Source organism: Copadichromis virginalis, linkage group LG8 (assembly GCF_057382275.1).
Source record: "Copadichromis virginalis isolate Kocher_CV1m ecotype Utaka linkage group LG8, C_Virginalis_male_GT1.1, whole genome shotgun sequence".
Classification (NCBI taxonomy): Eukaryota; Metazoa; Chordata; class Actinopteri; order Cichliformes; family Cichlidae; genus Copadichromis; species Copadichromis virginalis.
In genome coordinates this window covers 23,648,511-23,786,323 of record NC_140625.1, presented here as the reverse complement: position 1 = coordinate 23,786,323, position 137,813 = coordinate 23,648,511, and the positions used below count along the sequence as shown (strand labels likewise).

Below are 137,813 nucleotides of genomic sequence, written 5' to 3'. Positions count from 1 at the left end.
TGCCCCGGGAGCTGTTCTTTAAGTGATGATGTATGAATCCTGCTTCCGGGCCCAAACTACTCTGTGTTTATTAAGCCTGTTGTGCTGTTAAAATGTTTTAATGCTTTTTATCTTGTTCTATTACATCTGAACAAACCCCTAAAAACAGCCAGTGATCACTGTCAGCCTAACCATCGGGAACCCTCACGTTAACCTTTATCAAGTGGAAAAAAGTTAGCATTCATCCTCCAGCTTCACTGTGTTTATGTTATGCTAACACAGTGTCGCTAGCGATCACGTAGCACATCACTATATACCAGCTAGCCCAACTTCAGTAACCCTACAGAAGTCACTGCTGTTTAGTTTTCTGTCTCCATTTATGTTGGAAGTGGTAGCAGAGCTGGTGTATCATGTTCAGGTGGAAACAAGCAATCTAACTTCTAACTCTGTTAAATTTCATATATCAGAATCAGAATCAGAATACTTTATTGATCCCTGGGGGAAATTATTTTTTGTTACAGTGCTCCATTTTAAACCAACATTAAGACAAGACAGACAATACGCTAACTAAGAATAGTACAATATATACATATATATACATACATACATACATAAGTCACTTATAAATAAATATTTGGAAAAGAAACATGTGTAGTTGTAGCAGCAAACAGTGTGTTAAGTGGATGCGTTGTACAGGGAGATGGCCACAGGCAGGAATGATTTCCTGTGTCGTTCAGTGGTGCTTTTCGGTAATCTCAGTCTCTCACTGAACGAGCTCCTGTGACTGACCAACATGTCATGGAGTGGGTGGGAGGTGTTATCCAACATTGTCTTTATCTTGGACAGCATCCGCCTCTCCGACACCACCTTGAGGGAGTCCAGCTCCATCCCCACAACATTGCTGGCCTTACGGATCAGTTTATTAAGTCTGTTGGCATCTGCGACCCTCAGCCTGCTCCCCCAGCATGCAACAGCATAGAGGATCACACTGGCCACAACAGACTCATAGAAAATCCTCAGCATTTTCTGGCAGATGTTGAAGGACCTCAGTCGCCTCAAAAAATAGAGACGACTCTGGCCCTTCCTGTAAAGTGCTGTGGTGTTTTTAGCCCAGTCCAGTTTATTGTCAATGTGTACTCCAAGGTATTTATAGTCCTCCACAATGTCAACACTGACCCCCTGAATTGAAACAGGGGTCAAGTGTTTCCTGGTCTTCCTGAAGTCCACGATCAGTTCCTTGGTCTTTGCCACGTTGAGCTGCAGATGATTCTGCTCACACCACGTGACAAAGGAGTCGACCACAGCCCGGTACTCTGTCTCATCATCCCTGCTGATGCATCCAACCACCGCAGAGTCATCAGAAAACTTCTGAAGATGGCAGGTCTCTGTGCAGTGGCTGAAGTCTGTGGTGTAGAGGGTGAAGAGGAATATATTCTGCTTTCATGGATGCCTGGATGTTACACCTGGTAGAGCAGCCACACTGATCATTTTATTAAAGATGAAAGAATTTAGACACTTTGTAACTCTCAGTGATGCCACAGAGTTCCTTCGACTTTGGGATCTGCAGCGGAGTTTGGACCTGGAAATGGCTAATGACATCAAACTTAATGGCCGGATAGAATTCCTATTGCTTAATGCATAATTGTGTTGTGAATATCCATCCTTAATCTGTGAAAAAGCATAAGGTTCAGAAAAATGATAGTAATTACAAAATGGTACATTTCAGGCTAAAATAGCAAAGGAACAGGGATGATCAAAAACAAAAGAGAGAAAAAATTAACAGCTAGCCTGAGTTGAAGAAAGAGGTTCTCATAAAGGAAAGGGACAGATGGAGAAATAGAGGGAAAAAAGAGAAAAATAAAGAACACCAGTGATCTGAAAGGAAGAGAAAAAAGTCAGAAGAGAAGGTTTTGGAAACAAGCACAGAGACAAAAGGAGAGAAAGTCCAGCAGGGTCTAAACACACAACCACAGAGAACTTTAGGAATCAAGGAGTAGTAGGCAGCTACTTGCTGGTGAACTATTAAGATGTAGAACTTGACATGTGCAAAAACAGAATTATTATGATGTGTCTTGTGATATTACGAAGGTTGTTAAGGTTTAATTGTCATTTTGAAAGAAATAATATCTTGTTTTCTACTAGTGTGTCACCACCGTCAGATTTGCGTCACCACCGTCAGCACCTTGTCAACTCCATAATATGGAGTTTTTGTTTATTTTTCTCTTTTGGAGAACCATATAGTTTCCTCCCTCATGATCTTCCAATAAAAATATGTAATTTTCTCAATAAATGTGTAATTTGCATCCTGCTTAATATGACTGTTTCTTATACAGATTAAATACAAGCTTCTGAAAATATGTATGACTGTAACTCTAATAATAAAAAGCCAAAACAATCTTACTTTTAAATGTGGTATAATTACTTTGAAAACATATGTGCATAAACAATAGAATAGAGAAGCTGCTAATAGTCAAAATAGCTGAAACAACTTAATTTAAAATATATATTTTTGCATTTCTTTGTGTCTGACGGTGTTCAGAAAAACCTTGCACTTCTCCAGCAAAAACATAAATTATTAAAAAATGTTACACCTGGGAGATTGTACCAAAACATGGTGAGACAGCCAAAACTTTGTGTAACAATTATATGTAAATGTGTTTTTGAAAAATCCAAAAATATATTTTAGAAAATTAAAACTTTTCTCCAGACCTCAGATCAGCAGAAAGATCATCTTGAAGAATGGATTAGATCAAAGATTTGCACCTGAATTTTAATTACCTACCGGACTGTCAGTGCGCCCCAGGGCAGCTGTGGCTACAATGTAGCTTGCCATCACCAGTGTGTGATTGTGTGTGTGAATGGGTGAATGACTGAATATAGTGTAAAGCGCTTTGGGGTCCTTAGGGACTAAGTAAAGCGCTATACAAATACAAGCCATTTATCATTTACCAATTCATCCTGGCCAAGCAACTGCAATCTAAATATTGGATTTACAAGTCTTTTTCTCTGCTCATCATTTCTGGGCTTCATCAGGCACAGCCAGGAGAGTATAGCATCACTGGCTAGGGTCTACCTCCTCTTCTCACTCTCAGTCATGCTGCTGCATGTGTTTGTTCCACAAAGAGAGAAAGAGAGAGAGAGAGAGAGAGAGGGAGAGAGAGGGAGAGAGAGAGAAATGTGAGAAGCTATGTCCCCAAAAGGTGATTCTGTTCATCTGGACGTAGCGTTTTCAGTGGGAGAAACATTTTGTCACTCATCCAAGTGACTTCTTCAGTCTCAGCTGACTGTAGGCTTCCCCAGTCTTATAAACAGTACATTTGTATAATGACTGAAACTAGCGCCACTGAAGGAACAATGGGCTCGGAGGTTAGTTCCTTGATCATTAATATGCAAACTGTCATGACCATGGCACAACAAAGGACTCCACAGTCTATTTACACCTACAGGCCAGTGAACACTCTTTCAATGATGGGTGTGTACACATCCTGGAGCCTTCAAAGTGTCTGCCCCAGGACCCGGCATCATTGTCACAGCTGTGTAGTTAAACTATCTGGAATAAATGCCCTGATCAATATACTGTCTTCACGTTACTGTAAGTTTTAATTTTTGACAGATATCTAGTCCAGATGGCAGCACTGTCTTCTCACTTAGTTTGCCGTAGTGATGTGTCGGTCGCGAACGAAACTCTTTGAAGTGAACGACGTGAGCCGTGGGGTTGTTTTTTTTTTTTCTTTCTCTCACCCTTTCTCTCACCCTTTTTTTCCCGCTTCACTCCGCACGCGAGCCTTGGAGAGACTGGACAGCATAGATGTAAAACAAATATGCCAGCAGTTTATCTCAGTTAATTAGAGGAGCAGGCATGTGTTTGGCTCCTTCACATAGTGGACATTGAGTTGTTGTGTGGGACACCAGTAGTCCATGTCTGTTGCTGTAACAGTAGTTCATGTTTAGAGTAAAACATCCCAGCTCACTGACTTGATAGGGGCAATAGTGTGCCTAAAATGTTGCATAATTTTGCTAAGAGATCTGTTACTTTGTGGTAATCTTAGATGAGTAGTTTTATGGACAAAAACCACCAGGTCATTCAGTGCTCCCTTAGTGCTAATGTATAAGAGATGTTGGTGTAGTATATCTCATGAATGTATTTAAAAGCATGTAGAATAGCATATGTAGGCAAGTATATTTCTCCTTTTTTTTTATCAAGAAGCAAAGACGAAAAGGGAAAAAAAAGAAACAGGGCAGGGTTCGGTGGTTGAATCATCCGTCCCCACCAATGCCAAAACCAAATCTACGCCCTTGAATAATAGGTTGATCACCTCCAGTATTTAACCACCAGATGACAGCCACCTGGTCCCCCTCTCTCCTAGCCTCCATCATCCAACAAAGAGCGTGTGTTTTTGATTCGTTGTTTCTTTGCCCGTTGATTTGCAAGTATAACCTCTTGTGTGTGTGTGTGTGTGTGTGTGTGTGTGTGTGTGTGTGTGTGTGTGTGTGTGGGGGGGGGGGGGGGGGGGAAGCATAGGGACCATTAGGGAGTTTTGTTTGTTATTTTTGGCATTGCTCACTACTGAAGCAAATAATGGGCTGCTTAGCATTTTGAAAGATACTACTGTTTGTGTTCTTTCCTGGGTGGTGCGTGAGTGGGGCCAATTTCTTGTTGCGTTCAATGCACACCTAGACTTAGAACGTAACACGTGCCTTTCCTAATACAGTATTTGGGTCCGGCTCCACCCCTAATGTAAATATATGTGTATATATATGTATATGCCCCTGCCGAAGAGCTTAAGGACAATTAGCTTAAATTAATCATTATCAATCTGTCCAATTAGGAACTATAAACCATTATGACTCCAATTCATCTTCTTTGGTGCAGGTGAAAGATACAACAGGTGCACTGCAGATGCAACAAGAGAATTCCCATAAGGGAAAGAGTTTTGCAGATGGTGGCTACAGACAGCTGCACTGTCCTTATTCCCCCTGACTGATTTTTCTCTAGTTTTGCTTTTGTTCTTGTCCCTGTTGGTAGCATGACATGGTAACTGCAGCCCATTCAAGTTGCACAGGTAGTCCAGCTACCTCCACAGTCTGTGTCTCTGACAGAGCATGGAGGAGATACTAACAGGTGAGCCATAACACAAGGAGAGCTGGACAGAGCTGTAGGGCATCAACCTACCAGCAGCACCAACCTACCATATCTGGTACTCCTTTTTAGGATCTTAATTTGTTTAAAAATATATATTAATCTTAATAATTAAGATAATAACAATTAAGATATTATTAAAAAATAAGATTATTATTTCATATAAAATCATTATGCTATTAAAATAATCAAAGGAAATTGAAGGTTCACTATAAATCAGTTTGCATCACTCATGTCTGTTATTGCATCTCAGCCTCAGGAGTTATCATTAATTAATTTATCTAAAAAGGAAAGTTTACTGTGGAGCATTACTCCAGCAGGAAAACAAAATATGAGAGGACAGAATAAGTACCAAATGTCAATCTACCAAAAATTTCATTGTACTTTATTATCACATTTCCAATTACCAATTGTTCTTTTAGATGCATCCTAAAAAAGATCTGTAATTATTTTCTATATGTTTTACAATATAAAATAATTACAGATTTCTGTTATTTTTTCTGTTATTTTTAAATGCATGAAATAACAATTAATTATATTAATAATAATTAACACATAATATGTGAATTAGCACATATAATATAAAATAACATAAGCAACCTGTAATTGTGAATAAACTATTTTTTGACAATGGTGATTGTTATTCCACACAAAGACACAAAAATACAGTGCAATAACATTTTTATAAAATTTATTTAAAAATGTTATGAACTTTTTTATAAACGTAATCACTTTGATGATAAATTTTAAAATTGTTGTAGAATTACAGGCTTGCCTCATTTAAGGTCGTTTTTGAAATAACTACTTTTCTAATGTAATTATGACATAAACTGTTTGTGTCATATGGTAGGTATACATGACATAATATATGACATAAACAAAAGGTGTGTGTGTGTATATATATATATATATATACACACACACACGCACGCGCGCGCGCGCACGCACACACACACACACACACACACACATGCACAAACACACACACACACACACACATACACACATACATAAAAAAACATATTCACATTTAAATTCAGTGTAATATTCATGTTAAGAACAAACAAGTTTCTCTTAATGGGTTCTCAGTTTTTTTTTTAATTAGGAAAAAGAGAGGACAATATGAAAATTTTTAATTTTTCAAATAGTCTTACTTTTGTATGGTAGTCAAATATTGTACTATGATCAAAGCAAGATGTTTCAATTCGATTTATACACTCTCATGCTTCACAAGCATTTTTCTAGCCACAAAGACAGGGTGTGTCCCAAGCATCATTGCAACATACAAAGTGCATGTTGTAATAGCACTCAGGACACATCTCTTCTTGGCCAGAAAAAAAGGCTTAAATGGTAAAGCAGCAGAAATTATTGCCTGTATGAAACTGTAAAAATTATAAAATTGTATTATCTTATCCAGATGCTGTCGATAAAAAGTTGATGAAAAGCACACATACGTTTAAAGGCGTTTTGTCTTTTGTAAAGTAAATCAGTTAGGCCAAAACTGAAAAATATCTGACAAAATCACAGGTTAATGACATACAAAGAAAATTTAATATAAAGCAAGTTAAATCAGAAATATTGGTATGTCACATTGTGTATGTTTTCTAATAGTCATTTATATTATTTTACTTTTTGAATTGACAGTTTTACTCCTCTTGTTCCGCTTGAACCGTGTTAACTACTGATCGTGATAATAATAATGATAATAGCAATAATGATAACATAAAAGCAAAACAATTGATAATAATCTTAAGCAAACAACAAGCGATGACTAGTTGCGCAATATACAACTTGGTATCAGACCAATTTCCTGCAATCATTCCAAGAATTGCTTGAGAGCATTTCTGATGCATTAAGACGCTAAAGCATTTAAATCCACAAATGCCAAACCTATTCATAGTAATAATTGTCGCATATGCAATAACTTAGTTTGATCAGTACGGTGTAATGTTTTCATATTGTATTTAGAAAAGTGTTTGTTTTACAATTTTTTAAAAAAGAGTTTTGACAATATATTGCAGTAATGTATAGTTATATAAGAGAGATGTTTTATTTTTACAAATTTGAGTATTTTAATTGCTAGAAAAGCATAATTAATATTTGAATTAATTATGCTGGATTGTTCCTGAGGTGGATTCCTACAGTGAATTACATGGTGAGCCTTCCCACCTGGACTAAGAGAGACTGGGAATCCCTTCTTTTCCACTTAATGATCTGCTGCACCTTGTTGTGTGATAGGACTGTATCACTCACACTTTCGCACACAGCTGGTTGTACAAAAAACCACTGACTGACATTTTCTCATCCTATTTTCTTTCACACCCTGGGAATTTTTTGACTATAACCCTTGGACATGTTTTATTTGGGACTTTGAAATAAGCTGTCGTGTAGAACATTCTCCACATGTAAAAGGTGTGTGAGATTTTCATCTGAATGGACACTGAATTTGTGTAATCTGTTTTCTATAACAGTTAAGGAGTCAGGTTACATTCTCGTCTGAAAATATATTAAAAGTTTATTTTGTGACCCAGAAACTAAGTAGCTGTCACCATTGTTGGAAAGTGGAATTGGCTGGGCTGCGCAAAGAATTCTGGGATAGGTTGGGCCACAAAGGATACACCCGACCCATTCTTCAAATTCGGGGAAAGGAAGGATGCATTTTTCGGCCGCATTTGAAGCAGCCTTCGAATTGGGACAGCCTTCGTCGCCTGGCTGTGACATAATCGGCCTTCAAATGTGACACCGTAAGATGTTGGTTTCGATTTTTATTTTTATTTTAGTTGTTTTTTTAGTTGATTTGATGCTGTTTTCTCTTGTTTTTCTTTTAATATAGGGCTGTTTTAATTTTATGCATTATGTGTTTTATTTATTTAATTTAGCTGTTTTCTTTTATTCTATTGTTTTTAACTTATTTTCTTTACAGCACTTTGGTCCTGTGCTGGGTATTTTAAAGTGCTTTATAAATAAAATTGGATTGGACTGGAAATGCAGCCTCCGAAGCATGCGGCCTATGAATTGGGACATAGCCTCTGTGTCTGTCTGCATCTCTGTGCATTACTTCCTGTTTTACTTTGGTAGTCTCCTGACTGTGTGCGCCATATTTTGTTGTACTTCTCTTTCTCTGAAAGTACCTCGTCTCATGTTTTATGGTCCCTTTACAGTTTTACGCCTTTACGGTTCGGAGCCACAGACCTGTTTTATATACGTGCGGAATAGTTTTCTATACGAGATCGCTGCAAAAAGTGCAGCCTTACCTATTGTCCACCCTACTGTTATTCGTTTTATATTAAGATTTAAAAATGTAGTTGGTATTGGTATGACGAGTAACCTTCAGTAAAAGTAATAAATCACACAGCAATAGTACATTCATTAAGTTGTAGAAAGCATGATAATATATTAAGTAATCCAAAGTATTCAGAATACGTTACTCTCAGTCTCCATGCCGAATATCCTTGGGCAAGATACTAACCCCGAGTTGCTCTCCAATACATTCATCGTAGTATGAATATGATATTAGATAGATAGAAAGCACTTACATAGAAAGACAGTGCTTGTATGAATGGGTGTAAATGGGTGAATGAGGCAAGTTGTATAAATCGCTTTAAGATAGAGATAGATAATTGCTATATAAGAAAGAGTCCAGTTACCATTGAAGTGCATTCAAAACTCTTCTTTGGATGTTGGCTGCTTTTGGGTCAATTCTCTGTCAGGATGATTCCACACTGCTTCAATAATGTTTAGGTCCGTGCTCTAGAGAGACCAATCTGGGACTGATAGTGTTCTGTTGTGTGCGTTCCCTGTAAAGGTGTGCATTTGCTACATTCACAGTGAGACTGGGATCATTGTTGGGTCGAAAAATGAATTCTTTGCCAGTCACACATGTTCTGGGTAGCACGGCATAGAGCTCCACTAAATATTATTGTTTAGTTTGGCATACTATCTTCTCCCTGTTTCTATTTAAGATCGACATGACAGCTGCCCTTCCACTGAGACAATTTCAGATAAGACTTCAGCAAATAGCAGATGGGTCAACTGAAGTGCCTGATGCATCTGTTTGTGTCAGATTGTTGATTGTTGTTGTTTTTTGTCCACTTCCACTTGTCTGAGTTCATCAAAATATTTATAAACACAAAGGAACACAAATATTTAGATCAAAGGTTTGCACTTGGATTTTAACTACCAGACTGGACTGGAAGATTAACCTTTTCTGAGCAACTGCAATCTAAAAATTGGATTTACAAGTCTGTCCATACCACGTTTTCAAGTACTAGGTTCTTGGGAATTACCTTTTTTCGGCAAAAACATAATTACTTAAGCTTCTGTTTTACACCTGCCAAACTGTTATCTGGAGCATTTTTTTTGAGAACAGGCTGCTAGCAACAATGGGTCTAAATATACAATTTAAAATTAAATTGGATCTTTGCCAAGTTCTATGCTATATGTAAATGTAGCAGTAGTTCTCCCCTTGAGTTTTTTTTTTTTTTTTTAGTTGAGTATTAAGTGGCAAACTAACAAAACACATTAATTCTGAAAATGATCAGCTACCAGTCCATTAAGGACTGGACTGAAAATAAGTGGAAAAGCAGCCAAAGTCCAAAGAAAAACTCTGAAAGATCTTCAGAAAGCTAAACAATTCTTTAGCCTCTTGGAATGAGAGAAATAAAATAACACAGAAGTGACTCAAGACTACATGTTCTGTACATGTATTTAGAACCAAATAATATGATTTTAATTCCATCATGCTAATACATGAATTATATAGTTTACAGGTGTCAATGTAGAATTTACAACAGGAATCAACTATATTGTTTTATATTCCCACAACACATGAGTTACGAGTCTTCAAAGAGCTACACTTTCAGTATATTTAATATATACATTGTGTATTTGAGATCAAGATCAGAAGAATATTAACACTCAGTATATTACTTAACAGGTACACATTGCTAACTACTGCAACTGTTGCCATAAATGAGTATGTGTTATGTATCTATGGTGTAAAACATGCAAAAATATCCATTATGTGTGCATATAAAATTAGCAGAAAAAGTAAATACATTTATTTTTGCTTAATTATTTCTTATGTTGTAACAGTTCCTGTTGGTGATAAATCTTATACTCTAGGAAAGCCTGTTTGTTTCCCCTTAAATGGTGCCATGTTTGTAAGGAAAATGCATTTGGATTTGGATTGAGCTGTAAAGTCTAGTATTTGGGTTGTGCCCATTACAAACTCACCAAAATTCTCTCTACCAATGCCAAAACAGTTTATTCTGCTATTGACTCTATGTTTGGTGTTGTTTATTGGATTGTCTGATTGAAGTCTGGAGAAACAAGACATACTGGCAATTTAATAATTCATTAATTTATCAAATGGGGGGCTCAGTAACATGAGAGCCATGTACAGCCACAGTTGGTGATTTTGGAAAGAACAGCATGCCCAAGCTGATCCCATACGTGTTCAATAGGTATTAGGTCAGGACTTCAGGCAGTCCTTTCTATCATCACCACTCCCAAATTCTGGAGGTAGCCTCTGATAGCCGTGCTCTTCAGAGGCGAGCACTGTCATCAGTTTGGTCCCAGATTGGGGAAATATGCCATCGCCACTGGTTGCAGAACCTCATCTCGATATCTCTCTGCATTCAGATTGCCTCCGGTGATGACAAGCCTTGTTTATTCAGTGAGGAAGATGCTGCCCCACACCATCACACTGTTACCGCCAAAAGCTGTTACTCCATTTTCCACATCTTCTCCACACTTCTCCACCCTGGAATCATTGCTGAGCATCATTTTCTTCCAAATGTTCAGATTCCAGTTAGAGATGGCACGATACCACTTTTTTATGTCCGATACCGATATCATAAATTTGGATATCTGCCGATACCGATATGAATCCGATATAGTGTTTTTTAATCAACAAAACTGTTTTTTAAATATCTTGCTGCATTTTGTATAAGTTCATACTCAAGTTTAAAACAACAACTACACTAAAGCTATTCTGTTATACCTGTATGCAAAAAAAATATTTCATAGTTCAGCAATTCTGATCAATCTAATAAACTTAAACCTGCACCATCCTCCCTATTCTGGTATTTTAAAGAGTACTTAGCATAAATATTAAGCAACCTAACTAATAGGGTTCCAACTCCCAGCAACAATAAAAATAAATAAATAAAAAATAGGGACCCACCCCTCACGCTCCACCTCATGATGCTTAATCGACGTAATCAACCTTAATTTGATGCAGTGTGAAAAAAATGCACAGAAATCAATTATTTTTCAAGAAATATTAAATAGATTCAACATCTTTCTTCAACAAAATTGCAGACTGCACAGATGGTACCTTCCCAAAGTAAAAAGTACTATAGCTTACTAGGGTATATATATTAGACTTAATAGTCACTATATACAGTAATGGACTTCTATTCATTTTGCATCAAATTAAAACTTTGGGTGTCAGATAATTATTTATTAAAAGCTAGACATTTTAAATGAGAATAAGAAAGAAAAGTATGTTGTCAGGGGTAGACATTTGTTCAAAACACAAGTAAGAGAAATGAGACAACTGCAGACCGACTCAGAGAGTAATTAGAAAACGTGCGCACGGGTGAATGTCTCTCTGAGAAGACACACACACCGAGCACAGGCTCGCTTGCTTTATTTATAAGGCAAAAATGGGTTACATAGTACTTCCTCTTTTAACAGATGTTGACGAGAGGTTAAACATTAAATCAGCTTATCTGATCTTTCACACACTGGGATAAAAATACAGAAGTATATCATGCTTTATCTGACATCACAGACACTATAGGAAAGAATGCATCATTATATCATGCTGTCAAACATTTCAGACACTTAGGTAAGGAATGTATCAGTTTTCCTTTAACAATAAACTTGATTAGGTAATTCTTCAACAATAGGCTTGGTTATGTGAAAATATATGAACACACAAAATATAAGGCATACTTGGTTAGAATATAAGGCTCACTTGATTATATTGTATTATAGAGATTTGGTTATAATGTATAATGTAGAAAATCTTCTAACATATGTCTTTGTGCCCCCTTTTCCCTGTTAATGCCCTATCAGCCCCCCTGGCTAAACTTTGCTAGATCCGCCCCTGCACAGTTACCAGCCGTCAGCTACGTAGAAAAAGATCCTCGAGTAGAAACTAATATTAAATACATTCTAACAACAGCTGATCAAGCTTAAACGTGCTGCTGTTGTTCAGCCGCTGGTTTCCTCTTTCTGGTGCAAAGTGGGCCAAAAGCAAACTAGAGACACGGACTCGCAACAGAAAAGCCGATCAGCTGATCATTAAGCAGTTTCATGATCGAAGTAGCAGCAAGAAGAGGCAGTCGCTTGTTAAGCTTAACGCAGGAATGCTTTACAAACATTCAGAGATGGACTTACAAACTTGCTTTACTTCTCTCGGGATAACTTTGTCGGAGATGAAATGCCGGGTTGCTAGCGAAGCTCCACATGCTATCCAGACCACCGACAGGTCCCGCATGCCACAGCCGCTCTATCACGTGATGCATACTGCTCCGACGTGCTAACGTTCTGAGGTGAGTTACGGCGTGTTGCAAGTTTTGTGAGGTGCTTTCGTGATATTTAATGGATCGGATTACATTTTTTATCTTTCTCCGATATCCGATCCAGTAATTTAGGTCAGTGTCGGACCGATACCGATACGTAATATCGGATCGGTCCATCTCTAATTCCAGTGCACATGTTGCAGACACTGGATAAACCTGATGGTGAACGGCAGTCATGGCAGGCCTCCTGCCATCCCTACGAGATCGGAGATTGACTGTGTGCAGTGTCTTTCAAATTGTCTGGATAGAGAGCTGTCAGCCATGTCGTCCTGTAAACTTTGACTGCAAATCTGTAGGGCTTACTCCAAATAATACTGCAACTTGGCTTTGCAGAACATCAACTTGAATGGCACAGGCCATAGGACAAATCAGTCAAATGTGGAATGCTTGGAACAGACATAAGATAACCACTCTAGGAGTGTCTGTGCTCCCAGTTTGAACATAATCCACATAACCAACTCTGCTGCTCAACCCACTTACAAATGTGGGACCATTTCAGGGGACATAAACAAGCTTTGAGCAGTATAAGATTTGTTGCCAAGAAGCAAGAAATAGAAATAATTAAGCATACATTAATTTCCTTATATGTTAAGATATAAGTTTACTAATACAGTGGGATGCCAAAGTTTGGGCAACCTTGTTAATAATCATTATTTTCCTGTATAAATCGTTGGTTGTTACAATAAAAAATGTCAGTTAAATATATCATATAGGAGACACACACAGTGATATTTCAGAAGTGAAATGAAGTTGATTGGATTTACAGAAAGTGTGCAATAATTATTTAAACAAAAGCATGCAGGTGCATAAAGGGGCTGTAGGTTCTGAGAGGCTTGTGGTGAAGCTTACTGAACATTAAACATGTATATATGTCCTAAATATATATTGAAACATTATTTTTGACTGCAAAAAGCAAAGAATAAATGTAATTTAAATTGGACATGAGGTCCACCATAATTACAAGAAAATCATTTAAAGGCTAAGGAGTAGAAATATAAAGCTGTGTGATATGGTCTCATATTGCAATAAAAGCATACATTAAATATAGTGCATTTTCTGTAAATTCAGATATATACGTATAAAAAGTGTGCCGGTCCTGCGGGACAATGCCTGATATCACAGATTATCAGTCCAGCCCTGGCTACATATATTTTCCATCTGTAAATAATGGGTAAATAATATCGCCATGTGGGAAGTAAAGAAAAAGAAACAGCTTATCTTTAAAGCAAAGATAAATGCTACATAGCTAGCTTAAACAGTTACCACACATAAATCTTACATTTTGCTGACCTGGACATTTACATTGTATAGCCAGAAATGTTCCGGTAGTATTCATTTTCACATTAATGTTGTGCCATAACATAAAGTTGATCAAGTATTTTTTCAGTGTCAGGTAAAAGCAGGGATTTGTGTGATAGGGGCTGTAAGGCAGGGTTAGCTGGGTGTCTCATATGCTGTTGCTGAACTTGATGTTCTTGTGACAGCTTTAAATAAATGCTAGTTAGTGCATCTGATAGCACAGCAACTATCTGGCATTTTGACTAAGTTAAACTCGAAGATGTTCGGCTGGAGGGCAAAGGATCACATTACTGTTTTTACACAGCACAAAATGAAGAATTAAGTATAATATAAAACAATAGACAGTTTAATATCATCATCTGATATAATTTGTCATACTGCACCACCTTAAATATAAATGTACATTTTAATAATGTTTTAAATGTTGGAATTTTTCTATTGCGATAAGGAGCACTGAAAATAGTCATGAAGACTACTACACAAGTTTACCTCATAACTGGTTGAAACCAAACCTTTGATGCTGAATTTCACAATTTTGATGCTACACAATATGCGACAAATAACAATGTCATTTCCTTGCAGCTTTTGTTACGCTGGGGCTCTGAAACCACCACAGTAAAGTGGAGCAGAAATCACTGTTAAATATCTGATTTTTTTCTTCAGCTGTGGGTCTGTATTTCTGATGATGCTAAATAGATCACTAAATATAAGAAGTGAACACCTTACCAACCTGTACTCAATGGGACATTTGTTTTCTTCGGACTGATTGAAATGAATGACATTTATGAAAAAAATAAATAATACATAAGTTCTGTCTCTTTTAATGAATTCATATTTTATTTTACTTCAGCTGGTCCACCTTGAAACAAGAACTGACAAAAATACAGTGACTGCTGTGACATAAAAAATGAAGTAAGCCCTGTTGATTTTTTTTACCATTCTGGCCCAGTATCCGAACTTCTCTTCCTTCTCGTTACTGCTGAGCAGACTTATTGTTTTCCCAATCTTTCTCAGTTCATCTGAGACTTGTTCAAGACCAAGGGACACCTCTGTCAGCTTGTCGCTGCTTCTCTGCAAAAGTTTTGTTTTTACATTTTAAAGAAAGTTATCAACAAATTTAGGCCACTGACTGCTACTACATTTGACACAATGGTTTGTTTCCATTGTGACTGAAATAAAAGGGTTTTCTACTAATATACAAACAAACATCTTGATCTCTTTCTCTAAGTAATTTCTCAAATGCAAGCTCAATGATTTTTATACTTCACTTTAAATAAATAGCCCTTTAAAGTGTAGCTAAAGTCTCACCTTTTCAGTCACAGATTGTGTTTCATCGGCACTTTCATCACAAACAGATGCACAGTCACTGGATTTTATTCCTGGGAGGATATACGACAAAATGATTAAGGGTACACAATTAAAATGATAGATTTAAATGGCATGTAAATGCTAATGTTAATGTGTGGGTATTTTAACCATAACTAAAGATAAACCTGTTTTCATGAGTTTAGATAATCTCACCTCTAACACAGAAGTTGGCTTTGCACCATTTGTCTCCACAATTTACACTCAGGTTTTGCTCTTCATCTGTCTCATTGTGATGGGCTGCAGAGTCTTTCTCAATCAGATACATCATCACAATAGTCTCCAGGAGGCTGAGCAGCATCAGGGTAAAAGTCCCAATGCAGTAGATAGCTGAGGAGAGCAGACTATGTCAGTAATGTAATTTATTAATGCATTCAGTCAAATAAACCCCACTTTGTTACCTATAAGTGGAACCTTTTTTGAAGTGCTGGGCAGAATGTCATTCAGAATAAGCTGCAACACTGTGACAGCGAGCAGGACAGTGACCTTGAAGCTGAGTTTCTCGCCTCCAACATCTGGGATCAGGAAAGAGGCCAAGTCCAGAACCAAGAAGAAGAGCACTGGAGAAATGAAATTGGCAATGTAGAGGACTGACCTCCTTCTCATCGTGATCTGTGCAATAAAATGTAATAATAATAATAATAATAATAATAATAATAAAGAATTCCTTATTGCCTTTTAGCTGTTGTTGGTTTCTTCTGCTGCCTGCAATTGTGTCTCCTCTAAGAACTTATCAAATATAACCAATAACTTATAATAACATAAAATAATGTTTGTAATACAAGGACAAATGCTTTGCTTTAAAGTTTTATTGGATACAGATGTGTTTTTTTTCCCAGCATAGCAGGAGTAAACTTTGATAATCTTCTGTATGGAACAGCAAGTTTACAGTATAAGCCATGATGTGCTGAGGATGTGGTAAGTGGCTGCAGGCCTTTTTAGATTGTACTTAAAAGAGGGTTAGGAGGATAAAGAAATCTAGTACTTGTCCAATAAATGCTGTGTATGCTTCAGGGGGAACGAAACCACAAGGAAAACAACTTTTTTGCTGAGTTTTTAAAACCCTTTCAAAACAAACTGCAATTTTGTTTTCATTACAAATGTTATTAAAATGTGGCTAATGACTCAATTTCCACATCTGTGTTTCTGCTTTAACCTCCTAAGACCCAAACCCTTTCATGGCATGCATTTTTAATTTCTCTTTGCTATTTGGAAATCTTTGCAAAATTTAGTATTGTGGTCTAAACCTAAAATGTGATGTCCCAATATGTGGACGCCAGGACCTAAGAGGTTAAGAAGTACTTACCGTGTAAATAATTACAGTTTGATGTGGATACATAATGCTGGATTTGTTTGTGGCTGTCAAGTCCTCGAATGTCCACTCGTACTGGGTCCACATCATGCTGCGTGTCAAAGTTGTCATCGATTTATTGTTTTTGTTGTAAATTAATTCTATTTCATTATCTAAAATGGAATAGAAAAATAAATGTGAGCAGGTGAACGAAGGACTATGTGTTGTGATATTTCATGGTTTATATATATGAGAGTACGAAAAACACATGTAAGTAGAACTTGATATTGACTCACCAGAATGCATGATAGACTTGAAGGAGATGTTGCACCTTTGAATGTCAAAGGGAAATTTGTAGACACGCATCCTGCAGGCAGTTGTCACCACCTGCTCATTTGTGTATTCGACCCCACCATACCAGTGAATTAAGAGATAAGGACTTTTAGTCTCTTTGTCCTTGTCTGTCCTGTATGAGAGCAAATGAAAACAGATTACGGCACAAAATATGGTACGCACATATAGTGTAGCGCAGGGGTCTCAAACTCCAATCATCGAGGGCTGGTGTCCTGAAACTTTTCCATGTGTCCCTGCTGCAACACACCTAACGCCACCGGTGGTGTTGTTGTCCACGAACCGTCTAGTAGTGAGTATTTCTGATATTTACTCCAGACCCTTAGATGTAGAATCAAGAGAGTGAGTAGGGGTTGGCTGCTTTCAACATGGACGATTCGCCTGGTTTCAGCGTTCCTGGTCAGGATAGCAGCAATGACGATTGTGATTATGTTATGAACTCAAAGACTGAATTCGTTCCCTTGAAAATAATAGGGGTCATATTTCTGAACTGTTTAGCTCCAGTACTGAAATCACCAATCAGGAGACAGTCAACTCTGATGCTGTGATCTAGTTCTGCCGTTAACGATTATGTTTTTGCTTCTGTTTGTGTTAATTTGGCATCTGACTCTACTGAAAACCCTGTTGATTCAATGTCAAAGACTGTTTCTAGTGGGGGAAGATGGGGAGTTCTGAATATCATTCCAAAACCCACTGTGCTTTTCAACTAGCAGAGTCCAAAGAGACAGTAATCCCCTCTGAGGCTGTTAACTCTGTTTTTTGCGTGACTGAACTCGCTGCCTCCGAGTCTAGGATTAGTTCCAAAGCAACCAGAGAGTTGTGAGGACTTAAAGTGTTAACCCAGAGTCAGTCTGTACTTCAGGGAGAAATGTGAATGCAGCATCTGGGAGCTCAGGCTCCGATGAGTTTTCCTCTCCACCACATAACTAAATTTAACACATTTGCTTTGCAGTCATGTACACTTAATGTGTGCCCTGAAACCAAGCTATGGATGCTTAAATCATGTTTCTGTAGACAATCCTGTTGTGAAAGTTTCTCTCTCTGGGGGAAGGTTCAAGGATTATGGGGCACCATTTGTAAAGTGAAACATGCTGAAATTAACGGCAACATTTCTCCACATTTAGCTCAAAACCTTACAAAAACATGTTTTTTCCAGTCTTTTTTTTACAACATTTAGTAAAATATTTGTAACTTTTTATATTTAAAACAAAATTTTAAATGTTAAATCTAAGTGTTAAATATTGCTGCTTCACTTCTTGCCTACCAGCATGTCCAGCGATTTAGCTGAAAACATCGGAAGATCTGTTTTGTCGGCCATCCAAAGGTTCAGCAGTAGTTCACCCTCAGCAGCTACAGTCTCCACTTCACAATCGCCACAGCACCTGTACAGCTAAATCGCTAGGAAGGGAAGGAGCTGGCCCAAATGGTGGCCGAGCTGGCAGCCACACAGCAGGAGCAGGTGGTGGTGTTGCAGTGTTGGCGAGAAGAACTGCAGGACCAGGTCGAGTGCAGCATGCAAAGGATTTGGCGGCTCTGATCCATTCCTGGTCAGCACCACGGCGACCCCCACTGATGTGCATGGGAGTGGAGAAGGTCTGGTCATTTCCGGCCCCCAGGATGCGACCAGCCAGGATGCAGCCTGTCCCCTCACCCATTCCCACTCCTTATGGGGGAGTGGCTGGGGCTCGGTAAGTGCCTGAACCCATCCCAGCTCCTCGAAAGAGGACCACGGAGCAGCCACCGTGTCGGCAACCTGCACAGCCAGAGACGGAGGAGGGTCCACGTCTGCCAGAGGTGGAGGAGCTGCGCAAGGGGCTTCTCCTGCTGGAGGCGGAGGCCACATGGTTGGCCCCCGGACCAACCTCGTAACTGCCACCACTGAATGAACACATTCGTGTTGATGGGCAGGGGCCGGGGGTGCCGACGGTCTGGGCCAGTCCCCTCTCCTGATCGCGGGGGGGAGCAGGTTCGGCCGGATGGCTCCCCGGCCTCAGTTGGGCGGTAGGTATGTGGTGGGGCGTGGTCAGCGGTCCTGCTGCTGGGGAGGTGAACGCACCTGCAGGGCATCCGCAATTACACCTCACCGGGTTAAAGGTTTCTAGGTCCTGGATTTCAGTGTAGTTGTTGATGTGAGTTGGGCTGTGAGCTGCAGAGCTGCAGCTGACTGAGCGTGTTTGTAGCAGCAAACTTGATAAGTGTTAATAAAGATGCTGAAAAGCATGTATGTGTGGACATGTCTGACGTGTCATTATTACAGTCATATTGTACTCTATCCATAGTTTTCAATCAGACTCACTACTCTGACATGCAAAATATTACTCCATTGTGACCACAAATAGACAGTTGGTAGTAATGTAGGACAAAGGTGGTTGTTTGTTCATCTGTCTTGGCTCGTCTATCCATGGAGGAAAAACAAAGATTTGAAGAGAAACTGAATTTTGGAGACTTGTGATCCATATTCTGTTCCAGCAGCTTTATTTAAATCCCTAAAAGTGGTGACTTCTCTCGCAGAGCTCCAGTTCAGTTCCAGTTATATACATTTTCGATCTGGATGGGTAAACAATGCCACCATGGAACAGGTGAAGTACAAGAACTTGTTCATCATTGAAGCAAAGGTAAGCACTACATAACTAGCTCAAACACATTAAATCTTACAGTTTGTTGACCTGGACATTTGCAGTGTGGAAAAGTGCCAGAAAGTCCACACAGAATTAATTTGTCACATTGATGTTGTGTATTGCAAGTAAAGTTATTCAAGTATTTTTTTCAACGCCAGGTAAATCATTCCTACAGTTTAAATGAGAAACCCCTAACTGCCTGGGTTACTGTGGAGGAGCAGGGATGGTGCAATTTGGCCTAAGGCAGGGTTAGGAGAGGTGTGTTCATATGTTGATGCCATACTTTACATCCTTCTGGCAGCTGTAAATAAACACAAATTAGTGCATCTGATAGCACATAAACTACATCAACTATCTGGCGTTAAACTCAAACAAGTTCAACAAGTAGACGGCAAAGGACTACAGTGCTGTTTTTGCCTGCCAGGTTGGCATGTCCCAGTAGCTTTGACATCAGGTGAAAACTATGGATAGATTAAGAATGGGATGTCACTCAAGTTCATGTGTGTCAAGGCAGAAGAGTGAATACTTTTGGCAATATTTTGCATGCAGAACCAGTCCGGTGGCGACCTGCTCCACATCAGGTACACCAGCAGCTTATGCAAACCACCTGGTCACACTTTTTCACATGCCTTCAGGAGTACCCATCATTCACATCACACCCATACCTCACTGCTTTGGCAGGAGCCTTGTCTTTCTGTCCTCCTATTCTCCCACATGTCCCTTGAAGACCTGAGGAACAGCCTCTATGTGCTCCTGTCATGACTGTTCCTCTTAGCAGTGCTCCACCCTCTCTTCACTGTAATAGCTCTTCCACTTTATCCCCCTTTTTCACCATGGGTCACACTGATTCCACCAGACTTCCTTTACTCTCATGTGATATCTGACAGTGTATTCCAGATAGGATGGCCACTCAGATGCAGATATTTTGTTACTTAATAGGCTGTTGTTGCATATGGACAAGCGCCTTATGTGCTTTAAAAAAAAAGGGTGCTGAGGCTTAGTGGTAAATGTTTACATAAGTTGAGAACTTCTTGCGAAGTTCTCATGGTCACATTTCACGTTTTGATTTTTAAGCTGCCACTGGCTCTGCTTTTCTGGAAGTAAGAAAACTCACCTACTTGTCCTCCTTTATGCTGTTAGGTCTAGGCGATGCTTATTTGAAAAGGACTGAGGCAAATTGGAAAATTGTTCTGTGGTCAGACAAATTGAAATTGTATATTCTTTTTCTAAAATCATTGACACAGCATATTCTGGACTAAAGAGAACAAGGATGGGTTGTTGTCAGCACTCAACTCAAAACACCTGCGTGTGGTATGGAGGTGCATTAATGCCTATGAAACTGACAACTGGGAGGCACTTTACTAAAGCACACTGCAAAATACTTCAAAATAATATTCAACAGACAGACAGCTAGAACATCAAGGTTCTGTGAGGCTGAGATTTATAAGAGTGATGTTTAAAAGCACAATGTCAATATTTAAGTTAGCAGTTGTTAATTCTAACCTTGTCTTGGCTATATTCCTTTTCAGTTTGCAATTCATTTGATAAATTAAAAAATATATACTTAGTCTTCATCATTAGTGACTATATGTGCATCTGTAAGTGTGGGTGCGTTTCCATATAAAATTTACCTTTCTTCAATAGTTATATCTGGCATCCACAAATTTGCAGCAGGAAATGTTATATTTTCAAGTCCACAGAAATTATCTGGGTTCCAAGATATGAACTGATTCCACCAATGCTACACAGGATGGTGTGAAAGAGAAGAAAAAGATACAAGCAGAGAAAAACAGAAAGAAAGGATTAAAAGAAATGATTATAACACATTTGAATTTCAACAACGGAAAATTGTGTATTTCCAAGAGAATACTCACATATTGAACCCAAATGTAAGAAACAAGGCTCTGGTCAGTTTTCCTCTGTGAGCAAAGAAAACAAACATATTGTTAGTTCAGCCAGGCTTCAAAGTTGATTTTCCACATGTGGGGAAGGAAGGGTGAGCAAGTCCCCAAAAATAGTCAAATAAAAGTTATGAAAGATAGGAATAAAAAAATGTGTAAGAATGTGTAAACACTGAAAAAGTGTTTTAAAAGCTTAACACCCTTGATGTGTTGCACAGTTTAACACGTTGTGTGTGTTATTTTCAGAATCTACTTTTATGATACAGCATATAAACAAAAGTGGAGGCAGTACACTACAATGTTGACTGAATGTGGACGACAACATTTTCCAGTGGAAAAAGCTCATGATTTGTTTGTTTGTTTGTTTGTTTGTTTGTTTGTTTGTTTGTTTGTTTGTTTGTTTGTTTGTTTGTTTGTTTGTTTGTTTGTTTTAGAAGGGGACGTTTACAGATAAAAGAAAAAGAAACAAATATTCTGTCAGGTTTAATTAAAAAGAAAATACATAAATGTCAAAAAACTAAACAGTAAGGAAACTAATAGTCACACTGAAAACAAATCATGGAAAACAGAATTCAGAAGTCCAAAAAACACAAAACATTGGGTCAAAGACCCAGAACAATGACCTATTCATTATTTGAAAGGCAGCAACATTAGCCAGAACAACTTACCACATCTAAGATGGCTTTAACTCCCATAATATGGTATACGGGTGTAGCATCACTGTAATTTTCCACAGGCCTTGTCATAATGTACATATCCTTGTCTTGGGTCAAGTTCAGGTGGTTAATAATGTCAACATATCTGCAGCTTTTAGTACTATTCTCTTCATTTTCTGAAATGATATAAAGACACATTGTCAATGAATATAAAAATGGTATAAAAACGCTAACTTTCATGCTCATCTTAAGCGCATCATAATCCATAAAAATTATGAACAGAATCGGTGACAAAGAGCAGCCCTGGCGGAGCCCATCAACCACCAGGAACGAGTCCGACTTACTGCCGGCTATGCGGATCAAGCTCTTGCAACAGTTGTATAAGGACTGAATGACCCGTAGCAATGGGCCAGACACCCCATACTCCCGGAGCACCCCCCACAGGACCCCCCGAGGGACACGGTCAAATGCCTTCTCCAAGTCCACAAAACACATGTAGACTGGCTGGGCAAACTCGCATGCACCCTCAAGTATCCTTGAGAGGATGAAATGCTGATCCAGTGTTCCACAACCAGGACGATGCTTTAAATATTTTAATTTTTTTATTGATACAGTATATAATGAAGTTGGGATCGAAAGCAATGATATGATGATCTTGGAAAAGCAAAATGTGTTTGGAACAACAGTGCATTCAGATCATAATTCTGATTGCATAAGCTGCCAGAGGGGATCTTAAAAAGAAAAAAAACTGAACCGTGGTCATTTCTATAAAGGCCTTAGTGTTGAACTGTTGTTGCAATATTTCACAGTAAATTAAACAGTAAATTTCACTGTTACATTTAGAGATTCTGTGCCTGAGTCCTGCTTTTTCCAAGCTGCACCTTGACAAAACCCTGCTTATCAATATAGCTATAATTTTATGCAACTATCTTCTCATAATATCCCATTAACTCATCTCACAATTCCCCTTCATTACAAATATTGATAAATTGCAGCCCCCAAATTTTTTTTGCAGAATTTTATTTGAAGCACTTCAGTTTCTTAGATTCTATGACTTGATTAAACAATACAGTGGCAGAAAAAAAACATTTTAAAATGTATAAACTGAATTTCTGTGAACTGTTGAAGTGTTTGTTCATTACCTCTGGTAAAGGTCTCATTGAACATCTGTTGGTTATCTTCAGGCTCTATGCTGGAGGCATTTCCCCCTAGCAGAAAAAAGTACATTCAGTTCAATTTTATTTATACAGCACCAAATCACAACAGTCACCTCAATGCATTTTATGTTGTAAGGTATTGACACCACAATAATATAGAGAAAACCCCAACAATCAGATGACTGCCTTTGAGCAAGCACTTGGTAAGGCAGCAGTGGTAAGGAAAAACTCCTTTTCTGTCATGGCCCCCGTGTCTCACTGGCTGGTTCGGTGTTAGGCAACATGTTTATTTTTGTTTTGTTTTGTGCTCTCTCTCCCTCCCTCGCTCTCTCTCCTCTGTCTCTGCTCTTGCCTCTGGCCCACGCACCTGTGCTAATCATCACACCTGCCACTGATCTCCTGCAATCCTGAGCACTATTTAGAATGGCCGTTCTGTCCTACTCGTCGCCGGATTGTTGAGTAGCCTACGTTAGTCTACCCGGTCAAGCAGTATCTAAAACTGTGTGTTTACAAGTCAGTTTCTGATTGTGTTTCTTTGTAAATAGATTTTCCCTGGACCTGCTCCTGTAACCCTGTGTGATTGTTCCCAGGAGCAACTGAGTGGCAAAGCGTGCGGAGACATGAGTGACTGAAGAGGAGAGTGGTTTTGGAGAAGTGGAACATGTGTGTGGACATTCCCTTTTCCCTGTCACAACAGGTTAGGGGTGACGGAAGGAAGACAAGCCAAAAGACACACTGCCATCAATAAATGCACAGCGGTGTATAAACATATAATAAAGAAAGAAACGCTCATAAACATCCTTTCTGGATTAGGTGACCCTAAGTCCTTCCAACGTTATGCTGCTATAAGTCTATGCTGCTGGGGGTTTCACATGCCACAGTATAAAACAACATTTTTTTGAAATTCAGGGATCTCAGTCTATATGGTTAGGAGGCATAACCATTGTGAATCTATTTCAAATACAACCAGGAACAGCCCTAAAAAAAAACCTACAAAATTACCTCCAGCAGGCTACAGCATCATGTGCATGTGTTTCTGAACTGTCAGGAAGAGACTTCATGCACATTACATGAACTCCTTGAGTGATTCCAATGGTCAAATGAAGGCCTCCTGACTCTTTACATCTATGACATGTGCTCAGTGCAAGTTGTGCCAATTGTCAATTAATTAACCAACATCACTTTAACAAAATTAGAAATGCTTGCTTCAGAGCCTCATTTTTAATTGCTTCAATTTCTCCCTTCTTGTGACTTTTATTTTGTATACAAGGACTTGAGATGTGAGGAGAGGAGTTGAAGAGGAATCAGGAATGTACAAACTGGAAAATAAGAAAGGAAGCAAGTCATTTTTTTTACGGTTGGGATCAGAGCCGTCACAAAGCTTAAGTTAACTAAGCACCAACTTACGGCAGCCAAGAGCAAATAACTTCCTAAAACATTTTTTTATTAATCATGATTTTTTTTTTTTAATTGATTTTGCATGTGTGAGATATGATTCGGATATTATGGTATATATGGATATGAATATATTATGGGGAATGTTTTTGTGTCTGTATAATACTGAGCTTTAATTTTTATTAAAGTGATTCTCAGTCGGTCACTGTGGCAGGGTGTAGTGTCAGGAGAGGCTGGTTGTCACAGCCGGCAACCATAATTTAATCATGCCCACCCTATGGCATTTTCAAATGTATACGCTTTGGAGAGCGTTTTCCTTAACGAAAACGCCGTCTCAGCGAGGAAGGAAAGCCAAAAAAGAGAGAAAAAGATGGACATGGCCTTAAGGTTTTCCCCGCATGCCAGATCTCACTTCAACCCTTGACTTTACTCATTTTCCTTTTTCACACCTTGGCTCATGTAATGAGACGCATGATCAATAATGGGTAAATGATCTTAAGGGAGAACTCCCACAACAGACCTGGGACTCTCCACCATTTGGTTTTAGAATTAAAGAAGCTTCTCGGATGAAAGGTGAACCACCTTCAAGAATCTTACAGAATTTCAGTAGCTTTTCTTTCCAAGCACCTTAGAAAACTTTTATGATTGTGTTATAAGGATGAGCTTTGAAGTGGGCACAGGTGTTAGGTTTTGTAGTGTTAAAAGCTAACCTTGAACAGTCTTTTGAGGAGTTTAGCAAGTTTAAGACCAAGACATGTTTTTGACAAAGGATCCAACCCTAACACAGCGTCTTATCAGCTAATAAAGTGAGTTCAGCCCAGGATTCAAGGAGGCTTTCTGTAAAAAGGGAAAGACCATCTCTGAATCGAAGAGGAGGCATAAGGGTACATCTTTCACCATCTTACAATGCTGTTATTGCAGCCATTTCTCAAGTCTGTGAATGGTGCTGATCAATTGTCTTTGATCAGTGGTTGTTGATCAATGTCATGAACATTTTCATATTAATGACCAAGAAATTGACCTCACAATTCATTGTTGGCCCATGGTGTTAGTTTCAGTCATTATGCAGATGTACTGTTTAAAAGGTTGAGGAAAACTGCATTTAGCTGAGACTAAAGAAGTCATTTGGATAAGTGATGAAACTTGAAAACGCTACATCCAAATAAACATAATCAACTTTTTGGGAGTCCTCCATGAAGTTTTCCATCCCTGAGAGAGTGAGTCAGAAGAGAGCGGCGAGCAAACCATCATGCAGCTCGGTTAGGCTCGTCTGTCCATTGGGAAGAGACAGATACCTAACTTCTGATGAGTGTTTCTACTGTGGAATGAGATGAAGTTTTGTCGAACTGCCTCGTGTGCCAGCAGGTTAAGCCCAGCAGTAACTTTAGAGATACTGGCGGGCACAATAAATGATGACATATGTAAAATGTAAGAAGTAGAGTTGGACCGATCCGATATTACTTATCGGTATCGGTCCATCTCTAGTAAGAAGTGCAAGTTTCATGTCCAATCTGTTTTCCTTTGTGGGTTTCATGAATAAGAAGGGTCAATTAAGGGCAGAGCCAGCCAAGGTCCAACCATTGGTTGAGTGAGTTCCTCTCAAAAGCAAACAACTTCAACACTTTTTGGGCTTTGCTCCTTTTTACCAACGATTTATTATTGGTGAGTATTTGGATTTTTGCGAGATTGCCTTGCTGTTCACCCACTTAGCTCCTCAAGGTTGCCTTCCACTGGGATAACTCGTTTTGACAAAGCTTCGACGCCCTGAAACAATGCTTCGCTTCTACTATGATCCTGGTTCATCCTGAGGAACCATCCTGGGCTCTCATTTTTTACTCAGTTTAGCTTTACCATAACCCAGGGGTGGGCAACTCCAGGCCTCAAAGGACGGTGTCCTGCAGGTTTTAGATGTGTCCTTGATCCAACACAGCTGATTCAAATGGCTAAATTACCTCCTCAACATGTCTTGAAGTTCTCCAGAGAGGTAATGAACTAATCATTTGATTCAGGTGTGTTGACCCAGGGTGATATCTAAAACCTGCAGGACACCGGCAGGTTTTAGATAGCAGGTTTTATAGGTTTTAATAACCTATAAACCAGGTTCTCTCAATGTGAAGCCTAATACTTTGTCTTGAAAATTTTCTTTCGATGAGTCTGTGAAGGAAGAGACCATTTTGCTTCCCTCATGTGTAATCCGATCCCTCACCCAGGAGATTAAGTCACTCATCCGGGATGTCCAGCAAGCAGAGCCAGAGTAGGAAATGGACCACCTAACTGTAACTATCTAACTTATCTGCCATTAAAGGTGAGGTTTTCAGTACTCTTGTGGACTGCAGATGATCCAGTTCCCCTTGATCAATCTCTGTCTGCCTCTGGCTCCTGGGAGCCATTATTTTGGATTCCCACCTTTATTTTCAAGTACATTTTGTGACACACACACATACACACTCCCCACTTGTCACTCTCTCCACCTCTCTCTCTCTCACACACATTAACATGAACGCACGCACACCACATAAAGATTGTTGATTTATGTACCTGTCCATTTTCACATTTTTGTGTTCCAGGTGCTGCATATTTTTGTTTTTTTTATTAAATAAGTTTTGAAGTGTTTTTTCATTACCTCTGGTAATAGTCTCATTGAGTGTCTGTTGGTCATCTTGCAGCTCTACGCTGGAGGCATTTCCCCCTGACAGAAAAAAGTACATTCAATTCAGTTTTATTTATATAGCACCAAATCACAGAACAACATTCACCTCAATGGACTTTAAATAATGACCCTACAATAATATAGAGAAAACCGCAACAATCAGGTGACCGCCTGTGAGCAAACACTTGGTGACACTGAATCAACCTAGGGACAGTCTACCTCAGCATTATGTGTAGAAAAAGACAAACAAACAAACAAAAAAACTGTCATATACATTTAATGTTTAGTCTGATTATCTCATAAAGATTTGCTGTAGTATGATATAATGATTTGATAAGGGACTAGTTGTGTTTTGACAAATGCATACAATTAAAACATTCTCGAGCAATTTTTAGCTGTTCCTCTCACAGATTTCATTCTTATTACAAGCAAAAACACTCAGTGTAAGTGTTTTTTAATTTCAAGTGTAATATGACATTTAACATGTGTAGCTATTCTGTCTTATTTTATCTTCATGAGATAAAGATTTATAGGTGTATCAATGCTTAGTAATCAGTATTATTAACAGTAATAAAGGGCCCGATGCTTGGTTGGGATAAAAGATTCTTTATGAAGGAAAGGAAACATTCCTTTTTTCAGCGAATGATCACTTCAGTGAGAAATTAAAATATGATGGGACAGGATGAAAACTAATTTCAATGTGCCAAACATTTCATTTCAGTTTTTTCCTATTTATAATTGCTGCTTTGGTGCTGAAGATATTTTTCATGACTTGTTATTTTAGATGCACGAAACAACATAGTAAAATCATGTTGGGCACAATTTAAAATGCAGTTTTGATAGTGCTTTTGAAGAATGTAGTTTAGCGCAAACCTATTGAATAATTTTTATATCATAACCTAAGCATGAGGAAAAACATAATCCAGAGAGAATCAACTTTTGAAAGTTTGGGGGGCGGAGCCCAAAGGAGGACGGGTTACTGATGTTATTGGTCACTTTGAAAGACACTTCAGGCTACATCATTAAACTGAGTTACACTGCAGCAGTGTTGTCTTAATTTGGAAAAAAAGATTGCCGAATTAATAATTAACAATTATTGTTTGCTGTGTAACAGTGGAAATCCTGACAACAATCACTGGATTACATTACTGCTGAAGAAACTGTTTAAATCAAAGGATTCTAAGGCAAGTTCTGAAGCCTCTGCACTGCTGTCCCTGTATTATATACTGTAGCTTTTGGGATTTAAAAAATAAAACATTTAAACAGCAAAATTTAAACCTGCCAACAAAAAGTTGCTCAATCTCCAGCAAGGACATGTTACAGCACATACTGTTGTGTTTTTGCTCGCAAGTTATTGTTCCCCTAAAAAGCTCCAGGGGATGAGGGAAAGTAACAAAAGGTTTCCAGGTTGAAAAAAGGAGACGGTAAAATGGTTAAATTAACAGGTTTTATTAATGTTTCTATTAATAAAAGAAAGAAAACAACAAAACTGTTGATAAACTGAAAATAAGCCAAATACACTCCTCTCTGCACAGAAGGAGCAATTAACCACCACACACATCGCTCACTAGCTGCAACCCAACAAGGCTTTCTGGCACTAGAGCTCACTTTTCTCTGGCCTTAAGTATTCTTAATTGCTGATGGGAGTCAGCTGTACAAAAAAGCTGGCTCCTAAGGCAGGAGATATGGCAGAAGACACCCACATAAGGTCAATTTCAGGAGGAGGGCCTGCTAGGGCCGCAATAGTTATGAAATAAAAATAATTCCATGTAAGTGCACTTGAATTCTCTGCACATCATTTATGATCAATATAAAGAAATGGAGGCAGGAGGGTAATTCATTCTTAACTTTACAAAATGCAAGAAAGAACGATCATTCCCCTCTGACCACTGCAGAATTTCCTGAACACTTCTTTTTTTTTCTCTTGAATACCTCTTAATAGGAATTAAGCATAACTTAATCTCTGTCTGTAGTTGTCATTAGGAATTAGTATTTGGATGTCCAATCATCCACAGCAGATTTAGAGGGCTGTAGAAACCACAATTTTGTAGGCAGGAAACAGATATTGCTTTTTATATACAAAGTGTATAATACTAAATCTTTACAAATATCAAAATCAGGTAAATGGCTAAATCTTGGACACAAAACACACACACATACACTACAAAAATTTGCAGGTACATAGATGACCAATCTTAATAAACTTTTCTAGAGCAAGAACGTTTCTTTTATTATATCCAAAACTTGTAATGCTCTGCTTTCTGGTTTCTCCTTATCTTTCATTTTTACAATTTAATTGTAAAAATGAACATTGCATCACATTTCTGAAATACGCATATTTGTATTGTGTTGGAAGCAGAGCAAGATTTTATAATTCAATTTATAATCCCTTGTGCCCACGAGAGATAGTACCCTGAGTGATGGCAGCACATAATATACATGTTGCAATCATCTTTTCTTCTTAACCAGAATAAAAGCCTTAAATGGTAAAGCAGCAGAAATTATAACCTGTATGAATTTTTAAAAATTCAAAAATTAAATGCACTTACCCATGAAGAAGAGCAGGAAGAAGAAACCTGTAATCATTGTGGCTTTGAAAGATCAGTGATGATCATCGCTCTCTCTGTGGGCAGGAGATGATTCCTGCTCTATTAATGTAATGGCCTAGAAGGGGGCAGGGCAAATATAAAGACCAATCATGGTTTTATCCCAATATCAATCCTAAGACCAGTGTCTTAGGCAATAGACAGAGCAATTAAACTAAGTGAAAATCTTAAATGCTACAGTTAAAAAGCTTGTGACCAGCATTGCATCATGTATCACACATACATAAGTGTCACAGTGGGGCCAAAAGTCTGACAAATCACAGGTTTGAAAATATAATATGAAGACAATTTTGTATAAAAACAAAAGTTAAATCATAAAATTTGGTTTGTCTCAATTTATATGCAAATGAGACCAAAATTGTTAGTCCCTATTTAAAAAAAGAAGAAGAAAACAAAAAAACAGGGTCAGTATTACTAGCCCCCTGAAAAAGTGGCAAACCACTGCTGTGCAATTATGTGCTTTAACTTCGTAATGCTCAAAGCTTGTAAAATCAAGTTAAACTTGAGGATTATCTTCCAGTTTACAATTAGTATAAAACAGCAAAAAACTGTTTTGAGGATGCATCAAGCTGACAACAAAAGAAATCAGTTTAGAAATAACTATTGATGCTCACAAAGCAGTAGATGGATATACTGTAAAAAGTTACACAGCATTTCCAAGTGTCAAGAACAGGAATGAGAAGAATCATCAAGAAATTCAAAGAGAGGCACACAGTACAAAAGAAGCCTGGCAAAGGTAGGAAGTCAAAATATTTTAAAGACTGGAAAGAAAACTAGTTAGAAGTATCTAAAAAATAAACCCAGAACAACTGCCAAGGCACTAGTGAGTGACTTAACCATCTTGGGAACTGTAGTTTCAGAGAAGATCATCACTAAACCCAGCTAAGGACAGCCTTTATATTAAGCATACTGGAAGCATGTGCTTTGGGCAGATAGGATGAAACTAGAGCTCTTTGAAAATACTTACTAAACTACTACAGGGGACGGTGGAAGTTTAGTGATGCAATAGAACGTATAAAATGTGAATTGATTTTTATTATTAATATTATTGTTTCAAAATGATATGACAGATAACAAGCTTAGGCAACAAATGGACACTGACTTCTTGCACTTTATAAGAAGTAACTTGATATAAAAAAACAGGTTTTTTGGAAGAATCCAAACATATGACACATTAAGATGCTAAAGCATTTGACCATCGACAAATACAAGACTCATGTTCATTGTTTGTGTTAGATGTTGATGTAAAACAACACAATATCTAGGAAATCATTTACTGCACTGGCTCGGGTAAAATCAGGATGTGGGTAAATGCTTTTACATGTTTGCATCTTAATTTTAGCATATCGAGACTTTAGAAGTGGTTTGAGAGAGACCACAACAAGTGTTCCATCAGCATAGGGAGTGACTGGAAAAGCTGAGAAAGTTACTGACAGTGTAGGTTTTCAGTCATCCCAGTCATGGTAGTCCGAAAAGCTTGGAAAGAAATTTCCTGAAGATGTTTCACACTTTATCTAAGAGGCTTCTTCAGCTATAAAACTGAAAACGTTCATATTATTAACATAATAACTCAATTTGTCTTCTACTGGTAATTTTCATGTTCAGCGTGTATTGACACCAGAACATAAATACATGCACTTTAGTGTCAGCTTTACGCAGCTTAGGGTTCAATTCTCTCATAAGAACAAAAAGAAAACAAAAAAAAACAATATACTTTCCTCCTTTTTTTTGTGGACATTATCACTAAGGCTACGTCCACACACACACGGGTATTTTTGAAAACCCAGCTTTTTCTATGCGTTTAGGGCCTTCGTCCACACGTAAACACTGTTTTGGATCACTGAAAACAGAAATTTAAAAAAAAAACATTTTAAAAAAACACCTGTGTCTTTGCGTTTACATGTGGATGGAGATATTTTTTTAATCCTTCAGAAAGCCCGGAGAACTATTGCTCAAGAATGTTTGGAAAATCACAAGACAGCCTATACCCCTGGAGGGAATATAAGAAAATATAAAGTAACGAGAGATCACTTAAGCGTTTTGCACAGTACTATATGGAACTAATCTAGCTGATGTGTTCCCAAAGAGTGACTTGTACTGAGTAAAAAATCAGTATGCTCCACAAGCTAGTGTTATCTCCCTTATTAACATTTTTCAGATGCAAGTTTATTGCACATTTATTTGTTTTGACATCATTCAATGAAACTTCAAAAAGGGATCAAAAGACTGTGGAAAATAGATACAGATACAGCTCAGTGCACGTGAAGGCACCAACGAGAGCTAGTTGATTTTGCACAGTTGTCAAGCAAAGCAGCACAGCACCAAATTTAAACTTTGGATCTTTTTAGTTGCCCTAAAGGTGTTTTATTGATCAAAACTTTTGTACTTGTCTTTAAACAAGTTAATTTTATACCTTAAGTTGGACATTTTTAACATGGGAGTATCTTCTGTGTGTCTAATGAGGCACACAGATCTGTTGGTTGTGCAATAAATACACAAAGACATACCAAGAAATGAGAAGAAAAGAAGCTTTTATTTCAACAGTGTTATGTTACTGTATATGTTTTTAGAACCAGATGACAGGAGTTTGATTTCATCATGCTAAAACATGAAGTGTCTGTAAATGCAGGATTTACAACAGGAACTATATTTTCTTTATATTCCAACAAATAAGCTGGTAACTTAATATGTTCTTAGAAGTGCTACACTTGCAATAAATTATAATTTAAACGTGCAGCCAGTAATTTTTATTTTATTTTACTTTAATAGAAAATGATTCTGTATTCATAAATATACATAAAATACTGTGAAGTTACAAATTCCTACCAACCGATGCATTCTGCTAAATGTAAAACTAATGTGTTCAATATATATAGGAGCGATTCTACAATTTGTGTAGATTGCTATGCTCCTCCGATATATTTAAATACAGTAACTGGGAAGGACATTTCCCCTCCACCTAATCACACTTTCACATTTTATATGGAGGTACGTTTAAATCTAGAAGTCCAAAGTGATTGTTACTGACTGGCCTGCACAAAACCCTGAGTTAAATCCCACTGACAATCTGTGGGGTAAACTAAGACCAAGATCAGAGCCAGAAGACCATCAAGTCTGGGGAGCTTGGGAGGTTTGCCAGAGAAAAATGGGCTGGGAATGTTGAGCAGACGTGTGTGAGACTTGTAGTAAACTACAACAAATTACTTCAGGAGGTCAGGTGGGGGGTTCATAATTTTAACCATGGTTTTTGTTTTTTTTGTGAAAAACTGTGTAGCTCTGTGTACAAAGTAAAATAATGTAACCATCTAAAAATATATATAAAAAAAAACAAAACAAACTAGGGTGTTTGGAAAAACTGTGCTACTTAATTCTGAATTATTATTAATATTAGTATTAGTAGTAGCAGTAGCAGTAGAATTTCAAAAGTTAGCTCAAACAAACAGACATCTTGCATTTTTTTAAGAGGATAACAGAACTTCCTGTAACCATCCAAACAACCATTGAAGAGCATTTATGATACATTAAAATGTAAAAGTATTTGAATTCACAACAACCACTCAAGGCTGATGTTCATGCTGTGTGTTTGAGATATTTATGTAAAGCGACTTGAAAACAGCAGTAATTGCAATATATAAATGTTCATAATGTATCTGGGAAGTCATTTCCTCACAATCTCGGGTAAAATCAGGATGTGGGTAAATGCTTTTACATGTTTGCATCTTTATTTTCAGCATATTGAGATGTAATAAGTGGTGTGGGAGAGACCACAGCAAGTGCTCCATCAGTAGAGGGAGTGAGGCCGTGTTTGGAAAAGGTGAGAAAGTTTATTGACAGTGATTTCTTTTTGTTGTTGTCTACTGTCTGTCTATCTGTTCAGATCTTTTGTAAGTCCCGTGTATGTTCTCCTGACTTCTTAAGTCATTTTCCATGTTGTTCCTAGGTTTTTGTTCTGGACTTTGTCTGGATTTGTTTGGATTTGCCAGGTTCCACTCATGCTGTCCTGACAACCTTTGTTACCTGGTTAAAGGTAAGTGTTTTCCAAGATGCCTTTGTGTTCTCCACTTGTGATATTTTCAATTTTCCCAGACAATTAATCTTCACCCCTGTTATCTAAATACCATCTACAATCTCCTGCTACCTTTTAGTGCTGATATTTGTTGTACCTCACACGTACGTTTGCAAATGTGTACAATTCTGCCTTGATATTTTACCGCTTATCTCCTCTCATTGATATCAGACCCAAAGGTATTGTCTAAAACCCTCCAGTCTTGCCACTATCATTTCATTATGGCTGTTAAGTGATAGTACTACAAATGTGTGATCTGGTGTAACTGATATTGTGATAAACAGCTCTGAAATTCATATATCTGTCCTCTGTTTTCCTCATTCTCTCTCTCCATCACATTTGCTTCATAGTTCAAATTAATCTTTGTTTCATATTGTCTGTAGCTCCTCTCCATTTATGGTGGGCCAGTAGTGACAGAATTAATTAATTTATATGCTATAAAATAATTAATTAAATGTTTCATTGGTTGATTACAATTTCAAACATATAAATGATTAATTAACTATGTCAATAATTAATTAAATGTGTAATTAATTAAAATAAAATTTTAATAGAATAAATAAAAAAAGAATTTACTAAACATTTTAAACAAAATAAATGTGCTTTTAAGTAATTATTGAAATATTGATTCAATTAATTAATTCCACTTTTAATTAATTAATGAAATATTTAATAAATTATTTAATGGCATATTTAATTGATTCATTTTGTCACTCCTGGCCCTCCATACACTCTAAGGTCGTGCCCCAAATTTCCAGAAACAAAGCGCCTCAACACCAGGGCAGGGAGTCTGATTTGACCCTATTCTGGATAGCTGTTCTAATTGCTCTAATACAGACTAAAGAATACGAAAAATTGCAACAGCAGTTTGAGTTTTTAGCTGTTTAACATGACCTAAATATTATATGTTAGGCATTTGTCTGTTATAAGAACTCAAGTAACTTCTCAAAATTAAAAAAAAAACTGAAATATTTAACTTTCCAAAGTAAGCATGACCACATTTACACAAAGCTCCAGTGGTGTGGAGATGAGAACGATATTGAGCTTCTCTTTCCAGCTCTCAGATTAAAGAGTAAGGCAAGTTATGGTAAGTCTTGAGGAAATTAATGTATGTAAACATGGACCTGTGTGTAGGAGCCGAGTCCACATAGAATCGGTCACCCATACAGAGTGTAGAGGGGTGACATTCATTCACATTAAACTCTACCTTATGTCAGCTTTATTCGTACCTTTCCTATGGCCAGTAGTTGTACTAAAGGTACTCTCACTGTTTTAATTATATAGAAATGTAATTTCTACTCAGTTTTCCAGTTTAAGAAAATCAAAGATAAAAACAGAGTAACTATTGTGATATTGCTTTAGCTTCCTGTCTTTCCCAATCTGAATGACATCACTGGGAAAAATATTCCAGGGAACAGCTAATGATACTGCCTGGAAAAGCTTTTTAAAAGGAAGGAAGATCGCTACAGGGAATGACAGATTTCTCCTGTTATGGAAGTTTGGAAATGATGGAATAGAAGGTTAAAACAATTATTACATTGTCATGTTACTAAGTCTTGGACCAAAGGTTTTAACTTTTGTGATATCGCAATGTGTTCATTTGGATTTGAGATGCATTTCCTGCTCAGGCTCTATATTTAATCATCTGAGAATGCTGAAAAAATCTTACATTTATTGAGTTTTGTACATATTTGTCATACACAGCTCCTAATTACAGCACTTCTTTCAGTTTGATGTCTGGACTTTCAACTATTACAACAACTTGATTCTTTCATTCTTCCTCCACCATTTTGTTTGCCTCTGTGCTTTGGATTGTCCTGTTGCGTGACCCCACTTGGTCCGAGCTTTAGCTCTTGGACATGTAGCCTCTCATTTGACTCTAGAATGCTTTGGTACACAGGAGAATAGGGCTGCAGGGGCTGATTATTTTAGCAGCCAAGTATTCTATTGATTCCATCGAATAATTAGATAAGACTTTTTTTCTTGTTAATGATCAAATATTCAAAATTTATAATTATCAAAAATAAATGTTACAAGAGAAAAAAATACCAGGCTTCTAAAATAAAAGTCCTTTATCAAAGGAACTAAACCTTCAATGTATGGGTAGGGTGTGGTTTTGGCTCAGCTGTACGGAGGAAAGATGGAAGAAGAGCTTCGGGGTTCAGTGCCAAGGAGATGCTGAGTGGGACAGATGCTGCACATCATCTCATCAATCTCTCTTATTTATGCAGAGGATGCCGGGGCCTACAAGCTCCTTTGAAACACTGATAGTGGCTGGTGTCGCTGCAACAACCTCACAATTGTGCAAGCAGAGACTGAACGTTCACAGCCACCTCTGTGGAGAGGTGCATTAGCATCGAAGCGTTTGCTCATAGGGTGTCATCTAACTATTGGGGTTTTCCCTGTTTTCTCTGTATTACTGTACTACTATTGTATAAATACAATTGAATTAAATTGGTTTTTGCAACCATAATACATGGTGTAATGTACTTTTTAGAAAGAAGAGGCTTTCCCCTGGCCGTCTTTCCAAACAAATCATACTTCTTCAGGGTTTTTCTAATTGTAACTTCATCGAATCCTGATGGGGTAACACTTGTCGAACAGGAGACTGTTGGAATGTAACTTATGACAGAAACAGAGATAAGCATTACTTACTGTTTCATGTTTGAGCCAAACAGCAGCCCCATGGAGTGAAAAATGAAGCCAGAGCAGATGGCCTTTTGAGCCTGCTACAAAAGTGACTCTTTCTACATAAACTATGAAATACCCAAGTTTACAGTAGAAACAACTAGTTTACAGCCTGATGCAACAATGGTTTTAGTGACACAGTGTTGTGTTGAAAAACTGGAGAAAGAAACCAAATTTACTCTCTAAACTTTCAATTAAATTAAATGCAGGTTTACTTGCATAACACAAAATCAGAAAAACTGTTTCCTCAAAATGCTCTGTACTATAAGGTAAAGATCCTACAATAATGCAAAGAAAGCAGAGAAAACCTCAACAATCTTATGACATCGTATGAGGAAGTACTTTGGCAGCAGTGGGAAGGAAAAACTCCCTTTTAACAGGAAGAAACCTGTCACAAAACAACTGTGTGCAGGCAAGTAGTGATGTGTCCTGTGTGTCGAAGCGTCGAATCGTGTGTCGGGTAATCTCGGGGGCGTTTTTGTGAAGCGCGTATCGAGGCTTGCCTTGATTACGTATGCAGTGACGTTCGAGGCCTCGCGGGCAGTCCGTACCACGTGACTGATTCAGGGACTGGTTCACCGGTTCGCGCCAGATTCGAAATAAAATGGGCAGAAAAACAGCTGATTCCCCATCACACTATGTTGTGGAATTGGATTACGTACGTGCTACATAGTTACTTGAGCATTTCTTCTTCGATGGAACCAGCAAGGAAGAGAGGTTTTTTTTTTAATTTTGTCTCTCCTAATAAAGTATGCACACTGTAATAAATATCACAAATGATAAACACCATAATATAAATAAACAACACTACACATCCTATAATCTGATTTCTGTCTTTTAGTTTATTAAAAAGTGAAGCACCAAACACTAGTTTGTGTCATTATCCAGATGTACATAAGCATGATTACACAGGTACTAGGAGCGGGTTTTGATTATCGATTAAAATCCATTCTAGCTTGGATAACGTGATATCGATTCATTAAAATCCTGAATCGATTTTTAATATAAATATTACTACATTTCAACCACCACCAAACAGCTAAAACAGTAAATGAGAGCAGGTACACCGATTCTGCACAAAGACGTAAACACAAGGCGCGGACCGCTGACGGATCAGAATCAGTGAGATGTCGCCTTTCTCACCAGACAGCACGGACACGGTCGGGGCTGAAAGCCGACAGTTCACTGATTCTGATCCGTCGGCGGGTCCGTGCTTCGTGTTTACGCCTTTTTTGCGCTGATTCTGAAGCTGCAGGTTTTATTTCTCTTCAAACAATATTGACCGAACCAGCAGAAAAAGAAGATCCAAACTACGCTTCACATAAACATCGTCATGAATTTCCTCTGACTTTTGCTGTTTTGCTTTCACCAGGATAAAATCACACTTCATGCACAGCTTTCTCTCTCTCACTCTCTCTCACTCTCTCTCTCTCTCTCACACCAGAGCGTTCTCACTCCCGAGGCGTAACATGTCGACGTTTTGTCACGTCCCGCGGCGTTCCTGAGGAACGCGAAAGGAGACCTTCGGCGTTCTTATGGTACGCGGCGGGTTATGGCTGGAATCCAGTGCAATGACGCTCCCGCGGGAGTAGACGTTCCAGCCCTGTATTCCAGCCCTAAACCTAACCTTATCCCTAGCCCTGACCATAACCTTATTCCTGACCTTAACTAGGACTTTAATGAAGTTAAATAGCGTGTTTCTAAGCGATTTGAATAAAAAGAGCGAACATGTGTAGATTCAGTCCAGACGGTTCTCATATTTCCTCTTTTTCCGAGGTCGTCATTTAGGAACGTGGTGGGTAGCCGAAAACGTAATATGGTGACGATTTGTCACCTAGCGTAAAATGTTACGCTTTGGGAGTGAGAACGGGTTGCTCACACACACACACACACACACACACACACACACACACACACACACACACAGTATACTTCAAGAACAGTTTCCCGTCTAAAAATCTGTTTTCTGCATTATTCGCTTGTTTGTTACGCATAAGACCTCCGTTGTTTGTCAGCCGCTGTTCCTTCCCATTTAAATACTTCCGAAAAGAAAACCTAATTTCTGCCGTTCAATAGGCTACTAAAATAATTGAAACTTTTTAACATTATGCAAAATTGCAAAACGCTGAGGTGTGTCTCTAATAAAACCTCTATTTGCTCTGCTTCAATTCAGCAGCATCAGGTAATGTTCATTTGTTGGTTGATGGTTTTCTTTCGGTTTTGATCTACTGCTGAATATTTTTATAAAATCGTTTTTCTGTTTTAGCCTCAGCTATGTTGACACAAAGGCATCTGCTGTGATGCTTACACATTAGATAAAGTCTCGAAAGTGTCAGCTTTCTTTTTATAGTTATACAAATATGCAAATGTACAGATCTATGATCTGAATTATACTATTGACTGACTGTCTGAGGCTGACAGTTACACAATCATACCAAAACGCTGTCCTGATACTTTCCACTTTCTCTTTTGTATCACACATACTGAGACAATATTCGGGATAAATAACCAAGAAAACAATTTATTTATTCAGTTTAGAGGTTTACACATCATTATAATCACAGAGCCCGCTTCACTTGAATTGTCCACTTGATGGCGCAGTAGAGCAAATGAATCATCACAATGCTTCGAATAGTGATGGCCCGCTTGAAGCTGGCGCTCCGGAGCGTGTGTCGAAAAAAACAACACACTGGTTCAGAAGCACTGTGTCGAGGCTTGCTTCGTTTGGCAAAAGTCACGTGACCAGTGACGTCCGAAGCTTCATTACGCACGTAACTGCTTCGGTACCTGATTCAAACGGATATAAGGAAGTGAATCATCCACGGGATTCTTGGAGTGTGTTGATGGTGACAGATAGCGACGAGGTGATCATTCCACTGACAGATATGGAGCCAGCGAGGAAGAGAGGACGTTCTGGCGTGTGGAAATATTTTGAGTTGATTTTGCTCAATTCATTTTATCTGCCGAAGTGAAAAACTTGAAATGTCCAAAATCATGTTTTCATAATGTAAATATCATTACAGCATATGACTTTAGGAACACTTCCATGTGAATTAAAGCTAATGAAGACTACAAAAATGTATTTGGCACTATACCTACATTACATTGCTACAGTTTAGACAATCATTTTGTTTATTGTTTTTAGGTGATAGTCTGCAGGACCCAGGAATACCTGCATATCTACCAGCTTGCAGTGTGGTTCCTGCACTCCACAGCCTCTTCTGTTCCATGCAAGTGGATTTTCTCCAGGGCAGGAGAAACTATTTCTAAGAAAAGAAACAGACTCGGCCAGCGCACAGTAACACTAATCCTCTTTTTTAAATGTAAATAACAAAAGGGCTACCTTACATAGATCATGTTTTTACTTTGCAAGTTCTTGATTAGGGGTGGGTTTTGATTATCGCTTTTCTGATTACAATCCATGCTAAATTGAATAAAGTGATATTGATTCATTACAATCCTGTGTCGATTTGTAAATTAACGTTATTATGCCTGAAACGCCAGCATCTCAGGTTAAACCTCACAACATGTCGTCAAACACCATGCAGCTAAAACAGTAACTGGGAGCAGGTTTACGAATTCTGCATACAAACGTGAACACAGAGCGCGGACCCGACGCGTCAGAATCAGATTTTGGTGTGTTGTCGGGTCCGCGCTGTGTTTGCCTCTTTTTTCTTCGCTGGCTTCTGCAGCTGCAGGTTTCATAACTCTCTGTTTACATCTCTAATTAAGTCTCACATGTGTCAGCTTTCTTTTAATAGATACGAAATTATGGATATATACTGTTAAATGATCAGAATTGTAATATTTCTGACTGAGGCAAAACTTTCCAGATTCCAATCAAATTGAATCGGATCCTGTATCGAATCAAAAGGATTCTACAAATCAGTGATGATGCAGCCGTACTCAGCCCCCTAAGCATTTTCCCTTTCCAGTTCACAATCAATCCTACCCCTAGGTCAAAAATATGTATAGGAATTGGCCTCATCTAATATTTTGTATGAACCTGTCCAGCTGTCCAGTGATTAAACGACAAGTAGATGGAGGCAGGACTTCACAGCAGGGGCATACTCCATAATGTGCTGTGCATTATCATATGTATATTATATATATTGCTCACTTATTGTATTTACCAACATCAAGGAGTTATGAGCAAAGAAAGGCCACACCATAGTGCATGTTTAAATAGGGAAAGTTTATTGATCAAAATGTATTACGCAGATACGCATTACATTTTTTCAGCCCCCCAATCGAGAAAACAAAACCAATTACATGTTCAAAGCAACGGAACGGTGGCCCAATATCGGAGAGAACCCCACTCTTGAGTGAGCAGTGATGATTGAGCAGTCCGTTTTATTTTGCAGATTCAAGCTGCTCTTCAAAATTTTCACCACCAGATGTCACCGGAGAGGACTGTGTTGAAAAGCTTCGAGTAATGAACCGTTTTTCAATACAAGCTTCAGTGGTTCGGAAAGCTTCATTTGGCCATCACTAGCTTCGAACAATGAGTCGACCAATTGGGTGGAAAGCTTCAGTTCATCATGAGGCTTCATCTCACCATCACTACAGGCAAGAGAAGAACTCAAACGCAAAACTCACCAAGACAAACGTGAACTCAAAAACACTGCTTTATTGCAGGGGTGGAAGGGAAACAAAGAACAAAACTAAACTGGGAACACTAATAATAAATCATACATGAAAACACAGGGGTTATCACAGAGCTATGAGGGGACACTACAACCCTGACAAAGAGAAACACAGGGCTTAAATACACAGAGGGATAACGAGGGAAATGAGACACAGAAGGAGAGCACAGCTGGGAGTAATTAGGCTGGACGAGACAAGGGAAGCAAAACTAGAAACACTGACATGAGACACAGACCTTCAAAGTAAAACAGGAAACACACTGACTGAACTCCAGATATGTAAACTTAAAAGACTGGGGAGACAGAACATAGGGACCTGAAACATGGGACAGAAAGACATCACGTAAGCACAACATGGAACACAGGAAGCCATATAACAAAACCTAAGAATTATAACCACAATAACCATAAACAAACCTAGCGTAATAATAACTATAAAGATCAAAACAGCACAACCCACATGAACATAATGAACTCACAGGGGAAAAGTAAAACTAAACACATTTAACCTAGGAACACAGGACCTCTTCAAAATAAAACAGGAAACAAAATGAAACGCAGACATGACTACACGAACTTGACAACAAAAGACATGCAGACATGAAACACATAAAGGACAAGAGAGACTTAACACAGGGCTTGACAGCACAAAGGGGAATCTAATAAACAAATGAACTTAGATAACCTAATGAACTTAAACATAAACATCAAAATAAACAAAATCTCAAAACGCTGGGTCAAAAGACCCAGGATCGTGACAAAACCTCCAGCAGAACCAGGCTCAAGGAGGGGTGGCCATCTACCACAACTGGTTGGGGATGAAGACAGAACAAGGACATGCTGCGGAAGACAATTAGAGATTAATAACAACTAGTAAGTAAATGCAGAGTGGTGTATAAAAACATAGTGAGTGAAAAAGGTTGCTGTTTCTACTTTAATCCTATAACACACAAAAATACCACTGGAGATGCAACTTTGATTTGTAGAAAAATTGTTTAAGTAAATAAACTGCAAACTAGCATAGACAAAGTAGACAACTGAGTTAAGTTTGGTAATAGTCATAATGACAACACTAAAGGTTTGCAGAATTTATCATTACTATCAAAGAACACCTTAATGTGTGTTTGCTTTTGTTTTTAATGTGCAGTTTAAAGTCCAAATGGTAAAGTGGTGCACGCCAGCATGGCTGATTCAATGGCGTAGACAATAAAAGAGGAACAGTCCACTAACCCCAGATCCACCCTGTGCTGAATGAAATTACTAGCTGGCCTCTTTTCTCATAATATGTTTACAACACGATATCAGGTGGCTGAGAATGAACATGATTGGTTTTAACAAATGAGCTGTGAGGTGAAGGAGGACTGAAGTATGACAGGCGGGAGAGATTGAACGTCAGAAATATGAAATCAGTGAGGTCAGTGAGTGCGTGTTTGATAGATGAAGTTTGAAGATAGATGTTCCCCTTTGATAATGACTGATTTACTGCCCTGTCCAGTTTACATTAGACTAGATGCAGGCAGGATTTAATCTCAAATGTCCTTTACACTAATCTGCCAGGCTGTTCTCCTGTAGCAAACATCTATGACATGCCTGCCTGCACCGGTAAAGGGAACCCTCTCCTTTTGCTCGTCTGAGGTTTCTTTCATCTTGTTACCGTTAAATCATTTTTTGAAGTATTTTTTCTCTTTGAGTCTACAACAAAACATTTAGAGATTTTTGGGATGCTACATACTATATGAATAATATTGATGTTTTTGGTTGTGACCAGGCTGTGGATAGCCTTTCAGATACTGTTCATCTGCTAGTTTTTTAGGCCTGCCACATCTTCTTTTGCCTTTCACATATCCAGTCAAAGTGCACACTGCACACCTGATATAAAGCGCTTTGATAAACATGTTCTTCTTCTTTGACATTTTTTGTAAATTCAGCTAAAGAAATGGGAACAACTTCCCTTAATGTTAATGTAATAGACTTTTAACAACACAGTGTCTAAAGTTGCATTTTCAAAACAGTGTTTTCGTTGTTGTTGTCTGACATGTACAGACACAACACCAGTTCATTCTTTGATTTAGGTGGCTTTTTATGCTTAAATGATTCATATGTCAGAGTTAAGTGATGTAACAAACAAATAAATTAATAAAAAACATCCTTCTGAAACTTTTCAAGACCTTCAGAAAGCCTGGGGAACTGTTGCTGAAGACCACTTTTAAAAATTACATGAATGTCTGACTCATTGGAAACAAAATATAAAGAGACATGTGATGGCTTAAGGCTTTATTTATTAAAAAATATTCTGAGATGATAATATTTGTTTATTATGGCCCACAAACTGAGTCATTGTTTAAGTAGTTTGGGTTTTTCTGTTTCTTGGTTTATTGGACACTTCACTCAGCATTCATTAAGCATAATACAACAGCTTGGCCTATAAAGTGATGGCTGATTAATCAAGCCAAACGTTTAGGGTTAACACTTTGATCATTCTCATTCCAATACATGTCTGAGGGATCATCTAACTTTAACTATGGAAAAGTTGAACGCGAAACTATATAAAGTGTATATAAAACAAAAAATAATAAGGTTTTACAACATTAACATGATGTCCTAAAATACAAAAAGACAATACAAGCCATATTTTGACACAAATACTCTACTGTACAGAAACTGTAGTATTAATAGGAAATACTCTACATTTCTAAGTGTTCCACTCAGTGTACATGAGAGAGAGAAAGAGCGACACAGTGACAGCATAGAAAATGAAGAAAACCCTGTTGATTCTGGCTGCCCACTGGACGTACTTCCCTCCCTTTTCGCTGCCACTGAGGTGCAGATTTAGTGATTTCTTCAGCTCCTTCAGCTCCTCCAGGATCAGCACCAGCACATTATACTCTCCTGTATGATTACTGTTGTTAACCTGCACAAAGTCAAGCAGTCAAAGAAGGATGTCAGAGAGAGTTTATGGTGATGAGAGTGATATTGCATCATGAGCAATAGTGGCAAAAACACTAATCTGGAGTCTAAAAACATTGAATGGACATAAATTGATATTATGAGCACAATCAGCATAATAACTGGCCTATATTTGCTTTGCGACGTTACCTCTGCTGTTTCCAGCTAAATCAAATCTTGTATGACTATTTCACGCTGAAATGAGGCCTGATGGGAAAAAATATATCAGGCCTCTGCATTATCGCAGAGATGCCAGCAATTTTTTTTCTTTTTTTTTGGGGGGGGGTCCCACGTCTAAAAAAAAAATCATATTTATTGCATTATTAGCAGGTATTTACCAGCAACATTTTGTAGGTAGCTCAGTATAGCACCTCTATTATACTGTAACGCTTATTAACACAAGGTTTTTTCCCAATATTGGTTCAAATAGTTTGATTAAACAGGAAATAGGTTTTGACACACGAGAAACTCACAATTTTAAAGATAATGAAAATAAATATTTTACAACAATCTTACATCTGTGAATACTAGCATTTTACTTTTTATTTAGTGCCACCGCTTACTTATTCTTAATAAATGTGAGGGTTCATGTGTAAAACTACTGAATCTTGCACTGAACCATCATGTAACACTCTGTAACCTCATCCATCTGCACTGACCCCTGGTGTTTTAATGCTGCAACAACAGTTTGGTCTTTGTTTTTATTAAAACTGCATGTACTTTTAATAATTTAATAACTGTCTGTTATTGTATCAACGATCATTTTTAGCCTAAGTCATTTTCCTCCAAAACTGTGTTTTTGGGGGCTTTTCTTGTGTGTTTAAGGGAACTTAATCCCATTTATAAATAATCTTAGTATCAGTTATTTAGAGCAAGTTTATTTCATCATCAGAGCAATGATATTTTATTTAAAACATTTCCTCCAGCGCTACAGAGCACATAGTTTATCACTGACCAACAACAGCTTTATCCAAATCATTACTTTCATGTGACAGTAATGTCCAGGGGAATATATCAGGACCCGAGAGGTTCCCCAAATAATACTGCAACATAATCAATGCTAATTTCTTCCATTTCTGTAAGGCTGTGTTGTATTCTTCACAACAAAGTATCTTTTCTTTTTAGTCTGTAAACAGGAATCTGAGCCCAGATTTGATGTTGGCCAGTCAAAATGTGTGCTCTGAAGATCTTATTCATCCCACTCAAGATGAATTTACACATTTGTTTTGTTGTCACTGATTAATTAAGATCTTGTAAAGATGTTAATACGATTTTGCTCTCCTGTCATGTCATATTAATGCAATATCTGCATGCATGTGCTCAAACTGTACCACTTCAGCAACAGGCAGTAGCTCATGCTGTTCCTCATCACTGGACACTATGCAGATGCAGGAACAGCAGGTCTGTCTTTTGTCTTCTGAAAGCAAACAGTAGGTTTGTCACAAGAATTTACACACATTTAAAACATGAAACATCTGCTAACTAAAGATAAGATGAAGCTTTTGAAATTAAATGTACAGCATGCAAATCATCGCCTTCTTTTTGTTCTCTTTTTCAATATGTTTGCTTGTGTTTCCAGACACTTTTCATGTTTACTGCATTTAATGTTTTAAAGCATTTTTCCTTTGCAGGTTCTCTCAGGGATTACCTGAGATCTGAATTCTTGTTTTAGCAGACTGATACTATAGACTAAATCTGTGATCAGTATCTGAGAAGCTTTTTACGTATCTCACCTGCATCGCTTTTATTAGTTTTGGCTTTTTTATGTTCATTCTTCACCTTAAGCTTGACTTGGGAGTCTTTTTCTATCAGATGTGTAACCAAAATTGTCTCCAGCAGACTGAGCAGCATAAGGGCAAAAATCACAATGCAGTATGTTGCTGAAAGGATGAAACAAGCAACAGTTATTTTTTTTTCTTTTGGTATCTGGTTCTTCTACATACATGAAATACGTCACCACACTTAAACATCATCCCTTAAGGAAGGAGTCTTTACCTATGAGTGGGGTCTTGTTGGACATGGAGGGCAAGATGTTGTTCAGGATGAGCAGCAGAACGGAGATTGCCAGCAGGACGGTGACTTTGAAGCCCAGCTTCTCTCCTCGATGGTCAGCGATGAAGAAGGAGGCGAGATCCAGAGTTAGGAAGAATAAGATGGGCAACAGGAAGTTAATAACGTGGAGGAGTGGTCTCCTCTTCATGCTGAACTGGGAAAACGGGTTCAGTGGTTAGGTTAGATTTACCTTGTGTGAAAGTTATCATATTGTGTGGGTGTAGTATTGCAGAAGTAACTTTTAAAATTGGTTATTTATCATAAATTGCTTGATTTGGTCATATAAAGTTATTATCACAAGACCATTGTAGTCAGTTCTGCAGCATTCCTGTTTTGTGAATACGAGAAGCTTTTATTTCAAGAAATATTTTTAATGTCTCAGTTTAAACATTTCATTGTTTTCTCTGTTCGTTTTACACAACGTCCTGACTTTTTTGGAACTGGGCTTGTAGAGATGTAAATGTTAATGACGTCTCTTATCTTGTTTTTGTTTTTGTTTTTTTAATGTAATTTGCCACCTGTGTTTTTCTTTCTGTGTATTACGTACAGTGTATATGAGGCTTTCCCACAGTTTATTTTCAAAGGTCATATTGACTTTGGAGATGGACAGTTGGAGGAATTCCCACTCTCCCTGTGTTTTCATCACTTCACGGGAAAACTGCGTGGCCCGGGAGGAGTTGGAGAAAGGAGAAAGTCGCATCTCATCTACTGTTTTGGGAAATGACAGAAAGAATGAGAGAAACGTTTCAGAGTTCAAACAACTATGAAAGCAGGAGAAAACACACCAGAACACTCATCCTCCCTCACCACAGTGACTTGCAGAACCAATGGTGATGTTACATTTCTGCGTGTCGAAGGGGAACTTGTGGACATCCATCTTACAGGTACTGACAATCTTAATGACGTCCTCAGAAGTGATCGTCCCATCGTAGGCTACGGAGATGTAATAACTCTGAGGGGAGTCGTCCGTCTGTATCCTAAGACCACAACACACACACACACACACACACACACACACACACACACACACACACACACACACATTATTCTCTCTTTCAGTATGTTTGCAGAGCACCTACACAGCATAATTTGATGATACTAATTATAAACTGACTGAATTATTCTGAAGCTCCTGCTGTCACAGCAGCAGGATAATGTGTTTGTTTTAAAGTAGTATAAAAGCTGCTGCGTGTACTTTAATAAAGTGTGCACACAATGAAGCGCCTGACCTTCTAAACAAACACAGGATGGCAGCAGATATCAAGCTGTTACATTTGATGTTGAACAACTATAAAATGATTTTTTGCAAAAAAGCAAGCTCCTGCAAACATTCCTCCTTACTGATATCCATAATGATGGTCAGTTTGGATTTCAGCAGGTTGTTCTCATAGTGTCTATATAGCTAAATGCATTGAGTTGATGCCATATAATTGGCTGATTAGATATTCCTGTTAACAAGCAGTTGAACAGGTGTACCTAACAAATATGTCTAGCCAAAAACAACGTAAACTGCAAACAGGAAAGTGTCTGTTATATCAATAAACTGGCTTAATAAATAGATAGCATCACAAAGCAGCATTGTCCATGAAAAATAAATTGGTGATGACCTAACAAATTATAATTCTGTTTGACACTTATGACAGGTGAGCGGTCATAGTTTATAGGTTGTTATATATGATTTGTTTTAGCAGCTGCCCTCAGCAGTCCTGTTCACATTTCACTCTAAATAAAAAGTATTTCAAATTCAGCTATGAGAAAAAGAGTTATGACCTTCATTTCACTGTGATTTTCAAAGATTTAACATGCCAAAAGTATTTATTTTGCAATGTGAATCCAATTTTATTCAAAATATTGATCTCTCAGGCCAGGAAACACTTTTTTGACACACTTTGATTTGAACAAAATGAATAAAAGTGTCTCCTTTTGAACCTGTTTGTGTTTGATTTTGTAATAAACTACACTTCATGTCCGTGTGTGTTGCTGACTCACATCTCATAAATGAAGACATCTGGTTTCCAGAGGATTTCTCGAGGAATTGTGATATGAGTAATTCCACAAAACTGATCAGGGTCCCATGAGATGCGTTCATTATTCCATATCTGCAGTAAGGTTAGATTATCAGAAAAGTCAAAGACGGAGATGCACAAGGTGTGTCTCAGGCAGACCATGATTTGCATCCTCATTGGGCCGTTTTTTATTTCACCTTGTGCAGAATAGAGCAGATAGACCAATGAAAGACTGCATCAAACAGATCAATGTACAATACTTAATTTAACAAGTCCTAAAACAACATCTGTGGAGCTTAGCTTTATCATGAATGTCAAATTATCATTTTTGTAGTGTGCTTTCTATATTTATTTATTTTAGTTTTATGTTGTTTTGAAATGTGTTGACATATATTTTTGATATAGACCCCAGAAAGATTAGCTGTGCTTTGTGTTAACCTAATGTAGATCTGAAGAAAATAAACTCACCAGGGTTGCCCAGACAAAGGGAATAAAAGTTTGTGTTTTCTCAATCTGAAAATAAAGTGATGTCAGTAATGACCACCTTCATTGTAGCATTTAGCTCATTAATAACACATAAATGCAGTAATGTTGCACCTACCACAGCCAGGATGGCATACAGGATGATGTCCAGCTCTACTTTGGTGGGGTGCGTGTAGTCCAGCACAGGCCGCGTCAGTTTAAACACACTGTTATCTGTGGTCAGGTTCAGATAGTCCAGAACATCGTGGTAACTGCACACTTTCTGACAGGAAGTCACATCTACAGCAAAATAGTTGTCAGATAAATGATTTCTATTGGAATTTAGATTTTAAACAATATATTTTGCCATTCATTTTTAACTTTTGTTTGGAAAAAAGAGAAATTGAGAGCTTGTACACAGCTGCTTAGTTTGTTTCTTGTTTCTTAATCTGTTGTTTTTTTTGTCTGCAGTGCTTTTATCATTTAATTTTCCTTGTAGTGTCAGGATACTGTTTTCAGGAAACTCAAGTTTCATAATATTTTTAAATCTAGAATTAGATTAATGTGGATTTAAAATAATTAAAACTGTCTATTGTCATTAAAGATCCTACACTTCTAGCCCATTAAATTACTTGTGTTTTCCTTTTTTCTTCCCTTGCTTAAATCTCAAGTTTCATCTTTTTTATTGGAAATAATAACAATAACTCTCATTTGAACATTTTTCGGTCCCCGATTTGTCTTAATCTCTATTATGCCTTTATGAGATATGTCCAAGAAAAGTTACTGTTACAAACAATGTAAAAACTTAAAGAATCAGATACATGCAGGATGGGAAGTACTCTGCTGTCTATTAATGAAATAACACTCCAAACAACACAAAGTCTTACCAGTTAAGATGATCAGGATGAGAAAAGCTGAATACATCGTATATGCAGCTGTGAGAGTGTCTCAGTGTGGTTGAGCTACTTCCAGAGAAGCATGTGTCCCTGCTGTTAGAGCTGCTGCCCTGACATTTAATCTGAGAAGGGGAGGGCTGGGCACAACAAATGACCTGGCTTGCTGCCTTAAATGAGAAAAACCCTCCCCTGCACTCTGATTCTGTAATTGGCTTACAGAGGAAAGGGACATACAGTATATATGACACTTACTTCTTGAGGCAGATAAAGATTATAGGTTTACGAGAAGAATAACAAATAAAACTAAGGTAAAGGCGGGTGGAGGGGCTTTATATGTTTTGGGACAGAGATAACGCAAATTTGCAGCTTGCTGGTGACACAGTCTTTGAGTTACATAAGAGATATTTCCTGTAACAGACACAAACCTGCAAACCTCAAATGAGAAGGTAGAATTCAATTAGAGCGCAACTTGATCACTAAAACAAAGTGGTAATGACATTATGAACACTGTCCCCATTAAAACCACTTACTCCCATTGTCTTCCAGTCTCAGTGCCCAGCTGAACATCAAATATCATGTATTATTTAGGCAAAAAGACTTTCTGTACAGTTAAGTGACTTCACTCATACAGTCCAGATTTAACAGGCTGGCTGTTATCAAACTGGAGTTTACCTTTGCTACTGATTATTTGTTAGATTACCTATCTAAATGAACAGTTGAGTGTTTGAGCTTCATTTTTGCTTGATTAATAAGTATAACGTATAACAGCTCGTAACGTTTAACCTCTTAACCAGTGTCTGTGGGGTTGTTACAAAAGTATGCCAATGCAAATTAAACCCGAGTTCTCAATGATGGGCAACCAGGGGCCCCTCCTCTGCCTGTCAAAAAGTCTTCTAGTAGTATTGAGGTTTCTCACGACATCATGTGCACATTGCTTAAGAGTTGTTGAGTTAGATGTGATACAACCACTGGTTGCTGGGGAAATGTGTATTTCCCGAGTGGTTGGCAGCAGTTCCTGGAGGTTGCCGGTTTTCACTGGGTGAAATCAGATGCAAAGAAGGCGCTGTACCAAAAAAGCTCTGATTGCTTTGGCTGCTAGCATTGTGACAGCTGCTTGGAGCCTTTTCAAATTTGCCTGCAAATAATCACTAACCATGAGCCAAGTGGTAGTACAATAAAGAAGTCCAACGAAAACTGCCAATGGAAAAGGTTTGCCTTACTAAAAACTGTGCCACAGCCCAGCCAACATATTTAACTGACTTTTAGCAATCATTTTTATAGAAACTACCTTTAACCTCCAGCATACTAGTACTAACTACTAGTATTAACTGTTTAGCTCAATCCTCTCTTTTAAATATGGTCACATCTGTTTTCAAAACACCAAGAGAGCAAAGGGCAAAATGTCAGACCCTAGAGGCTTCAGAACAGTAGCCCACAAATAAGCAGGTTACGTCACATATCTATCTTATATAGTGCAGTATATAGTCGAGAATGGCTCTTGAACTTCTGAAAGATAAAGATATATCTGACAGGTGACTGACTACTTTTCACTTCTAAAGTGTATCAATTTATTGTTGTGTGTGAGTATTGTTCACAAATCTGGAAACTATTCAAATAACTGTAGTTATAGATACTGAGACTATTTCCATGAGAGGACCAGAGTCATGTTTAAAGCTATTTTGGCATTTTTCAGTTGTGTTGCTATAGACACACAGAGTCACAGTCACAGAGAAACACTGTACTGTAATGTGTCTGGATTACAACAGGACACTGTGCTAGGACTGTCTAAATCTTCTCCAGCTCAAACTACATGCCATACCCTAGTGAAAAGGAGGGTTTGTCAAGAATTTTTAGCAGCTCCTGGAATTCCCTACAGTGGGGCAAAAAAGTATTTAGTCAGCCACCGATTGTGCAAGTTCCCCCACTTAAAATGATGACAGAGGTCAGTAATTTGCACCAGAGGTACACTTCAACTGTGAGAGACAGAATGTGAAAAACAAATCCATGAATCCACATGGTAGGATTTGTAAAGAATTTATTCGTAAATCAGGGTGGAAAATAAGTATTTGGTCAATAACAAAAATACAACTCAATACTTTGTAACATAACCTTTGTTGGCAATAACAGAGGTCAAACGTTTACTATAGGTCTTTACCAGGTTTGCACACACAGTAGCTGGTATTTTGGCCCATTCCTCCATGCCGATCTTCTCGAGAGCAGTGATGTTTTGGGGCTGTCGCCGAGCAACACGGACTTTCAACTCCCGCCACAGATTTTCTATGGGGTTGAGGTCTGGAGACTGGCTAGGCCACTCCAGGACTTTCAAATGCTTCTTACGGAGCCACTCCTTTGTTGCCCGGGCGGTGTGTTTTGGATCATTGTCATGTTGGAAGACCCAGCCTCGTTTCATCTTCAAAGTTCTCACTGATGGAAGGAGGTTTTGGCTCAAAATCTCACGATACATGGCCCCATTCATTCTGTCCTTAACACGGATCAGTCGTCCTGTCCCCTTGGCAGAAAAACAGCCCCATAGCATGATGTTTCCACCCCCATGCTTCACAGTAGGTATGGTGTTCTTGGGATGCAACTCAGTATTCTTCTTCCTCCAAACACGACGAGTTGAGTTTATACCAAAAAGTTCTACTTTGGTTTCATCTGACCACATGACATTCTCCCAATCCTCTGCTGTATCATCCATGTGCTCTCTGGCAAACTTCAGACGGGCCTGGACATGCACTGGCTTCAGCAGCGGAACACGTCTGGCACTGCGGGATTTGATTCCCTGCCGTTGTAGTGTGTTACTGATGGTGACCTTTGTTACTTTGGTCCCAGCTCTCTGCAGGTCATTCACCAGGTCCCCTCGTGTGGTTCTGGGATCTTTGCTCACCGTTCTCATGATCATTTTGACCCCACGGGATGAGATCTTGCGTGGAGCCCCAGATCGAGGGAGATTATCAGTGGTCTTGTACGTCTTCCATTTTCTGATGATTGCTCCCACAGTTGATTTTTTCACACCAAGCTGCTTGCCTATTGTAGATTCACTCTTCCCAGTCTGGTGCAGGTCTACAATACTTTTCCTGGTGTCCTTTGAAAGCTCTTTGGTCTTGGCCATGGCGGAGTTTGGAGTCTGACTGTTTGAGGCTGTGGACAGGTGTCTTTTATACAGATGATGAGTTCAAACAGGTGCCATTCATACAGGTAACGAGTGGGGGACAGAAAAGCGTCTTACAGAAGACGTTACAGGTCTGTGAGAGCCAGAGATTTTCCTTGTTTGAGGTGACCAAATACTTATTTTCCACCCTGATTTACGAATAAATTCTTTACAAATCCTACCATGTGGATTCATGGATTTTTTTTTCACATTCTGTCTCTCACAGTTGAAGTGTACCTCTGGTGCAAATTACTGACCTCTGTCATCATTTTAAGTGGGGGAACTTCCACAATCGGTGGCTGACTAAATACTTTTTTCCCCCACTGTATAGCCTTGTGTGAGTCATACGGAGGACGACCAAAACCATATCACAGAATGAGGACTATTCACCAGGCGGATCATTGGCAATACAAGATTGGTTTTAGTTTGGAGTGATGGAAACAAGTTAGCTGACAGATACAGAAAAATCTGCTGAGTTGTGTAGTTATAAGTAAAAAGATGAAACCATATTCTTCTTTTTTCTGTTTTTGGATTATTACTTCATTTTCTTTTTTTAGGACAGGGACTGATAGGGATGCCACATTTGGCTACTGTTATGCTGATTGGTGACATCTTTTGGGAAGTACACAAATCCGCTCACATGTATATATTTGTAAGCAGAAAAGATCATTTGGGGCAACACAGATAAGGATAAAAGGAAGAGAATAGATGGATGGAAAGGTCAATTTTGTTGTGTGGGAATGGTTCCAATTTAGCTGTAAGAATTTTCTACTAGTGAGTTTGAACTTTCTTCTGGGAAAATAAAGCATACCAAAGTCTGAAAAATGACTGTAAAATAAGTGCGTCGAGCGATTTTCACTCACAGTGACCATGTTAGGAAACTCCTCAGAGAAGCAGTTCATGCTCAGAGACATAAACCAAAACACAACCTAGCACTGATTAATGAATCCTTCCATTTGAACTCAACAGAAAATCCCTCAAATGTCTGTTTAGTTGCAAAAACTTTATTGTCTGTTCAAAGTCTTCATTGACATTTTCACTCTAGAAAAGTGGGTCTTGCAGATTTGGGACCCATCCCTTTGATATCATACTGTGACTGGTGCCGTAATACAGCTTCATTAACACATTCGGACTGTGATCATGTGACTGTTCGCAGCTTGGTTATAGTAGTGCAGTAGTCTTGACCTTAACGGCCAACAGAATAGGGTTCCAGAAACTGATATTTAACACTGCAGAAGGATACGTTACGTCTTTATGCATGTGCAGTGATCCATCATCAAGTCTACAGTAGGGTGCAGGCTGACCTAGACTAACATGCTTACTCTACTGTCGCCTCATGCACCGCAAAGTGTGTCGTCTAGGAATCAGCTAATAGTGCATTAAATGTTGATATTGTCCCTTTTCAGTTATTCGTGTGTAAACCTTTACAAATTTTTCACATATTTTCATCCACATTCTAATAAACAACACAGTGTTCTGCAACAAAATAAAACACAAAAAGGTCAACAACAGGTGACATACATTAAAGTATATCTCACGAACTAAAAGCGTCACAAACAGGAAGAAACAGGCTCGAGGGAATGGTACAAACCGGGAAGCATGAAGATGAGCAAGATGCAAGACAGCAGCGTGGGCCAAGTCTTTCACTGTATTGATGCTTGTCTCACAAGAAATCCATTTACAATGGCAACGCTGAAATATATATATTTTTTTTTAAAAAGCAGTAACACAATGAAACGTCTGAATATGACCCAGCAGCGCAAACAGTTTTTTTTCACTGTTTGAACTGCGAACAAGCATCCTAGTGCAGGAAAAAAAGGATGAGATGCAGTGTCTTTATTGCTCGGTGGTATTTGTTGATTTCAAGTTGCACTACAATAATACTGACATGCTAAGATGGAGCTGTAGATGGAGACGGTGCCAGTGGTGTGTTTGAGTGTGAGTCAAAGTTTGTGTTTGATTCCAGTCAGGGGACATTTCAGATGTCCCGTACATTCCCCTTCTAAGAGATTATCGTCCTACATTCTGTGTGGCATCTTTTTTTTTTCCTTCCTCCAGTTGATCTCTGTTCATTTTGGCCACTGTAACTTGGCTCATCGACCGCCATACGAGTCCGATCACTTCTGCACTTTTGAATTGACATTCAGCACAGGTCGTTGTGTTTCAAAATCATGGTGGAAATGAGAGGAAAACTTGGAAAGTTGCATGCGAAGTCGAGACAGGAGCTCCCTGATGAGAGGAGAGGGGTCAGCACTTTCTAGCTCAGTAAGGTAAGGTAGTCCGGTGTCAGCTGACTTTTAGCGTCAAAGCGTCCGACCACTCGTCAGGCATACAGTTTACAACAGAGAAGGAGAAATACGCTAGTAATAAATCCGATTGCCGATCACAGTAGCCCCTGACTGTTTAGCTGGTAATAGGAAGAAAGGGAAAAAAGAAGAGGAGCAGCATATATTTTTTCTAATGATAGTGTCACAATACACAGCTCTCATTAAACCTACAGGTAATAAATAATAACGTAGCAGTAGGCTAATCATTCCCACAACAAGTTAAATCACAGACAAGAAAACAAGGAAACTCCTGTGAGGGAAAAAAAAACAAAAAAAAAAAAAAACGCACAGACAATGGAGAGGTGTGATTCCTCTTTCCTCCTGACTCCAATCCAGAATCATCCAGGAAATTTTGAGAAAGATGTTCAGTGAGGACAGTATCCAGCGCTGCAGCACTGTGGCAGGATTAAGAAGAGCTGACTGGATGAGTAAGTTTAGATTGGTGTGTGTTCGTGTGTGTTACACAATGAGTGGTCCACGGCAGGGATGTTTGGGACTCTGGACCCTGCTCTCTGCCCCCTGCTCCTCCAGGTTCATGTTGCTGGTGGAGTTGTGGTGGGGGAGAGGCTCCAAAACAGGCCTGTAGCCCCCAAGGTACAACAGGTCTGAATGAGAGAAGAGAACGAGAAGATGATTTGAATCAGTTTTTCCAGGTAACTCACAGACAAACTGTAATTTTTCAGTTAAACTTTATTTGCAGAACTCAATAAACCCAAGGTACCGTGCAAAAGTCTTGGACTGTCCCACATTTCTTTATGTTTTGCTAGAAAAATGGGAAATGGGTGCAGCAATTCATTGAAACGTGCAAATATATGTAGAAAGCAAAAACAGAGTCTGTGCAGTTCTAATGAGCTTGGAAATTAATATTTCATATGATCACCTGTATTATTCAACACAGAACTAAATTCTCTTAGTCAGCTTTCTTGTATGTCTTCAACAATAGTTCTCCAGGCTTCCTAAAAGACAGTCAAAGCCCTTCTTTGGATGTTGGCTGTCTTTTGTTTTAGCGTAACAATGTTGATCCAACTTCTGGAAGCCAAATCATGACTGATAGTGTATTATTGTGTTTTTCTATCCAGGTATGCTTTTCCTGCATTGGCAGGTTGTTTGTGTTATCTTTGCCGTGCTTAAAAATTAAGATAGTGCCTTTGATGCCTTTCAGGTGGTACTTTTCTGCATTCATAATTCCATCAATTTTAACAAGTTCCCCAACACTACTAATGGTAAAATGGCCTGTATTTGTATAGCGCTTTACTAGTCCCTAAGGACCCCAAAGCGCTTTACACATCCAGTCATCCACCCATTCACACACACATTCACACACTGGTGATGGCAAGCTACATTGTAGCCACAGCCACCCTGGGGCGCACTGACAGAGGCGAGGCTGCCGGACACTGGCGCCACCGGGCCCTCTGACCACCACCAGTAGGCAACGGGTCAAGTGTCTTGCCCAAGGACACAATGACCGAGACTGTCCGAGCCGGGGCTCGAACCGGCAACCTTCCGATTACAAGGCGACCTCCCAACTTTTGAGCCACGATCGCTCCATTGGCTGAAATGCAGCCCTATACAATGACAGGTACAAGGACTAGACAGAAAGTGAGTAAAAACAGCTGACGTCCAAATAAGAAAAATTGAAAGATTTAGAGAAAGACTGGAGAACTATTGCCAAAGTGTTTTTAAAGACATAGAAATGGGGGGTGGCTATCATATATTTTAGACCAAGATCAAAGTGATAAACGTCCTAAGAATACTTTTTCATTACATTACAGTTTATTGCAATAACAAGCGATAACCATTAAGTTGATTACCCATTATAAAAAAAAGAACAGAGATAGCTGAGGTGTGTACAAAGACATCATACTCTCTTCTTTTCAAATCAAATTTATCCAAAACATTCAAATATTAAAAACTGTATTCTATTTTTAGATAAACAATAATAAATCAATGCTCAGTAGATCTCAGTGACGCATGTTGTGCTATTCCCTATTTAAAAATAAAGCCACAGACACAAAGATAGAAAATAATTCATACTTTTCATGTCACCAGCGAAAACCTGAATAATAAACAGAAACACAATTCGGTGGATCCACATTTCCTAAACAGTTGTACCTTTTGCAAGCCTGAAGAAATTATAAATTGTAGACTTGCATTTTCTTTTTAAAATAAAAAAAAAACGCTTCTTACTTTCATCGATTTAGTACTCGATGACCTAATTAGATTGCGAAATACAATTTAATGATGAGGCTGAATGAGAAATCAAAAGGTAAAATAAGAACAAAAGAAAAACAACTGCTACAGTTTATAAATTACAAACCCCCAAATTGAGATTTTAAAGTCTGATCGACCATCTAACCACATCTCCATACCTAGTCCTCAATGTGCACTGGGCACGACTCCTCATCTGTCCATCCGAAAGAAAGCGAAAGAAGGAAAAAAGACAGAAGAGAAGAAGAAAGGGGCGGGAAGGAAAAATGTCCAGGAAAAGACAGCAGAGGATGTGAAGAATGATGGGAAGTAAAAAGGAGAGAAACAGAGAGATAACAAAACACCTTTACAACACAGGAATAGAAAACATGTCACGACATTCACCGTAAAACGCAAACAGGGTCGAGTGGGTTCATGGGAACGAAGGGAGTCTCGGGGTTTGGAGAGGGGACGAGGTCAAAAGCTACGAGAATGATGGAGAGCTAGAGGCTGTGAAGAAAGTTTGAACACAAAATGATATATGCTGACGAGGTAAACTAATACTCCAGAGTTTGTCTATTTACTGAATGGTGAACTCTTGTATTTGAATATCTAGTAAAAATAAACTGAGAGAATTCCTTAAATGTTTTATATGGAGTTTCTTTTACATGTCACATTTGTATTTGTATAAATAATTAAACAATATCCTTATCCTTACAGTTTCTATTCTCTGTATGTCCTGTACATGTGGCAGAATTGACAATAAAGCTGACTTTGACTTTTGACCAATGGCGTGTCCAGCGGGGTGGCCTGGGGGGGCACAGGCCACCCCCCCAACCAGACTGGCCACCCCAGGTGCCACCCCAAAGGCAAAACAATAAAATTCAATCAAATATCAAATGTCCGATTATGTTTTCACGGTGAAGCTCAGATATCCGATTGTAAGTGAATGCAGCATCCTTCTGCGCTATGTGCATCATGTTAGCAAAGGTAGGAGAGCCAAGCGCGAAAGATGGCACTGCAGGAAACAATTTTTCGGTGAAAGAAAATGAGGACAGAATAAATGTCCCGGTAAGTAATATTAAGTTTGTTGAGTTTAGTAAACTTCGGTGAAATTAGAATACCAAGGAAAAAATAACACTTAAAGAATTATTGCAGCTGTGGAATATTTCAGACAGTATGCTACTGAGGGCAGCTAACATAAGAGTTATGAGTTATAAGATATAATCTAAGTCGTAACATTGCTGTATGGAGCTGCAGATTTGGTTGCAGGTTAACATCGCTGGACTGGCCATCGGGCTTATTTGACTTATTTTTTATTTTTTTTGTAATGGCATGAACAATGAGAGGTGGTGGATTGGCCAGATGCAGGTCGATGTGTAGAAATAACTCCGTTGTTTGGTGGTGGCTATGGCGGGGCTTCCACAGAGGCCAGCAGGTGGATGAGGGAAGGGGAGGCAGGAGGAGAGCCCCGAGGCAGCCGCCAGTCCGAGTGTCAGGTGAACTGAACTTCAGGTAAGAAGTTATGACCTGCAGTCTATCTGGGTCAGATATAAACCAAGTTTAGGTGGAGTTTATTTTAGTTGTGCTGACTTTTTACCGTCAGTTGCAATAACTCGTACTGCGTTCTAGCCAGCTTGATGGAGTTTTTAGGTGGGTGGGTGCTATGATGTTACTGATAGTGAACTTTATTTTATTCATAAGGTTAGTTAGTAGAGTTGCCAACGGCTCCTTAAAAAAATGGAATGGTCCCTCATTCAGAGAAAATATTACACGTTTCGTATTGAGCTGAGAAGAGACGCAGTTTGTCCCGAACTTCAGCTAGGATGGAAAAAGACACAAAGCTGGATTTATTCTGTTATGCGGCACAGCTGCTTCTTCTCTCATTCTCTCCCCCTCCCTCTCCTGTTGCTACTTCAATCATGAAACTGATCAATGATCAGCTGATCAGCTTTTCTCTCTTGTTTATTTATCGCCCACTTTGCGCCAGAAAGAGGAAACCAGCGGATGTCGCGCTAAACAACAGCAGCACGTTTAAGCTTGATCAGCTGTTGTTAGAATGTATTTAATATTAATTTCTAGTATCAGCTGATGTTTGCTGGAGCCACAGCTGTAAAGCTGCTGGTCATGATGTCAGTTTGGATATGTGGTGAGAGGGAAACATGAAACCAGGAGATGTCCTTACTGAATCATCAGAGCTGAACAGGTGATGGAGAAACAGGTTTACCTTTTAGGTGACATGAATGAGTTGAAGTTATGAACTGTTTCTGAGAGACAAATAACACCAGGATCCTTTTTTATGTAGCTGACAGCTGGTAACTGTGCAGCGGAGGGTCTAGCAAAGGGGGGCAGGTAGGGCATTAACAGGGAGAGGGGGGCACAAAGAAATACTTTTCTTTCTTATTCTCATTTAAAATATCTAGCTTTTATTAAATAATTATCTAAATCTTACAACCAAAGTTTTTATCTGACGTAAAATGTATAGAAATCATACATATACCAACAAGACTGTACATCACTGTCACCACAGCGTTTGTTTTCATTCAAAGGCTTTATGGCTTTAATACCTGGTGGGTCGGTCTGTAGTCAAAATGCCCGATTTTCTGTCCCAGTCCAGCCCTGCAGGTTATACTGGCAGTGTCACCATGCCAGCTGAATGTATTTCATCATCAGCCAGTGCTGTTCTTTATCAATATTACCAAAGTTTACCATAAGGCAGCATAGAAAGTATTTACTTGCTTTCAGGTTTTATTCAAATGTTAGTCTTTTCAGTTGTTTCCCCACTTTTTTCCTGTTTCAAAATCAAACACCAGTTTGTGAGAAGATTATCTTCTTTTTTTAACAGGCAGAGAAAGTTTTGCATTGGCATTGGCTAATTTGTCAATTGTTTGTTACAAATGTTCGTATTTTAATATTCAAAAATGTTTTTGCCCAAAACATATGTGCACTACATGTCAGTAAAAATGCTATGCAAATATTGCTGTCCTTGAATGCTGAGTAAACACTGACAAAGCACTGATTGTATCTCTTGTACTTTATCAACGCAGTATCTAAAAACTTTGCACCGTAGTGGTTAAAATCTCATTCTAATAAGAGTTAAAAGTGCATTTGGTTATTAGGTTTATAGGATTATTGAATTATGGTTAATGGTTGGTAGAATTTTTTTTTTTAAAACATTATCTGCCAATTAAATCTGCCACCCTTCTCCAAATCTGTGCCCCTACCTGGCCCCCCCAACAAAAATTTTCTAGACACGCCACTGCTTTTGACTTTATCTTTCAGCCATTTAATAATATTTTTCATACCACACCAAAGGTTGTGATGGCTTTTTAAAGAGATCTGTGTTAAATTGGCAGCTTTAAAATTGTTGAAATGACAAAGAAAGGGAAGTTTTATAGGCAATTTTTTTGCTGAAACAGTGTAAAGATAAGGTGTGAAACAAAGTAGAAATGGAATCAAATTCAACCAGGAGTCCAGAAAATAACTGACTGCGATTTACAAACGCTGGCCGTCAAGAACAAAATCGACACCTTTAGCTCTCATCACAGTAACTCACCCCGTGTGGCGAAGCAGACGGGAGGGCCGGGGAAGGACAGGAGGGAAGATGGAGGGTGTGAAAATGAGTCGCAGATGTTTGGCAAAGCGGCTCGGAGCTGGCAGACACTGAACATGAACTTCAACTTTTGGGAAGGGCCAGATTGTTTCTCTCTCACACTCTCTCATGAAAGCAAATGCAGAAATCACCCGTCAGTCACACATAAGATTCACTCAAACACGGCTACACAAACACACGCGCGCGCTCAGGCACACGGGGCTTCAGCTAAAGGGGAGGAGGAGGGAGAGAGTGGACAGCTAACCGCTACTGGAGAAATAAAAAAAAAAGCAATGAAGCACCACAACATCAAAGGGTAAGGATGAAGAGAAGGAAGGCTCCTAGTCTTCATGCTGGGCAAAAATGCTACAAATCCTCATCTAAAAACAGCGTTTAAAAACCTAACTGCTGCTCTCCCTAGCTTCCACTCACATTAGCACGTTAGCATAGCAAGCTAATGCATCAGAAATCCTTTAGTCCTCTGCAGATAACTCTCCTCACGTTTTCTTTCCTCCTGTATCTCTCTTCATCCCCCGTCCCTACACTCTCAGTCTTCAGCTCTCATTGGTCCATGTTCGGGAGGTTGCCACTCACCCGCGAAACGGCTGTTGGGAGCCTGCTCATTATCCAACCCCAAAGAGGGCGTGTCACAGAGGGCGACGCCCTGATTGTTATTGGCCAACTCTGGACACCTGCTCCGCCCACCTGCAAGCGAGGGCAAAGGTCAAACAAGAGCAGCCAGGCACAGCATGTGGGGTGGAGGAGGAGGAGGAGAAGGTGGGACAGGCAGGAGGGTGAGAGAAAGAGGAAGAGGGGGGAGGGTGTCAGAGGTGGCCATGCTAGAATGGCAATAACAGAATAATAATTGATCAAATATTTGCACATTTGATCAATATGAGTCTCTAGGATCAAGTTTCAAGAAAGCTTGTGAAGATGTTCACTTTTTTTCTTTATTTGGCCTTCAGCTTAATGCATATGTCAAATCATAATCCAGTGACTGGATGGAAAAAAATGGAGCAAAGGTGAGTATGTTCTGCTGAAAAAAATGTGACAAGTGAAGGAACTATGATAAAACAAAGAAGTTTGGACACTTGCAAAGCTTAGTGTGCAGGACTGCAGTGTCAGGACTGTCAAAACGCTGCCATTCTGACCTGTCACGGATCATTGTGGCTGTCAAATTCACTATTCCAACAGGAATCAACAGAATAGAATAATCCTTTATTTGTCCCACAAGGGGAAATTTGGGTGTAACAGCAGCAAGAAAGACACATATACAAACAAACAGCACACAAGGCAGAACAGAAACATACACAATTTTTCCATATTTATATGTAAAAATCTTTCCATATTTTTACAGGAAGAACGGTTTGATTTTTTATGCTCTTTTGATCAGTCATGGTTTACATTAAATGGTAGTGCATTTAATTTGATGATATATTCAGTTCTATCTCTTGCGCTCATTCATAGACTGCATTGTATTTGACTTCCACATGCACTCACAGTAGACTATGCTGCTGTGCATATACTATACATATGCATATACTATACGCATATACTATTATATATTGTACATATATTTATTAGTTTCAGATTTAGCCATTCTTGTATTTTGCTTGTTTATGTTATTGTATTTTGCACAACTCTGTTGCTTGTGAAGCTCGCACACAAGAATTTCACTCACATGTACTGTACCAATGTACCTGCACATGTGATGTGACAATAAAAGTGATTTGATTTGCTGTGGTGATGATGACAGCACGTATAGTAAAAATCACATTTTGCTGCTTTTTTTTCTTTAGCTTTGCCTGTCCAACATTTTGTTCTTCTGTGGAATTTAGGTCTTTCTCATACAAATGTCTTTGTATGTGTGTGTGTGTGTGTGTGTGTGTGTGTGTGTGTGTGTGTGTGTGTGTGTGTGTGTGTGTGTGTATATATATATATATATATATATCGTAAGTTAATATGAAGCAAATGAACTTGAGGTTTTGGTGTTTTACCTTATTCATGAAGCACAGATAAATGAGATGAAAAATAAATTAAAAAGAAATAAACGTGACCTGTATGGAATATGATTTTCTTCCTTTTCCAGCATGGCCAGATAATAAATACTGAGATGTATCATATGTGTGAGTGCCTCATGCCTGCAGCAAGCCTGCTCGTGTGCAGAGTGTGTGTGCTAATAAGGAAGTGATGAGTGAATGATTGGCAGCTCAGCACAGAGACACAGACAGGGCACATTCAGAAGCCGTCTGGCAGCGCTGGTGCAGATGCACACAAGTGTGCGTGCAAACATACATCCTACAGCGCGTGTGCTCATTCACAGTCTGTCAGGCAGCACAGGTCCGCTCGTCTCCTAAAAAACTGAAAGGTCATTCAGTAACTCGCAGAGGTTGTTTCAGTCTGGCCCGAGGTATCACAACACACACACCCACGCGCACACACAAGTAATTTACATATACACGTTTCAAACCGTTGTCTAATTAAAGGTGACCTTGTTATTTTCGCTTCAAGCCTTACTGGTAATGGACGCCCACACGGTGCACACCACAACACTTTCTTTAGCACTCCACCGCACTTGCCTTCTCTCTCTCATACATACATACATACATACACACACGCACTTCACACACTTGCAGACACATAAACGGCTTCCAGGAGCAGTGCAGGTGGAGCATGTTTCATGATACAGAAGCTATAAAAGCAGGTGCAGGCAGCAAGGCTTAGAGTGTAAAAACACATAGATTGTACACTAACGCCAACAGCGACTACACAAACATTCAGAGAAATTCAAACCATGCAGATGCAAGTCAGCAGCCCTGTGTGGAGCAAAACCTGAATCTGATCAACAAAGGATGACTCTAGAGGCTCGTTTACTGTTAGTGAAAGGATGCTCTGATCGATCAGAATACTTATTTCAAATGACCAGCCTTTAATTCAGAATGAGGACACTTTGGAGAACAGAATAAATAAGTAAGAGCAAATCAACTGAGTTTGTGCTGCTTCATTCAGCTCTGTAACAACTCTGGGTGGCTGCTGACAAGAAAAGGGCTGGTTTGGTGCTTAGGACTGAGGTGCAGTTGGCTAATACTCCTACTCCTACCCTCACACCTTTCCAGCATTAACTTTTAAAACTCATATCTAGAAACTGAACTGTCTTTGACTATACAGGTGTAATTTACCCAGATGCTGCTACCAATACCCTGAAGCCCGTTGATGGATTTATCACTGCGGAAAGTGGAAGTATCATCACCGAGGTACGGTGATTACTGATAAAATGTCATTTTATTTATAGGGTTCATTCATAGGGTTATGGTACACATTCAAAAGAATGCATTCCTAGTTGCTTTCTTTCTAAGCTCCTTAGACTGTGTAATTAATGGTTATGATTTTCATAATGTTGGCTTTACTTGACTAATTTCATTGTGGAACCTCCATCCATACCTAAGAAGTATGCCTGCATCCTACAAGCTTACTGAGACACCTTCAGAGTCCTTTTCTTAACTAACACTTGGATTAACACATTTTAGATCATCACAGCTGTTAATGTCAGCATAAGACTTAAATATCACATACTGACTATAAAAGTGATTTAATTAGTAACAGTAACATCTTGAAGGCTTGATCAAAGCATCTGTAATTTATTTTGGCTCTTGTGGTCTTGTGAGCTCAGCCATCACTGTGCAGAAGATCAGATTCCTTTTGCAGACACACTGCATGAGAAGCCATTCACTCTCATACAGATGCAGCCAAAATTGCAAGCATTTTGAAAGAGACTGCCCCATCTAGAGGACAGCTATTAACACACAACTCCATTACTTTGAAAGGGTTGGTATCACTCAGCCATGACACGAACAGATTTGCTATAATATGTAGTTTGTATGAAAGGGTGTATTTACTTTTTTGTTTCTCATAGCTTGAGAACAACAAATGCAAACAGAGATGAGTTGCCATGGGTGAAAGGTGAATGGTGGTTACTATAGTTACCTTTCCCATTAGATGGAGATGAGCAGTCCTCTTCAGTGACATCATTTCCCTGATGAAAATAGGAAGGGGGGGGGGGGGGGAGCGTTATGAAACGTTGTAATAGGCAACTTAATTCATAAAATAAGCAATAATCACAGTCTGCTCATCACTGTGTTAGTCACCTCTGAGTCCTGATCCTCTACAGCCACTGAATAGTTTTGTTCCTTTGGCTCTTTGGAAAATTCCTACAAAAAAGAAAACAACCAAAGGGAAGCTTTGAGTACCGATGAGACAACAATTTATTTAAAACTACATGAATGTGCAGCTAGTTCATCCTCCATGCTCACCCTGTCTTGCTGTGACGGTCTTCGGTTCTCCATGGAGGCTTCCTGGTTCTCCTCGCAGTCCACATCTCCCCCCTCGTCCCCCCCGGGTTCACCTTCAGCCCCGGCCAGGTAGGACCCTGACATGGAGGACATGGTGTCAGTGCTGATGTGGGAGTGCTGCGAGTGGGACGAGGCCATGGACATCACTGACTGGGCCAGGCTGCTGCTCACTGGGTCTGGCAGACAGACGGAGACACACATCACGGTCCAGCTTTGGGGGGTTTCGGATGTTTGTGTGTTTTCGTTTTTCGGCTGCCAGGTTGGAAAAAACTAGGCCGTGTGTCCGCAAATATTATCAGCGGCAGAAAATGTAAATAGTGACTTGCAAAAATCATTCCAGCTGGAATAATAGACCTTGCTTTCTGGGTTTTGCTCAAAGGCCGCTCTGTAGATTTCCCAGGAAATTTCATCTAGTGGCACCAACACAAAACGCTGAGGTGGTAAACCTCTGATTTATTTATGCTAAAAGCCTTCATTGAAGCTGCCTTGAGCTCCTTGTATTTAACTTTCATGCAACATTTCTGAGACACTGAACACCATTTTGAGGAAAATGGGTTTCCTGGCTGGGTAGAGCAGCTGAAACCAACTTTTAGAACAAGATGGACTTAATTAACCCTGCATGAATGTTACAACAGAAAAAAAGAGTATAGCAATAACACCACACTATGGACAAGCTACCCTAAAAATGAGAACACTACAATTCTTGTGACTTTTATACCTTTATTCGGGTGTGAAAGAACAAGAGTGAGTTTAAGAGTTCGTCACAGCCTTTTTCTGTGATGGCAAACTTACTTTGTAATTGACGTCTTGATTATGACCATCATGTGTGTGCTTCCACTTAAGTAAATCTCTTATTAAGTGGACAACTTATGTTGTATTATGTAATTCAGGAATAGTGCAAGAAATTAAGCTGGACTCTAGTTTGTTTCCTATTACCTCACATGCTGGGTGTTGCACAAATTAATTGGCATTAGAGTTGATGCATTTTTTTAATCATCTGAAGTACGAGGGTGTACTAAACTTATTACAGAGTTTTAAAGGGGAAACTATAGAATGATCATAATGGGTGTAGCCACAGTGATGGCCACCATCATCATCACTTTCCCACAAGATTGACTCCCAACTTTTTGATAGCTCTGGTTTTAGAATTGAATTTTGATATCCATTTGACAGCCTGCACCGAAACAATGAACTACAAGGTGTATCGCGGCCATAAAAAGACTTGATTTGGATTGAAAAAAGAAGGGAAATGAAAACAAAAAGGATGCAAAGGTACCACACTGTGTACGTAATTACATTTAACAGTGAAGGAACTACTCCACTGCAAATCCCAGATTTAATAGCAAATGATTTTCAATCTTCTCAAATGTAATCCTTTTCAGTATTGTAGTGTTGCATAATAACACTTTACAATATACTTTGTAGTTTGTGTTGTATGTGTGTAGTACAGTACAGCCTATTTACTGGTACGGTCCAGTGCTTCGTTCCTGAATCGAATCGGTGATTTTATGCTCTTAAGTGACCTGATGTTGGCAGGTTTAAGTATAGTAAAAATGATCTCCACCAAAAAAAGCCGTTGCTGTTTCAAAGTATGGTTGTGTGTTTTTGTCCATGGCGATGCAAAAAAACCTTTTCTTGTTAAACATGGTTGATATAATCAGACTTGTGGTTTCTATAGGAGCACATACCAGCGTTTCACAGTGGCATAGATCATAGCAAGCCTACTTGCTATCACTGGAAAATTATGGCCCACAATAAAAATTAAGTCCAGAGTCACATTTCATGCATGATGAAAAGACTTACAGTGGCATCAACTATATAAAATGTGAGGCATAAAACAAAACCTTTAAAACCACACTTTGCCTTTAGAAAATAGAAGTGATTCACATCAGTTGCTGCAATTTTTAGAGCAACTCAAAATTTACATAACATGCATTATGCATGTTATCATGCTTATGCAAGTGTGAGTCACACAAAAATAGGCTTGAGGTGTTATAAAAAGGTAGGAAAAGGAGTATTTTGAGGTTTAGTGTGTGTGTGCATGTGTGTCAGTGTATACCTTCTGGGGAGGTAATGGTGGAGGAGAGGGGGGTGCCGGTGCAGGATGACTGGTCGATGGCTCCAGAGGAGGAGAAAGTCAGGTTCTCGCTGTCTGGAGTTACTCCACACTGTAAACCAACAAGAGCAAGCCGTAAGAGAGACGTTCACAACATGATGTGTAAACTAACGTGTAAACTCCCACAGCCGTAGGAGACATGTGACACTGTGAAAATGCATGTTCTCTCTGTGTATGTTTAACACACACATACCTCCTGCTGGTCCGCAGCGAGTTTGTGGCGACAGGCCTCAGATTCACTGCAAGACTTCTCGTCCTCCTCGGGAAGCACAGAGGAATTCTGGGAAAGTGACCTAAGACAAGCGACAAAGTGAATGTACATCAGAGAAAATAACACCAGGAGGCTGAAAATATTATGGAGCAGAAACTGAAATTCAATAGAGTAGGCTAATAATAATAATAATAAGTATTATTATTATTATAATTTTGTAAAAATGTGTGTGGAAAAATCTTTTACTTTTTCTCTGTGAAATCTACTTCAAGGTCCAACAAATTAAGCTACAGTTAGCAGACTTGAACTGAAAAAAATAATTTCTCATAAGAAAGAGCGGGGCAACCATAAGTTTTTTTTTATATGCTCCTATGATCAAAGCATGCTGTCCTAAGCAGCCAGCTCCACCCTTCTCGCTGATCCAAGCAGAAAAAACAAACATCAACTTTGACCAGTTTTCTCTCTGGCCTCACAGGCAGGCTCACTTTGAACCACTCTTCTTGAGTTTAAGAGCCTGGCCGGAGTTGGAGTGGTCCAGAGGAGAGAGGGAGCGAGCCGGGGCAGGGTGAGGCTCGCTGCTATACGGAGGAAGGGCTCCAGAGACGTGGCTGGGACCAGAGTGTAGAGGAGGAGGAGCTACTGAGGTGGTGTTGAGGGGGCCGTTCAAGGCCTCCAAGAGAGACACGGCCTCGTAACCAGGGGGGATGTGCTCTGATGCCTGTGAGGAGAAGAGGGCGGTGAGAATCTGAGTTCAGGATGACTGGAAATGATCACAACACTGTCTCTCTGTTGCGTGAGTTCTGTCTCACCGAGTGTTCCTCTGAGTCGGAGGTCTGGGAAGTGATGACGGGGTTAAAGCTGCTAGGTGACAGAGGACTGAGTTTCTTCCTAATTGCTCGAATCTGCAGCAAAGCTCTGAATGCTTAAAGACAAAGAAGACAGAAATTCAAACAATCCATACATCTACAAACAAAATTTTGAGGAAAAATATGATTTTAAAGGCTACAAACAAGATGAAGAGGGTTTGGAGGAACTGAGTTAATTATTATTTTATTGCCAATTTGACACCTTTACATTACAGATTGTTTGTGAACAAGTGTCTTCATTTTTGTTTGGCTTTTATCAGTTTGGGAAACACTAACCCTGTCAAAGTGTATCAAAATTTACTATATTTTTAAGTATTCTGGTTTTAGCTACAAAAGAAATGTTTTAGCACGAGAGGTTCCAAATCTCTCCTGCAGTGGATCTGTTCAATCTATGATGCAGATTTTACACTTTTTTCTTTTACATTTCTGATGCAGTTTCCTATAGTCTCTAGAATAGAAGCAGCTATTGTTTAAAACGTGTTTCCTTCCTCCCATATTTAATTCTACATGAAATCAAACAAGGATTTTATTTCTTTTTTATTTCCTGTAGTCTTTAAATAAATGAAAAACTAACTGAGTGAGGAACCATAGGATATTTATCCCCCTCAGTGTGCAGAATACATCTTGTTCAGCTAAAATATGAACTCGTTCTGCACTGTTTTCATTTGATTGTAAAACAAATGTGCCAAAAGATCAGTGTTTCGATATCTGAACTTACGCAGTCTGCAGATAGGGCAGCAGTTGGCCTGGTAGCGCAGGGTGTCTGCACAGGCATTGCAGAGACACAGGTGTCTGCATGGCAGGATGAGCGTGTCTCGTACATCAGACAAACACACAACGCACTCCGCGCTGTTGTCGCTGATTTCGTCGTCAGCAACCTGGAGACAAAAATCATCAAAACACTCGGAAGAAGTCGATTTGCGAAAGCAGGCAGTGACACTGATTTGTTTTGGTAGACTTTCACGTCACTTCTAAAGTGCTCTGAAACGCTTCATATGTTTTCCCATTTTTACCTTTGATTCCTGGCTGTTGTATTTGTTCTCGATCCCATAGATCTCCTGCAGTAGGTAACTCACTCCATCAACCTGGGAAAAGGAACACAGCGATGAATAAAGGCGGCCGCTCTCACGGGCCAGACGTGAGTTTCAAGGAGGAAATAAAGCTTTGGTGTGTCTTTGTCTTTCAAAAGAATGAAGTTGCTACACAAAAGGACGTAAGATGGAGGGAAAGAAGAAAGGCAGATGTATTCACCACTTGTTTCTGCTTCAGAGGCTTCACACAGTAGCTTCCATCCATGTGCTGGCAAAGAAGGCAACAGTTGTATGTATTATTAATACATCTGTAAAATATTAGCCTGTTTTTGGAGTTTAATATTGACAAGACATCATAACAATGAATCGTGATAAATCAAGAATAAATGATCCAAATTTCTGGAAATATAATTTTGGCTCTTACCTTTTCAAATGTAGCTAGCAGTATGTGAGAGTGTCCCAAATGATCTGCAAGGATGAAAATAAAACAAAAAACAAGTTGGTACATCTTTATGCATATTCATATGACATCACCAGTGTGACAAAGCACATTAGCTCACCTTCTCCCTCGTCTACAACAGCCTGCACAACCATGGGGAAGATTTCCTTGTCCATATCAAACTGCAGCTGAGGAGAGAAACACCGCAGATATCCATCTGTACAAACTGGCTTCATGCTCCAGCACAACCTCATGTAAACACACGTTTCAGTGATCGCGCTGCAGGTACAAGCCGCCTACCTCGTCGTCGGCCCACTCGCTGAGGTTGACGGTGTGTGATGGCAGACAGAACTGCTGGCAAACTCCCCTTTTGAAGTGTACCGTCTCAGACTGCAGTGAGCTGTCCTGGGGCAGGTAACTGCAGGAAGCAGATAGATACAGGTCAGGATATAAGAGGAAGGTAACAGGAAATGGCTGTTTCTATCTGCTGTAGCTGACTATAAGCAAAATAGGTAATTGTTTTTTAAATGTAGCAGCTGGAGAGGGGGAGTCTCATTTAAGTGTAATTTATTCTGAGTAAAGTGGTGAAAAAGCAAAATGTGCATAGGTCCTCCGTCCTGTTTGGACAGAAATAGAATCACAGCTTCTTATGCAAGATATGCAAACACTGAGCTGCATTTAAGATATGCGAGACCGTGCTGGCATAACAATTTTCTCTGCCACACTAGCCTGTTTTAATTTACACATTTATCTTTTTTCTTTAAGGATGCAGCAATGTCACTTTTTCTCTTCAAATATTTATTCAGAATCAGAAGCATCTTAAACGAATTGGACTCTGGTTCACTTTCCTCTCTGCATACAAAAAACAAAGCCTTTTAAATATGCAACACATAAATAGGCATATACACACTATATTCACATATATTTAGCTTTGGTTGTCAGCCACAACTTATCTCAAACTCCAAACTTCCGTGTACGCTAATTTCAAGTCCGCATGGCATTGCAGAGAAGTCACTGGGCTCACTTTCATGTAAAAACACGAGTCCATAGCTGGTCTTCATATGTTAATATTAACCAAAAATGAACATAGTGATTCTGTTTTCCCTTGTAGGCTAGTAGATATTGCTGGCAGTGGCTAAAAAGAGAAGAAGCACAAAGCGAAAGTGATCAAATCCGAAATTAAAACAAGGGCACTCGCTCTATGGTGAGAGCTACACGCCTCCCACATTTTTATGATCCAAGCTGAAGATTTAGCGAAAATAAAATCAGCAAGACGGCATCAGCACTCTTTTTTTCCTACACAAAGCAAACGGATTCAATTCAGTAGCTCTTCATATTTTTCCCCTGGTCATCTACACCACAACCGCAGTTGCTCTATGCACCCACCAGTGGGGCCTGAATCACACTACCACAGGCTCTGTTTGGGCCACAAGTGGATGTTTAGAAAACAGAAAGAAAAAAACACACACACACACATAGAAGTCGATCCTGTCTTTGCAGCAGTAGTTTTGTGGGGCGAAAGTAACCTGTTGCCACTCGGAGGAAGAATCTGTGTTTAATGTGGATCAGTGTTTTATGAAAACACAAGCCAGAGTAATTTGTGCTCAACTCAAGAGTTTACGGACTCTCGATTCTAGACGGTTTCGCCAGAAATAAGCACAAATAGAAACACAGCTGTGATTACGAGACATCTGGTTCTACATAACTGGAACAAATTCTGCAGACTAACACCAGATATGCAGTTATAGTTCAATAAATGATAAATGGACCGGTTCTTATATAGTTACTTCATCAGGAAAATGACTCTCACTCACACTGGCACTCCGTTGTGAAACTCCTCTATGGCCTGGTAGTAGATGGTGATGGCCACCTGTGTGTCAGCATCAAAGGTGAACTCGACATTGTAGCAGGCTCTGGTCTTCCCCGCTGCTTCGTCACCGGGCAGCTTCAGGTCCTCACTGCACCTGGATGAAAAAGGGAGAATAACAATGTCAATTATTGTTTTAGTTTTGTTTGTTAGTCTATGATTATGAAGTTTTTTTGTGTGTGTTTGCGAAAAGCAAAAAAATCTGTTTTATAGAGTGCGATAAATATCTCAATAGCGTAAATCATGGTTAAATAACTTGTATATATGTATTTATTTGCCTTTGGCTCTAAACTCAGCACAAGCTTTCATGTGTATCCAGGCCACTTGCATGTCTACAAATAACAAAAATTTCATCTCGCAAAAAAATTAAAACAAATGAAATCAACACGCATAATTTGACACGCTCTCTTATATTTTTTGCTATGACTTGCTCCCTAAAAGCAGATCTGCTGACATAAAATTAGACCAAGGCTGTGTAATCAGTGGACAGATGTGCGTACCGTACGAGTCGCAGTGTGTCCTTTCGAATGTTTATAAGGCTTCGTAGCGTCTTTACAGGTTCCTGAGGTGGAGGGGCTGCATACGGGAACTGAAACAGAAAGGAACAGAAAACAAAAAACAAATTATAGATGCTAAATACATGTTATGATACTGAAGAGTACTACCATTCATTTTCGTCTCGACCGCACAACATTCCTCTCTTCACCACAGCAAATTTAGGGCTGCATGATGACCCTGGCTGCTCCCAGTTTAACCTTAACACAAAGATGTTTTTGGTTTGTCAGCACAGATCTCGTCGATGCTGACAAGTGCTGAGCAAGAGTAAAAAATCTGCCCTTGCTGTGTCTTTCCAGGGATGGGCCTGACACTTCAGACAGTGTTCGGTAGGTTCCTGAACTTGTGTGTAAAACAGCCCAGCGTAAAACTGAATCTACTTACAAGACAAATGGCTAATTGACAAGAATATAAAGACTTTCTGTGATGGGTTAAACCTTGGTGTAAATTAACACATGAGCGTGAAACTTGACCCTATTTGTGGATCACTGCTCAGCACTCCTTTGTTGCGTGTCTGAAGCCAAAAGTTGCTGAATTAGCGTAAGCGGAGAGCCGAGGTGGTTTAAGGATCTCTGGAGGATGTGGTCAGATACCTCGACACTACAACCCCCAAATCTGTACGCCTCTGTGTTTAAGTGTGTTTGCGTGGCTGTGAATGGCACCGTATTCAGCACTATTACACATCTGGGCTCAGCAGGAGTCACGCCTGTAAACCACACAAACAAACACACATCGAGTAACAGATGCTGAAAAGAGCCATTCATCGGGAACTCACGGGCAATACTGTAGGTCTTATTAAAAATCATAAATATCAGAGCAACACTCTGCACTTCCTCGCACACTCCCAGAGTAAAATCAAAACCCACAGATTGTTTCTCCTGTTCAAATAAAGGCCAGTGTTGTTCAAAGAACCCACAGGTCAGTTTTGGTATTGAGAAACTGTAGAAAAAAGCTCAGAGTGACACCACTAACAAGCTGATACTAGGCTGTTACAGTGTTTACAATGTTCACCATGTTAGTTTAGCATGTAGCATGCTAATATTTGGTAGTTACACTTTGCAAAAGCTTGTCCTAAAGCTAGACTCCTAATACTAACTCTATAGCAGGCACCACATATTAACCACTCAGGAAATAATACCTACACGAAGCCTCGGACAGCTGAACCTTAAACTCTTCTCTTTGATCAATTTAATTTAACATTTTCCAAATTCTTTCCAGAGATGCTCAACCTCTAACAGATTTTTTCCATCCATCTTTATTTATAAAGCACCATAGCTGACACAAGGTGCTGTAAATTGGAACTAAACTAAATCATAAAAATACATAAGATATAAATAAAACCATAAATATATAAAAGGCAAATAAAAAGAAACCTAAAACAAGAAAAAACTCAGTTTCGCTGGGCCGAAGGTCAAAGAATAAAAATGGGTTTTAACGTGCAAGGGCAGGTTATTCCATAATTTAGGAGCAACTCAAACTTGCACAAAAGTAATTGCACTGAAATATCTCCACTGACCCCTGCACCACTTGACATAAATTACCCCGACCATTCGTGCTCATTCTGATGCTCCTTGGACTTATGTCTGTGCTTAAAATTGTCGGTGCTCAAATTGTCCGTGTCATCATTCTCTGTCTGTCTGTGTCACCCGGTGCTGTGTACTTCTATTATATTATACTGTGTATAATGACAATAAAGGCTTTCAATTTCAATTTAATTCAATGGCAGAAAAGGCCCTGTCCCCTCTGAGTGTCCTCCTAGACCTCAGTACTTTCAGGAGCAGCTGGTCAGCTGACCTGAGAGACGTACAGGGTGTGTATGGATGAAGAAGATCAGAGCGCTGAGGCAGGGCAAGACTGTGAAAGCGTTTAAGAACAGTCATAAGAATTTTAAAATGAACAGGCAGCCAGTGCAGTAAAACAGAAAACATTTCACTCTTGCCAATCGCCTTAAGTGATAAAAAGTGGACTTCACCACTGCTCTAATTTAAAATCACTGTCCAACTTAAAACCAAGGTCGGTAATGACAGGTTTAAAATAAACTTCCAGGGGTCCCAAATCAACAGAGGAAGACTCACAGGGACGACTGGGTCCAAACAGGAACACCTCGGATTTTGTTTCATTAAAATTTAAAATGTTTAAATTTAAGATTGCTTTAATGTCATCTAGACAGGCCTAGAGAGGTTTTATTTTATTTTATTTTATCTTTTAATTAAAATTTGTGTAGAATTCATGCTGTTGTGCATGACAAAACCCATGCACACTTGCCCTGAAAATTTGCTCATAGTTACCGTGAACATGTGGATTTGGAACATGCCAATTAAATACTTGTGGTCATAAATTAAACCCAGCAAGCATAGTTGAAACAGTATTGTGGTTACGAGGCAGACTGCCAGACTGATGCTGTTTCCCAATCCAACAGTAGACTGGTGTGTCTTACAAGGCAGAACATATTGATCATATTATTGCATATCTAAAAAAATAAATAAATGCTGTAAATGTGACTCAAAATGTATCTATTTGTAAAAGACTTTTTAGAGAGAATGTGCTGCTGGCTGTCCATTCTACACATTCTAGCTTTGGCTGAAAAATAGTCCCAAAGTAAAAAATTGTGCTGTGATCATTGGCAATCAAGAACAACAGGATTTAAACCGCAGGTTTGGAGGAGGAGAAAGGAAAAGGCTATAACAATACAGACAAATACAGTACTGTGCAAAAATCATGAAAGCTTTGTTGTAATTTCTTTAAGTAGTCTTCAGGAATAGCTCTCTAGGCTTCTTGGAGGACATGCAAAGGTCGTCTTTAGATGTTGGCCGATGATCTCACACTGCTTCAGTAACCTTTAGGTGCAGCCTCTGGGGAGGCCAGTTCATGTTGATAATGTTGTTGTTTTCCTTCCAGGTATGCTTTTACTACACTGAGAGTGTGCCAAGAAGGAGCGGCTGCAGCCTATCCTATCTGTTACAGGGCAAGAGTCAGGCTGCACCCTGGACAGGTTCTTAGTTTGTTTCAGGGCAAACACATAGAAACAGACCCAGGCAACTTTAAAAAAGAAAATACAGGAACGTCAGGCTCCTTTCATGTTCCAATCTGATATTTGTATATGATACTATTCCAATCCTGACACAAAATCTGCAGATACCTAACGTCCTGATTCAATAAAAGGACTAGGTGTTACAATCCCTTATAATACATTGCTTCAAATAGAGAAAGTCTTGAGGGATGGCTACTATGAGGAAAGGCAGGCCAGAAGCTTTACCAGCGGGACCCATCATCGGTTGTGTGTCTCAACTTCACACGGTCTTTCGGCCTTTTATCACAAATTATTCTACAAATTTTTTATTTATTTTTACTTCCTTGATTAGGTTTAGGGATTATAAATCCTTAGCCTAGCCTTAGCCTAAATGTTCTGGAATAATAATGGAAATGAAAAAACTTATCAAAATCCTAAAAATATCAAGCTGATGAGTGGAAGTCAGTGATCACCAAAGAACTTGTGATTCATCCTCTGTGAATTAGGAATGCCTCTGAAGAATCTGACAACAACCCAAAGGTACTGGATTCAAAGTAGGCCACCTAACCATTGTTGCCAACCCGTGTTGTGGCTAAAATCCATTTTGCATTTGTGCTGTCCAGCCAGGGCACTCTTAAAACAAAATCCCTAAATATAGCCACGTCCATTATCCTGTTTGTCGAGTGGACTGAGAACACAACAACTGCGGTTGGATTTATGATTCCACAGCACCATCTGCTTCGAAACCACCAACCATTATATAATGCTGGTAAAGCTTCAGACACACATACAAGAACAGAAAAAACAAAACATCACCAGCTGAATTCTGAGCCCACGGGAGGATTATAAACACCCATATAATCGGGAGAAAAACTGCACTCCTAATTTTAGCCCCAGTCTAGACAGAAACAGCACTGCAACTGCGATTAGCACACAGAGCTAGATGAAGCCCAGTCTTTCTGTTCCATATCAGCTTCAATTTATTCCAACATTTTAGCCCCTTCGAGCCTTTTGGACTGTGTTAAATTCTCTTTTTCCTCTGCGGGTTTGAGCTCTTTGCAATCTGAAGCTCTCATTAGTTTGAACTTCAGGTTCATGATTAGGTTTGCACGCACCCACCGGAGGGACCATCACTTATCAACGTCTCTGTAGACGGACTCAGCAGACTCTCATTTCATTTTTAATTAGTTTGACAGGATGAGACGTTAAAATAAATTTCAATCAATGACAGTGTGAAAGACCGGTAATTGCCACTGCAGGAGTCAAGCCTGCTGAAACTTATCAACTCCTGTTTAATAGGAAGAAGACAGCAATACCATTGATGCTGAAGTGTTAAAGAATCAATTTTTCCATCGATCAAATGCAGAAAAATGTTTTTGCTTCTCAGATGTGCAAATTTTTAAGACTGGACACATTTAAACATTGTCTTCTTGGAAACAATGAATATCCTTCATTTTCATTTCTTTGTTTTTTTTTTCTTTTTTACATTTTATTGTGTAAAAACTTGCTGAAAAACCAAACGTATCATCAATCAATCCGGTTGTTCAGTCTGACGTTACTAGCCGTGTCTGGGCCTAAACTCCGCTGCAGGTCCATATATCAAACGATCACTATGGCATTATTGAGAGTTGAAAAACTGTCTAAAGTCTTTCATCTTTAATAAAATGATCAGCGTTCTGCTCTACCAGGTGTAACAATTGAGTTTAACATCCAGGCATCCATGAAAACGGAATTTATGACATTTAACGGAGTTAGAAGTTAGCAGGGAGTTAGCTCGCTAGCTTCTATCTAAATACAATATAGCATGTCCTGACTGCGGGGTTTTGGAAACAAATTAAAACGTACAGCTCTGTTATCACTTCCAGCATAAATGAAGACAGAAAACTAAACAGCAGTGACGTTTGTAGGGTTACTGAAGTTGGGCTAGCTGGTATATAATGATGTGCTACGTGACCGCTAGCGACACAGCTGTGTTAGCATAATACAAACAAGCTAACTTTTTTTCCACTCGATAAAAGTTAACGTGAGTGTTCTCGGTGGTCAGAAACAAATGTAATCGCATGGCAGGATGCTGTAAAAGGACCAAACTTCAGCCAGGAGAACAACTGAGATAATCCATCCACAATACGAGGTTAGTCATTCATATACTGCTGCATGGGCTGGGCTGTAGTTACATCCTAAGGTTTTAAAAACTGAGCTTAAATAAATGATTAGCGGTAATAAAAGCCGAGGGAGGTCAGTGATCACTGACTGTTTTAGGAGCTTTTTGAGATCAAACAGAAGAAAATACATAACATTAAACATGTTAACAACACAAAAGCCATATTAAACGCAGACTACTTTAGACCCGGAAGTAGGATTCGTCGCGTCATCACTGAACAACCGGATAGAAAACAAAAGGAGCCTTTGTTAATGTTTGATGTTTTGTCCACGTTTAACATGAACATCAACCATTGTTACAGTATCAAAAGCCACTTTTTTGGGTACACAAACATCTAACAGCCAATCACATGCTAGTATGCAGTGATCTGAGGCATATAATTATTGTACATTATTCAAGGAAGCCCGTTAAAGTTCAAACTGAGCATCAGAATAGGAAAGAAAGGTGATTTACCTGACTTTGAGAGTAGCATGTTAGTTGGTTAAGTTCAGACTAGCTGGTCTGAGTATTTCAGGGTCAGAATTTAGCATAAATAACAGTAAATCATCTGTGTTACAAAGAATTAAGGAAATTCTGAAGGCAAAAGGGGGGTGTAAATCAGTACTAGCAAAGTGTAACTAACAAAGAAGTACAAAGGAAAAAGCATGAAAATGTGATAAGAAATTTCCTGAGAAACACCCCAAATTTTTGCTTTTGACATTATATTTTACTGTTAGTGTGTAAAAATACCTACCGCTACTGGTCTGGTCCCCAGGAAGTTAAGGTCTGTATTCTCCCCAAACAGGTAACCCTCCGGGTGAGTGGAGTCAAACTTCTCTCCCCCCATGATGAAATGGCTGGCAAAGTAACTCCCTGCACAACGAAAAAGAAGAAATAAGAACATATTTATGATCGTTTATTACATTTCAATGTACATGAAAACTACATATACAAAATGCAAATTGATGAAATCATTTTCATCGAAAACTGAAGGAGCCATGCGAAATTACGCTGCTACAAACTGACACTTTGCGAGTCCTACCCATCTGGCACTTCACCGACATAAAACATTTATACTTCCTATAAATCTCTGAGCCTACATTCTCAGTATTCACAGATAACTCGCTGTAAGAGCCAAGTAATCCCAAACTGCATGATAAAATTACCTCATCCTGTCCCTAAACTGGCAGGTTAGACAAAATGACCGAAAATAGTGAAATAAAAAGCTGATGACTAAAAGACTAATGCTGGGCTGTTATTGTGCTGTAGCTTCTATACCTGTTTACCTAGACTCAAGGGGGATGGCAGCTAGACTAAATGGACATTCTGCTTTTTAATAACAGGTTAGGCTAATATCATAAGACTGTAATGGAGGTTTGCGGTCTCTAAATAACATGCTGGGCAGTCGAGTCATGTTTCTGCAGGGAGGACATCTGGTCTGGCATTGCTGGTCTGAATCTGGCTGCTTGGTTTTTCACACTTATTAAGACCATACAGGAGGATGAGGGTTTGATAGTTTGACCTTAAAGCCATTAACATAATAAAGGGGAAAAACAGCCTAAGCGATGAGCCTGTCTCCCTCTCTCTTCATCACTTTATTTACAGCAGGTGGGAGAGGCGACCTGGGCTCAGGCTCTGTCACCGGATCCCACAGACAGGAACTAGGGCTGACAGATCGGTTTCGCTGGCAGCAATAGCCACCTCTATCCTCCCTGCCAGCATCACCACCACTACTGCTCCAGGCTACAACCGGGGCTGTTATATCACAAATTTATATCGCCTACGACTAACTCAGCTGCTGTGGCAACAGCGGGGCTAATGGCAGCCACTTTTCTTCCCTTCCATCCTCATCACAATGAGCACACGATGTCAGGATGAATCTGAAATATTACTCTGATGTTTCTGAGCGTGAGAAAACTCATATTCCCGGATTGTGTTGCAGATCTAATTTCGTGGGAGATTTTATTTTAATTTATGTAGTCGCATTTGACAGATTTGAACAGCAATACGATTACATTTTCTAACACAATGCCTGTTTGGTATTATTGTTAATCCGGGGAGGGGGCTGGACACAATGCAGCAATCAGAAAATATCAAACACGACAGACTGAAAACACACAGGTCAGTCTGAAGGAAAGGGCCACTTTATTAGCTGGGTCGAATGAGCGTAAGTGACCTGTGCGGACTAATGTTTATTCATTTATTTTTTTAAATGTAAAGAAAAGGTCTTCCAGATATATCCCATAATATGGCATTTATATTTAGTCTGACTAAATTTATATTTAGTCAGGAAAAAAATATCTTGGGAAAAAAAGGAAATAAATGATCAAAACTAAAAGACTCCACAGAGCTGAAGGAATTAAATTATTATTGATTGATAATTATGTTGCAACTATTTTGATTATTCTTTTAGTAAAAGTTTCCAGCTTCAGCTTTTATTAGGATTACAAATTATTTTTTGTATGAGTCATTCATTTGATTGAAAACTGTAAACTAGCCATATTTAGATTTTAGACATTTTGAACTTGTATTTTACAGTTGAAATCACAAGAACATAAAATAATGCAAACATAATTGACAGGCAGTACTGGGTGGACATTCACAAATAAACTGAGATTTATAGTTAGTAAATTAACAGTTTTAAAAATGCATAGATCATCGCAGCTAAAATTCAAGCTTTAAACTTTAAAATATATTCTAATTTGTGAGTTTTATTTCTCAAAATGAATATATCTGACTAGTCTTTTAAATGCCATCCATCAGGATTTATTCCTTTCCACAGCCTGATTTAGTCCTAATGCCAACCAGATGCACCAAAGGAAAAGCCAAACCCAGTTCTGCCTGCCAGTTTCTCCTATTCATGAAAAATTTGAAGTTGAATTTTCATAAATACGTGCAAAGGACAGTTAGTTATAGAAACATAGGGGTGCTGCTGCGTGTTGCTGTCCTTCTATGGATGTCACTACAATGCTGCAAGATGAAGAATAAATTAGAATAAATCATCTAGCACATAAATATGGAGTAAATGGAAAGCGCACTTTTAAGTGGGTGGAAAGGTGGCTCGTGAAAAACACCGGTCTCCACAGGTAGCCGCTCCGGGTTAAAGGCTGAAATGCCCCTGCAGGCCTGTAAACTCACGGGATACGAAGGTGATGTTTTCCCTCCAGAATAAATCATCTGCAGCGAGTTTTAGATAACACTCACCCAACCCAGTCCGACCTGTTGTTTGGTGACTTACCAGATTTCGGTGGATAGCGGTACACCGAATTGGACGGGATGTCCACTTCTTCCACGCCTATGTTTTGTCTGCTTGTTAGAGCTCCCATTTCCAGTCAAATAAAGACCGCACGGCTTAACGGGCATAACACTTCAGGTCCGCTTTGTACGCTGCGTCTCTTTACTCCCTATCATTTAATCCAGTTCGTGCTCCCCTGTCCATTACTGTCGGGTCCGAGCCCCGCCGTGAATGTGACCGTTCCGGGGATTAGTAGTTGTTCTCTTGCTGCTTATCCCTCCCTGGTCAACAGTGCAAGCTTGTGTTTTGAGGCAGAAAACAGCTGTGGTAGTCCCTTTAACTGCGGGGAAGCGCTTTCGTGGTACGCCGCAGTCGTTACCGAAGCGCGATCCCCGCTCCTGGCTTCACTTTACGGGCTCGTTTGTGGAAGAAAACGGCGATGTGCTCGTCTCCCGGCCCTACTGGATGTTGATCGTGTATTCCCCCCTACCGGGTGCTCGTCGGTGCTGGATCCTGTCAGAGAGCTCTGTGGCTCCCCATGACGTCAGCCAGGCACAAATCCAGACCGTGGTTTTTTGCGCAGTCCCCCTCTCTCCTCTCCAGCAGGCGCTAGTGACGAGCCGCTTTATAACGTGACCTTCCTACGCCAAATGTGCAAGCAGCGCTGACTGCAGTGCAGAGAGAGGACGGCGCTGTGGGATACACGCCGAGCCGAAAACAGTGTTACTTGCAAGACTTGTGCGGGAAAACGAGTGAAAGCTGAATAATGTACGACAAAAAAGCTCAGAGAGCTCACGTAAATCAAGCTGACATGGATCCGGTGGTAATAGCAAGTTTGTGGAGTCTACATGCTAAAAGGAAAAAAGGTCGTTAACTTTTCACAAACGGCGAACAGGGGCGTTTTAACCCAACTCATGGAACAAAGGCAGAAATAACGGTCTGCAGTCGCCGTTACAAGTAACCTCCTGTCCACAGGGGGCAGTGTAGCGTTAAAGTGACTCTTGGGACAGCCAATCAGAGGAAGCCAACACGGGCGCAAAGAAAGGGGAAAAGGAAGGGTCCTTGCCGCCATTTCACGTGAAAAACAGCGCGGTGAAAGAAACGAGCAGAGCGATACTATCAGAAAAACAGCGAGATTTCAAATTCAGTTCATCAGCTACAGCTTTAACTAGCATTGTAGCGGATTAATAGCACGCTAGGGTCTAAAGGTTTTTGTCCTAATTGGCCTGCTTAGTTGTCTGGAGAAGAAAATGAGCTACGGAAGGCCGCCGCCAGACGTTGAGGGGATGACCTCCTTAAAGGTGGACAACCTGACTTACCGAACTTCGCCGGAGACTCTGCGCCGAGTTTTTGAGAAATACGGCCGTGTGGGAGATGTGTATATCCCGCGGGACAGGTACACCAAGGAGAGCCGAGGCTTCGCTTTCGTGCGGTTCCTCGACAAGCGCGACGCCGAAGACGCAATGGACGCCATGGACGGCGCGCTGCTCGACGGGCGGGAGCTTCGGGTTCAGATGGCTCGATACGGAAGGCCGCCAGACTCCATGTACAGCCGGAGAGGCCCTCCGCCACGGAGATACGGATACGGACGCAGAAGCAGAAGGTAATTTAGGTCGTTAGTTTAGCGCAAGGGACTGTTTACACTAAGCTGTTTGCAAAGCACATGGTGACCTAAACGAAAGTAGTTAGCATTCTTCCACTATTTATGTTTACCAGCCAAAGATTGCCTGGTAATCCTCACTGACAAGGTGGCTAGAGCGCAAGGTAGTTTACAAATGCATTATTTGGTATAAATAGTTGTTGGTAACTTAAATATATTGTTTAGTCGTGAATGAAAACAGAAAAAAATTACTTTCACTTTTTCCTATTTAAAAAAAGCTGTAGGACCTTTACTGGCTAAGTTGTTATATTGTTTCTCTCTCTCTTTGTCTGTAGCCGTTCAGCCAGTCCTCGCCGTCGAAGACGTAGCCACAGCCGGTCCAGGAGCAGAAGCCGCTCTAGATCTAGGAGCCGCCACCACTACAGCCGCTCCAGGTCCCGTTCCTACTCCAGGTCAAGGTCCAAGTCTAAGTCCAAATCCAGAACCCCTCGGCGAAGCAAGTCAAAGTCGCCCTCCAGATCTCGGTCCCGCTCCAGGTCCAAGTCAAGGAGTCGAACCCCAGCTTCCAACAGAGGGTCCAGGTCAAAGTCGAAGTCCAGGTCCAGGTCCAAATCCAAGAGTAGACCTAAATCCCCAGAGGACACCGGAGCAGAGTCTTAACCCAAATGCAGATGCAACATGACGGTATAAAGGGGAAAGGGTGGCTTATATTATTAGTTTCAATTATACTAACTAGGGTGGTAATCAGCACCAGTTGGGTTTGTGTTCTGCAGTCTTTGACATTATGGCCATTTACATACAAAGGTCTGCAGAATCCCTGATATTTGTGTTATTTAAATAAGAGTTGGACTGTTGTAGCCAACAGTCCTAGTTCTGTGTGTGCTTTACTTTGCTTGCATGTCCAGCCAATCTAAAGCATGCACAGGCAATGGGAGATTGGGATATTTGTTGAGTATGTATGGGAGGGAGTGGGTGGTTGGGACGTGTGGGGGGGGTGCTTCACTCAAAACGTTCACCTAAATGTGGAATTCTTTCCTCCAAGCTGCGGAGTCCTGTTTGCAAAGGGAGGAGGAGATGGGGGTGTTGCAGTGTGAGAGCAGTTAGTGTGTGACCCGCCCATGTGACCTGCCTGTTGCTGAGAGCGATGGCAGGTACTAAGGAGCAGGTCAACAAGGCAACGGTGGTTGCTATGGAGCAGGTCGTCATGGCGGTGGTTCGGGCTGTCAGTTGGTGTATGAGGTGGTGTGGTGAGGTACGTTCACAGGGACCACAGGCAGATGCACTGTGGTGTCCTCCGCCTCTCACAAAGGGAACGGACCCCGAGGTTTGTTTTTCAAATATGCCCGAGTGTAAGAGACTTGTTAGAGCTAGTTTTGGGGAGAGGAAGCGTGTTTTTGTTTTTTAACTATTGTGACAATAAATAGAAATGTTAGGCTTATTAAGAGAAATTAATGTCCATAGAGCCAGTTTGATGTGTCAGGAGAAAGATCAGTACAGAATTACATGTTATAATCCAGGTCAGCTGCAGGAGTTGATGTAACTTCTGGGTTTGGCTCTTGCTAACTCTGTTCTGTCTTTCCTTCCAGATCTCAAATGATTGATGCTATGCTGAGGACATCAGGAAGAGTCTCAGATTGAAGTGGACTCAAATATTGCCACTGAATGCAGACTCAAAGGTTATTGGAACTTGGTCTAACATGTTTTAAATGTCTAATTTGACTTGATCTACCTAAACAAATTCTGTAAATTTGGCATGATTTATCATTGTTTGTAAAGCTGAGCTTATTCAAAGGTATTTGTGAGGGTTTTTTTTTTTTCTTCCTTCATTTAAATTTTCTTTTTTCACTTTGATTTTTACACTTAATTACTCTGAACTAAAGATTTTCCTCCAGTGAAAACCCTTGTTTACACACCCTTCCCAGTTAGCTATGGAAAGTTTGAAGTTGCTTAAAAAAAAAAAAAAGAGGGGGGGTGTTATTCAGTGTATTTACAGCTATGTTTTACCACTCTTACTTGGAAAATGGCTTGTTGTTCAGTGACAAGCAACCCACTTAATTTGTGACTTGCTAATCCAGCAGCATGCATTTTTCTTTTCTGTCAATTTTTTTTTCTGTCTGGTTAAAGTTGCTTTCCTATGACTCTAACCCTCTTTCTTGTGTATCTTTTGTGCACTAGGCGCAGTTGTGTAGCAGTTGAATAATGCTGGTTAGCTGTTAAGATGCGGTGCAGTGCGGTGGTGACATGGTGTGGCGTGTTGCGGTGCTGAGTGCCCGGTGTGTTCCGGGGCTCGACCCTCCGCTGCTGTTTGCCGGTTTGTAAGCTCACAGGTGTGGCAGATCATCCATCCTCTCCTGTCTTGTGACTTCACCTTCCCTCCATGTGCTGTACAGATCCTCTTCTTTCTTTTCTTTTTATTCTCCCTCCTCCTTCCCCCCCCCCCCCCCCCTTGCTCCTCTCTATGGTTTATCAACTGTTGATAACTGGTCTTGGTCTTTGAAAGTGGTTCCAGTGGGACTCTTAGTTGAAGGGTTTCAAGGGCAGTTCTGCCTGCTTCATGATGTGTATTGCATTCCTCTGTGAACCTCTCAAATGTCTTGTAAGTGCTTACGGTGAATGCTAATAAACATTTTTGTTTAAAATAAATTCATTTCTCACACTTTGTGCTTGTTTAGAGTCTATATTGCTGCTGAGCAATATAGAACTCCAGTTAAAAGCTACAGTGTTCGACTTTTTTCTTTCTTTTTTTTTTGTGCTTCCACTGACTGTGCCATTTATTGGGAACAGCAGTCATTATCAGTAAAGATTTTCAGTGGTTAACACGTCTGCCTCGCATGCAAAAGTTCCTCAGGACGTGCGACACCCCCAGCCTCAGCTAGGTGGAGGTGTTGTATCCATCATATAATCTGTCACAAGTCAAAGACACTGATCCATCGATATCTGACAACTCAGTGTTTATATCAACAGACGGTTTTGATTTAAGATACTTGATAACAATCTGATGGGTGTTTTGTTTTTGTTTTTTGTGTGTGTGTATGACCATCATCACTGTGTAGTATGTTTTAATTGTTAGCTAATATCTATCTACAATAGAAATGCGACACTTTGTCTTGAAAGCATTGCTAAGCCTGTGGAAATATGCTAAAATGAATTGTTCACACAAATGGGAAGGCTGGGGCGGCATACTGACACTACCTCAGAGGATAAATACAGCAGTTGATAACCTTCAAAGCTGGCTCCATGTTACAGATAAACTATTGGGCCCAAAAACTTGATCTGTGGACTTGCCTATAAGCAGCTGATAAATAACTGAGCCAATATAAACACTCCCAAGAGGAGCAGGAGTTGGTGGTCTTGTAGCAAATAAATGATTTAAACTTCCTTTGATGTACATAATTTTGAATTTATATCAAAACAGAAAATAAAATTAATATAAACAGATATTTAATGTTTAATTATGCACTCTGAAATGGATTTGGGTGTAAAACAAAGGCTCCATAATTAATCCCAGCAGTTGTTGATGGGGTGCTTATAATTGTAAAACCATAACAATTATAATGCTTCATGTAAGCCAAGATGGGCATGGAAAAGTTAAAGTGGGTGAACTCTGCTAAAGTTAATGTCAACATTTTATTTTGCAACTACAGTTTTGGTGGACAATTTGTCATTTCTAGCAGAAAAGTTTATCAAACAGGAGACTACACTGGTGCTCAGGGTAGTTGTAAAACTATTTACCATCATTTACATTAGCAACATCTATGTTTGTAAGTTGATCTTTAGTCTGTATATTATTCATTTATTTATTAAAAAATTCAAACTTAAAAGTTGCAGGTGCACACTGTAGTTGTTTGTTGTCGGAGGGATTGATGATGGATGGGTTTTCCTTCAAGGTCGGAAAAGTAAAAGTGCTGTAATGGCTTAAATTTGCATTCCTACTAATGGCCAGTAGGGGGGGGCATCTTGACCAGTATCAAAGGGTTGTATAGAATTATTTATACAGAATGTATTTGGCTCGCTTTGTCTATAACCTTAGAAACACTCTCTTAATGAGTTTATGATCTCATTTTATTGGTGGGTTTAGACCCTTTTTGGGGTCTATAGTGCAGATTCAAACACACTTCACGAAACATTAACAAAGAAAAGACTACTTTGTTCTGATAACACAGGGTTATTGACATAAAAAGTGTTGGTTATGTGTAATTTGTTTTTGTTTGGGGTTTTTTGCCCTTTAAAAAAACTCCTGTCCAGTAGCTTTAGCATGTAGAATCATGGTCTGAATGCTTCGTTGTCCCAAACACATTTGCTTTCCCTCGCTGACCCTAATAAATTGAGAACATTTATTAGTATTAAAATTTAGACTAAAATAAAGTTTGTACTCCTATTTATTGTGTTATTACATGAATTTAGGACAGTTCAGTTAGCTTTGCGTCAAAATAACTGGTACAAATTTTTTTTTTACTTTTACTTGAGAAAAGAAGCTGATTCAGTAGTTTTACCGGAGTATTTTTTTTTTTTAACACTAGTACTTGTACTTCTACTTAAGTACAGAATATCCGTACTGTGGCCACCTCTACAGTCTATCCATCCATCTCATCTCATGTAGTTCGCTCTTGGTTCACCTTCCACTTTAATCCGTGATGCAGACTACTTGGAAGGTGCACACTAAGGTAAGAACACCTTATGTATAAACTGTCGGTAAACCCGGCTTGACTTCATCAGCCTGCACCTTAGGCACACGGGCTCTGTCACAAACCATTTTAGTTTCTCGCTTTGTGCGCTAGGACCGCCGCTGATGCGATTAACGGCACAGACGGGCGGCGAGCCGAGACACAGCACGTTGCAGAGGGCCGTGCATGCCCACCTGACAAGCACGACAGCCTGGGGATATAACAGCAGGGATATTCGGCTCACATGGAGTGAGGGGCGGAACCAGAGGATGTGACGTCCAGCTCGGAGAGGAGATTGTACCATACCATCTCGTAAACGCTGCTCGTTAACGTTGATGTTTGGTGGGGATTACTGCAAGCAGCGGGATGGCCGATTGAGCGCATACGGTGGGTTAAAGTGAACGGAAAGCGGAACAGCAGCATTTAAGAGTCACAACACGGGGGCAAGGCACGCCTACAATGGATATAACCTTTGTATTATTTGCTATTATTTCTACGCTTCTCGCCATTGTGGTCGCAACGTCGCTTTTTAACGGCTCTTCGCCTGCAGCAGACTTTGCAAATGCGCGGAGTTATTTCGGACACAGAGATGGTGTGACCGGAGGATTAGATCAATCCGGGCCGAAACAGAATGGCCATCTACCCGATAAGAAAAAGAAGAAGGAGGCGGACGACTGGTGCGAAATCAGCGGGAGCTCACACGATCACTGGGATGTAGTGAAATCTGTGCTTTCTGTAAGTAGCCTGTCTGTAATCCGCCTGTCATTTAGTGTAAACACAGAGGTCTGCGTAGATCTCCCACAATCTGTTTCACAACTATCCCTCCCACTGAGAGACTCAAACCCAAGTATAGAAGCTCAGAAAAACATTTAGATCCTTATTTCTATGATTCTCGATTTAAAATGACCGTAAACTTAAAGGTTGTGTAAAAAATGCACTAATTCTGATGTATTAGTGTTTACAACGTTACATGTGAATACAATATCAGTACTGATGCATTAACGTGAAATCAGAATTTTAAGGTTGTAGCTTTTCCTCACAAAGATGTTTCACCTTCTTTGTAGACAGCTGCGTATGTCAGCTGATTGGACAGTATTCAGTATAAATTTTGATAAAATGCTTACTTGGAGCCAAAGTTGAATCTCAAATGTGAATAATAAAGGTTTCTCTTATCATAGTAGGTGTATCATTCCTGATAGTTTTTGGCAATAATTCAAAAATAAGAGATGATTTGATCAGTCAAGAAAATGAGAAGTATAAACTGTACCTAGTGGTAGTTGTTTTTTAACTTAATAAAAAAAAACAACTACCACTAGGCCCCTCATTTTGGGTCTGTGTGGGAAATCCAGGATATGCTTACTGAGTGTGTAAATTCATCAGTGACATCACTGTCTGTGAGGAAAACATTGAAAAGTATGGTATGATTCTCCTCATTTATCCCTTAATTATCTAACAGGAGGAAGCACACTCCCACCCTCAATCTGAAGAACTGGAAACCCTGGCTGATTGGTCCAGGCCTGGATCTAGGAATACAATCTTAGAGGCAGAGTCATCATCCAGTGCTTCATCAGGGACAGGCCGAAGGTCGCTCATTGGGCTTTCTGATACAGAGCTCCTAAAGTGTGCTTTTTCTTACCCCCAAACTGAAGGAGCATCAGAGAGAGCTGGGATGAATGGTATGCACTTTTACTCACTTGGAAAGAGCAAAATATTTTAGATTTCCTTTTTTGTTTTTGTTTTTGCCTTTGTTTGTTTGTTTGTTTGTTTTTAATCAAAATTTGATCTGTTTCAGCAGAAAAGGTGGAATCAAATGCAAATAATTCCTTGAAGTACGTCCCAGGAAAGGCACGATCCCACCACTTGGAAAAGATGATGACCAAAGAGGAGCTGGAGGAGGAGCAGAGGTCAGTGAAAACTACAAATATGAAAACCAGTTTCAAGGCTCAGCCTATAGAAAAAGGCAATTTATTAATCAGCAACAAGCAATTATTATTCTCCAAAACTGTCCATCATGATACTTACCTGTACACAACCTGGTGACCAGAAATCTTTTTTATTAAAGGTTCCGTGCAGAACTTTTGATTGATTTAACTGCAGTCTTTAACATGGCATAGCTAGCACTGGTTTGAAGCTGACCACCCCAGCATGCTTGAAGGTGTTGTTCGGAAACACAATCCAAAGCCACATCCATTTTTTGTGTTTTGCCTGTATGTGGAATCTATGTCTTTTAAACAGAAATCAGGCTGTTAGAGCGTTTAAAGGTTCACGTTTAGTGGCTTGCACTTTATTCTTAAAGCATCATAAAATGTTTTCTTATGGCAAATAAACTTATAAAAAACATCTATTTATAACATTGCAAATTAAAATCTCAGAACTGGATGTCATCACTCCTTAGTTTAACATTTGTAACTCTAAAAACAATCTTAACTAAATGTGTGTTTTTCATCTATTTTGCTTTTTCAGCACCCTCCTCCCTCTAACCTTATCTACGCTGCCTCACGTGTGGTTGTGTTTCTTTAGACTGACACTCTGAGCCTTCCATCTTTAGCTCCTGTATCACTGCACAGCTTTAGGCTAGACTGAGTAAGGCGAGATTGAGTCTTTGCCAGGCATTAGCTGATGGATGAATGGCACTCAACTTAAAAAAAAAAAAAAAAAAAAACATTTAAAGTTTTTTTTTGTTTTTGTTTTTTTAGCACTGCTGGGTGAAAAATAATAGTTTTTTTCTGCATGCCCTGCTCTTATCATTGCAGGATATACTTCACCACAAACTTTAACTGTCTGTAATCCTGAAAAAGGAGCAAACTGGGTAAAGTATGACTCATTGTCACCTGCTTGTCCCAGAAGAGTCACTTTCTGGCCATTGCATGAAAACTACTTCAAACTTGACCTCAGCAGTGTTTTCTGACTTTAAGCTTCATTGGCCATTAAGCGACTGATGTAACTGTGGAGCGTTGCTTACCCGATCACACTCTCACTCCTCCTGCTGCCCCTTTATTCCACATTAGACGTGTGATCCTCAGGTGTCACAACAGGTGTTGATTGTATCTCCAGTGTTTGATCCTTCCAGGAATTTCCTCTCCTCTGCCACACGGTGGAGTCAGTGTGATGTAACACAAGGACCTGTGGAGACAAGCAACCCCAGTCATCTCATAAAATATTCAGGAATCAATTATAAGTGATTAAATATTAGACAGTCTGAACTGATACAAAGTCACATTGATGCTGGTAATGTCGTTTTTATTGAAACAATTTTCTACAAGATATGACATTCAATGTCTTTGTGTTTATAACTTTTACCTGTTAGAAGTTCACAATTATTTCTGCTGTTCCCTCCTTTCTCTTAGTTGCAGTAGTAGTATAACATTTGCAGTAAAAATGTTGATGCCTATAGCTCACATATGCTGGTCCAAGTCAGTTGATGAGTTTGTAGCCTTGTAGGTTTTTGTTGTGGTTTCTTTTATCTCTAAGCAAATTTCTGCAGAGCCAAAATTCATGACTGCAAACCATGGGAGGATGTTCAGTCTGCCTACATATGTCTAGGTTGGGAGCAACAACAAAAGGAAACAGGAAGAAGGTGCCATGTTCTGGCCTAGTGAAAACTGAGAATTTACATTCATTTGACAACTATTGCTAGCCTGCACTGACTGTTTGTGTATTCTGCACATGGTACCACTGCTGCATCCCAGAATGCAAAGCATATGGGATGACTGGGGGAAGGTAAAAATCTCAGATTTGCAAATTATATGGTAGCTGGATTGGATTGAGGTCAGATCATGTTCTCACCATAAACAAACTGCTCTGGAGATTGTTTGGAGCTGAACAGAGACCCCTATTTCCAGAGGCTCTTGTTACAGTTGTTTTATTCTTCACTCTAGTCAGATTGCTAAAACTAATCAAAAAATTAAACTGACTTAAAAACTGCAGTTGAGAACACCCTACAAAGCTTTTGCGCTCTTCACTATATTAGAATTGCTACAAACTTTCTGCAGAATCATAAATAAGATTAAACAACCCTGCAAACTATTGATAATTTGGCTTTAATGACTTTTTAGTCCTTCCATCTGGTAAATATTTAAGGACCCAGTCCCACAGACCGATCAACAACCGTCTGGTAACAAATGGTCACTATAGGAAAAGTGCCCTGACTGATTCTGAAGTGGTGACTAGAGGTTGCTTGCTCTTGGTTTATGAAATTGGTCATAGAAAATGTTTATGGTTCAGCAAGCAGATTGCTTTGGGCACTCATAGTTTGCATGAAAGATGCCGACTTGTCTGCAAACACTTGCTCACTACTCACACTCAAAGAAATGCAACACCTGAAAAGAAGAAAAGAAAGAAAAAGCACTTTTTAAAACATGTTTTCAGATCAGCTCACCACAACTTGCCTCGACTCGGATCAGTTGGTTTTCCATTACAATTGAGTACCACATAATGTGCATGGTGGTCGCTATAACAAAGGTGGACGTTGAGGCAATGATATATCTGCTGCACTGGATTATAAGGCGTACTGTCAATTTTTGAGAAAATAAAAAGGATTTTAAGTGCGCCTTATAGTCCGAAAAATATGGTGCCTCATTCCCGGGTTTCAAAAATGCCAATTCTGATTTTCGCTCTCATGACTCATCAAGTGACACCACTGACCAGTCAATCAGCGGCATGCAGTCTGATGACTTCACATTTTACTACTTGATCAGATCGCTTGCAACCCCTGCTGAGCAGGTACTATTTTAGTACTGGTGTTGGCCAGAGGGGCCGATGGCGCGATATGGCAGCCTCGCTTCTGTCAGTCTGCCCCAGGGCAGCTGTGGCTACAACCGTAGCTTGCCTCTACCAGTGTGTGAATGCGAGAGTGAATGAATAGTGGCATTGTAAAGCGCGTTGGGTGCCTTGAAAAGCGCTATATAAATCCAATCCATTATTATTATTATTATTATTATTATTATTATTATTACCTAGTGCCATGTGCTGTGATGTAATGAAAATTCCTGAAAATCATGGCTAGTTGAACCGAGTAGGTAGTAATGGAAAAGGGGCTAATTACTTCATTTCCATGAATTCCTTCCATACTACATGGCGCCCCTTGTGGCAGATCTGTTTGCAACGCGCTCTGAGTTCTACGCTCGCTTCGACACCCTCAGCATCAACTATCACAGAGGGATTCTACCAGTGGAGGCAGCACAGAGCTCTTCACTCACTGACATCGACTGAGTTTTATACAAGGTTCTGAGGAGGACTAACCCCTGAAAAGCAGCCAGCTCTGACAATGTCCCCGGCTGTGCTTTGAGGGTCTGCTCTTCAGAGCTGTGGTGTTTACAGACATTATCAATTTGCCCACATGCTTCAAGTCCACCACCATAGTGCCCCTCCCCAAGAAAAAAAACCATAACCTGTTTGAATGACTATTGCCCCATCACACTCACTTCAATTGTAATCTGTTAATCAGGGGTCCTCAATTCCAGGCCTCAAGGGCCGGTGTGCTGCAGTTTTTAGATGTGTCCGTGATCCAACACAGCTGATTCAAATTGCTAAATTACCTCCTCAACATGTCTTGCCGTTCTCCAGAGGCAAGAGACCCAGGGTGAGATCTAAAACCTGCAGGACACCGGCCCTCGAGGCCTGGAGTTGGGGACCCCTGCTGTTAATGTTGCCATCCACACAGCCCTGTCACACCTCGAAAATAAGGATACCTGTGTTCGAATGCAGTTTATAGACTACAGTTCAGCATTCAACACCGTCATCCCAAACAGACTGGTGGGGAAGCTGTCTACTCTTGGCCTAACACTACCCCCCCTCTGTTGCTGGGTCCTGGACTTCCTCAAAGGCAGACCTCAGTTAGTCCACTCCTGTACACCCTCTTCACCTATGACTACGTCCACTCCAAGAGCAAGACCTCCTCCATTAAGTTTGCTGATGACACAACCATCGTCAGGCTGATCACTGGTGAAGAGGAGACTACTTACAGGGAAGAGGTGGCCTAGCTGGCGTCCTGGTGCCTGGAAAATAATCTCTCCTTAAATGCTGAGAAGACTTAGGAGATTATTTTTGACCCAAGGCTGAGGAGAGACCAGCACGCTGCACTACACATCAACAAGACTCGGGTGGAGAGGGTGAAGACCTTCAAATTCCTCTGCACCCTCATCAGTGAGGATATCACCTGGACCCATAACACACGGCAGATCACCAAGAAGGCTCAACAACAACTCTTCTTCCTAAGGAAGCTGAGAAAGTTTGAATTAAACTCCAAACTTCTCAGCAACTTTTACAGGTGCACAGTGGAGAGTATCCTGACAAACTCCATCATAGTGTGGTATGGGAACAGCACCACTCAGGACAGAAAGGCTCTCCAGTGTGTTATTAAAACAGCACAACTCATCTGTGGAGTACCTCACCCACCACTACAGGACATTTACAACACTCATTTCAGGAAAAGGGCACACATGTCAAGGACCGCACCCACCCACAGCACACAGTGTTAACACTCCTGCCATCTGGCAGACGCTACAGGACTGTGAAAACAAGGACAACCAGAATAAACAACAGTTTCTATCCACAGGCCATCAGGCTACTGTCAAACTTTAATTATCCATAAATGTAAATTTGCCATTTTTTTACATTTATATTAACCTGTAGATTTGGAGTTTTTGTACATATCTTTACATATACACCTTAATATTGCATACTCTGTATATATTATCACTGTGATTGTGTTCCAACTACTTGTACTTTAAATTCTGATTACACCCACCCATAAGCTACATAAGTTACAAGTGCTACAAAGCCCCGTATTACTTATTTATGACTTTCTTTTAGTTGTGTGAAGGGAACCTGCAATGTATGAATGTATGAGTTTTATTGCTCTGCATAACCATTTGTGTTTTGCGGTACACATGGCAATAAACTTATTGAATTTTGAATACTATTGCAACATGAGGCCTAGCATTGTTGTGGACCAGCTGGAACCCCACATCTACTGTATATGTGTAGGATCCTACAATGTGTCCAAGAACTTCATCCCAATACCTAACGGTAGTCAGGGTAACGTTATCTAGTCTACAAAGGTCCATGCCTCCCTGCATGGATATGCCTTCCCAGACCATAACTGACCCATCCTCAAGTCACACATGGTGAATGATGTTACAGGCAACATGTTGTTTTCTTAAGCTTCTCCAGACCCACAGTGTGAACCTCCTTTCATTTGTGAAAAGCAAAGGGCAGCGGTGGTGGACCTGCCAATTCGAGTATTCTGTGGCAAATGCCAGTTGGGCTCCACATTGCTCAGGCCACCCTCATGAAGCATGTTTCTGATTGTTTGGTCAAAGACAGTCACACCAGTGGCTTGCCGATTTTTTGGGTTCTGGGAATGCTTATACTGTTCCTGCATCCACAACGGAGCAGATACAGGTCCTACTGATGGGTTAATAACTTTCTACGGCCCTGTCCAGCTCTCATAGAGTCAATCGTCAGTGGCCTCCACCTGTAAAACCATTCCTGTTTTGAGTGTTGTGTGTTTTTGTTATTTGAGTATATTATTGAACTAAATAGTGTAAATAAAGTCTTTGAAAGTAATCCAACATGTCCAGGATTGTTTGCATTTTTCACCTCTCAGTATTTCTTTTGTTCTTTTCTTCCCAGGGTGCAGCATGAGCAACTGACTGCAATCTTTCAGCTACTGAAAGAGAACAAGGAGACTTTTGGGGAGGTGTCAGAGGGAGACATAGAGGAGCAGCTCCGACTCTACTCCATCTGAGAGCCCTGTCGTGTCATAGATGCTCACTACAACCGTTTATTCTTAAAAACTACTAAAAAACTTCTCCAGTACACCAAATGAACTTTTTTGCAGTATTCAACGTGGCTGGACAGTGCTCTCCCAATTTTCTGATTTATTGTGTTTTACTGCTTGGATTTTGTTGTTCTGACCACCTGTCATCCACACGAAGGGAAAACCAAACTAGACTGGATCAATTCTCACACTGAGCAGGTTAATATATGAATGAATCCTAAAAGAAATTAAAGGAATGCTGTTTATTTTACTTTTAAAATATATTGCAGATATAAGTGATATAAACTCTGAGTTATGTTTGTTTCTGAAGTTGGTTGTCTAATAAAACACATTGTTGCTAATATCTGTGTGTGTGGCTTTGTGTGTGAATACATTTGTTTGCTTATCTGTCTGCAAGCTGTGGTGTAGCCCAGCCCATTCCCATCAGTGAGAGCGTGTCAGTTTTAGAAGGAAGTGCATACATGTGTGTTTAATTGAACAGAAAGCCTTCACTTGACAGCGATGGCATCCCAAATCTCCAGGATATTTTTATTGCTCCTTGTAATGACAGTTAGTTTTGTGGTTTTCATTCTATCCCAGGAATCTTTATCAAAAAGGTAATTTTTTTTTCATATCTATCTATGTATATCTATGTATTAATTTGCTAATTCTGAACTTTTTTGCTCCCTTTTGTCCTGTTGCTGTTGTTGCAGTTGGACAATTTTCTCAGGAAAACATGAACTCGGATGGGAAAACTTTTCGTTTAATATTAACCTCTGGGGACAGAAAGAAAAAACAGCTGTGGCTGAGACTCCAATGCCTCTCCTCTACAGAGGAAATTTCACAAAGGCTCCTCAGTGGGATTTTGATGATGTCTATAACCAGGATGCCCCACCTAGACCAACAGTAAGCATGCTAAGACACAATATGACAGAAACAGGACAAATGTAGTAATTAATTTGATGGCTGTGGGCAGGCAACGCTTGTGCTCAGCCATGCAGTCAGTCTGCTTTCACTTAATGGTTTCACTCCTTTAATTAAAATACATAATTCTTAATTATTCATCAAATTTCTGTAACTGTTGTGTTTGTTGTTTCCTCGGGGTATAAAGCTTTCACAAAATCATTTTAACTAATTTCACGATTTAATATTTCTGTTATTATCAGACATGTGCCCAATCACTGCGAAACTCTAAGGATGAGAACTTCAAGAAGGCTTTTCTTCCCAACATACGTTTGTTTCTGCACAAGGACAACATTAACATGAGCGAGTGGAATCGCCTTTCACATTTTAACAGTCCTTTTGGGTTTATGGAGTACAAATATGATGGTAGGTGTTTGTGAAACTGATGCCAGATTAAATATCAGTATATATGTGAGCTTGATCAGCAACTAAGTAATAGATTTTTTGTTATTTAATTTCTCCTTCCAGTTTCTGACTCCTGATATTATAATAAAGACAGACACTGTTGGTGTTAAAAAATATATATTATGGCACCTTTAAGCAGTGTTTTTTGTGTCATCTACAGTTTTCTGTAGTAAAAAGTTCCTGGTGAATCAGGTCAAAGCTCACCAAGGATTAATTAAATGATGAGTTAAAGAAAGTGAAGTTTGAACTTGTATTAAGACACATGAAATTATTCATACAACACTAAATTAAGATACACTCCAAGCCAGTGTTGGTCAAGTTACTTGAAAAAAGTAATCAGTAACTAATTACAGATTACACTCCCCCAAAAAGTAATCCCATTACTTTACTGATTACTTATTTTCAAAAGTAATTAGTTACTTAGTTACTTTTTAAAAGCACGATTTACAACCTGAATAGGTGATAAAGCGATAGATCTTTCAGCCCGATTCTACTTTTTCTGCATAATCCATCATATAAAATGTAATCAAATGGAAAAGTCTCTTTTTAAAACTTGTTTTATTAGTTTTAATCTTTTAACTTTATGCATCAAGCAAAAATTTAATTATATGCAACATTCTCTGACTGGAAGAAATTTGTTTAACATTTAAACCTATTTTCTGCAACACTCCATCTTGATTTCCAGGTTAAGTACTTATGCTGTGAGAGGAATTATATTGAACTGGTTAAGTTCCTTAGATAATACTTTTCAATTTGTGCAGTATTTAGGTAACTCATCTGAAAGAATGAAAATAGAATGTGGGGTCCTTCAAGGTTCTGTTTTGGGAACAAAACTTTTTTATATATAAACGACATTTGCAGATGACACAATTTTTTATTGTTCTAGAGAAAAGTTGAAAGAATTGGCTAAAATTATGGTTATTGAAAAGTAAAAACTAAAAAAATGGTTTGATGTAAATAAGTTATCGTTGAATTTGGCAAAGACAAAGTTTATGATGTTTGGAAATCATGTAAAGGAGGAAGAGGTAGTATCATCTATAGATGGAGTATTGATCGAAAGAGTTACAGAATTCCATTTTCTGGGTGTAATAGTGGATGACAAGTTAACATGAAAATCTCATATTGAACATGTTTAAAAAAAGATGGCCAAAAGTATATATATACTGGGTAATGCGATATATATATTAGATTACAAGGCAATGCAAATATTAGATTTTTCATTATTTTTACCCTGAGTTATTGTGTCGAAGAATGGGGGAATACATATGCGAATAATATAAAACCATTATACTTATTACAGAAGAGAGTGCTATGAATTATGCATGATGTTAAATGTATGTCTGTACTCATGTCTTTCTTTTCGTTTGCAGAAGTGATGGCTTCAGTGAAGCTGATTCCAAAGCCAAAAGAGCCACTGCTCCTCCCAAAACCAGGTGCCGATGGCTGTATTCACTGTGCTGTGGTGGGTACTGCAGGAATTTTGAACGGCTCAAAAGTGGGTGCAGAGATCGATGCACATGATTACGTTTTTCGGTACGTAAGAGGTACAAAACAAACCTGTTGTTAATGTTCTTTAAACTGAAGGGAATTATAAGGGTCAAATGTCTCAAAATCACATTGCAGCTGGTGCAGCGCACAGCAATCACTTAGATTTGATGTAATCTCTAGGGACACACAACATTCAAAAATCCAGAAATATATACCTAGTATATATCAAGTGTGTATTTCTATAATATGTGTTGTCAAAGGAGCTTGCAAAGAAAAGCGTCTGGACTTCTTTAAGTTGCTTGAAGACGTTTCACCTCTCATCCGAGAAGCTTCTTCAGTTCTAAGGTCAAATGGTGGAGAGTCCCAGATATAAACCTAGTGGGAGTTTCCCCCCACAGAGGGACAAAAGGACCCCCTGATGATCCTCTAATCGCCTGAGCCAAGGTGTGAAACTGGGCGTGGGTCCAAATCAGCCAGAGTTTCGGGTGTGTTCATTGTGAAACCTGGCCCCACCTTATCATGCGAATTCCTGAGGTCAGATGGCCCAGGATGTGAGTGGGCGTTAAGGCGTCTGGGAAGGGATCTCAAAACTGGATTATAGATGGCAGAGAGTTGGTGTCGTAAACCCCCGCCTCTGTTCAAAGATGGTCGCTCACAGTGGACATAGATGGCTTCTTTCACTCCTCTTTCAAACCATCTGTCCTCTCTGTCCAAAATGTGAACATTGGCATCCTCGAAAGAGTGTCCTTTATCCTTAAGATGCAGATGGACTGCTGAGTCTTGTCCTGTGGAGGTGGCTCTTCTGTGTTGTGCCATGCGCTTGTGAAGTGGCTGTTTGGTCTCTCCAATGTAGAGGTTTGAGCATTCCTCGCTGCACTGTACAGCATACACCACATTGTTAAGTTTGTGTCTTGGCGTTTTGTCTTTCGGGTGAACCAGTTTTTGTCTGAGCGTGTTGCTGGGTCTGAAATGCACCGGGATGTCATGCTTGGAGAAAACTCTCCTGAGTTTCTCTGATACACCGGCTACATAGGGGATGACAATGTTGTTGCGTCTGTCCTTCTTATCCTCCCTCGCTGGTGTCTGGTCTTCTTTTCTGTGCCTCTTTGCTGACTTTAAGAACGCCCATTTAGGATAGCCGCACGTTTTGAGTGCTTCCTTTACATGTGTGTGTTCCTTCTTTTTTCCTTCAGGCTTAGAGGGAACATGTTCTGCCCGGTGGTGTAGGGTCCTAATTACTCCAAGTTTGTGTTCCAAAGGGTGATGGGAGTCAAAGAGGAGGTACTGGTCCGTGTGTGTGGGCTTCCGGTAAACTTCGATGTTGAGTTTGCCGTTCTCTTCAATGTGCACGGCGCAGTCCAGGAACGGCAAACAGTTGTCCTTTGTGTCTTCCCTGGTGAACTTGATGTTTTTATCCACAGCGTTGATGTGCGCAGTGAAGGATTCCACTTCTTGTGTCTTGATTTTGACCCAGGTGTCGTCCACATATCTGTACCAGTGGCTGGGTACTCTTCCTTTGAAAGAGCCAAGAGCCTTCCTTTCCACTTCCTCCATGTAAAGGTTGGCTACAATAGGTGACACGGGGGAGCCCATGGCACAGCCATGTTTTTGTCTGTAGAAGCCTTCGTTGTACTTGAAATATGTAGTGGTGAGGCAGAGGTCTAACAGTGTGCAGATCTGATCGGGTGTGAAGTTGGTCCTGTCCTCCAAGGAGCTGTCTTCTTGTAGTCGTTTTCTGACAGTCTCCACGGCCTCAGTGGTGGGTATGCAAGTGAAAAGAGAGACTACATCAAAGGACACCATGGTTTCATCTGGATCCAGGGTAAGTTTCTGGACCTTGTCGGTGAAGTCGGTGGAGTTCTTGATGTGGTGTGGGGTGTTCCCCACGAGAGGCGCAAGGATGGTAGCAAGGTGTTTAGCAATGTTGTAAGTGGCTGAGTTTATGCTACTGACTATGGGTCTGAGTGGAACAGCTTCCTTGTGGATCTTAGGAAGTCCATAGATGCAGGGTATGGCATCCCCTGGGTAAAGGCGGTGATATGTAAGGCGGTCAATAATTTTGTCCTTTTCAAAGTCTTGAAGGCAAGCTATAACTTTCTTTTTGTAGCTGCTTGTGGGGTCTCGCTTCAGGGCTTCGTAGGTATTGTTGTCACTGAGGAGAGTAGTGATCTTTGAGCACAGGAAGCAGGTACACACACTAACGGAAAGGGAGGCTCAGAGCATCCATGTTGTACACTACTCTCCTCAGTGACAACAATACCTACGAAGCCCTGAAGCGAGACCCCACAAGCAGCTACAAAAAGAAAGTTATAGCTTGCCTTCAAGACTTTGAAAAGGACAAAATTATTGACCGCCTTACATGGGCTCCCCCGTGTCACCTATTGTAGCCAACCTTTACATGGAGGAAGTGGAAAGGAAGGCTCTTGGCTCTTTCAAAGGAAGAGTACCCAGCCACTGGTACAGATATGTGGACGACACCTGGGTCAAAATCAAGACACATATATATATATATATATATATATATGTGTACAGCCAGATCAACCTGTGACACACATCTGCTGGTTTATTCTCCTGCCTTCTATCTCTCTCAAGCGGCTGGCCAAGGCTGTGAGTCTTTGCTTGGCAGTTTCCAAGGCCTCAGGTATGGACAGCTTGCTGTATTTCTTAGGCACCTTATTTGTCGCACCTTTCTGCAACTCTGTTAGTTGGCTAACCTCCCTCCGTGCTACTTTGATCTTGCCCTCTAGCCTCCTTCTCCATGGAGGGTACTGCCCCTTGTCGCTGTTCAACTTGTAGCCAAGCATCTCACTGATCACTGCTGCCGTATTGTAGATCAGCTTGTTAGTGTCGGTAATCGTGGTTGTAGGTATTGTCCGTAGTGCTGCATTAACATCATCTAGCAGACCTTCTGAGGGTACTTCACGTAATCTTGGTAACCGGCTACGGGGGATCCAGGTTTCAAGCTTGGCCATGATCCTATTTTTCAGGTCAGCTCCTCTCGCACTCAACGATCCTTCTCCTATCGCACTTGGGGCTATGTACCCAATCTCGGGTGGGGGTGATGATATCTCCCCCCTGACCTGGCGTCCTGACTCCTCCTTGCCGTAGCATTTGTGTTGTACCTCGTCAATCTCTAGCTGTGAGAGCAGTCCTTTCTTTCGAATGTTGGAACACTGAGCTACTAGTTGTTTCGCCGTCATTGTGGATGTTGGGTATCGAAGAATCCATAGGTCCCTCATCCTATTCATGTAGCCCCTTCCGCCGGGGTTACTTGCGTAGTAGCATTCCAACAACGCCCTGTTTTCGTCTCTTGCCCACCGATGCCTTCTTGTTCCAGTAGCCCACTTTTCGTCAGGGTGCCCTGGTTCCTCAACACCTGACGCGGACCTTGTTGATCCGGGCGACGTCCGAGCCGGCATGCCTTCATATTTATCTGTCTCGCTCATGTCTGCGGTAGGCTTGCTTAGCATAGGGGGTCTAGCCTTAGGACCCTTACTGGATACAGACGCCCCAGGCAGGAATCGAACTTGCGATCCTCTGTTCCAAAGGCGTGTAGTCTAACCACTACGCTATCCAGCTGCATCCACTACGCTATCCATATATAACATTTGCATCCCTACTCAAAAGTTGAAATGTCTAGCTATTAAATTTAAATATTGAGATAACAACCAATATTTTTAACATACTTAGACTTTTGAGTTATCTATTTCTTTTAATTTCCAAAAAAAGAAATCTCTTGTACCTTATGGGAATGCATTTAGGAAATCCTTGCACAAAGGCTGCTATATAACAGACACTAACGAAAAGCATAATAAGATGAAAGGTATATCACACTACCTTCAATTTGAATGCTGTTGCTTGAACTACTGACTGATTTTGAACATTACAATTAAATCAACGTAAACTGAACCAAAGATCAACTTTCTGAATTGTGTCTGTTTGGCAGGATGAACGGTGCCGTTATCAAAGGTTATGAGGAAGATGTAGGAAATAGAACATCAGTGTACGTTCACACAGAGCACTCCATCACCGCATCACCTTATTTTTTTGGGAAGTATGGATACAAGTCTGCCCCTCATGATGAGGTAGTAAAACTTACAAGACAACAGTGTGATATTGTTTATACTCTCCACAGACTAAAGATTATTTTGCTCCATAATTTTTCTCTTGGCAGGGAATAAAATATGTGCTGATTCCTGAGGCAATGAGAGATTTCCGATGGCTTGAGGGTCTTTTCAAAGGACATGAGGGCTATAGTGGCCCACACCACAAGAAATGGTGATTATCAAATTAAGTAGTTATGTAGTAATTTTTTTTTCTCCTGCTTTGACAAATCTCAATTTTTCCAATTAGTTTATAGTGTCATTAGACAATCTTTTAAGAGCAGCCTCACAGCTCAGAGGTGTGAGTGGAGAAGAACTAGAGACAATTTACCAGCTGGGATTTTGTCTAACTGGTAAAAATCCATGGCCTTCCTCGTGGCTCCTACATGTCACTGCTGAGTGCACCCACACGTGAGGTGTTCACAGGTGCCTCATTATTAGCAGATGTACTCTACAAATGCACTCTGGAAAATGCTAAAGCAACTTGAGTTGATATCTACTTTTTCTTTTAGGTTTTAATGGACAATTGTATTGCCTTTTATTTAAAAAAACAACTAAAATTAATAATATAAATTATCCCTCCTCTCCCTTGTGTTTTCACCTCACCAGGCCAGGGACCTACTATTCAGGGCAGTACAATGAGAGCCGATTCTACGTTCTACACCAGGACTTCCTCCGATACGTGAAGAACAGGTCAGACTCCTATGAGCATACTGTGATTACATATGAGCAGATGTTGGTAATAATATAATATAATATAATATAATATAATATAATATAATATAATATAATATAATAAGGTTGCAGAAAAGCTGGTTCCATACCTGGACAAATTACTGGTGCATCCCAGGGCTAACATAGAAACAGGCAACAGTTCACATTGTTTCATCATCTAATAATTGTTTTTCTTTCCTGAACAAGTTTGCTCTTAAAGTTAACTCCATTCTGGGAGAGTGACTCTTCTGAGCTTCTGCTCAGCTCTGTTGAGAATCATTAAAGTGATGGTTGGGACTTCCAGTCAATCAATTGAAATACATTGTGGATTTCAAAATCTTATTTGGTTTTCATATGTACCTATTTTCAGTGATATCAACTTTAATAGCAGGAAATTAACTAGGCATAATTCTTTTTTATGTGTGTTTTTATTGTTCTGGGTCTTTTGACCGAGCATTTTGAGTTAATGGGGCTTCTTTGTGCTAATTTTGTAGGTTTCTATTATTTAGTATTGAGTTTAGTCCCGGTTTTGCTTCCATGTTTAGTTTTATTTCTGATTCCATGTTTTCTTGTCGATGTGCCTCGTCTCCTTTTTCTGTTTACATGTTTCCCTCCTTGTTTTTTATTCCATCTCTTCCCTCTCTGTCATGTGCTTTCCTATACATTTTCCCCAGCCCATCTCGCCTCTCTCTCCCCCTCCATGTCTCATCTTTCTTAATTATTCTGTATTACCCTCTTTGTGTCTCCTCTGTTTGTCTCCCCAGTCTTTCTTGTTCCCCTTTGGGTTCCTTCCTCCCGGCCTCATGTCAGGCCGTGTGTTCTTGCCTGCGTCTTGTGTTTAGTGTGTTTTGTTTTGCTTCCTCCTGTCTCGATTAACTCCTCCCAACTGTGTTCCCCGTGTATTTCCACTTCCCTCGTCACCATCATGTGTATTTATTGTGCAAGTTTTCCTTCTTTCATTTTCAGATCGTCTCTTAACCCTTCCAGTATTTTTATATTTTTTGTTTGTTTGTTTGTTTGTTTGTTTGTTTTTTAATCACAGGTTCCTAAAGTCACCTAATCTGAATAAAAGATTCTGGGCAATAGTCAGACCAACCAATGGAGCATTCACTCTCTTCCTGGCTTTGCATATTTGTGACACAGTGAGTTAATATTACCTTTACATTTCTGTGTAAGAGGTATTGGTTTCCACACCTATATACACAATACACAGACTAAAAGCCTCAAAGCAGCTCTTTAATGAAAATAAGCTATTTCACACATGTTTTCTGCAAAGTAGATGACATCTATATGTCACAGTCAAACCACAAAACGAACGAATCTTGAAAAAAAAGCAATCTTGAAATTACGTAAACATAAACCCAGATGAACAATGCCACCACATGACATATCAGACCAAGTAATCATTTATTCAACATGATTCGGTACCTTTTAGAATCGTCTTTACCAGCAATAACCAAAGTTTCTCACATTGTTGTTCAGGAATTTTTTTCCCACTCATCTTTGCAATGTTGCTTCAGTTCATTAAAGTTTGAAGCATTTCTTTACGTTGACTGGGCCATTGCAACACCTTGATTTTTCAGTCATTCTCCTATACATTCGTTGCACTGAGAATATCGGTTTTAAACTAAAAACGTGCAGGAGTTTTTTTTTTATATTATTTTTTTGTACTCAACTAAATGATTGTGCCCAGGCACTGTGGCTGAAAGATACAGCTTAACTCATCTGTCCTAAAAGCTGATGTCCTGCTTGTTGGTATGAGGTGTTTATAATATGAAAAATAATGTGCTGTGTTTGTTTGTTTTCCTAAATGTGCCATTGTACATTATGGACAAAAATCTCCACTCTGTCTTGTCTGCCCAAATTGAACAGAGTTTCTGAAGTCTTTCTGGGTCATTCACATGCAATTTGTAAATTAAAATGTGCTGCTATGTTCTTTTTATAGAGAAGAAGCAACCATCAATCTTCTGGAATTGTGCTGTCAGGCACTTTCATTAATTATTATTTCATTAATTATTTAATTAGCACGGTGGCACGGTGGTTAGCACTGTTGCCGCACAGCAAGAAGGTCCTGAGTTCAATTCCACCATCAGGCCGGGGTCTTTCTGTGTGGAGTTTGCATGTTCTCCCCGTGTTTGTGTGTGTTCCCTCCGGGTACTCCGGCTTCCTCCCACTGTCCAAAGACATGCAGCTTCAAATCAAATCAAATCACTTTTATTGTCACATCGTAGGGATAGGTTAATTGGATAATCCAAATTGCCACTAGGTGTGAATGTGAGTGTGAATGGTTGTCTGTCCTTGTGTGTTAGCCCTGCGACAGACTGGCGACCTGTCCAGGGTGTACCCCGCCTCTCACCCTATGACAGCTGGGATAGGCTCCCGCGACCCTGAAAAGGATAAGCGAATGGAATATTTAATTAATTATTATTATTATGACCTATTATTATTGTTGTTGTTGCTGTTGTTTTTCCTGATGGGAACTGTATTAAGGTATTCTGCAAACTATGTCTTGAAAAGTAAGGATTTTTTCTCTCTCTCTTTCTGTATCCTCAGGTGGATGCATATGGATTCATGACTGATGACTACATGAAATACTCCAACTACTATGCTCAGAAGTACATTAAAACAAAAGTACATTTCTATTCCAACCATGACTACATTTTGGAGAAGAATACATGGAAAGATCTTCACAACAGAAAAGTAATAAAGCTGTATCAAAGAACGGAGCCAGAATCAGGGACTGAAAAGCCAAAGTAACACTGAGTCCACCCATAAGGATAAAACCTACACTACTGAAGATATTCAAGAGCCATGTCAGGCAGCACAGTAGTGCAGTGGTCAGCACAGCAAGAAGTGTTCACATCCAACATATAACTGGAGGGTTTCTTTGTGTGCATGTTCTCTCTTTGTCTGTGTGGATTCTCTCTGTAGCATCAGCTTCCTTTGATGCTGCATGAAGACATGCACTTAGTTGGGTTAGGTTAACTGGTGAGAGTATTTTGGCCATAGGTGTGAACGTGAGTGTCATGGTTACCTGGTCTGTATACATTGTCCTTTCTTCTTTGCTGTGTTCACCTTTAAGCTGTGTGTTCCACCTTGGGGGTTTGCTGTATGATAGTTTTCATTTAGATAATTTGCACTTGGCTCATATTTTCTTATTTTTACAAGTTTTCAACAATAAAGCGGTTTTTGAGTTTTAAGTCCTGTTTTCCGAGTCCTGCTTTTGGGTGATGCTCTCCATGACACGCACTCCCCTTGACAAACTGATTTCTTTTAGCTGGAGGAAGTGTAAAGCTGCTTAAAGAACTAAAATTACTCCATTTATGAGTAATTATAAAGTATACCTGGAATTTTACAGTATTGGGAGTTTTTCAGTCAGAAGCCCCACAAGGTTTGTGAGTCATGTCTTAACATGTTTAAGAAAATATTAACTGTAGGCCCATAAATAACATAAATGACTTCAGTACAATACCTAATAGTTGCATTTGAAATTAAAATAACGAAATTGTTCAAATGTTTTTAGCTTTACTTACTCAATGTAATGTGTTTATTTTTAATTAAATATGCTTCTTAATAAAAAAACACATCAACAATATGGAAAAACAGATGCAACAATACATTGTCTGATGTTTGACCCAGATCATTGTTTACTTACAACCTTAGAAAAACATATTAATGTAAAGCAGCTAAATCTGTTTGCTCACCTACTGAAGTTCCTTGAATACACGAGGTTTGATTATACACACAATCATTGTGAGATTATATAGTGTCAAGTTAGTGGGATGTAATCCAGATATTTCTTTAATATGATAATATAAATCTGTCACTCAGCTGTCAAATGAGAGCTTCATGACTGATTCAGTTTGAATGCCTCTCTTCATATCAGTCAGTGCTTAAGAGCAAAACACAAAAAAACTTAAATGATCTGATTATTTTTCAGACCTGACGGACCTAAACTTATAGATCTTCAGCTCCCACCTCAAGCAGAACTTCAACAGGGAGGTTGGTTTTTTTCATTAGACCCTGTGTTTCATGAACTTTGACCACATACACTTACACACACGCAGGATACACTTCACGACAAACTTTAAATGTCTATAATCCTGAAAAAGGATCAAACTGGGTAAAGTATGAGTCATTCTCACCTGCTGGCCCCAGAAGAGTTACTTTCTGGCCACTGCATGAAAACTACTTCAAAGTTGTGTTTAAGTTTCATTTCCATACACAGTCTTGACCTCAGCAGTGTTTTCTGACTAATCAGCTCTTTATGCTCCAGTGGCCATTAAGCGACTGATATAAACGTGGAGCGTTGCTTACCTGATCACACTCTTACTCCTCCTGTCACCCCTTCATTCCACATTGGATGTGGAATTGTAAATGGTAAATGGACTGGTTCTTATATAGCGCTTTTCTACTCTCCCGGGGTACTCAAAGCGCTGTATACAACATGCAATGTTGTGATCCTCAGGTGTCACAACAGGGCCCTGTTTCAGGAAGCCGGTTTAGTGGAAAAACTGAGTAAGTATACCCTGAGTTAACGAAAACTCTGGGTTTTCGGTTTCACAAAGCGAGTTCAGCTGCAGCCTGAGTGAGTCACTATGACGACACACTCCGTGAAGCTAACCTGCCCCCTAGCAGGTTTACTACAACTAACCCTGACTGTCTCCGCCCCTTTGTCGGAAACCTGACAGTAGGAAGTGTCGGACATGGCGTGCCACTTCCTTGAAGAGCCAGTAGATCGTGAAGCCCAAATTCTCCGCAGAGCTCTCCGCCGGGAGAGAGTGATCAGAGCGCGTTTGGACATTTTATCATTTCCTGATGATTTCCTGTGTGAACGTTACCGTTTCTCAGCACAATCTATAATTTATTTGGATAACATCCTCAGGCCATATATTACGCATGTGACACATCGCGGACATGCTCTCAGTTCTGTACATATTATTTGTATTGCACTTCGGTTTCTTGCAAACGGGAGCTTTCTGTATAATATTGGTGACGCTGAGCACGTTTCCAAGGTTACCGTCTGTCGGGCAGTCAGGAATGTTACAGTTGCACTGAAACGTCTCCTGTACTCGTTTGTGGTGTTCCCCGGTCATAGACCTACAAGATTTATCAAAGAGGGATGCCACAAAATTGCAGGTATCAGGATGACCAAAACTTAATGTATGATGTGGTGATACTTGGACTACTACTTAAATTGCACATTTATTTTCAGGGTTCCCAGGCGTGATTGGCTGTACAGATGGTACTCACATTCCAATCATTGCTCCTTCAGTAAATGAAGGAGACTATGTGAACAGGAAGTCTTTCCACAGCATTAATGTACAGGTACATAGTTCCCTGTAGCATTTCAAACTAACAAATTATTTCATCATAGTAATGGATGCTAATTTGTGTTCTCTGCACTGTGAAGATCATATGTGATGCTGCCAACATTATCACAAATGTGGAAGCCAAGTGGCCAGGCTCTGTCCATGACTCACAAATATTCCGTGAATGTACACTGAGCACAAAATTTGGACATGGTGAGTTGAGAATACTTTAAAATATATAAAGACCAATTGCTTCAGGGACATTTGAACTGAAGTGTACCCTTCTGTCTTAGGAGAGTTCACTGGCTACTTGCTTGGTGATAGGGGGTATCCATGTTTACCCTATTTGCTTACCCCTTACCCTGACCCTGAACCGGGCCCACAGCAGCGATATAATCTGGCTAATTGCAGGACAAGAGCCAGAATTGAAATGACTATCGGAATGCTTAAGGCCCGGTTCCAGTGCCTGCAAAGACTCAGGGTCACCCCAGAAAGGGCATGTGACATTATTGTGGCATGTGTGATTCTTCACAACATTGCCACAATTAGAGGAGAACACTGTCCTTCTGAACCAAACATCAGCAGTGATCCAAACCATGAACATCCTGACCCTCCCACGGACATACAAGATGGAAGAGCAGTCAGAGACACCATATGTCACAATCATTTCTTTTGACCCATCACCTCAACATGTTGAAAGAAGAATAAACAGATTTTTTGTTCAACTGGCTTTATTGGTCGCCTGTATTTCCTGTACACAAAGTATTAAAAGATGTAAACCTCATAAAGTGTCTCTGTTGCTTCCTCCTCTGTAACAGCTGTCAATGTTTCTTCATTATTTTCCTGTAGTAAAGAAATAGACAACATTGCTGTTCTACTGTAAACTCATATAATCTGTGGAGTATTACTCACAACTGCATGTTGGTCTGGCTCAACAGGAGGCTGCACCAGATGCAGTACACCACCACCATCAACTGATAGAATATGAGGTTTATACAGGTCACTTATAACTTACAAGGGACCAAATGGCAATTAACAAACATACCAATCAGCTTACACTTCATTGTCATTATGCTCTCAAAGACAACCAAGACTGAGGGAAGGCAAAATCAGTAGGAAAATAACTTCACTACAAAATAATCCATTATGGTAAAGAGTTTATCAAATGAATGTGTCGCACTGCAAAGGTGACTGTGAAGAAAGGATGTATGCACATCATGTATTATTTTGAATTTACCCCTTATGTAGGCACTTGTGTCTTGCGGGGTTATTGCCTCAGAGGATGTCCCCGCAGAGATGCCTTCGGCCACAGGGCGCCCACTGTTTTGGCTGAGGGCCAACTGCTCAGCCTCTGTGAGTGGTGGTGGTGGAGGACCCCCACCTGTTTTTCGGGCCTCCGCTTTTTTTCTGTTGGCTATAACGGGCCACATTTGAGCATACAGAGTAAGCAAATATGTACTTGTAATGTGCTCAGGTAATTTCAATAAGTGCTTACAGAAAGAAAATTAATGTAGCCTCTAACTGCAATTGATTTACATGGGACAAACAGACCAAGCACTATGGCTCATAATACAATTACACCTTACCTGTTTGGACTATATTTTTATATTTCATTTTTACTTGCTGCCAGGCACGTTTGGGGCCTGTTGGGTTGCACCTGCGCTCACATCACATCACAAAATAAAATGTATAAAATAACAAATAAAATAACATATGATAAAATAACGTGTTAAATGGGTGGAAATCCCTCGATCAATGTTTAAATTAACACTCACGCATTGACTCTGTCGGCTATGTTTTGCCATGCATGCTTTTGCAGCTGTGGCTGTGTTACTTTTTTCCGCGGAATTTGCATGTTATCGGCATATGCTGCCATCAGAATTTCGGCCTCAAGCGCTGTGAAATACATTGACCGCGCCTTCTTTCCCTCCGTCTCCATGGTGACTCGCTTAATCTGTGCTCCGCTTATCAGGGCTTTATGTATCCTCGTCCGCGCGCTTCACTTGGGGTTAAAGCAACTCCGCGTTGACTGAACTACTTGTTATCAGCCTTTCTGAAACGGAATATTCCGAGTTGGACAGTTCGGGGTTACTCAACCGTGAGTGTCGTTTTTCACTCTGAGTTTTCCAAACCGGCTTCCTGAAACAGGGCCCAGGGGCCCGTTCTTCGTACGTCGCTTACTACATCCAAGATCAAATGACACATCCAAGATCAAATCATCGCGCTAACTCTGAGCTCGCTATTCCGGTTCCCCGAACACACCTGTTGTTGACGATTAGTACAGCTGGATGAAGTAATGTGAGATCACTGGGTGGCCCAACAGGGGCTACGCATCGATAGTAGAAACATTGATCGGCAACCCTTTGATTGGTCGGCGAAAATGTCGAAGGAGCGTGCTCGGTATTCTTCGGCAGCAGAGCAAGAACTCTTGAGTGAGGGATTTTAGGAGTTTCAGAGTTTAATTAAAAAGCAAGGGAACACTGCAAAGGCTGTAAAAGCAAGGAGAGAGGGCTGGCAGAAAGTTGCTGACAAATTAAACTCGTAAGTAATTTAATAATAACAATAATAATGGAGTGGATTTATATAGCGCTCTTCAAGGCACCCAAAGCGTTTTACAATGCCACTATTCAGTCACTCTCACATTCACACACTGGTAGCTGTCACAGCTGCCCTGGGACAGAAGCCAGGCTGCCATATCGCGCCATCGGCCCCTCTGGCCAACACCAGTAGGTGGTAGGGTAGATTTATCATATCACACTATATTATCCAATATTATATTACATTATATTATATTACATTATGTTATATTATATCCCCTTTCACATTAGAGCCACAACAGGACCCACTAGAACATGGGAACAAGTAAAAGTGAAATATAAGAATATTCTACAGAATGGTAATATTGATCACTTATATTGCTTTTCGTCTCTTGGAAAGAGACCCTGGAATAATCTGTTTGTTTGTTTATAACAGCAACCAAGAAAAGGGCAGAGCAAAAAAAAAGACAGGTGGTGGTCCTGCACCCCCTCGTCAACAAGTTGGTTAAGTGAATAATACCCTCACGGGAAAATCGATATCTCTCTATGAGCACACTGTCGCGCTGAGCTAAAGGATCCTGTCTGTCCCGCAATATACGCTGAATTCTGAGGACTCTCCTTATCAATCTTGCACCTTCCGCAATGGGTTGGTCGCGTATACGGACAGGACATGGCTGCGACAGGCTTCCCAAATCCACCTTCGCTTTTATAGCCGTGGTCTCTCATCTTGATTACACGAAGTAAATTGCAATTACTACTCTGAAATATGAATTACATCTGTAATAATCACATACATGTAATAGAATGTTAATAGTACATTTCCCTTTTTTAGGAAATGACCTGTATGTATCTGTGTGACATCAATAAAAGGATCAAGTGCTGCATTATCTTTAGTTACATTGATGTTATTTATTTATGGTACAACAGTGGTAAAATATCGCTGTTGCTTTCGTATACATGAAGCGGAAATACCTGAGTGGCCGCGATCTAATCCTGTTTACATAAAGTAAACCTGCTCCCGAGCAGGTTTACGCTTACGGCTCTGTTGCTATGACAGCAAGTCCCGGATGGGCTTCGAAGAACCGAACGATCCAGGATCACGCGAAATCGTCAACAGTCAAATCCGGCTAACTTACTTAGCGAGGTACGAAGAACGGGCCCCAGGTGTTGATTGTATCTCCAGTGTTTGATCCTTCCAGGAATTTCCTCTCCTCTACCACATGGTGGAGTCAGTGTGATGTAACACAAGGACCTGTGGAGACAAGCAACCCCAGTCATCTCAAAAACTATTCAGCAATCAATTATAAGTCATTAAATATTAGTCAGTCTGAAATGATACAAAGTGAGATTGATGCTGGTAATGTAGTTTTTATTGAAACAATTTTCTATGAGATATGACATTCAGTGTCTTTGTTTTTATAACTTTTACCTATTAGAAGTTCACAGTTTGTCCTGCTGTTCCCTCCTTTCTCTTAGTTGTAGTAGTAGTATAAGTTTTGCAGTAAAAATGTTGATGCCTATAGCTCACATATGCTGGTCCAGATCAGTTGATGAGTTTGTAGCCTTGTAGGTTTTTGTTGTGGTTTCTTTTCACTCTAAGCAAATTTCTGCAGAGCCAAAATTCATGACTACAAACAAGGATGTTCATTCTGCCTATATGTGTCTAGGTTGGGAGCAACAACAAAAGAAAACAGGAATAAGGTGCCATGTTCTGGCCTACTGAAAATGGAAGATTTACATTCATTTTACAACTATTGCTAGCCTGCACTGACTATTTGTGTATTTTGCACATATGTCATTTTTAGTGGCCATTTCCTTCGTTCCCGGGTTTCAAAAATGCTGGTTTTGATTTTCGCTCTCATGGCTCATGAACTGACACCACTAACCAGCCAATCGGTGGCATGCAGTCTGATGACTTCACATTTTGGTACATGGTCAGATCACTTGCAACCCCGGCCGAGCAGGTACTATGTTAGTAGCTGGTGCCAGGTGCTATGATGTAATGAAAATCCCTGAAAACCGTGGCAAGTCAGAATGAGTGGGTAATAATGGAAAAGGGGCTAATTCATTTCCACGACCTGCATATTATTGCCACATGAGGCCTAGCATTGTTGTGCTCTAGCAGGAACCCCAGACCCACTGCATCAGTGTAGGGTCTGATAATGTGTCCAAGGAGTTCATCCCAATACCTAATGGCAGTCAGGGTTGCTGTTGTGAAGGTTGCTACAAAGGTCCATGCCTCCCTCCATGGATATGCCCATCACCAAACCACTCATGGCGAATGATGTTACAGGCAGTATGTTGTTCTCTTAAGCTTCTCAAAACCCGCCCCCCGCTTATCCTTTTCAGGGTCGCGGGGGGCGCTGGAGCCTATCCCAGCTGTCATAGGGCGAAAGGCAGGGTACACCCTGGACAGGTCGCCAGTCTGTCGCAGGGCTAACACACAGGGACAGACAACCATTCGCACTCACATTTACAGTTATGGGCAATTTGGATTAATCAATTAACCTAGCCCCACAAACTGCATGTCTTTGGATGGTGAGAGGAAGCCAGAGTACCCAGAGAGGACCCACACAAACACGGGGAGAACATGCAAACTCCACACAGAAAGACCCCAGTCTGATTGTGGAATTGAACTCGGGACCTTCCTGCTGTGCAGCAACAGTCCTAACCACCGTGCTGCCCTAAACAGTTAATATTTAATAATCAAATTAATGACTAAAAAGGCACTGATCTAATTAATATCAAACTTAATACAACCAAAAACAAATAAGTACATAATAAACAGTCAAACAAAATTTAAAACACTTGATACTTGCAGTGGTTGGCAAAGTTTCCTTTTATCCAGACCTGATAGTAGAGGGCTTTCAAAACAGTCTCTGATGGTGTCTGAGGAACTGGAACAGGTTTTGGATTCAATGTGCTGGAGGACTTGCATGTTGTTCTTCAGATGCTCGGTGTAGATTAGCGTTCTTTCCTTGCAGTATGAAAGCAAATACAAAGCACAATAAACCAAACTGCCCATTTCAAAAGCAAATATACAATCTTACATCTAATAGAGCTGACACAATTAATCGTATAATGATTTACAATTGTGATGCATTGCAATGCGGAAAAAAAAGCATTCTTAATCCATTCAGAAGAAACTAATCGATTATTAAATACAGTCAAATCATCTTTTGCATTGTTGGATCTTAACAAGGTTCCAACAACATGCAACAAGCAGAACTGGGAGTGAGACAAAACATTTAACTTGCATTTAACAAACTTAAACTGGGACAGGCTGTTTTACAGCTGATCAAATGTTTAGGACCACACGCCTTTAAAAGGCCAAATCTGTGCAAAACTGTGGATTCATTGTCATTTTCTGTCAGGTAGTCAGACTGTCAGGATGTTCTGATGGCAAAAGCAAAAAAACTCTCCTTTTTGAACATGGTCGGCTTGTTGAACTGCATAAGTAGGGCTGCTCACAGCGCACCATCGCTGCTGAGGTGGGATGCAGTTAAGACGGTCATTTCTTCAATCAGCGGTCTCCAACCTTTTTTGCGCCACGGACCGGTTTATGCCCGACAATATTTTCACGGACCGGCCTTTAAGGTGTAGCGGATGAATACAACAAAATAAAACTAGTACCGGTACCGAAAAAAAGAAGATTTATTCATAACACGCGTGAAAAGACCCAGGAAAACCGAGTTAACGATAAAAACGATAACAAAATAATGCGGAAAACCGATAAAACCCCTGAAAACTATACATTTCACACCTGAGCCTCAACTCTCGTGGCCCGGTACCAAACGACTCACGGACCGGTATCGGTCCGAGGCCCGGGGGTTGGGACCGCTGTCTTAAATAATCCTGGGGGTTATGGAACAAAAACGTGAAGTGGAAGATCTAAAAAATCCTCAACCTGAATTAAGGCCATTAGTGGTGCCGATTGCACCAATGTGAGTGAAGTTGGCCCCCCCACGTTCTTCAAATCCTTTTTTTTTTTTTTTTTTTTTTCTAAATGACATCAGAAACAGCAGTATGCGACATTACGTGATGGCAGAGCTTCAGTTCATCCTTTGTCTTTTTTTTTTTTTTTTTTTTTTAATAAATAGGACAGGGGGAATGAATGAGAGAAAGAGGGGGAGAGAAAGAAAGAAAACCAAAGGGGAGAAGAGACGGTGAGAAGGGGGGGGAAGAGAGAGAAAAAAAAAAAAGAACTCCTGGGTCACCTGTATGGAGAAAAAAAAAAAAAAACAAACAAAAAAAAAAAAACAAACAGAGGAGACAGCAAACAACAAAGAGCAACATAATAATAGAGAAAACAAAGCACCATCACAATAAACTAGCTAGTCATAGATATCAATATTTACTAAATAATAAACGATATTGTGCAGCACGCAAGATAGACAGCGCACAGTGTGCTTTGAGGTAGCAGCCAAGAAAGCTTTAGTCCGCGTCTGTGAATACCCATGTGTGCATACCTGTGTGGATCAGCATGCTTGCATTCCAAAGGTTTCTCCATGTAATGATCTGCTAGGGAGTGTGGGGGGGCCACAGCCCCGTCCTCCAGGGTGTGAAGCGGGTATGGAGGAGATCAAAACTCCAGACATCCAGAGGCCCCCAGAACACAAGAGACCATGGAAGACCAACAGTTCTTCAAATCCAACAAAAGTGGTATCAAACGTTTGTGCTGGTTTGTGCTGCAAAAATTTTCGTTTGTGCTGCTATTATTTTAAAGATATTAATAAGAATTTCTAGAGGTCATCAATGGTCAACCAGCCCCCCCACATTACCCAAATCAAACAAAATTGATGTTAAACGTTTGTGCTACATTTGTGCTGGTTTGTGCTTCAAAAATTTTCGTGTGTGCCGCTATCATTTTAAGAATATTAATAAAATAACGTCTTGATGCGTGCTTAATCATCCAGGTAAGTAAATCCCAAAAGGTTGATTCTGTTCATCTGGACATTTTCAATGGTAGAAACGTTTAATCACTCATCCAAGTGACTTCTTCTGTCTCAGCTGCCTACAGGTTTCCCCAACCTTATAAACAGTACATTTGCATAGTGAAGGAAACTAGCGCCCCTGAATAAACAATGTGCTGGGGGGTTAGTTCCATGATTGTTAGTATGCAAATTCTTATGACCATTGATCAATGACAACTAATCAAAGCCTACTGATCAATGACCATGAGTACCATTCACAGAAAGTGGGGAATGGCTACAATCACAGCATTGTAAGATGGGCCCCCCTTCTCGATTCAGAGATGGTTAGCATCCTGACAGCCCAATGGACGAAGCTGACTCTCAGTCTGCGTGTTCTGGCCCGGAGGCTCTTCAGTATCCTTCCTGATGGCAGCAAACTGAAGACGCTGTTGAAGGGATGAGTGGAGTCACCTGTAATGGAGAGGGCCTGGGGAGGGAGGCAAGAGAGGTCCCCACAATGCTCTCGGCTGCTTTCACTACTGTTGACAACAGCCTTACTGTTTCAGCTGTTACCTATGAGTCCTTTTGAGCACTAGTAACTCTCAAAATGACTCAAGTAAAATAAAGATCATGAGCTTGTTTAAAGTTTCAACTTCAGGATTTATTCTGCAGATTTGCCTCCAAGGGGGTTTATGCTCCTCCTCTGCACTAAGCGCCACCTAGTGGCATCTTTAAGTAATGTCATAGAACATGTAAAGTGTAGTGAGATAACAGTGAATCACCAATTAAAGATATAATAAGCACAAAAAATATAACTAGGGTGCCCCCCGTTAAATTAAAGATTTTCTCTAATAATTGAATTACTAATTAAACTAAAAGTGAAAGACAAGCCACTATCACCCTTTAAAGAAAGAAAACAACAAAACCCAGGAGTTTGTCACTAAACTGAAAAATAAGTTAATGACCAAAAAACACACTCCTCTCTACTGATCAGGAATAAGCAGTCATCTCACACACACACACATCCCACTGGCTACAAAACCAACAAGACTTTTTTCTCCTTATCTTAATTGCTGAGTAGAGTCAGCTGAACAAAAAGTGTGGCACCCAAGGCGGGGAGATGGCAGGACGCACCCACACACGGTCAAATTCCCAAGACAAACCAAATGAACCTTTTTGCAGTTTTCAACGTTATTAAAGGAATGCTGTGGCTTTTATTTTAGTTTTAAAATACTACATGTATAACAGGTTTAATCCCTGAGGTATGTCTGTTTCTGAAATTCCATTGTTGTGTAACAAACCACATTGCTGTTAAGCTCTGTGTGGTTGGCTTTGTGTGTCTGAATATATTTGACTGCATATCTGTCCGCAAACTGTGGTGTAGCCCAGCCCAGTCACTTCAGTGAGAAGGAGTCAAATCCAGAAGGGAGTGCATATGTGTGTCTATGTGTGTTCAATTTAACGGCGAAGCCTTCACTCAACAGCGATGGCAGTCCACACATCCAGGATGTTTTCGTTGCTCCTTATAATGACAGTTTTTTTTGTGGCTTTGATTCTATCTCAGGAAAAGTTATCAAAACGGTAAGTAGTTTATTTTATTTTGTTTTTAAAAAAAAGGAATCATAAATTGATTTGCTAATTCTGAACTTTCCTTTTTGTTCCCTTTTGTCCTGTTTCCATTTGTGCTTTTCTGTGAAATTTATGATTCAGTTGGATAACTTTCTCAGGAAAACATGAACTCAGATGGGAAAGCATTTCGTTTGATATTAAACTCTGGGGACAGAAAGAAAAAACAACTGCACTGCTTTCTGTGTCTACCACAACCAGCCCAGCAAAAAATGTTGATTCAACACAAACAAACCCAGTGACAGAACCGAAATACTCTACACATGGAGCCGTGGCTGAGACTCCAATACCTCTCCTCTACCAAGTATATTTCACAAAGGCTCCTCAGTGGGATTTTGATGATGTCTATAACCAGGATGCCCCACCTAGACCAACAGTAAGCATGCTAAGACACAATATGACAGAAACAGGACAAATGTAGTAATTAACTTGATGGGTGTGGGCTGGCAACGCTGAAGTGAGCTCAGCAATGCAGTCAGTCTGTTGCCTCTGCTGTAACTGTCCTGTATTTTCTCTTTGACTGGGTTTCTTAATGGTTTCACTCCATTTAATTATTCCTAAAGGTTTCTAAAATAAGTCAGGCACAAAATCTTTTTAACCTATTTCACAATTTAATATTTCTGTTATTATCAGACATGTGCCCAATCACTGCGAAACTCTCAGGATGAGAACTTCAAGAAGGCTTTTCTTCCCAACATACGTTTGTTTCTGCACAAGGACAACATTAATATGAGCGAGTGGAATCGCCTTTCACATTTTAACAATCCTTTTGGGTTTATGGAGTACAAATATGATGGTAGGTAGTTGTGAAACTGATATCAGGTCAAGTATTGTGTAACAGACTGCTAAGTAATGGAATAATAGATTTTTTTTTTATGATTTAATTTCCTCTTCCTAATTCTAACTCTAAATATTCTGATAAAATAATTGTGAAAAAGATACACGTCAATAAGAAAGACAGTTAAGTGTTAAGAAATATTATGTCACCTTTTATTATTGTTTTTGTGTCACACACACTTTTCAGTTCTGTAATTACACTATTTCCAGCACAAGAGAGACAAAGGACAAAGCTCATCAAGCTTATAAAGAAGTAATTAAACAATCAGTCAAAAAAGCTAAGATTGAACTTGTATTGAAAGACATGAAATTATTCTTACCGCACCCAATGAAAATACAGTCATTTCATTATATATCTGTTCAACGGCTCTTTAATGGAAATACCTAATCATCCAATCACATAGCAGCATCTCAATGCATTTAGACACATAGATATGGTCAAGATTACCTGCTGAAGTTCAAACTGAGCATCTGAATGGGCAACGAAAGAAGATTTATTTGTATTTAAGTGTGGCGTAGTTGCTGGTGCCAAATGGGCTGGCCTGAATATTTCAGAAAGTGCTGATCTACTGGGATTTGAATTTTCCCACACAACCATCTCTAGAGCTTACTATAGAAGCTTTTTTCTGCACTGAAAAAAAGTTTTTTTTTGTGAATTAAAAAATTACTTTTTGCCATCCATAAGTCAATTAATAATGATAATAACCCATCACAATACAATAATAAAATTATAAAATAATAAAAATAATTCATAAAATGGTAGGAAGCACTGGCAGTTCTCTGGGTGAAAACGTCTTGTTGATCTCAGAGTTCAGAGGAGAACAGATTTCTTTGTACTAATAGGAAGACAACAGCAAATAAACACTTGTTACAACTAAAGTATGCAGAAGAACAGATAACAAATTGAAACTTGAATTACCAGAAAGCCACACACACCAGTTGCCACTCCTATCAAAACAGGAAACTAAGACTACAGTTTAGTTTAGTTAGTTTTAGTCTAACCCTAATCCAGCAAAACTGGAAAACATAAGATTGGAAAAAACACTATTTGGTCTGATGAAATTCTGCTGTGAAATTTGCATGTTAGGATGAAAATCTGGCATCCACAAGTCTGAACAGGTTTGCTCCTGTAAGTGTCTGTACTTATGCGTTCTCTTTTCGTTTGCAGAAGTGATGGCTTCAGTGAAGCTGATTCCAAAGCCAAAAGAGCCACTGCTCCTCCCAAAACCAGGGGGCGATGGCTGTGTTCACTGCGCTGTGGTGGGTACTGCGGGAATTCTGAACGGCTCAAAAGTGGGTGCAGAGATCGATGCTCATGATTACATTTTTCGGTAAGAAAGAGCTTAAAAAAAATACCTGCCTATTCTCTCTGAACTGAAGGGTAGTTTAGGGGTAAAATGTTCCTATTTGAGAGCAGTTTAATGGAGAGCACAACAATCACTTAGGTCTGATGAAATCTCTAGAAACAGCCAGCTAATAACATATTTCAGTGGTATTTAAAAATACCACTGAAATATATTATGAACCTTTAAGATCAAGATAAATTAAGTGCCTGAAAGCATCACAAAGAGAGTATTTCTTCTTTGGTACAACATCACATAAATTCTCCAGGTACTTTATGAGGTAAACCTTATTAGTACTATGCTGGAGTCCTTTTTCTCTTCAGAACCTTCTGAAATAGACCAGCCAGTCGGCACCAACAACCATGCCACTTTCAAAGTCACCTTTCTTTCACAATTTCTACATGTCTATATTAAATTTGAATTGAAAAGCCTTATGACTGGCTTACCAGAGGTTTGGGTTGAATAGGTGTACCTAATAAATTTTTTTTTTTTTGCAAGACGTTACTCAAATTAACCTATAAGTTATTTCTATTCACAAAATTTTCTGAATGTATAAAGAGAGAACTGCTCTTATGTATCACAACTAAACATATCATATCTTAACACAGCAAACCGAACACAATGGCCAGTTGTGACTGGGTTAGGATTAGACTCTCATGCCGGGCATATGTAAACAGAGAGTGGTGAGAGCTGCTGTCAGGAAGTATAGCAGCTCAGCCAAACTAACTGCCAAACCAAACTGCCTAATCTCTGTTTACACTCAAGCATATGTAATTGTAGAGTTGGGCAGATAGCACAGAAAGAAAGCCTGCAATGAGACCTGTCAGAGAGCTAAAGAAGGATCCAAGAGGAGAACACACCTCTTAAAATTCCAGGATATTCCACACCTTAAAAAAAAAAAAAATCAATGTATTATTTCTGTGTATTAGAATGCATAGGACAATATTTAACTATGGTGGAGAGCCTTTGAGATATAATTTGTGTACACTTATGCAGACTGATATGAAACTCATTTCTCTCAGAAAATCGGCAGTTGTTCTTCAAGAACTTCTTTCTTTTGAACAACTTAAAAAAGAAAAAGAAAAAACCTCCAAGAAATAAGAAGCAGGAACATGTGCAGACATGTATTTGGGTGTTTTTGGTTATTTTGGTTGAGCAGATTTTTTTTTTATCCTTTTTTGTTGCAGAGCTTAAAGACAATGGCAGCATATAAAAAGAAAACCCTTACAAACAGAAATGACAAAAGTAGCAATAATTATGATATAATATTGTGACAAAGAAGCCTAGGAACTAGTGTTGCAGAAATGTCATAAATATTTCCCATTGCCTAAGAGTTCCTTTTCCTGCCAGTCAAAGCTTTCCTGCTAAATAATCCATCGCTGTTGTCATACGGTGTTTTCAAACAGTGATTAAGTGATTCATTCATTTGCAAACTGCAGGCAGCCCTTAGGTTCTTTTTCAACAGACTTTTTGCTGGTGCACTTCACATACACATTGAAACTGTGCGCTGGACATTTGGGCCATATTTGCTAAAGCAGTCAGTGCTGGACAATCTGGAAGCATTTTGAAATCTCTGACGCTTGCAGCTGATTTTTTCTACAGCATAATAATTTAATTTCACTACCTTACCAAACTTATAGGTACAGTACTTACATGTACTTTTTTCTGACTGATGAATAAGCTAGCTCTTTTTTTAAATTAATGAAATTGTCATGAAACTTAGTTTTTCATGTGCCATCTCTATATATCTGTATATATGGCTTATATTAAGCCTCCGGTTTAAAGATGGTAACAAATGGCGAACAAATTACTTTTTTTTGTCAAATTATTGCATTCTACTTAAACTCTGGATTGGCTGGACTATAATTTTTTTTTCGTTGGGTCAGGGTTGGATAGTTTTTTTGTTGTTTCCTTACTAAATTAAATCATCATATACAAAAGTTTGTGTTCTGCATTTACTTTAGTGTCTAATATTGAAATTACTTTCACAATCAAAAACCTACAGCATGTGACAAATGTGTGCAAAAAAGAAAGAAAGACAGGAAAAAATTCAATATTGAGGCAAATATGTTTGACAGAAACAGTGCCATATCTTGTCTTGTTATTTATTTATTTATCTTTCAAGCCACTGTTTATGTATAAGGTGCATTCTGTCCTTTGACCCTCGTTGTAAGCTACAGTATATGACTGGTTGGTCACAGGATGAAAACCCCGTCATATCAGACAGCATTATCAGTTGCAATAACTTTACACCAATAAAATATAGGAAACAGATTAACTCTCTGGCTCTTGATACAGCCCTTACTGTCGTAGACAAACACACTTGATATGGATGCTCTTCATGGACTTCAGCTTGCCATTTAATGACATTGTTTCAAATAAGCTGTTGGACAAAGTTCATGCACTGACTTAAATATGTTACTAGATGCTATATTAGCTCACCAAATGCCCCCAGGCTGTCAGGCTGGACAAGCAAATACCCCAAGCCTCAATATGAGCACTAGAGTCATTGCGATCCTCCTCTATATGCTCTGTACACTTAACTGTCAATCCATCCATAACATGGACATCACGGATCATTCGACTCATGACTGACAACAAAGAGGATGCATACAGGGAGGAGGTTCACACTTTGACACCATAGTGTCAAACACTTAAATGTCTGAACAGGATATTGCCTAAATGTCTGTGCACCTACCACAATTATATGTATGCCTACCCACAGGTTAGTGATTGAAGACCAGCTTTCTTGTGCTAGTTCCAAATAGTCAGTTTATTGTCACCTTGCTGAAACAAGAATTGATATTTATAAGTTTTTAATTTAACAGTCACAAATAGGTCATTCAAACTATATGTGACCATTTAACATTTATAGCTGTATATTTTCATCATATCTTTCTCATTATGTCTTTCTCCTCCTTCCAAGGGATCTAATTATATCCCTGGAGAAAGGAAGAGTTGCTTGAAATAATTAGAAGTCTCTGTGTAATCACTTTTTAGCTATGGTCCTCTCCAGATGCCAAAGCCTCTATCCATAAAGAACAAGCTGAACCAGCTTAACCATGGAATCACTTAAACCTAATGCTCACCGTTGTCGCAAGTCTGATTTCAGCTTGCTGTCCACCCAATGATTTTTGTAATATGGCGCAAGTGCGGAATCATTTTGGTCTTTACCAACATTTTAATGATCTATTAGTACAGGAACTAAAAGATTCATCTCAGAGAGAGATGCTTCAACAGTTTTCTGGAAAAAATGCAAATTCTTTGCTTCCTCTGCTCTTATACCCATGCTGATGTGGAGGTCTCTTCCTGAATAATATTATTATTTATTTTTTTTATTTCATGTTGATAGGACAGTGAAAAGAAGACAGGAAAGCTTACACTGGCCCAGTGTGGTGTGTCCCACACCCTTACATGAAATCCAAAGAAGGAAATAGACTTTCAAACTCAAATGAGAAGCCAAGCAATTACACTCACAAAACTTGTTCTTACCTCAACTCTTAAGGAAGTGATACAAGTAGAAAGAACCGACTTTATATGAGGAATGACAAGATTACCTTTGAGTTCCCAGACTGACTGTTATTTCCTAAGCCTAAACAACACCAGCTATTGTCTGAAAAGATCTCTTACCGGCATGTGACTCAGCTGTACTGGTAAATGACACCCCCCTCTGGTACTCCAGACTAGAAATATGAATCACATCAGTCATCAAACAGACCTAATATTCATGCTATTTGTGGAACTGATTTCAAAATGGATGAGAACACTAAAAAAAAGAGATTTTAGCCAGTGACTCATGGAAAATTTATTTACGCCATAAGTTTCACCTCTTTGAATGGAAGTCTGTTCGATTTTTTTGGTACCGCAACCTACTAAACAATGGCGCTATTGCAGCTACTTAATATTATGCTGATCCTTATTTCCAGTCTTGCATACAACTAGACGGCAGGTGGATGAGGCTTTTGTACTAACACTCCTGAGATATGAGCACTTAGTGACATCATACAGGGCCAAGAGCTGAAAAACTAGTTTGTTTCCCCCACTAAGTCAAAATACTGGGAAAATTACTCAAAACTGACAAAAAGGGTTATTAATAACTAGAAATTAATATAGAAATTAATTGCTGAAAACATTTTTTATTGATGTAAATAAACTTGCATTAAAAAAATTCTCTTGTACTTTATGGGAAGGCATCAAGGAAATCCTTGAACAAATGCTGCTATAAGACAGAAACTAAGGAAAAGCACAATAAGATGAAAGGCATATCACACTGCTTTCAGTGTGAATGCTGTCGCTTGAACTATAGTGACTGAACTTGAACATTGCAATGAAATCAACATAAACCAAACCAAAGATCAATTTTCTGAATTGCGTCTGTTTGGCAGGATGAACGGTGCCGTTACCAAAGGTTTTGAGGAAGATGTAGGAAATAGAACATCAGTGTACGTTCACACAGCGTACTCCATCACTGCATCACCTTCTGTTTTTGGGACATATGGATACAAATCTGCCCCTCATGATGAGGTACTAAAGCTTAGACAGGATTGTGATACTTTTTATAATCTCCACAAAATAAAGATGATTACTCTGCATAATTTTTCTCTTGGCAGGGAATAAAATATGTGATGATTCCTGAGGGAATAAGAGATTTTCAATGGCTCGGGGGTCTTCTCAAAGGACAGCAGATCTCTGGTGGCCAATTCGACAAGGAATGGTGATTATCATCTGCAGGAAATTGACTGAAAGTTTTGATGTATGCTCATTGTTAAATTTTTAGCTTTCATTTGTGATTTCTCATTGATGTACATGACTGTTACATACACTGGTTATTTTTCTCTTTCTTTAACAAATTTAGATTTTCTAATTGCTTTAAATTGACATTAGACAACTTTTTAAGAGCAGCTGTGGTTTTGTCTAGCTAGTAAAAATCCATGGCCACAGCTCCCAGATATCACTGCTGAGTGCACCAACAACCAAGTGAGAGACGCACAGGTGTCTTGCTTAACAGATTCAAATGACAAATACCCTCTTGAAACACCCAAAACAACATGAAACTTGGGTTGTAATCCACTTTGGTTTTAGGTTTTAATAGGCAATTTATAAAAAAAGAAGAAGAAACAAACAAAAGAAAAAAAACTAATAATATAAATTATCCCTCCTGTCTTTTGTGTTTTAACCTCACCAGGCCAAGGGACTACTATTCAGGGCAGTACAATGAGAGCCGCTTCTACGTTCTACACCAGGACTTCCTCCGATACGTGAAGAACAGGTCAGTTGTTATCGGAGGTAAAAATAAATAATTAGATTTAAAAAAAACCACACACACACACACACACACACACACACACACACACACACACACACACACACACACACACACACACACACACACACACACACACACACACACCAAAAACTGAAAAAAAAAACCCCAAAAAAACCCAGCATTAAAATACCAGATTTTATCCTATTTAAATATAATAATGACAAATAAGATGCTTACATTTAAAGGTAATGTCGAATTGCCAAAATGGGTAAAACGACATTAGGAAGCAAAAAATAATTATTTTTATCATTCATGGAAAGCAGAAATTTTTTCCAAGCCAGTAAATTATGAAATAACTAATTAAAAAAATGTAAGATATCTGGGCCACGCAATCACCATAAAATATTATTTTTGGTGATTGAACTCAAAATCATTTAATTCTTATAAATCCAACAATCAGATATTTGATCATTTACAGCCAACAATCATTTACAGCCTTTCCTGAAGCTATTTTAACTTAAAGGTCAGTGTGAAGGATGCAGTGTTTCCTTACTTGTCAGTATTTTTTTTCTTCTTCTTTTTATATGTTTGGTTTGTTTTCTGTTCATTTTCCATTGAAGCTTTTTTTATCCGCAGGTTCCTAAAGTCACCTAATCTGAATGAAACATTCTGGCCATTAGTCAGACCAACCAACGGAGCGTTCACTCTCTTCCTGGCTTTGCACACATGTGATACAGTGAGTTACTATCACCTTTACATTTCATTGTGAGAGTCACAGATTTCAAAGCACACAATACAGATACTGACAGGCACTGAACCCCAGAGCAGCTCTTTCATTAAAAGAAATTATTTAACACAATTTTGCAAATTGGTTAAAACTGAACATCACATATTTTAAACATATCAGTACAAACGCTACTCTGTTTGCATAGCAGAAAGCATTGCATTGTTTTCATCCAAGCTCATCTGTCCGTCCATTTTTTTTTTGCTGCTCATCTTATTCCGGACGGCAGTCTGAGCAGAGATCCTCATACTTCCCCCCACCCCAGCCACTTCCTGCAGCTCATTGGAGATTAGAGGAGACATCAAGGGACCCCAAAGCCATGTAATCTGTTAAACGTATCTTGAAGTTGCCCTGGGTCCTCTTTCAATGCCCAAACTACGTAATCTAGGAAGTGTGAAGCAGGCATCCGAATCAAATGCTCAAACCACCTCAAAAGGCAGTTCTGTGTGATACAGCAAATTTTGATATCTAGCTGATATCAAAATTTGGGCTAGGGTTAGTACTGCCGATGACAATGCGTCCTAACAATGCATCTAAACCTATAAAGGCAGTTTATCCAGGAGAGAGAAGTATGTCTGTCACGGTTTGCTTGGAGATTAGAGAAGGAGATCCAAAAGCAGACACTGTGGACAACGGAACATATTTTTATGCCCTGGCTTTTAACACACTATAACCCAAGGACTTTGGTCTTATTTGACAGTCTTAGTTATTGTTTTCATTCTTTTATTGTCCTATAATTGTTTTATATTGTTATTATTGTTTTACATTGTTTCTTTTTTAATGGCATTTTTATATTGTTAAGCACTTTGTGCAACATCGTCTGTCTGAAAATGTGCTATATATAATTTGACCTTGACCTTCAAAAAACAAAAGAAAGCCTTTATTATGGTTGATTACATAAAAGCAAAACTAGGCAGCAAGGACAGTGGCAAAAGCTAAACTAGGACCTAAAATGGGAAACCAGAAATGACTATAGCAACTATGAACATGATTTTGAACTGGAGCAAAAACGGAAACAAGCCCAGAACAAAAATCATGAAAACCTTGAAAACTTGAAATGAACCAAAACATAAACAATGAAAAACCAAATACCATGAAACTTGAAACACTGGGTCACACGACCCAGGACCCACCCAAGTGTTGTGATTTATGAGAAAATCATCAGTTTTAATGACCACTAATCATTGTGGTTTTTACTTGGCACTAGAATTAGTTAACAACCCTTTAGCTTTTGAGGGTCACAGGGGAGCATGATCTTAGTCCCTGAAGATATATATTTTTTTATTTATATATATATATATATATATATATATATATATATATATATATATATATATATATATATATATATATGTATATATATATATATATATATATATATATATGTATATATATATATATATATTATATATATATGTATATATATATGTGTGTGTGTGTGTGTGTGGTGCTATATATATATAGCACCACAGTCCAGGATGAGACAAGGAACATCCAAGAATACATCACGAAGATGGCCCCAACTGACCGAGTGCTCAGTGAATACCTCAGGCAGCAGAAACCCAAGAAAGAGGAGGGAGACGAGGAACCATCATGGAAGGACAGGCCCCTGCACGGTATGTACCACCGGCAGATAGAGGAGGTGGCTGATATCCAGAGATCCTACCAGTGGCTGGACAAAGCTGGACTGAAAGACAGCATGGAAGCACTAATCATGGCAGCACAAGAACAAGCTCTGAGCACAAGATCCATAGAGGCTGGGGTCTATCACACCAGGCAAGACCCCAGGTGCAGGCTGTGTAAAGATGCCCCAGAGACAATCCAGCACATAACAGCAGGGTGCAAGATGCTAGCAGGCAAGGCATACATGGAACGCCATAACCAAGTGACCGGCATAGTGTACAGGAACATCTGTGCCGAGTATAACCTGGAAGTCCCGAGGTCTAAATGGGAGATGCCCCCAAGGGTGATGGAGAATGACCGAGCTAAGATCCTGTGGGACTTCCAGATACAGACGGACAAAATGGTGGTGGCTAACCAACCGGACATAGTGGTGGTAGACAAACAGAAGAAGACGGCCGTAGTGATCGATGTAGCGGTTCCGAATGACAGCAATATCAGGAAGAAGGAACACGAGAAGCTCGAGAACTACCAAGGGCTCAGAGAAGAGCTCGAGAAGATGTGGAGGGTGAAGGTGAAGGTGGTCGCAGTGGTAATCGGAGCACTAGGTGTGGTGACTCCCAAGATAGGCGAGTGGCTCCAGCAGATCCCGGGAACAACATCGGAGATCTCTGTCCAGAAGAGCGCAGTCCTGGGAACAGCTAAGATACTGCGCAGGACCCTCAAGCTCCCAGACCTCTGGTAGAGGACCCGAGCTTGAAGGATAAACCGCCCACAGGGGCGAGTGGGGAATTAATTTTTTTTATTTATATATATATATATATATATATATATATATATATATATATATATATATATATATATATATATATATATATATATATACACACACACACACATACATACACACACACACACACACACATCTGATATTTTTTAATGTTTTTAATGTTGACTGCATGTATGTATATATAGACATTCTGCTGTAGATTTGTGCTGTGCATGATCCAGATTGATCCTGTATTAAGGTATTCTGCAAAATATGTTTTGAAAAGTGCTGTACTAAAATATTTTTTTTCTTTCTCTCTTTCTGTATCCTCAGGTGGATGCATATGGGTTCATGACTGATGAATACATGAAATACTCCAACTACTATTTTGAGAAGTACATTAAAAGTAATGTAATTTTCTATGCCAACCATGACTACATTTTGGAGAAGAATACATGGAAAAACTTTCACAAAAGAAAAATAATAAAGCTGTTTCAAAGAACGGAGCCAGAAACAAAGACAGAAAACCCGAAGCAACACTGAGTTCCCTCTTAATGACAGAACCCACACCACTGCTCTGTTGATATTCAAAGCTTGTTTCAGGCAGCACGTTGGTGCAGTGGTTAGCCTAAGAAAGTCCTGTGTTCAAATCCACCATATCGCCAGGGACTAAGATCCAGCCCCCCTGTGACCCTCAACTGGATAAGTGGAAGATAGATGGATGGATAGAATGAAGGTGATCTGATTTGTTCTAATTTGTTTGGGATGTTTTGCCAATCCTAAAGGGGTCCTCAGTCCAGTATATAACAACATCACAAGCAGAAATCTTTAAATTAAAGACATTGAAACATCTTGTCAGCCTAAAGGTTTATTCCATGGGACTTTTTGAAAAAAAGAAAAGAAAAAGAAGTGTATGTCTGTAGGTTATTTTTTATATTATGAGACAACCTGATTGCTTTTAGCTGAAGGTAAAAGGACTCCTCCAAGGTTTATAACTCTAAACTGTAACTAAATTGTCTCAAGGTTTAGATTATTTATTGTCATTATGTTACAAGAACGTAACAAAAATTTCAGTGGTGCCCTCAGTGATAAAGAAAATACAAAAAAGATCAATAAATAAGATTAAAACAGGGCAAAAAATCAAAAAGTTTAATGGAGAAGACTTTAGCACTCTTTAGAGTACATGCATACTCATATGCAAAGAAAAGTTGATGATACTGTAAACAAACACGTATGGATCAGTATTTAAGGTTTGACTCTCATCATCCACTGGAGCACAAATTGGGTGTCATCAGGACACTACAACATGGAGCGAACACCATCCCCACAGTTACAGTGGCCAGGAAAGCAGAAGAACATATCGTGATTATCCCAGCTGGACATTTGTTAAAGCTGGGAAGGCGCCTAATGAAAACTTCAGCCAATCCAGGAGAGAAAGACAACCGCTGACTGAGCGAAAACCCTTAGTGATCTCTTACGTGTCAGGAGTATTGCAGCAGTTGAGACACATTCTCTTTAAACTCTTTGGATTACAAACCTCAAAATGCACTGCGCAAAACATTGGCCCACCCCAAGGATCGGGTTCCTCGACACAAACAGAGTAACATAGATTACGTTGTTAGGTGCCAGGAGGATTGTCATGATTTATACGTCGGGGAACCCGACCTGGCTAAGCAGATGGGACAACACGGAAAAGCTAACTCGTCAGGCCAGGACTCCGCAGTCTATTCACACCTACACGCTAGTGGACACTGTCAATGATGAGGATACACACAGGGAGCAATGCTGGTTTGAGTGGGGAGTCAAGGAGGCCATTTACGTAAAAAGGGAAAAAAGTGAAAAGGGCAAGACATCTTTTGTATTTATTGTTTCAGTCTTGTGTTGAGTTGCCCCACATTATTGTGTGTTCCCTTCTTTTTCTGAGTCTCCTACAGTTTGTTACTATTTCCATTCCCATTATATCCCAGTAAATCCTTAATTTTTGCTTTCAGTTTTTTGATAGCGTTTTCCCTTCAAAGCACTTTTTCATTTCTTATTCAGATATTCAAGTAAATTCAAATAAAATGTGCAAACAGCAATAGCACTGTCGAATACTGAAAGCCTCAGCCAACGTTTTAGAAGCCTGAAATCCCCTCGATCACATTCCTTTTTGCAATTCAAATAAAAAAAGAACTGCTCCCTTCAGGATTCAAATCATCAGAACAACTTTGTATCGCATCCTTCACTATTTTACTACAAGTAAAAGGTGGTGTCTGTCAAACATGGCCAACATGTTTGTTCTGTTTGTTTTTTTCTTATTAAAAAATCGTTCGATCACCCCCTTCTTTGAGTGCATGCAACCTAACCTTTTCAAAGTAATAGCTTCAATGCTGGATTCTTAACACGTACATTTTCAGATTCTGATACTATAACAATTTGCATTTTATTTTAGTAAATATTTAGTATATTTTTGTTACTGTACAATGCAATGATAGTGTTAAGTTAATTAATTAAAAATAAAATGCTCAACTGCACTAAATAAGTACAGAATTACTTATAAGCAGGGTTAATTGTTTTTAATTGCGTCAGAAGCACAAATAATAATATTTGTTGTCAAAATTGATCAAATCATATTGATTTCTTGAATATGCTTTTTTGTATATATACAACTGCTGCAATCCCACTCTAATTAAAGGAATTCTATACCAAAAATACTGCAAATGTAACATTTATTCACTTGACGAGTAACTCAGGCAGCTTGAAACACTAGATTTATTTTTGCATAAAAGCACAGTGTGGATAAACCGAATCTCTTTATTTTTAACTGACTGTTGCCTAAAGGCAGGTGTAGGTTTTTGGATTGGCCTAGCGAATCCTTTACTGCCATCTAGTGGTAAAGACTAATATTTCATATAAACATGTTAACAGTATCTGCAATATATTACACATATATCCAACATATCCGTATTTCTCCAAGGGTTTTAATGATGAAGACAAATCCAGCATCCTTATTTTTCTTTTATCCTACATTTTATTCACTCACTTGTTGCCTCTGGTGAAAGTTTAAAGGTTACAATGAGTAAGGAAATACTTAGAATGAATCATGAAATGTAAACAGAGATGTTGTGACACGCTTAAATGTTCTACTTAGTTCATGCTACGCTTCATAAGCAACTGAGCTGGTGAGTGCGGGCTGGAATGGGTGTGATATTGTTTTGTTGTTCCAGATTGCCTGAATGGATGGTGCTTCATTAAGTTTTTGAAAAGTTTGGCCTGCCACAGAATAACAGCAATAGGAGAAGTATTTCTTGATCTCCTGCATGAGGCCATGACACTGAATAATGTTGAAATGAATAATGTCAATGTTCAGTGTGACATGACACTGTATAAATTTGTTTACCTCTCATAAAGTGTGTGAATGTGTGGATGACTGAATGTAGTGTAAAGCGCTTTGGGGCCCTTAGGGACAAAGTAAAGCGCTATACAAATGCAGGCCATTTACCATTTACCATTTAAAGTAGAAAAATAGTAACATCAATACTCACACAAGAACATCCATGGCTTCAGGCTTATACGAACTAACACATTTGTGGAGAGAGTGCCAGGTGGTCACTATAATAAACAAGATTCATGACTCTTTCACTTCAGCTCTGGGAGTAAGTAAGTGCTGTGCAAGTAAACGTTTTTTGTTGGTGGTGGTGGTTTTTATTGTTGTTGTTAAGGTAATGCGAAAACTATGTCCTCTTACTGGCATCCTCAGGGGGATGTATATAGATTCATAAAAACACAATTACATAAAATACACCAACCACTGTTTTGAGAAATATATTAAAATTTATGCCCACAACTACATTTTGGAGAAGATCATATTTAAAAAAGCATTTCACCAAAGCAAAATAAAAAAGCTGCATCAAAGAAAACTAGAGACTAAAATATGTGACTGCCAAATTGTTTGTACTGGTGCAAAGTATGGAATAAAGGGTATCTGGTTTGTACCAGTTTGTTTGGGATGTGCTGTATGTCCTATTCTATGCAGAAGCAAATAGAATAGAATAAAATAGAATAGAATAACCCTTTATTGTCCCTTATTGGGGAAACTCCCGCTGCAAAGTGACAGACAAATTGAGCATGCAGATTCAAACAAAAGAACATAAAATAAAAAAATAAAAATAAACTAGTGCTGTCAGCGTTAATCTCATTAAAATGATGTTAACGGCATAACCGCATTAACACGGCAAATCTCCGTTAGCAAGTGTGGGGCTGGATGGCGCTAACGCGTTAATGAGCTAACCGCGCTAACGCGTTGACGCTGTTATTGTGAGTTTGCGACATTGAATGCAATGATAAAAACACTAAACATCCCACAAAGGTCAGCTTTATTTCATTCATAATATAGCTTTATAGATGATGTTACATGCAGATGTTGCACAATGTTTACAAATGTTAGAGACCATTTCAGTAATCGCTGATGTAGTTGAGGAATTTTACTGCCTTACTTTCAGTTAATGTATTTTGTTTTGCACTATGCATATTTTATAAGCCATTAGGTCATTTATTGTGAAAATTCTCATGTAGGAACTATTGTACTGCATGTTGGTTCCACTGGTGCACCTGAGGGAGATGCACGCCATGTTGATGTGTGAGCATGGCAAGTTGAAGCAAGAGAAGCCAATTTAATTCAGAGAAAGTTGTTTCTTAAAAGTATCTGTAAAGTGCTCATTTCTGCCTCAAAGCATGGGTCAGCCAGCGAGGTATGTTTGTATGTTATATAGTTCATTTTATGTCTTTACTTCACTCGTCTTACTATCTCATTGGATTTTATGTTATGTTTTAGTTCGACGGTGGCGTAGTTTGTGATCAAGGTGAAGCTGTAACAACCCCAAGATCTTACAACTAACATTAAAGCCAACTTCATGCCATCAGTAAAAGAACTCTTTATTGACTTTAAGAAGAGGTAGAAGTGATAGAGGAATTTGAGGCAATGTCGAAAACATCTACAGAAGAGTTGTAAAAAACATAAGTTCAACAAATTCTGGAAAGTAAAACTTTGGAAACAATAAAGAACAAAAATTAAAAGACAAAAAAGACCATAACATTAAGGCAAACAGCCAAATGCTATATCCATTACACCCCTAGAAATTAAAGTGTACTATAAAACGCACTGGATGACGCAGACTGGGACATGTTTCGGCACAGCTCTGATGACATCAACATGTTTACGGAAGCGGTTGTGGGATTTATCGGGAAACTAGCGGACGACACAGCAGAAAGAACTATCATCCGAACGTTTCCCAACCAGAAGCCGTGGGTGGATAAAAACATCCGCGACGCTCTGAGATCACGCACCGCTGCCTACAATGAAGGGCTTGTCTCCGGTAATATGGACCTATACAAGGCTGCGTCCTACAACGTGCGCAGCGCGGTCCGAAAGGCAAAGCGGAGCTACGGGGAAAAACTAGAGTCACAGCTACGACAGTGCGACTCTAGGAGCCTGTGGAAAGGACTGCGGACTATAACGGACTATAAACGACCAGCTTCTTCAATGATGAATGCAGATGCTTCACTGGCTGATGAGCTGAACACGTTTTATGCTCGCTTCGACGCCGCAGCAATTAAAACAACAAACGGCTGCGCCAATGGCGTGTCCAGCGGGGTGGCCTGGGGGGGCACAGGCCACCCCCCCAACCAGACCGGCCACCCCAGGTGCCACCCCAAAGGCAAAACAATACAATTCAATCAAATATCAAATGTCCGATTATGTTTTCACGGTGAAGCTCAGATATCCGAGTGTAAGTGAATGCAGCATCGGCTTCTGCGCTATGCGCATCACGTTAGCAAAGGTAGGAGAGCCAAGCACGAAAGACGGCACCGCTGGAAACAATTTTTCGGTGAAAGAAAATGAGGACAGAATAAATGTCCCGGTAAGTAATATTAAGTTTGTTGAGTTTAAATGTTTTTGCCCAAAACATATGTGCACTACATGTCAGTAAAAATACTATGCAAATATTGCTGTCCTTGAATGCTGAGTAAACACTGACAAAGCACTGATTGTATCTCTTGTACTTTATCAACGCAGTATCTAAAAACTTTGCACCGTAGTGGTTAAAATCTCATTCTAATAAGAGTTAAAAGCGCATTCGGTTATTAGGTTTATAGGATTATTGAATTATGGTTAATGGTTGGTAGAATTTTTTTTTAAACATTATCTGCCAATTACATCTGCCACCCTTCTCCAAATCTGTGCCCCTACCTGGCCCCCCCAACAAAAATTTTCTAGACACGCCACTGGGCTGCGCGCGCTCGGAGTGCACCAGTGAAGAAAATGCATTCGTCATCACAGAGCATGCCGTGAGGAACACCTTCAGGAGGGTGAACACCAGGAAGGCAGCAGGACCAGATGCAATCCCTGGCCAGGTCCTTAGAGCCTGCGCTGATCAACTAGCACCGGTGTTCACAGAGATCTTTAACCTCTCCCTGGCCCAAGCTGTGGTTCCCACGTGCTTCAAACAGTCCATTATTGTCCCTGTTCCAAAGAAACAACAGCCCGCTTGCCACAATGACTACCGTCCAGTAGCACTGACTTCAATTGTGATGAAGTGTTTTGAAAGACTGATGAGAGATCACATCACTTCTTCACTTCCTGCCACCATCGACTCACTTCAGTTTGCTTACCGGACTAATCGTTCCACAGACGATGCCATATCTCACCTGCTCCACACATCCCTGAGTCACCTGGACACTGGCAGAGGGAATTATGTTAGGATGCTGTTCGTGGACTACAGTTCAGCATTCAACACAATAATTCCCTCTAAGCTTTTCACCAAGTTGACGGATCTAGGACTCAGCTCATCACTGTGTCAGTGGATCCTCAACTTCCTCACAGACAGACCCCAATCAGTGAGGGTGGGAAAACAAGTCTCCCCCTCCATCTCACTCAGCACTGGAGTGCCTCAGGGCTGTGTTTTAAGCCCCCTGCTGTACTCACTGTACACTTATGACTGTGTAGCCACATCCGACACCACCTCCATTGTCAAGTTTGCTGACGACACTGCTGTTGTGGGCCTGATCTCCGACAACATCGAGACGGCCTACCTGGAGGAGATTAGGAACCTGGAGACCTGGTGCCAGGAGAATAACCTCCTCCTAAACATCAGCAAGACTAAGGAGCTGATCGTGGACTTCACTACAAAGCAGGCGAGGAATTACAAACCCCTCATCATCAGTGGCACGCCAGTGGAGAGAGTGGACAGTTTCCGATACCTGGGTGTCCACATCACTCAGGACCTGTCATGGTCCTGTCACATCAACACCCTGGTTAAGAAAGCCCGTCAGCGTCTCTTCTTCCTCAGAAGACTTAGAGACTTCCATCTGCCACTGAAGGTGCTCAAGAACTTCTACTCCTGCACCATCGAGAGCGTCCTGACGGCAAACATCTGCACCTGGTTTGGGAACAGCACCAAGCAGGACAGACGAGATCTGCAAAGGGTGGTGCGCTCGGCAGAACGCATCATTCAATCAGAGCTCCCTGACCTGCTGTCCATCTACACCAAGCTAGGAAGATTATGATGGACCTCTCCCATCCCAACAATGGACTCTTCTCACTGTTGAGGTCTGGGAAGCGCTTCCGCTCCCTTAAGGCCAAAACAGAGAGAATGAGGAGGAGCTTCTTCCCCCAGGCTATTCGGGGCCTGAACCAGGTGTAGGACTGGACTCTCCCAAACACGTCACTATAAGACTGGACTCTCACACACGTCACCACACATTTCCTATAATCCTATAATTCCTATAATTTATAATCCTTATCTTTATAATCTCTTCTGCTATTTGCACATTCTTTACTGTAAATTCCTAAGTTAATTTGTAAATTTTTGTAGTAAACTGTAAATTGTAAATATTGTAAAACTTTTTTTCTGTCATTTAATGGTCGGGCATTGTACAGCTACAAGCATTTCACCCCCATGTCATACTGTGTATGGTTGTGTGTGTGTGACAAATAAAATTTGAATTTGAATTTGAATTTGAATTTGAAAAACAAACCCAACCACGAAGATCCAACAAACATTAAAAGAAAATATGTGATCTTGTTATACATACCCCTCTTTCAGAGGTGAAAGATATAATCCAACACGTTCTCACTCCCAACTTGTCAAATGTGTGACGCATGGTCAGGCTCCCTCTGCTTCACTTATCGACGTGAGGGGGGTACCCTGCGCGTCTCACTGCCAGACTAGGGCAACAGTTTCTTCCCCCAAGACGTCAGACTCCTGAACACTAAGTGACTAGACTGACACACACATACCTTCATATGCGTCACTACCTCAAGCACTTATCTGCACAATCTCACGCATACGCGCACACACACACACACACACACACACACACACACACACACACACACACACACACACACCTACCTTCATACTTTTACTTTTTGCACAATGCTCAGTCTTTTTCCACATCCCACTGCCATTGTTGCGGTTTTCTATTGGAGGAACATTGTCTCACCTCACTGTGTACTGTACCACTGCACATGGTTGAAATGACAATAAAGCCACTTGACTTGACCTCCTTATTGATTAATCATTTTATGTCTCACCAAGGTATTTCAGGTTTTGTAGGGTGTGGACTCAAGGCAGGCCAGTTTAGCAGGTGGAGAACTGCTGTTGTAATAGATGTAATAGTATGCACTGACGTAATAGTATGTCTTACTGAAACATACAAGGCATTCCTCATGCACTGATAAAAAAACAACAACATTTTTTATGACTGCAGAATAGTTTTTCCTTCCTTGAGGTGACTGTTGTTGTTATTTGGCAGTATACAAAAAAATGAATGAAATGAATTTCTCTAGAATGAGATATATCATAGACTGTATATGAAGGCTGGACATCTAAAGAGTAAAGCCAATATGGAAGTAATTTAAGCCTGTATTCTTTGTACAGAAGTTGCTCAGAAGTCTATGATAAAACAACACTTAGGTTCTCTTGCTCTCTAATTTCTACCTCTCACTAGTTTAAAGTCTTATTGAATACAAAATGAAGTTCATTTTGTAAATTATGAGAGTCACAAAGACAGATAAAGCAGGGTATGTTTAACACTACTTTATCTTTCGTTACAATGGGCCTGCCATATGACCCTGAAGTGTCCCTAGGTTTCCCCATCAAAGTCAAGTATTTTTCACAATACTTGTTCTTTGCTTCAAGAAATTAGGTATGGGTGATAAATACTAAAAGGTTGACATCCTTCGTTAACCTGGAGTCTTCTTACCCATGCTCATTTTTCCAGACCGACTACCAGAACAGAAAAAGATACTTATTACTTCTTAACAACAGAAAATTAGTAAGGTTGTCTGTAGTAGTATTTTTACATTTTCACACTACCATCAAGATAAAAGCTATAAGAATAACTTTGACATGAATGGCAGTAAATCTTCACCACTTTACTGTGAGTCAGAAGTAGTGTCTGTCAAACAAAACCAACCAAGGTTTGCTTGGGTTGTTTATTCTTACCGAACAACTTAATCATGGCTATCGATCTCCACCCCCTTCTTTGAGCCGTTCAGGATTCCTCCAGTACCTACCACAGCACAGCGCACACAGCCATCACCACCTGGTTTTGGGAGAAGCAGTGGCTGTTTTGCCTTTGGAATCAGCTTCACTGAATCCAGCACATCTGCAAACGAAAAGAAACACATGAATACACATTCTGTGATTGTTTTATGGTTGCTGTATGAGTAGAGAAGAGGTTTGTTAGTTTGCTTTAAACTAATGTTTCATATTTAAAAGATGGATGTCTTTATAACGATGTCTCAAACTGTTAGGATGCCTGGGTCGTTGACCCAGGGTTTTTGAGTTTATTATATTATTTATTATTTCTAGTCTTTGAGTTTTTGTTTGAGTTCTGTCTTATGGTTTATGTCTCTGTCTTCTCTAGTTGCTCTGTCTCCCCTGTCAGCTGTATCCCCTTGTCTAGTTCTGTGTATCCTTAGTTGCTATATCCCCGTGTCCAGTCAGTGTCTGTGTCTGCCCTGGTCCCACGTCTCTGTTCCCTCTGTTGCAGTGCGTGCGAGTCTGTGTCTTTGTTCAGTCTGTGTTATGTGTTTCCTGTTTTACTCTGAAGGTCTCTGTCTTACCTCAGTGTGTTCAGTTTACGCTTCCTTGTCTGGTCAGTTCTGATTTGCCCCAGCTGTGTTTCCCTCATGTTGTCCATTCCCTGATTGCTCGCTCTATGTATTTAAGCCCTGTGTTTCAGTTTGTCATTGTCGCGATATACTGTTTATTCTGACTA

The 137,813-nt window shown here is 39.7% G+C and overlaps 7 protein-coding genes and 2 long non-coding RNA genes across 19 annotated transcripts; 4 read left to right on the top strand and 5 right to left on the bottom strand.

Annotated features, from left to right (window-relative positions):
- Positions 1-14,859: 14,859 nt before the first annotated feature.
- Positions 14,860-29,983, bottom strand: LOC146703451 (5-hydroxytryptamine receptor 3C-like). The gene is made up of 12 exons (XM_085466698.1): positions 29,947-29,983; positions 27,371-27,436; positions 23,338-23,403; positions 22,208-22,371; positions 21,513-21,557; positions 21,270-21,379; positions 16,966-17,135; positions 16,685-16,842; positions 15,780-15,990; positions 15,535-15,708; positions 15,322-15,392; positions 14,860-15,084 (listed from the first exon to the last, which is right to left on the bottom strand). The coding sequence occupies exons 1-12, from the start codon at positions 29,981-29,983 to the stop codon at positions 14,860-14,862; spliced, it is 1,497 nt and encodes a 498-aa protein (XP_085322824.1).
- Positions 29,984-43,545: 13,562 nt separating this feature from the next.
- On the bottom strand, positions 43,546-49,212 carry LOC146703450 (5-hydroxytryptamine receptor 3A-like; the record flags this gene model as incomplete). Its single annotated transcript, XM_085466696.1, has 9 exons — positions 43,546-44,314; positions 45,681-45,766; positions 46,083-46,229; positions 46,345-46,555; positions 46,949-47,109; positions 47,209-47,378; positions 48,391-48,500; positions 48,876-48,920; positions 49,009-49,212. Coding segments are annotated over 9 exons (1,353 nt in total), but the record flags the coding sequence as incomplete, so codon positions are not given.
- Positions 49,213-53,900: 4,688 nt separating this feature from the next.
- rnf157 (ring finger protein 157) lies at positions 53,901-81,743 on the bottom strand. Of its 5 annotated transcripts, XM_085466685.1 has the most exons (20): positions 80,845-80,942; positions 78,361-78,479; positions 72,402-72,490; positions 71,849-71,998; positions 70,335-70,452; positions 70,156-70,222; positions 70,020-70,063; positions 69,816-69,863; positions 69,578-69,649; positions 69,283-69,442; positions 68,508-68,620; positions 68,184-68,416; positions 67,681-67,780; positions 67,431-67,539; positions 65,333-65,547; positions 65,168-65,230; positions 65,007-65,055; positions 61,617-61,727; positions 57,613-57,647; positions 55,785-55,848 (listed from the first exon to the last, which is right to left on the bottom strand). In XM_085466685.1, exons 1-19 carry the CDS (start codon positions 80,930-80,932, stop codon positions 57,613-57,615), a joined length of 1,983 nt encoding a protein of 660 aa, XP_085322811.1. In that variant the 5' UTR covers positions 80,933-80,942; the 3' UTR covers positions 55,785-55,848. The 5 variants fall into 5 exon arrangements, with proteins under 5 accessions (XP_085322809.1, XP_085322810.1, XP_085322812.1 ...); XM_085466683.1 differs by lacking the exon at positions 57,613-57,647 and having other exon boundaries at positions 53,901-55,848; XM_085466684.1 differs by lacking the exon at positions 57,613-57,647 and having other exon boundaries at positions 53,901-55,848; positions 65,333-65,448.
- Positions 81,744-82,091: 348 nt separating this feature from the next.
- Positions 82,092-84,791, top strand: srsf2a (serine and arginine rich splicing factor 2a). 3 transcript variants are annotated; one of them, XM_085466695.1, is made up of 4 exons: positions 82,092-82,444; positions 82,777-83,125; positions 84,028-84,117; positions 84,617-84,791. In XM_085466695.1, exons 1-2 carry the CDS (start codon positions 82,092-82,094, stop codon positions 83,099-83,101), a joined length of 678 nt encoding a protein of 225 aa, XP_085322821.1. In that variant the 3' UTR covers positions 83,102-83,125; positions 84,028-84,117; positions 84,617-84,791. The 3 variants fall into 3 exon arrangements, with proteins under 3 accessions (XP_085322821.1, XP_085322820.1, XP_085322819.1); XM_085466694.1 differs by having other exon boundaries at positions 83,484-84,117; XM_085466693.1 differs by having other exon boundaries at positions 82,777-84,117.
- Positions 84,792-84,922: 131 nt separating this feature from the next.
- Positions 84,923-95,231, top strand: mxra7 (matrix-remodelling associated 7). 3 transcript variants are annotated; one of them, XM_085466692.1, is made up of 5 exons: positions 84,923-87,840; positions 88,562-88,781; positions 88,898-89,009; positions 89,859-89,914; positions 94,741-94,783. In XM_085466692.1, exons 1-4 carry the CDS (start codon positions 87,565-87,567, stop codon positions 89,890-89,892), a joined length of 642 nt encoding a protein of 213 aa, XP_085322818.1. In that variant the 5' UTR covers positions 84,923-87,564; the 3' UTR covers positions 89,893-89,914; positions 94,741-94,783. The 3 variants fall into 3 exon arrangements, with proteins under 3 accessions (XP_085322818.1, XP_085322817.1, XP_085322816.1); XM_085466691.1 differs by lacking the exon at positions 89,859-89,914 and having other exon boundaries at positions 88,901-89,009; positions 94,741-95,231; XM_085466690.1 differs by lacking the exon at positions 89,859-89,914 and having other exon boundaries at positions 94,741-95,231.
- A 60-nt stretch (positions 95,232-95,291) lies between these two features.
- LOC146703446 (alpha-N-acetylgalactosaminide alpha-2,6-sialyltransferase 1-like) lies at positions 95,292-105,740 on the top strand. Of its 2 annotated transcripts, XM_085466688.1 has the most exons (9): positions 95,292-95,484; positions 95,581-95,773; positions 96,034-96,196; positions 97,606-97,768; positions 101,670-101,808; positions 101,898-102,001; positions 102,436-102,519; positions 103,583-103,682; positions 105,094-105,740. In XM_085466688.1, exons 1-9 carry the CDS (start codon positions 95,390-95,392, stop codon positions 105,295-105,297), a joined length of 1,245 nt encoding a protein of 414 aa, XP_085322814.1. In that variant the 5' UTR covers positions 95,292-95,389; the 3' UTR covers positions 105,298-105,740. The 2 variants fall into 2 exon arrangements, with proteins under 2 accessions (XP_085322814.1, XP_085322815.1); XM_085466689.1 differs by lacking the exons at positions 101,670-101,808; positions 101,898-102,001.
- On the bottom strand, positions 103,764-107,015 carry LOC146703445 (uncharacterized). The gene is made up of 2 exons (XR_014922007.1): positions 106,858-107,015; positions 103,764-105,647 (listed from the first exon to the last, which is right to left on the bottom strand). It is a non-coding gene; the product is annotated as an uncharacterized LOC146703445 (long non-coding RNA).
- A 4,536-nt stretch (positions 107,016-111,551) lies between these two features.
- On the bottom strand, positions 111,552-135,710 carry LOC146703443 (uncharacterized). 2 transcript variants are annotated; one of them, XR_014922005.1, is made up of 3 exons: positions 135,621-135,710; positions 111,819-113,366; positions 111,552-111,641 (listed from the first exon to the last, which is right to left on the bottom strand). It is a non-coding gene; the product is annotated as an uncharacterized LOC146703443 (long non-coding RNA). The 2 variants fall into 2 exon arrangements; XR_014922006.1 differs by having other exon boundaries at positions 113,240-113,366.
- LOC146703444 (alpha-N-acetylgalactosaminide alpha-2,6-sialyltransferase 1-like) lies at positions 116,788-128,090 on the top strand. The gene is made up of 9 exons (XM_085466682.1): positions 116,788-116,883; positions 117,013-117,304; positions 117,562-117,724; positions 118,934-119,096; positions 123,494-123,632; positions 123,719-123,822; positions 124,294-124,377; positions 125,011-125,110; positions 127,881-128,090. The coding sequence occupies exons 1-9, from the start codon at positions 116,789-116,791 to the stop codon at positions 128,088-128,090; spliced, it is 1,350 nt and encodes a 449-aa protein (XP_085322808.1). The 5' UTR covers position 116,788.
- Positions 135,711-137,813: the final 2,103 nt, after the last annotated feature.

What these genes read in the sequence shown, in the direction of transcription:
- LOC146703451 (XM_085466698.1), bottom strand. Translation starts at nt 29,983, where the DNA reads ATGATTACAGGTTTCTTCTTCCTGCTCTTCTTCATGG. An exon ending in CTTACATTTGGGTTCAATAT is followed by an intron (nt 21,380 to 21,512) that starts GTGAGTATTCTC and finishes CATCCTGTGTAG; the next exon opens with CATTGGTGGAATCAGTTCAT. An exon ending in AAAAAAGGTTCCACTTATAG is followed by an intron (nt 15,709 to 15,779) that starts GTAACAAAGTGG and finishes TGCTCTCCTCAG; the next exon opens with CTATCTACTGCATTGGGACT.
- rnf157 (XM_085466683.1), bottom strand. Translation starts at nt 80,932, where the DNA reads ATGGGAGCTCTAACAAGCAGACAAAACATAGGCGTGGAAGAAGTGGAC. An exon ending in ACAACAGCCAGGAATCAAAG is followed by an intron (nt 69,443 to 69,577) that starts GTAAAAATGGGA and finishes TTTTGTCTCCAG; the next exon opens with GTTGCTGACGACGAAATCAG. An exon ending in GACCGTCACAGCAAGACAGG is followed by an intron (nt 65,231 to 65,332) that starts GTGAGCATGGAG and finishes TCTTTTTTGTAG; the next exon opens with GAATTTTCCAAAGAGCCAAA.
- srsf2a (XM_085466695.1), top strand. Translation starts at nt 82,092, where the DNA reads ATGAGCTACGGAAGGCCGCCGCCAGACGTTGAGGGGATGACCTCCTTA. An exon ending in TACGGACGCAGAAGCAGAAG is followed by an intron (nt 82,445 to 82,776) that starts GTAATTTAGGTC and finishes CTTTGTCTGTAG; the next exon opens with CCGTTCAGCCAGTCCTCGCC.
- mxra7 (XM_085466690.1), top strand. Translation starts at nt 87,565, where the DNA reads ATGGATATAACCTTTGTATTATTTGCTATTATTTCTACGCTTCTCGCC. An exon ending in TAGTGAAATCTGTGCTTTCT is followed by an intron (nt 87,841 to 88,561) that starts GTAAGTAGCCTG and finishes ATTATCTAACAG; the next exon opens with GAGGAAGCACACTCCCACCC. An exon ending in GAGCTGGAGGAGGAGCAGAG is followed by an intron (nt 89,010 to 94,740) that starts GTCAGTGAAAAC and finishes TTTTCTTCCCAG; the next exon opens with GGTGCAGCATGAGCAACTGA.
- LOC146703446 (XM_085466688.1), top strand. Translation starts at nt 95,390, where the DNA reads ATGGCATCCCAAATCTCCAGGATATTTTTATTGCTCCTTGTAATGACA. An exon ending in ATGCCCCACCTAGACCAACA is followed by an intron (nt 95,774 to 96,033) that starts GTAAGCATGCTA and finishes TGTTATTATCAG; the next exon opens with ACATGTGCCCAATCACTGCG. An exon ending in GCACATGATTACGTTTTTCG is followed by an intron (nt 97,769 to 101,669) that starts GTACGTAAGAGG and finishes TCTGTTTGGCAG; the next exon opens with GATGAACGGTGCCGTTATCA.
- LOC146703444 (XM_085466682.1), top strand. Translation starts at nt 116,789, where the DNA reads ATGGCAGTCCACACATCCAGGATGTTTTCGTTGCTCCTTATAATGACA. An exon ending in CAGGAAAAGTTATCAAAACG is followed by an intron (nt 116,884 to 117,012) that starts GTAAGTAGTTTA and finishes TTTATGATTCAG; the next exon opens with TTGGATAACTTTCTCAGGAA. An exon ending in TATGGAGTACAAATATGATG is followed by an intron (nt 117,725 to 118,933) that starts GTAGGTAGTTGT and finishes TTTCGTTTGCAG; the next exon opens with AAGTGATGGCTTCAGTGAAG.